General features: G+C 41.9%; 7 protein-coding genes across 10 annotated transcripts; 5 read left to right on the top strand and 2 right to left on the bottom strand.

The window, feature by feature from the left end:
* Nucleotides 1-40,267: 40,267 nt before the first annotated feature.
* On the top strand, nucleotides 40,268-58,458 carry LOC126912732 (uncharacterized). Its single transcript, XM_050706384.1, has 7 exons — nucleotides 40,268-40,764; nucleotides 45,744-45,934; nucleotides 46,139-48,170; nucleotides 48,561-48,752; nucleotides 52,191-52,381; nucleotides 52,586-54,617; nucleotides 55,008-58,458. Exons 1-7 carry the CDS (start codon nucleotides 40,635-40,637, stop codon nucleotides 55,199-55,201), a joined length of 4,962 nt encoding a protein of 1,653 aa, XP_050562341.1. The 5' UTR covers nucleotides 40,268-40,634; the 3' UTR covers nucleotides 55,202-58,458.
* A 1,613-nt stretch (nucleotides 58,459-60,071) lies between these two features.
* LOC126912747 (E3 ubiquitin-protein ligase listerin) lies at nucleotides 60,072-74,328 on the top strand. The gene is given in 22 exon segments (XM_050706463.1): nucleotides 60,072-60,543; nucleotides 64,259-64,459; nucleotides 64,740-64,871; nucleotides 65,612-65,746; nucleotides 65,817-65,929; nucleotides 65,997-66,179; nucleotides 66,751-66,916; nucleotides 67,342-67,408; nucleotides 67,544-67,661; nucleotides 67,743-68,485; nucleotides 68,488-68,654; nucleotides 68,954-69,155; nucleotides 69,235-69,482; nucleotides 70,399-70,538; nucleotides 70,624-71,146; nucleotides 71,212-71,466; nucleotides 71,536-71,711; nucleotides 72,042-72,412; nucleotides 72,705-73,092; nucleotides 73,214-73,842; nucleotides 73,845-74,068; nucleotides 74,154-74,328. Coding segments are annotated over 22 exon segments (5,289 nt in total). The 5' UTR covers nucleotides 60,072-60,495; the 3' UTR covers nucleotides 74,214-74,328.
* Nucleotides 74,329-76,142: 1,814 nt separating this feature from the next.
* LOC126912746 (uncharacterized) lies at nucleotides 76,143-78,247 on the top strand. 3 transcript variants are annotated; one of them, XR_007707413.1, is made up of 4 exons: nucleotides 76,143-76,881; nucleotides 77,100-77,307; nucleotides 77,461-77,649; nucleotides 77,965-78,247. XR_007707413.1 is itself a non-coding variant. In XM_050706462.1 (3 exons), exons 1-3 carry the CDS (start codon nucleotides 76,762-76,764, stop codon nucleotides 78,061-78,063), a joined length of 408 nt encoding a protein of 135 aa, XP_050562419.1. In that variant the 5' UTR covers nucleotides 76,554-76,761; the 3' UTR covers nucleotides 78,064-78,247. The 3 variants fall into 3 exon arrangements, 1 of the variants encoding a protein (XP_050562419.1); XR_007707412.1 differs by having other exon boundaries at nucleotides 76,553-77,307; XM_050706462.1 differs by lacking the exon at nucleotides 77,100-77,307 and having other exon boundaries at nucleotides 76,554-76,881.
* Nucleotides 78,248-80,329: 2,082 nt separating this feature from the next.
* LOC126912745 (transmembrane protein 138-like) lies at nucleotides 80,330-82,137 on the bottom strand. Its single transcript, XM_050706460.1, has 4 exons — nucleotides 81,567-82,137; nucleotides 81,401-81,473; nucleotides 81,003-81,174; nucleotides 80,330-80,917 (listed from the first exon to the last, which is right to left on the bottom strand). Exons 1-4 carry the CDS (start codon nucleotides 81,692-81,694, stop codon nucleotides 80,811-80,813), a joined length of 480 nt encoding a protein of 159 aa, XP_050562417.1. The 5' UTR covers nucleotides 81,695-82,137; the 3' UTR covers nucleotides 80,330-80,810.
* A 420-nt stretch (nucleotides 82,138-82,557) lies between these two features.
* On the top strand, nucleotides 82,558-86,382 carry LOC126912744 (NKAP family protein CG6066). The gene is made up of 5 exons (XM_050706459.1): nucleotides 82,558-83,060; nucleotides 83,169-83,310; nucleotides 84,124-84,347; nucleotides 85,476-85,737; nucleotides 86,177-86,382. Exons 1-5 carry the CDS (start codon nucleotides 82,727-82,729, stop codon nucleotides 86,343-86,345), a joined length of 1,131 nt encoding a protein of 376 aa, XP_050562416.1. The 5' UTR covers nucleotides 82,558-82,726; the 3' UTR covers nucleotides 86,346-86,382.
* A 243-nt stretch (nucleotides 86,383-86,625) lies between these two features.
* On the bottom strand, nucleotides 86,626-98,416 carry LOC126912743 (uncharacterized). 2 transcript variants are annotated; one of them, XM_050706457.1, is made up of 10 exons: nucleotides 98,010-98,416; nucleotides 97,271-97,343; nucleotides 95,308-95,472; nucleotides 94,817-95,231; nucleotides 94,507-94,566; nucleotides 94,315-94,385; nucleotides 94,054-94,225; nucleotides 93,747-93,973; nucleotides 92,581-92,775; nucleotides 86,626-88,840 (listed from the first exon to the last, which is right to left on the bottom strand). In XM_050706457.1, exons 2-10 carry the CDS (start codon nucleotides 97,331-97,333, stop codon nucleotides 88,625-88,627), a joined length of 1,584 nt encoding a protein of 527 aa, XP_050562414.1. In that variant the 5' UTR covers nucleotides 97,334-97,343; nucleotides 98,010-98,416; the 3' UTR covers nucleotides 86,626-88,624. The 2 variants fall into 2 exon arrangements, with proteins under 2 accessions (XP_050562414.1, XP_050562415.1); XM_050706458.1 differs by lacking the exon at nucleotides 98,010-98,416 and adding an exon at nucleotides 97,767-97,911.
* A 36,995-nt stretch (nucleotides 98,417-135,411) lies between these two features.
* On the top strand, nucleotides 135,412-140,937 carry LOC126912723 (acetylcholine receptor subunit alpha-like). The gene is made up of 10 exons (XM_050706356.1): nucleotides 135,412-135,606; nucleotides 137,555-137,823; nucleotides 137,913-137,957; nucleotides 138,029-138,138; nucleotides 138,209-138,389; nucleotides 138,715-138,830; nucleotides 139,578-139,883; nucleotides 139,959-140,114; nucleotides 140,191-140,431; nucleotides 140,512-140,937. The coding sequence occupies exons 2-10, from the start codon at nucleotides 137,614-137,616 to the stop codon at nucleotides 140,707-140,709; spliced, it is 1,563 nt and encodes a 520-aa protein (XP_050562313.1). The 5' UTR covers nucleotides 135,412-135,606; nucleotides 137,555-137,613; the 3' UTR covers nucleotides 140,710-140,937.
* Nucleotides 140,938-144,179: the final 3,242 nt, after the last annotated feature.

The following is a 144,179-nucleotide window of genomic DNA, read 5'->3' as shown; positions in this document are numbered from 1 at the left end:
CTTTTATTTCTGTCCTTTATAGGTCAATGAAAAGGGAGGGATAAAAATTTTATTTGTCCATTGCAGGGTAATCGCGGCGTATCGCGAGTTTATCGCAGCACCGCGCGTCTCAGTGTCGCGCGTGTGTGCGCCTAATTGGGGCTCGATGAGGTCGGACCGCGCGGCGCGTGGACCACTGTCACATGCGTCTTCCATGCGAGACACTTCTTAGATGCTGGGTGCAGAGGAGGTGGCATCTGTTGTACAACCAACTGATGTAGTTTGTAGCAATACAAAGTTACCGTTTGTTGCAGCATGTGTGTAAGTATAATGTAATAGAGACTTTTACTATTAGTTGTGAACGATTAAATTACCTAATAGAATTCAAATTCGACTTTTCTATTGTCTTTTCGAGCAATGAATTATTGTCATTGACAAGTAATGTGGTCAATATTCCAGCGAGGTCCGGAGTACCGCATCCAGTGTTCTTAGATCTTGGTCACGTATCGCCAAGTCAGCGCCATAAATAACTTATAGCGCTAATCCGATACGCGGTGATTTGTTGCTTATTTACTTATCCGAGCCTATTTACTTAGTTAACCCACTTGTTACCGCACGACCACCAACTCTATCGCGTGCCGGCGTATATCACTTCGGACCGAAGGAAATTGTTTCCCAAATCATACATGTGAAAATTGTACATATTGTTTGCCCGGTAAGAACAATTTCTTTTACTTAATTCGAAGTAACGAGCCCGTATACGAGTGGAGTAGGAGCGGCCTACATTCCGGTGCACATGACTCGATGTCCCCATCTCTGTTTAACGCCAATAAACAGCACACATAAATTCCTTATTTATAATATAATAAAATTTATAACCGCCATAATCCCTGGCAGAGCTCACAGTAAGACAATCTCTTATTAACAATTCCCTAACAGCACGTCTCGACTTCATGTTTTTTCGGCAACCTGGCTTAAGTAACCCGAGTAATTTGATGGAAATATCGCCTCTTGCGATATGTAAATAAGAATGAGATTCGTTTAACTTTTTGAGGGTGAAAGTAAATAGTAATGCTCAATAACCATCGGCATAAATAGTATTAACAACAATTGATTTACATACAAATTGCTTTAGACAATATTGCTGACGGAATGGCGCGCGTGACGCGTTCCACACATTCTGCGGGGCCACGAGGCGGGCGGCGTCGCGCGCTGCTCGCGACTGAACGAACCGTATCATTCAATAACAGCTGTCCTAATCAACTTTGATATATCTGTAATCAACTTGTGCGGTGATCTGATTCATAAAACTAGTTTAGACCAATTTAATGTTCAACTGTTGCTAGAAAACAAGACCCGCCCGCCCCGCCGCTGTAGTGGCCTCGTCACAAAGAGCGCAGTAAGTCGGAACATACGTGAGGGTGTCGTGTATGAGCGTGTATGAGGTCGTATGAGAGTGTATGAGAATAAGAGCACCTGATTGCGCGTCTGATTGAGACGAACTCTGTTTATTTTTATTGGGATAGTGAGCGCGACTGAATTACCTTCATACAATCTTCAGAGGGGAATGTATGCTTCATAAGTTCAATTTACTTAAGTAATGTATTGGAAAATACGGCACGAGCCGTCGATTTAATTTATTAACTTTGAAATGAAGCGCTTGGAATATTGCTCTAAGCTTGTCTATTTGTTGGCTCACACACACATGTGCACGTAGATCAACTGTGTAACAACCGCAGAAATACTAGGTACTTTAGTTCCCGAAATCGTTTTATTTTAAACAGGTTGCACTACCTTACTTTAATTAAGACTCACTTACAAGACAAGACAAGTATTTGATTGTTGACGCCATATTTACAATAACATTATCAGTTGGCTTGTCATCACAAATCGTATTTATGATGATGGCGCGAGCCGGTCGGCGGCCGTTAAAGCAATGAGATGAGCAGTGTGTTGTTGTGGACAGCACAAGTGTATGGGCGAGCTCTCTCTATGCAAATATAATAGGCTTTATCTGAGCTTTCATTTCGAATAGGTACAATACACGGAGACCGCGACTGTACGCACTGCAAAACAGTTGCTCCACTCATTATTGGGTATTTCATTTCTTTAATATTTAATTGTTGTGCGGTAACTTGTAGAACACGATGCGTAATTAGTTAACTGCCTATAAGTATCGAGAAATATAAATGAGTTGGTACAACTCTTTTATATCTCTTATGGCAGGGCAGATGTGCTCCATCGTAGGCCACATCATCACTTACGATCAGGTGAGATAGCCGCCAAACGTCGACCCATCAAATGTAAAAAAAAAATCAAATAGATGTTGATAAAGCTTTGACTGAATGATAATGTAGTCAGTTTGTCGACTGAATGTACTTTCACATTATTTTAGGTTAACCCTCGACTAAAAAGATGCATATTTCGTCTAAGATACCTATTTATATATTCATAACGAATACTTCTACTACGACAATAATTATACATACATGTTATCTAATAAAACTCAACCTACATACAAATGTAGGATATACATACGTGTGTGGGACAGCATACAGCCAGGCAATTTCCTCTGCTGTCGCTACCGGCTATCTTACCAAAAAAATATGAACATTCGTTTTTTCGTGGATATTACGTCTGGGCACACAGCACACACAGCACTGTAGGTACGATGATATAATAAAAACTTACGAGTGGAGGACATTGGCCATGACACACGACTATTGCGGTTTAGTCAAATTCGGCTAATCAACAATATGTTACCGTGTAATGGCCTGTATGTCTGTGTATGGCAATACAGCCCCAGTATCGCGGCCATCACGCGCTACTTACTTCTACATAAATAATACTCTTATTGCGAGCCGCATATTGCTTCTCCGCCTTATTTAAATATCTGGAACATGTCATCGCACAACCGTATCGTGTATTCTCTGCTGTATCTGTACTAATCATGTACTTGGGAACTATCATTTATACATAGGTACGTAATTATAGATACAATTATATATCATCAACAATCAGTTCCCTAACCTAAGCACCTACGAAACGCAACGAACAATTTTCTTCCTTCAATCGACATCTTAAGTAGAGACAAGTACAAAACATGATTAGCATAACACAGCTTCCTGTGCTAGGTGCGTGGGCTCGTAAAAAACAAAGCTCTTTCCATCCCATTTGTCCCCTTCACCCCCCCCCGCTCCTTCGTCTCACCCCCTCTGAGTTTTTCTCGTCACAAATCAAGCGGATCGTGTTTATTTAATATTTGCCCCCAATTAATTTACATAATCCCTGTCAACTACAGGTCTCGACGCCACTTTTATAAAATATTGACTCGTGAGTCTGCATTGAGTCGCGAGACTTTTTAGTTTCTACACAAATTTGTAAAAACTTATAAAAACAAAATAAGATGAGTCTTAGGATTCATCTTATTAAAAACGCGTCAAATTTAGTTCATTTTGATTAAGTCATGTAATAATATTTAACCTATTAAACGACAACGAACATAAAGTTATTGTATCACATTACATCATACTTACTGAGCAGCAAAATGGAGTGCCCCTCAATAAAGTTTGCATATGAAAATATTCCGTTTGCGAAAAAAGCAATTAAATACAATTTGGAGCGCAAACAGTCGAGCGCCCGAACAGGTACGAGCAGTACACGGGCTCCCGGCCGACATGAATATTAACGGAGCCAACGGCGTGTGAACCTATCCTCACCGTGAGGGGCACTCCCCCCCCCCTGCCCACTCGCGTAAATCTACATAATTCACTTTTTATCGATATCGCACGATATTATCGAGGTGAATAGGTATTCAAATTACCGCTCCGATTTATTCATAAAAGTATTTTTATTTGAATTATCTGCTGTAACTGTCTGGTCGGCTGTTGTATGGAGTTCAAACTTTACCCTGAGCAGGTTCCCGTACAGAACAATCTATGATACATATATGATGTTATGTTTTGTACTAGCGTAGAACTAAATAGATTTCGTACCTCTGCTGTACTTACAAATGTAAATAAAACGACACTAAAGTTGGAATAAGTGTTTCCATTAATCGCTGGTCGCTGGTCCACTATAAATTAGTGTTGGGCCATAAATCCCGCGGACGGTGACGCGCGCGCTGTCCGCCCCCCGCCCCGCTCCGCTCGTGCGCTGCTCAGCGCTCGCTGCTAGAACGCTGCACGCCACATTAATTCATTACGCCTTGTTTTGTAAATGCAGTAAGAATACAAAACTACTTCAGTTTCAGATTTAATACGAATACTACACACCCACCTCGTACCGAGAATTACTTTAATACAATATTCTGCTAAATGATAAATCAATACATAATTACGTACATTCTTCATTTACTTGCAAACTAATTCTAAAATTCAGGTGTGAATACAACACAAATATAGACTTAGGCAAAATAAATTAGATTTGATCCATTATTTGAAAAAATAATGTATTTCCTAAGCAACCTCTGTGCACAATAATGCTTGGTTTGTAAGATACCGAGTTCTGTGGGAGTGCATCGTCTTAGGTTTTAATACAAATAGTAGTTCGGTGGCTGCAGTGTCTGCCGTCTGCCCGCTTCCTGTCAATTTGCCTAAATCAAACGTGAAAGTAAAGTATAGTGCCGCCGCAGAGTACTTCTCTCTGTAGCCGGTCATTTGGCTCCGATTTAGATTTCCTCATTAAATCTTGGCTTAAGGTTTACTTAGGGAGTTACTTAGTTAATTTATTGGTTCCGATGTAACATTACTTTTGCTGCAGTTGCATTATGTGCAATTATACCTACAAACGAGACATTTTGTACACAAATACTTGAGGAACATTGTTTTCAGTAGTAAATAATTCTGCGGTCTACCTTTATTTCTCAACTAGTCTGAATTGGGAATAGAGTGCAGTAAGTGAGGGTCGAGGCAGGCTGGTGTACACCGTGTCCGTGTTCCACTGCTGCATATTGTAAATAACAGAGAACACAGCACCGCCGCGCCGGTGACAGCCCCGCTCCACACACTGCGGACCTCGCAGCTTCTCCGCGTTACTTTAACTCTGACTCCATAAACATTAATCTAGTTATTTATCTGTCAAGCTGGAATACTGAAAGATCTTTACTATATAGTTATATTTTTTTCATCAGGTGCATATAAATAAGTGCATAAATAAGTGCCTTAATAAAACCAGCTTCTGCTTTATATAAACTATTTAAATAAGTGTAACATTCAACGGAGATGTATCATATAAATAAATAAAAAAATAATAAAGAATATAGTAAAGAAAGCACCAAGTTCGTGGTCACAGTAGTACCCACGGCGAGGACCACCGAAGCCGAAATAACCCGATGTGAAAATTAAAACTACATTGTGCAGTCTTTGTTATTCTGCGCTCCGTTATATTCGTACAACTAACCGCCCGATCCTCCAGCTTCCCTCACCACACGAGAATAACACAGAACATCAACTACAAATGTATACACACCTATATTTTGGTCATAAGAAGCAACATATTGACGTAAAGAAGTTAAGAAGTTCAGAACTTCTTAAGCCTACTGGTACTGGACCATTCGACGAAGATTTCCATCGAAATTCGAAATGTAGTTTTCTGTTCTCAAGCATTGTGCCCAGTGACGGAGAGACGCACCCCCAGCGTGTTGTCCTTCTGCAGTGTCAGCTGCGTTGTGTTCAAGTTCCATGTTTATTTAGAGACAACTTTGTACCAGCTTGGCCGTTATAGATAAATTAAAGTGTTCTGGTTAACGATTAGCCGCTGTAGTCTTTGTGTAACGCGCACTTACGTTTTATGTTGCAGCGCCGCAGCGCCGCGTGTGTCATCTGCTCACGGCCGGTACTGTCACACTTCCAAGTAACGACTCCCCTGCGTGCGTCACTAATATGTTGCAATATTCAATCTGAAGAAAGTAGGTATTGTACACAATATTAAAGGTAGTTACAGTAATGGTAGGTTGGTAGGGAGTGGCGTTGAAATCTTAAGACAAAATATTTTTACGAGTAACCACGATTTGATAAACGTTAGGTTTAAATACTGGAAAGCGTTAGAGTAAAACGTAAACATTGCTTTCTATTCTATCCAAAAGAAACACAGCAATCAATTAATTCCTTTCCCAGATTTACATTGTAAATCGTAAGGTAGCCGGGCGGACCCGGGCGATGTTGTTTTGTTACATGCCAGCCTCGGCCACTCGGACCGTGCACCGCTGGCGCTGTCCGCGCGACACGACGCGACGCGGCGCGGTGCAGCACGACGCGGCGCGACACGGGCTGCCGCTCTAATTAATTTATTTACCGCAATCGTGTCGCGTCGCCTCTCACTTCCTCCGCGCTGCATTCTCACGTACTCGCGCTTACTTTTGCTCGCAAATCTCGCGTATGTTTTAATTGTGGTTTTTCATTTTAACATTTTAATTATACCTCACTGATAACACATCTCATTTCAATTAGAAAAATATAAACCACCATGGTGTTTACTTTTATCACAACTAAGTAAGTCTTCATTAATTTGTCCCCCTCTTATACCGACGCCTTACATTAAGGCAGGCCTCTTAGAACAACTTTCCCTGCATCTTAAGCCCTTACACTAACAGGCTTAACGCGGGGGACATTATCGCAAGTAATTACCAGCGGCAGGTAGATCGGACACTGGGTGTAATTGTAATTTATGCAAAGACCAAATGAAGCACAGTCCCGAATCAAAGACTGTCCGGATCCTGTTCAAACAAGTCGCCAACTAACTGCTGCGGCAATTTGACTAATTGGCGACCTCTTAACAACTCTAAGAAAGTTACATTAAGACAGGGACACACTGAGACTCGGGCTCGTGTATCGATTGGCGTTATTTATAAGTGTTATAAGCTAATTTCTGAATGTAGAAGATCCCGTTGTTCTCATGCCAAAGCTTATAAAGATCATCCAGCAATCTTTATTTATGATTACATATAAAATATACAAACTTGTTATTGTTTTACTTGGCGGCTGCAGTAAACCAAAATAAAGAAATACTGTGAAAATTGTGAAACATATAAAAAATCATGCTCTTTATAACTTGAAAATGAAATCAATACCAGAAATATTTCTGAGATAAAATAAAGTGAGATATTACCTACCACAATTATTGACTTACTGCACGAGTCCCTGTGTGTTCCCAGCCTATCGCAGTTACGGTGAGTGAGCAAGTTGCGAGTTGTGCACAATTAGTGACAAAGTACCCAGCAGTGGCGGGCAGTGGCCAGCAGTGGCGGGCAGTGGCCAGCAGTGGCCCCGCGCCGCGCCGGGTCCGAGTGTCCACAACTCCACTCGATGTATTTGCATACGTGACAACTTCGCCTTACTTCACAAGAATACGCCCCGACTTCCACCGACACGTGGACAACTTTCTACAACTTAAAATAACATTTAACTACTGGCTCGTTGGTTAAGTGGACGTCGATTAAGGAATGTTTGATGAATTTCCGGGTCAAGAAAATCATCATTATTGAGGTTCGGCAGACATTCGTGTCTAAGCTCGCCCTCTATTACATAGGAAACAAACATAACTGGCAAGATGTGGGTGTTACATTAATTGTTCTACGCAGAATGACTTAACTTAAATATAACTTGAACTAACTTGACCATAACTTTCATAAACTGTGTAATGTTAAGTTTCATAAATTTTGTATTATTTTTAGTTTAATGATTTATACTGTTCGTCCGGTAATATCCATACAAGCTTCACATTTAGGATTTGCCTCCGCACCTATATTAGTGAACAGTTCGCACAAGTATCAGCATAATCTGGGAAGCAATCAAAGTTGTCTCATCCATATGTAGCAGTGGACATCAGCACGCCAGCCAACTACTGGAGACGGAACTACTTGGTCTCGCACGTGGCTAGATTATTGTGGAGTCTGTACTTGTATGTCATAAGGTACAAAATAAGTAGCTATGTGAACAAAAGGGACACATTTACTAAAGGCCGTTTACAGTTGTAATAAATTTTCCGTCAATTTGAGCTTAAGTTAAAAATAGAATAGATATTAATTACCGTAATTATATTTCAGTTCAACAATTCCGACACAAAATGTACAAGTATATCCACCGCGTCCGCATATTATTAGCTGTAATAGGTATACGGAAAATAACCGTAGTCTATGTGTACATCCTGTAAAAATTGTATGTTGTAAATAAAATGAAAACATGATAATTAATTAATCCAAACCTTGCTATGTAATAAACAGACCAATTTACATATATTGGCAGTACCACAGCTGCACTGGTAACTAATGTTTAATCTGTAGTGTAGTGTGATACATTTGTTCGAGTCAGTTTAACTTCTATACTATTCTTTACAAGTTTTATACACTTTAAATATCACCTGCATCAACCTGCCACAATGACACCAGTACACACACACACACACACTCATCCTCGTGATGAACTCGAGTACAACCAGCGCGATCTACGGCCGGCCGTGGGGCGGTGGTGGTCGCATACTTTTTAATCCTCTGAGTAGCGAGAGCAACTTTTTAATTCAGCCCGCGCGGGACTCTCGCCGCGAAGTTACAAGCGAAGTAAAGGGGACTGCGTTTTTTGGACAAACTTTGTGTAAACAATCCAAGTTTATTTATAAATGAGGAAAGGTCCTAATTGTGTATTTATGGTCGATATGTCAGTATTACCTAAACGGGCATTTCCTGTGAGGAAAACCGCTATCAAATTATAGGTAGTTCGTTATCCGAAACATTAATTTTAAGTATACCTCGTGGTTACACTATTATAGCTGTTGACAATCTGATCCGATACATTGTGTGGTGGAACTGTTGCGAGTATCATTCGATGTTTCTTTAGATTTCTCGATTCTTCACGTTGCTGTACAGTCCCGCGCAGTCCCCTGACATGGGCCGGCGCCGGTGGCTGCCGGCGCGGCGCGTCCCGCGGTGTCCCAGTTTCGGACACAATCGTTTTTAATCTAACGCCGGGCGCGCATTAGCGAGCCGCAACTTTTCACTTTTCTCCACACATGTATGTACACCGGACAGGATTTATAGCCTTTGTGAAAACAGACAACATGGACAACCCTCGATGTAACAACTTGCACGTTTATTTAAATTGATGTTGTCAAAGAAAATTGATGTTGTTTGTATTCACTCAGCGCTTAATGAATCATACTGTTATTAATTTGGGAGACAATCATGCAAACAACATTTACGATTTACAGATAATGTACTCGTATGTTTGCGATAATTTGGAAGTACGAGTATAGTTGTAATGAGATACACGTCACTTGCAATCTGCGCGACGATATAAATAGACCGCGGGCCAAGGATAAACTCGCGACACCGAAACTTATCAAACACCCTGTATCTCTGAATCACGTCACGCCTATTATAAATACTCATATTCATATTTCTTACTCAAATCACAGATCTCACAATGCAATTGTTCACTTTCATTAGCCATAATATAGTGAGCGTACACTGCGTGGGCGCAGCGATGGTTCAAGGGCGCGATGTACACGTGCGGCGTATCACTCTCCATCATTGTGTTATTGTCGCCTCGTGTACCTTGCGCCGGCGCACCACTGCGCACTGACGCGACACAATCGCACATATCGCATACATCTGCACTACTCTACGTTTGAGATAAATTGATTGGGGTCAGGAGTCACCGCTACTGCGAACGACAGACCTGACTGATCACAAATAACAAGTTTGCAATTGTATAATTTACTTTTATGTGCCTACGTACACATTAATAAATGTTGTAATAATCTGAGCGCACAATTTGAACTGTCACAATAACAACTCGGATGATGTCTGTGAAGTTCCCCCGCTGTAACATTATAAAAGTAAATTAAAAAGTGGCGAATGTCTTGTTTACAAACAGGGCGCGGCGGCAGACGAGGAACAAATCAAGTGTTTCTATTACACAACACGCAATAATGGGCTGTAAACCGATCATAAAAACGCGAACACCGAGCGCCGCGCGCCGCCGCGCCAAACACAACACCAAGTTTAGCGGCTGACTGTACGCAGGCAGTGCTGTGCTAGTGGGTATACGAGTGATGCAAATAACAACATCACCTGGATAAAGATTGTTAATATTATATCAGATTTTTTATGTACAGCCAACCAACCAACAATTAGACAATTTTTTTATTTGTGAGGTAATACGTACTACGCACAGACATAAATTAAATTATTTCAACGTATTGCAGCAAGTAATAAAGTTACAGAAATGAATGCAGTGCGTGCGCAATAACACAACTACTTAAAGTATAAAGTCATCGTGTAGTAGGCGGCACGCGCGACACACGACACAGTCGTAAAAGTCGTATCGCGCAGATCTCATACATAAATATTGGTTAATTCTGCTTAGTGTCAATCTGGACGGAGCACGGAGGTGTGTCCTGCGTGAAATACGACGTCTGACTGCCGTGTGTTCTTCTCTTTAAATAAATTCATTTACAACCACTAAGGTGTATGACTAATCTCACGATTGAACGAAACTATTACAAGAAGTCCTTACTTGCTGTGCATCAATATAAAATACGATGCATCAACAAATATTTCAATTTGGCTGTAACATAATCCAATAAAATCGGAGTGTTTTTAAAATAATTCGGTTAAAATATAATCGAATAATTTAGGTCTGAATATTTTTTATAAATATTGTAAGAAATGTCTAATACACAAGATACAAATACTACGTGAACACTTATTTATTTTTAATTATAACAATCTCTACTAATTGCCTTATAATAGGAATACTCCTATCCAACTTCTGGCTAAAGTTACTGAAATAGGTTTAATAAACTAAAATAAACTATCTATGTCTTTAAAGTGTTTACAGAAAGTACTTATAAAATTTCTTTATGCCACACATATGTGGCGACCCTGCGGTGCATGCTCCATTCACAAGTGGTCGGTCTCCGTGACTGGTCGTGCAGTCCGCTGTAAGCTGAAACTGACACATAACTATAGACAAGCAATATAATTCAATTTTTAATTGACACAGATCTATATATGACTAGATTGGTTTGTATTTGTTTGCCATGCAATCATTACTACAGTAAGTCTAAAATATTAACAGTAATCTTTAACAAACTGCAACCTAACCTAACCAATTAGTCACAGTTGAGGTTAAAATAAAATAAAAGCTTTTCTGTTGTGTTAACTACACAAGAAAGATTGAAGTATTTCGGAACTCGCAGAAGAAATAGATCTGATCACGGCGTTTATTGAGGGGGACGTGCAGAGACGTGCAGAGAGGGTACGGTGCAAATATTTGAGGCGCGTAATAAAATCATATCGGATACCTGCCGTGATATAATGCTGTCGGCTTACGTAAACATCGTAAGTAATTACATTTACACAGAAAGCTGTGTAAAGATTTTGCAGATCGATTACTTTACTTTTCAGGGATGTTTGGACTTGGTATGAAAATTACTTCCAAATTATTAGTAAGCACATAATCCATACTATATCACATACAAGTATATAACTACAACGGAACCAATAATAATATGTTTTATTGTATGCTTTACTCCAAACAAGATAGCTGTGCTGTACAATATTTCACGTTACACCACCCTTCTAAATGACAAGTCGCAAGCAATATACAGACATACACCTGTCTCTGTATTACAAATACAATCGTAAAACCAATTTACGAACAAACACACACAAACATACTTCAATCACAATAGCACCTTATTCGATTGCTACGAGCCGCTACGAAGCGCTACGCATCGCTACGAGGTGCTACGCGAGGCAAGCTTCGTTCGTAGCCGCGCAAACAAAGTGTGTACCGGCTGATTGTGCCGGAACCTCGCGTAATTTATGTTTGTTCATCTTGAGGTGAGCGCTGCCTCTTACTACCCCAGTACATAGTCACTGGAAAGACGGTAAATCAACGGTTTGAAAATATTTCACTTTGTAACTTTTAAATACATTCTTGCGTGGTAATTTTACGTTTATGCACTATTAAGATAATGATAACGGTTTAATAAAGTTTCAAGCGTAATTTGAGCAATACTTAACATGATAGAATTTCCTCAAAAAGCTTTGTGGCCAAAGGATGCAAACATATAAAACCAAAATAATATGATATATAAAAAAATGCACAAAATGGAACTCTTTACTTCACTTTAAAACGTAAAGTGTTTCTTTGTATATTCGTTATATGACATTGAATAAAAAAATATATAACCACAGTTGACTCACTGCGGCTTCGGTACCATACGAAGGGAGGCCGGTACGCGCTGAAAATTACTCAATTTACACTTCAATCCAGGTTCTCGCTCGCGGCCATTCTTGTACAATAAGCTGCTCGTTAAGTCACTCGCGGCTCGCGGCTGATTACCGCCGCACGCCGCACGCCGCACGATGTTTCACTCATTCCAATATTCAAGTGTGTTACTATAATATTACTAGTTCGATACTAGACTCGTCAAATTAATAATCATTGGGTACGTTTATACGGAAGAGGCCTCTATGTAGTACCCCTATACTTTGAACTCTTTGTCGTCGTACGCTCAAATCACAAAAAGGAGAACATTTATTTAAAACACTTATTATAAAGCCACAATTATGTTTAGTCATAATTTACTCACCTCTTCATTAGCACAACTAAAGCAACCGCCAGCAATTAGCTGGAACAGTGTCATAAAGTACCGACGCCACTTACTGCTATATTTGTCGCGGTATTTATATGAATGAGTATCGGCACCATATTTAGACGCCGCCGGTACATTACGTGTACACATTACAGTAAATAACCCTTCGTGTGACGGCGGCGCCACGTCGCGATACCTTTATAGAGTGTGTTGACTCCCGCGCACCTGCTCGCATTCAAATTTCAATTAAGTGGAACAAACAATAAATAGAACAGAAGGTACACTTGTAGTGGTTCACAGAACGCTTGCTGCTGTTCACAGCTCCGCTACCACACAACATAGAAGGTGTACATTTATGAATGTTGTCCTTCTGAGTCGTGTCTGTGTGTGTGTGGTCGCGAGATTAGTTGACAAACATAGCTCGTGACGCATTTATTACGAGCGCTCGTTCTGTTTGCTTTGCATCAGCTCCTCCGAGGTGCGGCGCCGAACTAATGTTTACTTTTATTGTTCATCTTTTCAAATATATTGAGTTTCTATCATGTATGTGTGTGTGTAGGGTTAGTGCACGGATTGTAATCCGAGAGATGGTACTTCGTAGTTAAATCAAACGATTGCAACTTTACCTGATGGAGAAACGGTTTGTTTTAGTATGACATCATTGAAAACCAATCGCGTTGTTAGAGGTATGAAACTGACCTTTTGTACATTTTAAAATAAGAAACACACTTTCATTGATTTTGCATCGGATATCAAACTCGGACACGTGACAACATTTGGTCTCAGTTCCACCGCTACACCGTCACGGGACCGTACTGTCGCGGTTATGTTACCCGCTGACTGTTTGCACAGGTGTCTTCTACTTAACTATATTTGGAAGAATAAAATTTCAATTACCATTTATTATTCCATGTCGTATACTAAAACCCAATCTAAGCAACTTATCGGAATGTATGTGGAAACGTAATTTAAAAAAGAACTTTCTCTTTCTCCGAACACTTTCGCTTCGCCCGCGATTTGGTCGCTCGCTGTAAAGGAGTATTCAAATGTAGGTATTTATGCAAGAGCAATACAATCGGAAGGGGATTGCGAACAAAAAGTGTATGTGGAAATTATGCTAACCGTGTTGGGACGCGCGGTGTCGGGCGAATGGTCCTCGTGTCGCGAAAAACTGAGACAATACGAGTCCACCGCGGTCTGCTACCCATTGCACTCCTGCTGGTGATATGCTGTGTTTATTTAATAAAATAAGATATTAACTTGTAGTACTTACCTACCAATATTAAATCGACGAAACAGAAGACCTGATGAGCGTCACATAGATGTCGCTGCATTGCAGGTCGCTTTCAACCAGTCAACCTGGAATCATTATGTAAGTCATTGGGGGAGGCCTATGTTCAGCAGTGGGCGTATTGTGGCTGATTTACTGTACGGCCACAACATAATATCTTTACACAGAAAAGAATTTATTCTAATACTGTACCCACTAACAGTCGGGCATACAGTACAAGACCGTGGCGGCGCGGCCGAGTGAGGTCAACCCTTCAGCCGCGCGAGCACAAGACGGTACCTCCTTTTCCGTGTCACCGCCGCACCGCGCGCCGCACCGCTAACTGCGCAAAAAATTTATGCGCCACCAAGGTGACACCCGTGGCTGCCGCAGGGTTGAGTGGCCACTCACACCGACACTAGAGTGTAGTGTGGGCCGCTGATACTGAAACCTTATCGAAATTATATTATATATATGGCATGTTTCATATTCAGGTAAAGTGACTCAGGTTGTTTAAAAATCTTTGATATCGCCAAGGGCAACTAATATTATATAAACAATAATGATTGAAAGGTAACACTGCAATGTACTGTCGCCGTGAGTTATGTATTGTCTGCCGGTGCTATGTACCTGCGGGGAGGCTCAGGTGCGCGCCCCGCCCACCGCACCTGCCCACCTGCGCGCCACGCCCACCACACCTGCACAACAGGTGACTACAGGTACACAACACTCGCCACGTGCACATTAACACATAACACATACCCTGTTATATCATTTCTATGTAATGTTACTGTGTTACGGAAATACTAGCTTCTAGCGCGTTCAAATGAATAGGGAAAATATTGTTTGGTACGTAATTGCTGACAAAATAATATCATCTGTGGCTATACTGAGTACGGTGTTTACCCATTTGTTACAATAACTTCCGTCAAATAAGGTGAGGTTATCGTTTGCTTTTTTGCATTGTTTTTTTTTTTGCTAAACTCTAGATTATTTTCTTGTGTCGTGAATGCGTTAAACAACACTCACATTCATATCACAAACAGATAATCAATAATTTATAGATCACATAAACAATTATTATTTTTGAGAATCAATTTGGCTTCACGTGGATGACGTGAACGCGACATGTATAGGAGAGTAATCGTGCACTTAATGACATCGAACGGTAAGCGATATCTGAGTATTTGTACATAAATATATTAGTCGCAATACACAAACAGACAGAAGGTAGATTACCTTGTGTATTACATGTTGTCAGCTCATTGAGATAAGCAGCAATAATTAACTACTACATTAAAGCACGGCATTTGTTACATTATACAGTTCACAGTACGGTACTTAGAAAGTAAGCCTGCACTGTTTGGTAATTTGGGACCCCGTAAAGTAAATGTATTCAAATAATTGAAGGTTACGTAATGGAATACAAATCTAAATAGAAATGTCAAGAAATTGAGGTTAAATATCTCCTTCGAATAATTCAATAACGATGGCTAGGAATGTTAGCGAGGAACTAGTTGTTATAAAATGTAGGTAACGTAATATGTTGTGAAGTTTGAAATTAATGAACTGTGTCATTAGTGATAAATGTGACAGTAGTCCGCGTTTGGCAATATTGTCACCATTTCCTCAAACAGCAGCAGTACATTACCGTGCAGCTAGCGCTCGCGGCAGACACTAGGCCGCGGCGGGTGAGCAGCACTCTCGCTAATTAGCCGCCGCCGAGCAAGATGTATAAACAGCACAAATTGGATTAAGTCCCGCACTAATTACCTTAATGGCGAGGTGGCCATTGTTTACTGATTATCTGACACGTGATCACACAGACCTACCGCCTCCGCACAAATGGATTGTTTGTTCCAGATACTCCTCGCTCCTACACGCCCGTCGCCTCCATCTTGACTTGTACCTACGTAGCACATGTTTAAACAATTGTCATTACTCGTTATCTGTAGGTACACTACGTACTTGTAATTATTATACTAATCAAGTAATCACAAGTAAACAACGCTCGGCCGACGGTAAACGATGGTTTACTTTAAATTAAACAGCACTAACGACCCGACAAAGGGAAATTAAAAATCAAAATTAATTAAAGAAAGCAAATTCCGTCTCAAAACTCTGAGGAATCAAGGGTTGAATGTTGAGCACCCTAAAAATAAATAAAAATTGGCATCGCGGTGGGCGCAGCACCGGCGGCGGCGACTCGTAATGGCGGTGGCATCTGGTCGCACCTCAACCCTTCCGATATTATATAATAATAAAACGACTAATTACTCGAGAAATTCTGCCAATAAAGCCAACGCGGCGGCGGCCCGCGAAAAATAATAAAATTAATTAATTAAAAACAAGAATCAGCCGCCACCTCGCCAGCGCCCGTCGGAGTCCTCACTCCTCGACCTTGCTGGTCGGTAGAAGATACACGCGCAGGGGACACGGTTCTGTTGGTCTTGCTAAGCTTTGTATCGGGCGCGCGACAATCGCGAGCGCTCAATAAATATTTGCAAAAGATTTACGTCTTCCTCTCGATATAATTAGTTGAAAACGAGAAAAGTTTTTCAATTTGAACACAATACGAGCCGAGTTAGAGGCGGACGCAGGATTAGTGAACATCTTAATTAAATAATCCTTGGAATTGATCACGAAATAGATCGCAGATCATCGGACAATGAGCAGCCACCGAATATTTTAACTAAGAAATCATACCACTACTGCACTGGGTAAGTGGGTACATTTTACATAGTCCTGAGGTGACTATGTAGGTAGCTAGAGACGGCACATGAGATATTTGAAACCAAACAATGGTTTTTAAAACTAATTTGTATGAATAAAAGTGTTATTACTTATCATGAACAAAGAAATAGCTCCCGAATAAATTATTTTAAAATGAAAGTCGATGATTTGGAAAGGGGTGGCCAGAGTATAATTTGATTAAAAGAAAACGCGTCGACGTCGACTAGGTCGGCCAATAGGGGAGATAATCCGAATTGTAAATTCAATAAATTCTTAAACAATAACCGGTTTTAACCAGATTATAAAGCATTACCATTGAGCTGCAGACGTATTGGCTAGCGAGATATTTTAATAGTAAAGATGAGGTCCCTCTTAATGGAATCAAATTGACTTTTTCAGAAATGCAAGTTCAGTATCCATTGGGATTTATAATTGCTTACAATCTGCTATCAGACAATATCACGTTTCTTGCATCATTAACTATCGATACTTGTACGGTTATCATAATGTATTTCTGTCCAAAAATAGCTTCGTAGGCACATAATCCACAACAACGCGAGCCCTGTAACAAGCACGTTCCGTCGAGTCGGTCTCTATTCACAGAACTGTTCAATTAAAAACAAAAACCGTTTAACAATCCCCTCCGAAGACATACAAAAACTTCTCAGCAAGATCAATAATCTGGAATAGAATGAGCAACCTGTCTGTAAAGGCAATTAACGGACTTATCTTGCGAAATAACGCGATCAAACGGGCCCGGCCGAGGACCCAGCGGGCACCTGAGGCGAGGAGAGGGGGAGGGGGAGTGAGGAGAACTTTTACTTAGTACGACGAGAAAGAGAAATCAATCTTTGAGCCGAACCTGCCGGACCAAGGAACCCTTTAGCCTGCACGACACGACTACGTTATGGTCGCGCTACATCCATTGTAATCATTAGGACTTGATTTAAGCAGGGTTAATTACCATTAGTACGAGCACGGTGGGCGCAGTGGTTGGGCAACAGGCTGCCGTACGACGTGTATCGGGTTCGATTCCCGCACGGAACAATTCTTTATGTGATCCACAAATTGTTTGTTATTATGCATTTTTTGTGATCGCATCCACGACACAGGAGAAAGGCAAAAAATAGGGTTTTATCAAACACTTAATAATTTAAACATTACTCTAATAAGGAATACATCTAACTGTCCGTTCAACGAAATAATAAATTCCAATAATTTATTTCCACACTAGATTCCTGAAATCATTGAATCGTATGCCACACTCGTAATGTAAAACATCAGTGTATAAGAACAACGTCGCAGAGAGTAAGAAGGCTCGCGAGGTCGCCAGCGGCGCGGCGCGGCGCGGGACTCATTTAAATATCAAAACTAATTTGCGGCGAGTGGTGGCAGTTTGATTGTGGGCTGAATTACGTGCACTCCGGACCTGACGGAGGAAGGGTGGGAACCATTACACACCCAATCAACACTACAATGCGTAAAGAAATAAAGACAAACAAATTAATTTGAGACAGAATAACTTTTACATGTCAATATGTAGTTTAAAATTAACTAGAAGAGTCAAAAACTGGTTCCGATGAATATCTGATTACTCTACGAACCTATGCTATCACAGGTATTCTATCGGCGACACCTCTTATATAAGTACAAGACAAGTAAGTACTTGCAATAAGATTACATTAATTAAATCTGAATGAACCGTCAGTACATAATAGTGCGCTATCTAATCAAGGGTCCATTAATTAAACAAGTGCAGCTCGAGTTCAGCAGATAACCGGCGCCAGCGGGCCAATGTTATTACCACACGATAGCGCACGCAGGAAAACTGAGCGACGGAGGTCACTCCACACTCCAGAAAGGGAAATATTACGCAAACTCCATATTTATTTATTTATATGTTTGGAAATATAAACCGTCACGTAATTACGAGCTCCATTCAAAATGTAATTATACCAAAGGAAGAGGTATTACAAATCATGACAAACTGTACCTCGGCTCGCCGTCCGCAGCTCCCGTCGATAGCACCCCTTTAATTAGTAAAAATCGTGCGACATTTCATCCGAGCTGTCAAAGTTCCGCAAACACCGCCATTATACAAATGGCCGCCGGAAGGCTCCGTCCTTCGGCTACTGGTAATTTGTGTCCACACCGATATGCCGTGCAAATACCACTCATGTCCTGATACATTGGTTCCTAACTTAATTAAGTACTTTAGTAGTGTCATAAATCAGTATTGAATCATCAAGTATAACCATAATAGCAAGGGACATCATAACTAACATGAAGGTGTTTGTAAAGGGAGCCTATAACAAAAGTCGATTTAATTTGGGAAATGAAGGAATCGAGTTAATCGTTATTAAATAATGGGATTTATAGCAATGGCCGCCCGCGCCGGCCGTGCCGCGTGCCGCGCACAACAACACAGTTTCAACTACTTTCGCTCTCAAATAATTGATTGAACTTGGAACAACTTGTGCCAGCTACAGCTACTCACTTATATTTGGTAAACACTTTCTATTCTCCATTCATTCTACTAACAGCCACTTGAGAATTTTGTTCACGAAACTAAGTTTCACAGTAATTGATAAATTACATTAATGCAATTTACTTACTTTTCTTTCCGTTACGGTAAATAAATGATATAATTCCGAGCGAAGCCCATCTTAAAACTATTGAGCCTTGACCATCAGCAATATAAGGTATGAACAATATGCAAACGTAGTGACTAGAGGAAACCAGAATACTTAAAAATGTCTTTTGAAGTCCATTGTATCTACATTTACCTCTCTACCTGTCTTAACATAAAGCAAACTGTATGGGAAGCTAAATTTGTTCGTGTAACAATCTCCTCGGCCCGCCCTCCTCGTTACACTGTGCTGTCCAAACAGTGCGGTCGAAGGCAAACGTTTAAAAAGTCGGACAAACAGAATAATTCATCCGTTGATTCAATGAAATCTGCTTCACCCTTCAAAGTGAATCTTAAGACTGTTACACTGAGATTTTTCCTGAACATGTTTGTATTGTGCAAGGTGTAGGCGACAGCGGGCGAGTGGCCGTCTTAGTACGTCATGGTACGGGCTGGTAGCGCTGGTAGTCATACTACATCCGACATTTTAATGTAGTACTAGTATATGGCACTCGCGGTTACTCACAATAATTCACACAAGTGCGACCAAGGTCAGGAACTTGCAGTAGTAAATACGAGAACAAAGTTTAGCAAGGCGAGACATCGCTCGTGGCTCGCGCCGCCCGCTGATTTATATTTGAAACGGTGGAGCGGCAATTACTCGCCGAACTGGAATCATTGCCTCTGCCCTCCACTAATTAATTCCGCCCCTCTTTTAATGTTCAAAAATCGCGGCGTCTAATTAGGTTTTAATTCGTTTTATTGGGCAAAGTAATGAAATAATGGCCGCTCCACAGTTCTCAAGTCCCGGCGACTGCGTGACGCACAGCACTGTTTTATTACTCCGGAACCTTTTAAAAGTTTACTTTGTTACAGGCGTTTGTTACGGTTACACCAAAGTAATTGGCGATTTATGAATCAAATTATTCTACTACTTCACTAAAGTAATTCGATGAAATCGAATGAATACGTAAACATTATTTCAAGATCGATGACGGTCACTGCGGCGATCCAACATAAGAGAAAAATAATCAAATGCTAAATAAAGTCTTCAAGATTTTTTTTAATACCGGACCCAACGTTGACTTACGTACGTAGATAGGTATAACTGTAGAGAAATAGTAAGGGTTTTAGACTGCAGCTACACCTTGAACTGAATCGGGCAATGTATAGGCAGGTCACACCACGCTGTAGTTACTGAGTGGAGGCTGATGCCACTGGAGGAGGTGGCGCTGCGCCGGGTACAGCACACGCAGCTACTGCGGCGGTCACACGAGTGACCTCTTCACCTGAATGCCCGGCGGCGGTGTTTTGTTCGCTAACGACATTTTTCGCACCATTACCCTCGACGTAAAAAACAAAGCGTGGCTTTCCTAATGACTTCGCCGATTACCAATCACTAGGAAAAAATCGAGTCGTCGCCGTCGCCCGCCCACCGCAGCTCTACACTCCGACTAAATGACCGGCCGAATCAACCGCCGCCGCTCCAGTAATGATATTCAGTGGATTGTCTGCATTGTGCTTATATTGCTAGATATCAATGAACGTTTCCGTCTACTGCTAATGATGTTCTCTACAAACTGCATTAAGCATAAGAACAAATTCTATGACGTTACGTTGTAACGAATCAATTGACGCCCGTCGCTGTTATTGTGTACTACAAGTGGACGACTCGCGAGTGTTACAAAACGAATGTGAATGAATGTAGTCAAACTACCGCCAGTACTGGGATGTATCAGTGGGCTGTGGTTGGCTAATTCAATAATATTTTTTGGTGTGCTGCGTTAAAGTTGCGGCTCCGAGTAGCCAGCGAGAGGTTAACTAGTTAGTTATACAGGCTCGGCGCACACGACCACTTTAATATTCGCCACTGGACGTCTACAATTAACGCTTGAACAATTTCATAACTCGGCTCCGCCTTTGAGCGCTCGCAAACTCCGCGAAAAATATAAACAAAAAAATATATATCAGCTCGCGAGGCAAAGGAAATAAACAAACGAAGGCCGGCGCGCGCCGCACAAAGAGACGGTGGAGCGTAATTAGATTAGTGGAGCCGAGGTCTCGATTCAATCGCGAATACTCTTATCGAACTTCTTTATAATCTGTTGTGGATCCCTTTTGACAAGTCGCTCCGATTTATTATTATTTTGTTCATTACCGCGAGGCCTTACTTGGGGCTTTTCGATTACTTTTATTCATTACCATATTTGCCACTAAAGAAAGTTGCTGAAGTTTGTGAGGTTTTAATATTAGTTGGGTTTTCTCACGTGTCGCCGTGTATACTCACAATACTGAATCTGAAATAACGAAACCTTTAATTTTGGAACATTTAGTGACAATACCAATACGATGAAACGTGGCTCGCATTAAATATTATGGCGCCATGATATTTAAGTGTCAAATCTATCAGAAAAATGTACTCCTTTACGAGAGACCGTCTTACGATCAACAGATAGAGGGCGCGGCGGTCGTCAACCCGTAACGGATCCCCGGCGGGTGCCTATTGCCTGAGATTTCATGATGGTCCCGCGGTCCCCACGCCCCGGGCCATCGCATCGAGCTGCTGTATCTACCACGCACGTGAGCAACCGATTACCTACTCACCATGTTTCCATCAATTTGTAACTTGTAAGTAGATTGGTGCAATCAACTCACAAATACTTGCAAGTGATGACATCGCGGCGCGCTGCTGAACATATTGTTTGTATGCAGAGCGGGAGCACAGTGGCGCCGCCCGCGATAAGATTGAGTTTTTGTGTTGGGCCGCACCTCGCGGCGACCGTTCGACTCTAGCGTTTTATGTTCGCCGGGGGCTAGCGGGAGATTCGAAATTGTCGCTGTCACCAGTTTTTTCTCCCGACGTAGTAATCTTCAAATCTAAGTGACCGTAAAGACAAAATAAGTTTTGGTACAATGATATTACTTTATGCGCGCGCTGAAGGTGTCAATGCACTGTTTAGTCTGCGTGCTCATCAGGGGGTAAACTCACTACACTTGTATAAGCAAATCTTTCAAGTTTTGCTAAAATTGTGCTAAAAAGACAATATAACCCGAGGTAATTTGATTGCTCGTTGCTATTACAATGTTGTTACCTACTCACTCACACTCATTCGCCAATCAGCTAAACGCAGTAGAAGGTAATTTATTAAACCAAATTATCATTTTCGTAATAGTGAGCCCGAGAGTTAAATATAGAGTCAAGGTGGGTACATTTCGTAAGCCGACGTATTTTCCTCGACTGTTCAAAGTGCTTGTGATATCTGCAATCCTTTTCCTCAGTAATGGCGCGGTGGCCATCGTCCGGTGCCATCGTACCGGCTATCGTGGCGAGTGGTGCCTATCGGCTCCCCCGGCGCCGCCTCAATAAAACTTATCGCGTGCTTGTCTTACCTACCTCGGTGAAACAACATCGACGCACCCACCAAACAAACGTGCACCTTAACTCCACTACGCAAAAACTATTTTGGTAAGTCATCAGTCATAAAATAAGTTGGTTTTGTTGAAAATCCGAGGACACACGGACAGCTGAGATGATCTAAATAGAGGGATTCAGTTTTATGGCGGCTGATTGTGTCAAATTTCTTTTAGTTTCCATCGGAATGACGCGCCTCGGGACCTGCGTTATATCACCCAAGGGCGGTTTCCTACTGCACTGTACCCACCTTCTGTTCATACGCATATACACTAGTAATGTGTTCCCAAAAAGAGTATGATAAGGTCCTACGGCGTGTGCCTCAGGTCGGTAGTACGAGCGGTGAGCGTGGAACTGCGAGGATAAGATAAATGCGTGGCACAGTGTCGGATGCGGCGCGCGGCGGCGACGCGGTGTGTCGCAGGTGTGCGCCATATCTCATGGCCGCGCGGTCAGGGGCGCGAGCTAATTGCCGCGCACATGACGTGCATAATCTTCAACTGCTGAATAAATGGCACTGTCGTTTACTTTCTATAAGTTCATTTATACTAAACATAAATTTTATGAAATTAATCAAACCAATCTTAATCTAGCATTATAATCAGCATTCAATCTTTCATCGTGACGATGTGTTCTTTTCACAAAATTCTTCTACTTTACATCAATCCTGCAATAAATTGACTTACCAAGACCAAGTAATAGGCATTGGCTATGATAGCTACTGATTTTTATTTTTAATGTCCGTCTCGTCGATTATCTTAAAACCCGTTTTTATTATTTTCTTACGGAAACAAATACTTTTGATGATATATTATATTGATTTGAAATATTCCGTGACATAATTTCTAGGTACGCTTTACTTTGATTCGTGTTATCTAAATATTGTTTTCTTTTACGACAAATAAAAATAATATGTGTCTAATACTTTTCATTACCTAACTGACGGACTAAATAGATTTTTCATTTCCTTACATCATCCCTATTTAGTGCCGTTTTTCAGCGACAGTATCAGTCGCAGCGCTCGTCCACTGGTATGGCAGTACAAGTACACAGAGGTCGCGCCGCGCCCGACGTCCCCGCGACAACTTTGTCAGGCGCGCTAATTGTTGTTCTGATTTGTTCGCAGCACCGCCACACGCCACACGCAAGGTGATATTTTAACGTGCTCAAATTTATATGTAAATGTGCAAACTTCTGCCGGAGTTGTGACGGCTACCTACGCACATAATTTTCGTTTGTCCAAGTTATAAATTAGTCGCCCACCGCGTGCCCCCGTGTCATTTGAATATGATTACATCTCCATTTGGGCCTTCGTTCGTTGCGGGTGATGGTGTAGCGGCCACTCGAGACGTGTTCGGACACAAAATACGTGTATTACACACAGGGTGCTAAACTTCTTTACGTGAAACATCACATGAGGCTTCAATGAAGACGCATTTCCCAATAACTAGAATATTGTCTGCTTGTCAATGTTCCTTGTAAGTGTGGTAGTAGTATTGTAGTACGAAATGAATTACTTGAACTTATTTCACGTTTCCCTTTCCGAATAGAAATGATTGATTTAATTAAGTAGTGAAGCAAACTAGGGCATACAGTAGTACTCAGGGAACGTATTCGATAGCAGAGGTAGGGTCCTTAATAGCCATTGAAACTGAACAGAAACGTGAGTGGACAAATTGGAGCGGGCCGGGTCACGATAAGGGCGCCGACCACCGCGCCCGACCAAAGGGAACCGTCCATAAACAACAGGCGACTCGGTCCCAATTAATAAAGCAGCCAACACTGAAGTAGTGCAATTAATTCTCTGCCTTCGGAGATTTTAATAGTTCTCATAAATCAGAGCGGCGCAAGCGGCCGGTGGGTTAATCGTCGTTTAATATGCCGGCCGACCTATCTTCGCATCGGCCGCGCGCCCAGCGTCTCCGAATGTATTCGTGTATTGTGCGCAATCATAGATAACGCTTACCTAGTACGTGATCAACTCGATCACCACATTCGAACTCTTTCAGACGATATATTTGATTATTTTCAGTGGTCAGTGTACCCGACCGACACCCTGTCAATAATAAGAAAGCTTGAACAGTAAAAGTAGATAAACAAAATTGTCACAAACAAAATTTTAAAGTAGGTTACATTATGATCGTTCAGTAATATACACTAGATCGATACTTTGCGATGAAATCCTCGAGGATAGAGTGTACCTACCAAACATTATCTACATATTTTAGTGCACGGCGGCTAGTTGGGAAATTCAATTCGAGCCAGACTTCAGTTCTCGTTAAGTGGTTATATCCCCTTTAACACTGGACAGAGGACGGCCAGTGGACACTAAACACAAGGTGCACGGGGGAGCAGGGCGCGGGTGCGGGGCGCGGGGAGGGGGGGGGTGCGGTGGAGATACGACGACACCTCTGGATATTGAATTTGTGGCGGCAAGCGACTCTCAATTGTTATCTGGCGCTGCAAGGTCGCCCCACGCCGCGCCAGGTACTACAGCCCTTTCTTCCATAGGGCTGTCACCGCAACACACTACTGTCACAACGAAATTGGTCATTTAACGTTACATTACAAAATGACAAAAACTTAACCCTAGCTTCAAAGCATTGTAACCAATCGTGGATATATCAGCATTAAATAAACAAACGTCATGTTTAATGACTATTGGGTGCGTCCTCCTTAACTATGTACTGTACACTATGAACAAATATGTATTTCTCCGCGTGTAAGTGACTAGCAGGAAAATACATTAGAATGTAAGTAAGGTAAACAATATCTAGGCAACACACAGGAATGAATAATATCGAGACGAATCGTAAATCACTCGATGACATGAACATTCGATACTTACAGCATTCATTGTATTGTCGGCGAGTAATCATTTATGTTCGTCAAACAACGTAATGTGTCTGCTCCAGATTGGGCACAATGGAACTTGGAGAGGAACTGGAGTCATTTAAATAAAAAACGTATTCGCGTGATTAACTCCAATATTAGAGGAACGAAAGCCAAAGAATCACACGTCATGTAGAACATACGAGCGCCGTCTCACACGCAGCCAGCCGTGACGTCAGACGCAGCACGGGCGCGTGGCAGCCCTGGCAGGCGGCGCGCGGTCATTGGTCAATTTATTTCTTGCGGGTGCCGGGCCGCAGTTATCATGATTGAATTAAGTAACTCCGCTCCGGATTGCAGCCGAGCTAGCGAGCCTCCGTGATTTAGGGACAGCCCGCTTTATACCCAACACACCTCCACCGGAAATTGTCGGCAAAAAGGGAATTTGGAATTTTAATCGTGGGAAATGTACGGAACGAAACCGTTTGTCCGACCGGCTGAGTTTATTTAAGGTTAATTTGGGCGAGTTATTTGAGCGGGCAGTTTTAGTTCGCGACCGATCGAGGTCAACCTCCACCGACCAGCTCATCCAAACACTTCTCTTTGAAAACATCCGATCGCTTTTCATTTGTATGAATTCAAATTAGTGTTATGACAATGCGCAAAACTTTTAGTTTCCTTCCAATAATTAAACTGTTTTACATAGTTAAAAAGTAAATAAAAATATAACATGTAATATAATTGAATTTCAGAAACATAAGAAAATACAAAAAATATTCAGTCTAGGAATCGTTTCGAAGTTTTGGTCGTTATTTATAACTAACAAGTAGAAAAACAATGAAGTTGAACAAAGCAGCTACAATTTCCAAACATTTAAAGGTAAATCGTAGACATGTATTTCCCGATCACGTAGCCCCGTAGTTGCTTACCGGCGTAACTCGTAGCGGCGTAGCAGCGTAGCCGCGTAGCTAAGCACCGTAGCAATTTCGTAGCTGTCACGTGCTACGGAGGCCGTTAATTGAATCGCACCGGCCGTTGAGAGGTGGCTTAACTTACTAATGCTCTGTAGTTACAAACTTTTCACTTAAATATATAACTTTGGTGCAAGTTTATGCCGGACCAAATAATTTCATTATAAAATAAGGACCTCCTGCGCGGTGAGGTTATAAATCGTAAGTTAATCAATTTGTTTCTGTTCCAAATACGGATTGTTGTAGTGTTTGGTGATAAAAGTAATTAGTGTAAGCAAGACAATGTCTGCAGTGGCGGCGGCGCGGGCGGTCGTAATGTTTGACATGTAACAATAATACAATAATTTATGAAGCACGTAAACCGGGACACGAGTATTACTGAAACAACGTTACAGCCACTCTGTAACGCGCACGAATTGCTTCGCGGAGACTGTTAATACGAAAAGCTGTTAAGATAATGTTACAATCTCCGCATTAGTATTCAGGAGCCGCGCCTATATTTATAGCTAGCAATAAGCACCTATAAACAAGTGGGTAATTTATGACATTAGTGGCGAATCTGCAGTCGAAGCCTCCTCGCAGCCTCGCGTCGGAGCCTTTCGTCAAATTATTCCATTCCATTTTAGACGAAATGTATACAGAGCAAACATGAAAAGAGAACAAAATTAAGCATTAGCGCGGGACGCAAGCCACGCGCGGCAGCGGGCGGCGGGCGGCGGGCACCTGCAGCACAGCGTGGGCGCGGGACTGACAGTGTCTGCTGTACAGGAGTCCCGTCAGGTGCGAAAACATAAACATGATTGTCATCTCATAGTAAATCTTCTTTTGTAAAATTGTTTGCACGATAATAATATTTGTGTATAGAGCAATAGAACAGCGAACCACGTCCACAGCAACAGCAAGTTGCCGCGAACCTCTTCCTCTTATCCACATGTGTCAGTTCCCGGTGATCGGGCAGGAGCCAGGGCGCGGGGCGCGGGGCGCGGGGCGCGGGGCGCGGAGGGGGGGACATCAATAATCCTCCTTGTTATTCTTATGCAAATGCCCACGGTACGATAATAAGTGGAACGCGAATCACCAGACGTTACACAGATTGGAAGAATTCGCTGACGGCCGGCCCGGTACACACTAGGTGATACCATCTTTTTTTATTTACTAAATAGTATTTTTTAGTGCTTTACTTACTCGTATTCTGTGCTCCTAAGATGTCTCCACTTCAATTAGTGGCACATTAGTTAATTATTTTACGATATTTTTAGTATTCTTTATTATTCGAACATTTTCACCAAACGTGTTCTTGTTGTTTAATTTTAATCGTTTTCCGACTGCAATTTTTACTTTAAACATATCGCAGGCAAAACTTAAATTATCTTTCAAAAAAATGTTCACCATTAAGGAAACAAACAAAAATCATAATCATCGAATACCTTGGCAAAGCATGTAGTGTGTAAGCACGGCGCGGGCGTGCGTACAGAACGTAGCGAGTGCGTACTGTACGTAATGTACGAGCGATACTTATTGTTTAATCAGTGCACGCCATTGTACCGAGCGGAGTGTTCCTCCGTCGACGCTAAATTGGCATCGATTGAATTTATACACTTATTTGTACCAAGCTAATACAATGTGGAATCGAAACATTATTTTTATATAAGCATCTGTCAACAAATACCGTTAGACTTCCGTACAGGGCGACTAAGAAAATATTAAAATCTTTACTCACCAAAATGTGACACAAATATCATCTGGAATTACGTACTGTGTGCATTGTTTCTATGTAATAACATAACATAAGTAATTACTTTATGATGCGCTAAGGCGCGCGCGCAGCTCGCGTTATCTGCGCACGATACGCGTGTCATAGGCCAGGGGCGCCACCGCTGCGACCGACACTTCATGAGGTACAGCCCTCACCTTTACAAAACATGCAGTACAATATGAAGAAAACATCCAAGAACCAACAACTTCATGTTCATCATTAGAAAGATCATTTAGTGTTTCTGATCTAAACGATACTCATTTCCTTTGATACCACATATATTTATATAGTGAAATACTACACTTGTTTCACTTGTCTTATTTTTCCTTTTGGTACATTTTGGTTACAAAATATTGAAAGTGAGTAGTAGAATAGTAGTAGAATAGTATTTCTTATCCACCGAGTTGTGTAATAATGCTACTAGTACATCTTAATAATATGTATTCAATTACTTTTTAGTTGGTATACATTTCAATGCAAATTAATGGTTTAATGCAAAATTTACCGTTTCCTCATAAAACTAAAGTAAAACAAAATTCAAAACAAAGCATTACTTTAATTTCCAAAAGCCATACTTGGAATAGTTTACCTGTATGTATATATGAATGACACAGATATAGCGCGGCGCGGTGCGCGTACGCAAATGCACCGACACTACATCGATACGTCGCGTCGTATGAATGAGTGCACTCGATAACGCACACAGGCGCGCGTGTCACGTACGAGCTCGTGCACGCACACACGCGCGCCGTCGGACGCGGCCGGTGCGTTATCTGAAGTGACGGGAATTTTACCTTATTGCGACGATAACAGATCACATCCCACTCCTGATTGGTCCAGCGCTCGTCCAGCTAATGCGATATGGAACTGTTAGAAAAATAAGACGTTATCATTGACAGAGGCTAATTGGAGTAAAGTCTCAAGTAGATTGACGTCAGGGAGCCGTTTGCTTGTCAGCGAAACAATGTCATAACGACTGTTCTAGAATACTGCCGATGAAGAAAGTGATAATGAATGTTATCATCATCAACTGTTGCATAAAGTCGGAAACATGAATGAAGTCGAATGCTACTGTGTATTATATGTACTTACGTGACTTACTTGCAGATACTGACGCAGTGGTTCCTGTTGGAACTTAGTACATAAATACGTGGATTGAGTAAATCAAGTCAGCCATGCTTTGCCAGGAACGATGCCACATCCTCACAGAAAACTGTCGTCAAATAACGTCCCCCAATCCTGAAACCCTTAAGTGTTTGTAGCATTCATGGTCCTCAGGCCCATTGTTTACCATCAGGTGATCAGCCCATAAAAAAAATTGTGTTATAGTCTAAAAGTAAGCAAAACTTTTCCTTAGCGATAAATACCATAAAGTTTACAGAAGTAAAATGAAATCAGTTTCAAACATGTCGCCACATATTAAGTCTTTTTACATGTAGTAATGCGGTGCTGTGGCGCTGTCCCTGGAGGTAGCTGCAGCACATTGCAGCACGTTGCAGCTGCACCTGTTCCAGTAACTCTGCACAAAACGAGACATGTTCACGTAAAGTGGTGCGTGAGTGCAGCCAGGAATGTCGGAGTAAAGCTGTCGCCGCGACGTCTTTATTGAGAGGCCGACATCGCGCGCACAGGGCCGGACTGACAGCATCCCACACGCGCACTCGCCCTTATCTTATCACAAACATGTTTTTGTTATTTAATTATATGCGAGTAATATTGAAAACACAAACATTTGTACCTACTTGGGATATTTTTAATCCACACATTTATGTATAATCCGCCTCCTCGTTTGAGGTAAAGGAGTCAGTTAATGTTTGTTGAATGTATGCATTTGAGATACAGATGGATAAAAATCAACAGAGCTATCTGCAAGGCAATTATATGTTCGTAAAAATCTCCTCCACATAGATACAGACACATACTCTAAATTTACGTGAAACACTGCGATGGAGGTGAGCTACGCAGTTAGCAGTATGATTGTGACAGTATTGTACGTTCCTGGCGTCAGTGTCGGGCTGTCGGGCGATACAATAACTCGCGCGCCCGTCACTCGTCACATCAATAACGCGCACAATGCGCGCCGCGCGTCCATTGCGCGTAATCTATGCGCTTCACCTACACTCCACCGACATGTAATTATTGTAATCGTCTAAAGCTGCTCACACATCGCCTCATTAGCGTCGAGACCCATTGCACAATTTTCCACTAACCTTTGGCTTCAGATCTATTCTCGATACATCGAGCTACCGAAAGATGCACCAACACATATTTTCAACTATTATTCTTCTTAGTAAATCTCATTGTGATAAAAAGTTATTTAATATTTTTTACAACATAATTAATATGTATATAGAAGACCAATGTAACATGGTTCCTAGGCACAGAACAAAATATTAGTAGATACATATTCAGCAGTTTAATAAAATGGTTAGTGAACAGCTGTCTTTATAGCGGCCTCCATTAGCGGTGAAATAAGAGCATTGTTTGATAAGTTATTTAACTAGAGCACGAATGTAATGACGTAACATCCGTCATACGTTACAGCAAGAATAGCCGCCGCGGGCGCACGGCGCTGCAGGGAGCGCACTGCGCACGGACAGGCGAGCTGCTCGGCGCCAGCTCAGGTCCATCTGACCCAGTACATGACCCAGTATCGTCAATTGTATCAAATTAAATTCATTGAATCATAAATTGACACTGCACTACATAATGCCAAGGCATTTAGGTAATAATTGTCAATACTCAGCACACGTAGGTATCAATTTGGAGGTATCAGTACATTGCCTGATAGTGTGACGTCACACATCCGTCAGGGGAAACACGCACTCAAATATAATTGTTAACACAGTACCTACTGCAACACTCTGCCCACATGATTATGGCATCATGTGATCAATGCTCGACCGCATGGAAAGTATATGCAGGTGTAGGTGGCATTCCAGTGCTTCTACCTGGTAGAATGTGCTATCTTCTAACTGGGACACAGCAATAGGTGTGACAAATTAGAGTTAAACCGAAGCAACCACCGCCTCCTGCCGCGCACCAATCTACATCGTGCATCAAGTGCGCAGATTGGAAGTCACTCGAGGAAAACTGAACACAGTATAACGTGCCAGCGATACACAACTACATACCTAATCAGAATGTTTGTTTTGTTCCTGGTCCTGTCTGTCTACCTCTGATACAGATATTTCTGCCCCCAGTCAATACTACAAGTTGATGGTATAGCTCTACTGGATTGGAACAAACTTTGAATAAAAAAATAAAGAGACTGCTCTGACTACCACGTTGGAATAGCAAATACACATTAGTCAAGAAAGCAAAATATTCGATTCCGGGTTCGATGCCAATGTATACCTGTAATATTATTGCGCACTACCTAGTGAGTTTACCGGTGCTCCGGCTTGAAACGCAGGAGTAGGAACGGGTTGGTTGGTAAGAGTATTTATTTTTTTATGGAACACACCGGTAAACGAGCAGACGTATCACCTGATAGTAAGCAATCGCCGCCGCCCATGAACACTTGAAACACCAGAGGCGTTACAAGTGCGTTGCCGGCCTCCTGGGGTTAGGAATTTAAAGGTTGTTTGGTTGAATCGGGGATTGGGAAGGGGAGGAATTGGGCATCCGATAACCTCACTTACACAACGAAACACAACGCAAGCGTTGTTTCAGGTCAGTTTTCTGTGAGGCCGTGGTATCACTCCGGTCGAGCCGGCCCATTTGTGCCGAAGCATGGCTCTCCCACACTTAAAAAGTCTGACACTCCCTCTCACCTTGCCCAAGGCCGGAGAAGTCATTAGATGATTTTACCCCCTCCAAAAATCGATAAGCTCGTTTACGATAAATCCACGTTGCTTCTCTCTTCCTTCTTGTACAATCAAGTGTATAAAGTTGCTAACAAAACAACAATCAATTTCAATTAAAACAATTACTTGCATAATTTTATTATATGCTAAACGGTCGCGACTGGTAAAACCCCAGATAACTGCATCGCTCGTACCTCATAACCACACATCGGAACACAAATTGAACAATAATATAATAAAATAACTAATTACTAGTAACACCTACTTAGGAACGTATTCATATAATAATGACGTCAACAATTCATAAATAAAATAATGTACAATAATGTCTGGCATTATATGGAAAGTAAAAGCAATAGAAAGTACCTACCGCCGACTCTCGTTAATTCGAACTGAATTATATTATAGAAATATTTGGAGAGTACTCTACTCTCCAAATATTTCTAATATTCGAAATATGAAATGGTCCGAAATTTGAATTTGCCTCAATATTTCAAGTGACCTCTGCAAGTTTTCAGACGTTTCTGTACCTTTCTCGCTGCAACTTCGAATTGTCCAAAGTTTGATGCCGATAAGTTCAAATTAATGAGTCATTTGTTTACGTATAGTAGAATAGTTTTCTTTCTCGTGATAACTTCGAATTATAGAGGGAATCGAATTATCAAAAGTTTGAATTAACAAGAGTCGACTGTACTTATATGTATTAAAGTTGGGCTTAGTATGTCATGTGTGTGTGTGTGTGTGTATAGTATAGATAAGTATAGAGTGAACTAAGCGTTGCATGAGGCACCAGTGCGTGGTATAGAACAAGTAATAGTAACTGTACAGTTGAATTTAATGTCAAATAAGTTAAATAGATTCACGTTACCTTAATAAGTAGATACATAAAGTAGGTACGTATGTAGTATACGAGTGAACCGTATCGACATATAAGCGAAGAAAACATCTTTATCGTAAACACGTACCTCTGACGCCTGATCCATTTCCTGCAGAGCAGAGGCTGACCCGCGGCCGCGCCGATAGCAGCCGATCGCGATTATAACAACAACAAACGTCAAACCGGTCGGTAAGGTTAACGCCTCGCGCCGCCATACTGCGCCGCATTTATTGGGCCTTGTCGAAACGAGGCCGGGGCTGAGCGGGCCCGGCGCGCGCGGCTAGGTGTGCGCCCGCGCCGGCCGAGTACGGGCCGCGCTGAGACTGGAGCCCGATACTGGGGTCAGAGGCGGCGCGATATCGTTGTTACCTCGCTGCGGTGTGAGGCACTGACGTCAATCGGTACCCTATTTGTGAGTATTATCTGTGCGATAGCGGTGCCGGAGGTGAAGGATCGCGCGGGTACGCAACGTTCACGTGTTGTCGATCACATCGCGTTCTAAGAAGATGAGATAACTTGATTGATTGCTCTTTGTTCGGGAAGTGGGCCGCCACCACCGCCGCCACTCTAACACTAACTACTCGGTTCATTTCATTTCACGTTTTTATAACTTTACTAAAACTAATCAAGCGGGGATAAAACAAGAAAGTTCGCCCCAAACTCGTCAGGTAAGATTGAGACAAGACAAGCTTCCACCTCCGGCCCAGTTGGCGAGCATCCAGCGCGGTGTAGGTACCCGCGCGGTAGCTACGTGTAGTATACTTGTTTATACATTCACTAATATTAACTGCACTTTAAAACCCGTTACTGCCTGTTCACGTGATAGTTTCACAGCTTCACGTTTAGCAAGTTGTGCTGTGGAGTGTGGACCGCTGAGGAACGTCCGCGGCGCGAACACACCGGCCGCCGGTGTTTTATAATATTGTATATGTCTCCGCGCTCGTTAATGTTAAACAGAATGTTTCCAGCGCGACGACTGTTTGGACGACTTTATCTGCCGCTATCTAACTCTACCTACGAATTAAATTTCCTTCGACAGGGATTGTGTGGACTTATTATATATCCTACAGGAAGTGTGCTTGTCTTGACTATATGTCTTCTGAATTTTATGATAAAACTACACTTACCTACGAACTAACGGTTAAAGGTATTGCACTGCCGAACTTGACACTACTACACTATCCTGCAGTCAGTGACAAGGTTAAAGTAGTCTTACAACCTCGTAGCTTCTCTATCCATTAAGTAAATATAAAATGTCCTCAGAGCAGAGACCCAAAGAGAAGTAATAAAATTGCTCCTGCTGAGAGCCAGTCACGGCTCCTCGATCATGTGTAAAGTATCGCGGCATCAATTGGCAAGTGCTGCGATAATTACCGCGCGCGGCGTGGCGCGGCGTGTCGCGGCGTGTCGCGGCCGGAAACCTGCCGCAATAAAGGTTCGCATCGGCGCATTGTTTTTATTGCTCCGGAAGAGAGTCGCGCCAGCCGCCACCGCCACCTCCGCGACACTGCTCCCCGCCGGCAACCGACGGCAACCGGTCGCTGCCGCTAGTCACTGTAAACTTCACGTTGAACATGTAGATATGTAGTGTACATACTTCAAAGTGTACCTAGATCAATGCGTAAAGGAATAAATACAATGTTTCTGAACAACTGAGTATTCAAATACATACCAGCTATTATATCCGAACTGTAAGCTGCATAAATAAAATATAATGATATATTCCATCGCGCGACCGTCGCACAACGATTGCTCGCAGTGTGTGGACGCTGTAACCACGTCTCTTTCCTTGTAATTGCGTACCTCGATGGCTGCTTTTGAGAAAAACTGGCAGTTAGGCGTCTGTGTGGCCGACAGCCTGGGGCCTGGGGCCCGGGGCCCGGAGCCCGGGGCCCGGGGGCCGGGGGCCCAGCTCGGCGCAGCCGGAGCGTTGCGAATGGCCGCCATCCACGTGCCAACTGCTAGCGTTACTGCCGCACATCTTACAACCACTTTGAAATGTTCAAATAAATTATTTTCAATAACAACAAAAACAGTACACTGTGACAGTGAACTACTGACACCTAATATTGTGATTCAATTAAAAAAAAACTATGAGACCGATTTACGTACACCTGCAACACCGAAGGAGTCACAAGACAGCGAACACTACGTCGTTTATATCGGGCTACGCATGCTACGACAAACGGGGAGCTCGTCAAGTTAACAATAAAACGTTTAGTTTTCGATACCGTACCTAATTAGAAACTACACCCCCTTGGGAGAATAAATCTAGCCTAATTAGACTAATGTCCAATTGTGAGTTTAAAGTTCTGTCAACGGCAACAAGGATTCTACGGACGATTACAACACAGCAACAATGTAAATGATTAGAAGTAAAGTAATAACTAGCTGAACATTATGTGCAAAATACTGTATGTAGGTATCTCCGCGTAGACCAGATTGACGTGTGTGAGTGTAAGTAGGAGCAGTGGGAGCACAGGAGCGCGCTGTAATATCCGCCGCGTCACAGCAGGGCGCGCGAGGGAGCACTCCGTAATTAATTAACAAATAATAACAATAGTTAGCCGAGGACGACGCTTTTTACGACTTGTAAACCACTCCGAACAATAGAGACGCATAAAACTTTCGCACAGCCATTGTGTGCTCTGATGTGAGAATAATGTTATATTAAATTAGTCGCCAAAAATACCGCGCCACTACTCGACGGCCGGGCGAACTAGCCACCGCCGTACTTCATTACGTCGGAAGCTAACTACTCACAGCTACAGTTACTTATATCATATTGTGATTTGAACCCCGTTGAGGTACAATATGTAGCACTGATGAAGTAAGTAGAGTTAAGGTGAGGAAGCAGAAATGGCCGCACGTGTGTACAGGCCCTACATGAAGACTGCAATGTCACCGACACCGCAGTACCACAATACCAGCGCACGGTCCATCTACATATCTAGTACCTATGTTATGTAGGCGTCACAACTATGGGAAGTATTCAATTTTACCAATTTAACCATCTGAACGTTATCTCCCTCCATTTGTGCATAAACATTAACATTTCTTACATCACATTAAATTCATTGAGACGCAATCGGTATCTTGCGAAAAACATGTATCTACAGTCTGTATAGTACACACACACACATGAATGTAGGAAAATAGATAGATAAATAAGCTCTATATTGTACAACATTTGAAGTGGCATTCACTTTGTTACAAACAATAGCATTTGTGGAATGTATTGTACTAATTATACTGTACTTACAGTACACGGTGCTAAATCTACATCTGGTGTAGATTATCTGGTAATGGATACAATGTTTGTTAGCATCGTTATCCTCAAACCTGAGCGCAAGGTGAGGAAGTGGTGTTGCCATAGATAAGTAATAACATTCGTTTACTTTTACAATAAGCGTATTGTTAAACCTCCATAATGCCTTGTTATCTCATTAAAATGCTATTTTTTTCAAACTTTACAAACAACAGATTTACGGCTCTCGCATCCTCTCATTATCAGCTGAAGTACAAAGGCTATTACTTTGACACTTCTAACAAAACACTACGCATCCTGTCAGACCATCTGGCGACGTCTTCTGTGACAACTGCTCAACATCTTAGTCAAGTCATTCTCGACCCTATGCTGACCACAGAAGGTGTCACAGTAAGTAAAGACAAAATGGTAATAGTTTAGGACAAGGCAAGCAATAGTTAGAACAATTAGCGTTTGTTTGGCAGGTCCGAGACGTGGGCAGTGGGCAGGGGTCGACTGGCGGCCATATGTCCCGCGACACACACAGCGCTGCACGTAGCGGCGCACGTGGTGCACCGTGCACCGTGCTCCGTGCACACAATACCGAGCACATCCCGTGCACCGTGCAGCACGAACCGCAATACCACCTACGTATACGTACAGGTACTGCGAGCTGGATTCCATTTTTCTTCAATTAGTATAGGCTGCGACACACTGGCTACATTGTACTTAGATATATGTATACTATCCGAGTCACGTACCAAACATCTTTGACATGTCCAATTGGTCAAGTATAGCAGATATAACACGTTGCAGAAAACGAAAGATTAAACGATTGGAAGCTCCTTTAGTAACGTATGTATTTATTACCTACTGATCGTTTTATATAACTTTTGTACAAGCAACGAGGTGTGGAACATAAAGATATACATGTAGATACCATTCATCCAGCTCATACATCAACATGCAGGAGCGATAGCTAGATGTTTAGAATATGGAATGTACTATCAGAGCCGGTATCTGTCGATATCCTTCGTCCGCGAGTGCTGGCTCCCACGTCCCGCCGCCAGATTAGAGAGAGTTGCTGCGATAACCTCGGGCCGCTCGGTGAGCTGATTACACTGTTTTTATTCCGCACCGGTTTGTTTATCGCCACACAAAACTGTTCGCTGATAGTTTTAAAGGGATATAATGCTATTACAGATAACATTTGATGGATGGCACTTTGTTACACCAGCAGTGGGACGCGCCGTGGATTTCAAACATTCTATTTTCATTTATTCGTCGATAAATTAGATTTTTCAGGACAAAGCTTGCTTTCCCAATCATGTAATCTAGCAACGCCTAGAATTCCATTCCATTCCGTAGAATGGCTGTATGTGTACAATCAGTGCACTACTTTATATACCTACACTATATAAAGAAACTGAAACCACAATTCTCGCATAAAAACTAAGAACAGAACTCCCGCAGCATCCGAAAGTTCGTTAAATTGAACAATAGCGGAACTAATAATAGGTGAGCACGTATGCGGGCATCGGGAGCATGTCGCGAGCTCCGCGTACCGGCGCCGCGCCGCGTCATAGAGGCCAGATATGGCGGGCAGTCTGGCAGGCTGGCTGCAGCCCCAGCAGGCCGTGGCTGCAACCATCACCTCCTTCTAGCTACAGGCATGGACCAAACAAAACATAAAATGACATGCCTATATCGTGATAAGATCCTGCTACACCAATATTCCAAAATAGTTTGTTATACCCAATATTGAGAGATGCGACTGATTAGTAATTACACAAACTACCGACTCACGCATATAAAACACAGGCAGCCTGCGCGGTCATTCAACGTTTATATTCACGACGTAAATGAATGGGCGTGTAAACAAATGACATTTGTTTGTCAGCGACAATAAAGAGCTGTCACTGTTCTCTTGTGGCTGTAAAACGATAAAGTTACCTGTGCAGGCGACACCGATGGCGGCCAGATGTGGCGCGCCGGCTCCCACGGCGCGAGGTGTGTCTGCACAATACACGATATATATTATCTGTGGCTGCACTCTGCACAATAGCACCTCGCATCCTTGTGAATTTGTTTACATTGTATCACTTACGTCACCACTTAATATATATAATATTTTATTAATTATCGTAATTCGGTCGCCCTTTGACGACTAGGTATTGCAGTGAAACAAACACTGTTACAGATGTTACATCACTAAAGAGCTTAGATAAAACTTGCACTATTAAAAACTAACTTACTTACCTACTAATAAAAATGATTTGTGATATAAAACAAAACTTATTAATTATTACGTTCACATTATACCTACTTAAGCACGTATAAGTAAAACAATATGTCCTGCCATCCACGTAAAACTAGAGCAAGAACAAGCGGAGTGAGTAATGAAGACTGGACCAACACCTGGCAGTTGGCACACAGTGGACAGCGTGTCGCCGTACACAGAGAGCGCAGGAACTGATATTACTTGAATAAATTCTATGGCGAGTTTACGGCGGCCATAAAACAAGGCGAGGGACAAACCTGAAGCATTGTGGTGCGCGCGCGCACGTGACGCACACGTGTACGCACTACAAGGTGCTATTGTGTGCATTACACAACGACACACCGATGGATGCTCGCATACCTAGACCGCGTGCAAACGTGCAGGATGCGGGCAGCCCGCGCGCCGGTACACCACCTACATATTACTACATGCAGCAGCCCGGCAGCTACTGTACCCACCTACATCGCAATAGATAGACCATTAATTAAAATAAAAGTAAGATATTTTTAAATTATCACACTTACGTGAATCACTTAATATACTAATGTTGTCCCGAGGAGGACTGTCTAACGAAGAATCTCAAATACGGACCTCAGGTCAATTTTTTTAGGATTTACGAAAATTCTCGTTGCCCTTCTAACACAAAGGTCTCTAATACGTTCTGAGGCCTGTGTACCTATCTAATAATTTTCAGTTGTCTTAACTGCTGAAACACCTAATATGGGCACCACTGCCTCATCGTTCGGGGAATAAAAGGCATCATGTTGAATTAAGTACTAAGTAATACCCACAAGCAAGCACTTGTAACGCCTCTGGTGTTCGGGTGTCCATTGGCAACGGCGATTGTTTACCATCAGGTGCTCCGTCTGCTCGTTTACCGGTTTATACCATAAAAAAATACAAAATTTCCTAGATATTATATGTATATATGATAGGCGATAGATTCTTAGGTATGATTTTCTGGTAACTGATAGACAAAAATTACCTACATAAAACACCTATGTCATTACTACTACCATACAAAAAAGTTATAAGTACTAACCTGACTATATCTCACTATCTTAATAGATAGGGCTACAATAAAATTTCAATTAGAATTAAATAAGTACTAAATAAATCTAGTGAAAATATCGAATATATTTAACTGAATCTTAGGTACTGACACTTAAGTTCCAGTCATTACAAAATCGTTGTAAGCTGATAATGTTCAATATTGTCATCTTTTTGCTTCGAAGTAATGGGAAATACAAGCAAACCTACCTACTACTAACGCCATCTAGCGGCCAAAAGCCAAACTAATCCTGCAATATTTAACTCAGTCGCATTTTACAAAATTTTACTCTCATTAAGAAAAGGAGGCGTTTACAAGTAACTTTAAATTATGTTAGATTATACCTAAATAAATTAAATATATAAGTATATAGATACGAATGATATTGGTGAACCTTAAATAAAGAGTTTAATTTACGCACCTTACCTTACCTATATCCCACAAAAATACGATTTACGACTACTGTTGTAATACTCAGTTAGACGAGTATATAGGTACTGAATGTATTATAATTTATTGTAAGGCCGGCGTTAGATAGAGACAGGTAGATTACCGCGAGAAGGTGGAGCGTAGAACATGTAAATAAACAACGCAAAGGTAGAGCCGCAGCCACACAGTGCTCGACCGAGACAAGCACAGACATGAAGGTGCTGCGCCAGGAGCGGCGGTGTATCGCTATTGTAGTCGTGGTGAGACACGGCTCAGCAGTCGCAGTCGCCAGTCGGCTCTACTAATTAAGTAGAGGTGGGGGGAGGACGCGGGAGGTGAGAGGGGCGCGCGGCGCGGAGCGGAGGGCGCGGGCGCGCAGGGCGGGGCGAGAGGCGGGCCGGCTTCATTCCGCCGCGCGCCGCGCCGCAACGAGCACGTCAGTCCGCGCGCGCGGGCCATGGTCGCGAGAACCGATGAGAGCATGTTCGGGTGCTATGGTGACAGCTACTCGTACCGCCTGTGGAGCCTGGCCAACGTGTGGGGCGCCTGCCGATGTGAGTAGCGCGCCGCCAGCGGCCCGCAGTACACGTGCCCCCCTCGATACTGAAACTAGGACTTTTACCGCTGACGTCAGCGGAGGCTGTGAAATCTCGGTGTAATACGACGTAGATGCGATTTCAACACCGCGAAGTGCTTAACGCGTTATTAGATAGCCCGTGGCCGCGGTCAGTGACGTGTGAGAACAGAGGTGTCGCTCGATGAAAGTGCAGAGCTCGTTAATGGGAGTTGGCGGTTGGTACGAATGCTTGGCGGCCGGTTGGCTTGCGGACATGAGGAGTAAGCAGGTCCCAACGTCTACCACCTCGGCCAGGCGGCTTGCGGCCTTAAGTAAGCTTCCTTTCTTTTTGTTTTAATTTGCATTTTTATATCCTTTCACCTATTTCGCTCATTATATTTTTATCCTTATTACTTTTACTGCCACTGAAACCTAACCATTACCACTCAACTTTTTATACTTATCATTTAAACACGCGATCAATTCGAAATTAATTTAAATTTTCTGAACCTCGATTTTTTATTGAACAAAATGTTGAACAAAGTGTAAACACTTCATGCCTTCTAACAGCAATCATTTATGAATCGTTTCCAAGTACAGGTGAAAATTATTTCACCTTTTGGGGCATTAAAAATAAAACTCGAGCACGTCTTCATCAGAAATAACCTCCGTGTTTGGTGATCTCCCCTGCTCTCCCTCGGGATATAACTCATCCACTTGAAAATCGGGAACAGGTACACACAGACTTGAAAGAAAGTTTCGTTTGTCGAGGGGAGCCCCGCTCTTCTTCATCGCCTTAACTCGTAAATGATTATGTTGTTTTAATTCATTTGCTTTTTTCTGTCTTTCATTTTTATTTTATTCTTCCTCCTTGAGTGCCGCCTGTCTGGAGTGGATAATATAATATTTGGACGTTTCATGCATTCGTTCGGCCTGCAACGTTGTATATTCTCGACGTTAGTCCGTGGAACTCGAACAAATCAATCAGAAAAACCTTTTTTGCATCGAAATCGCAAAATGTGATTGCTGATAATTTCATTTTTAAATAAACAACAGCATTTCACCGAGACCGTCGTTAAGTGAATTATGAAATATTTTGAAACAGACTTTAAAGGATGGATATTTATTTTTCTCGATCTACAAAAAAAATATCTTTATTACGAGTACATCATAAACCCTTGAGAAAAATATAAACATTATAATGCGAAAGATTACCTCGCTTTATTCTGAAATGATTATAACTATTTACAAAATAAAATAAACGGCAAATACACGCATTATCGGGTTGCTTGCCAAAATTTAGATATAAAGTATACTCCTACTTTTTGCAAGTTTTAGGTATTAATTAAAAGAACAACAATTAAAAAATGTTTTTTAAGTTTCACTATACATATTGTTTAACCAACAAAATGAGCTTTACGAGTTTCGTAGGAGATCAATTGATGACAATTAACTAACGGACTTGTGCTTAAGTACCTATGTGACTAGTTAAATACTATGAAAAGATGAAAAACAATATGTGGCCAGTCGGTATAGCTATAGAAGATATTATTGTTAGTAGGTGTAATAAAAATGAGGAAAATCTGGATGTAATTAGATTGACATCCCTGACTAAACTGATAAGTCCAGGTAGCGATACCAATACAGTTCTAGAGGTAGATTAATTGTATTATCGTTAATTACTTGTTTGTTGAAGAGAAAATGAGGGTTCTCGTAATTACTCGTATGTTGATTTGTTAATCATTTGTCAACACGTCACAGATAGCTGTCCCTGCTTCTACTTGCCACAGGAGTGTCGTGACTCATGCTTTGTGATTCAGCTGTTAGGATTTTGTTGTTTTGGCATTTCACCTCCTCAAGCACCGATGTCTGTATGTATATGTAGCCCATTACAGTTAACTACAAATATTGACAGTACCCAAACGTAAAAGATACAATTACGATCAGTAGCGATATTTCTCTTTGTTTTAGTGTTCTATTACACTCGAAAAACTCAATTACGTTACAGTCGTGCTGACTTGAAATCATTCCTGGACTTAACTTATAAAAGTTACTAATTAATTTATTTAGATTTATTCATTGTTTACTTGCAGAGTATAACAATAGAACAATGTTCAGAGTTAGTGTGGTTTATAATGACAGCCACATTCTGGTCGTTCATCTTCCCAAAGTTTCTCAAAAACAACGTAAAAAAATGTTTCACCGATTATGAAATAGACAAATAAATGAACGTTTATGATCATTTCCTGACATTATAGCATCGTCCATTATATCAGCATCGTCACGGGCGTTTGTTAAGGTTTATGTGTGGAGATAGCTACAATCATAGTTGTTTGTAAATCATTACGTACCATTAGGTAACCTAAGCACACCACTTTAAATATTATTTAGATGTTATTATGTCCTCTCTATCTATCACCCACATAATGGTACTTCTAGGTTTTTTCAGACTTTAGTGTTCAAAACAATATTTCTTTGTTCATGGTAATTTGGTGACTATCCGCGCGTAGGATGAGCAAATTGACACCGTTAGTGGAAGCGGATAAACGTGAATTAATATTTGAGAAAAGAACGTCGCGTGTCACTGGTAGCATTATTCACTACAATCTATTGGGTACTCTTATTGAAGAGTTCATTTGTTACAACTGTAAATAATAATGTAGACACTTAGCTTGCTCTATCTGTTCATGCATCTATTTCCACAAAGAACATCATGACCAATCTTTGTATAATCAAAGTAAATACTAGTTCTGCCAGCGGCTATGCACGCGTTCTTGGGGTACTTAATTACCCCATGTATTGTCCCAAACTATAACCTATCTCGATACAAAATTTCATTCAGTAGTTCTTTCTAAAAGAGTAACAAACATAGGTAAAATACATCTTCACAACTTTCGCATTTATAATATTTAAACGTTTAAAATAAACAAATAAATTGGTATTATTATATTCTTTTGAATACATGGATCGTACCGAAGAGCTACAGAAGTAAACTTCGCATGATTATGGAGACCGAAATTGAGACTGAAAGTGGCAGATTGGAAGAGTTAGAAGTTAATATGAAACCTATCAGTGTGACTGTCGCGGTGAATAGATGTAACCCTGACTGCAGTTACAATGTAGTGCTCTCACGTAGGTATGTTGGTAGAAGAAAAGGTTCAATTAGTTTCTCAGACCGCGATTACAATTGATGCAATAGGCATGGTGCCTGGTGTCGGACAGGCGGAGTTTTTTCTTCGAGTAAAGCAAACACTTGGGCGCTCCGCGTCGCGCCCCGCCGCCCGCGCCCGCCGCCCGCCGACACAGGTGCGACCAATCACCACTCCGCGCGTCTGTGTGCTACGATCAACAATCAAACTCTTATCTCTTGGACTACACCGACTAGCGACGGCGCACACGAGTGTGTGTGTGTGCGATAATTGTTATTTGTTGTAGCAGCAATAGGAAGCGCAGCGCACTGGTGTGTGTATGTAAGTTTTTTATCAGCGGTTAACGGACGCACTCTGCCCGTGCGCACAGATTACTGTACCGCCGATAATGTCGTGTGTAGGTGTACATCCGTCCTACCTAACAAACTATACGTATCAAATATTTACTGAACTCCTTACTTAAATTAATTTATTTTATCAATATAGGTAGGTACGTTTTATCACAAATTAAAAAAAAAATATTTAGGACATGCGTTTGACGTAAAAACTAGTTAACTGGACATATACTAGTACGTACCTTAACTATATGAGACAACAAAGTCATTGTTGAAAAATATTTCAATGCATGAAGCTCTACTGAACTTATCGCAAATAGACGACACGCAGCGCCATCTGTTGGCGAGTAGCGGAACCATAGAAAAAGTATTTATAGATACTGTGACGGAGAACTTAAATTCTAAATTATTATTTTGTAGGCATTGTGTAATTTTGTAAAAATCTTGTCTACTGTGACTTTTCAGTAATAAGTATTTGTTTTGTAATAGGTTTAACTACACCTAAGTAGTTTTAACATAAAAACTGCAATCTGAATGCATAGTTCTAAGTCTAGATCATTTAGATCTTTGGAAACTGTTCCTACCTATAGGTAGGTACCTAATTAACATAACTTCGTAATCATTAAAGGCGTAGACATATTATATTCAATGCAACTTTGGGAACAATTTCAGACTGCACCGTCTATTACAGAGATGGCGAACATATCGACGTGCCAATTACTTTGAGGAAATGTGTACTGAAGTCGTAGGAGTGCCATCAAATATTTTTTACTTTTTGTACTAAGTATTTACTATCGTACAGTTAGCCAGATGGAAAGCAGTCGCCGCAGTGTAACTATTTAGATACGTACAATACTAGAGACATCAGAAACGCATTGCCGGCTTATAATTAAGTTAATATAATTTAGTTTTATGTTTAGTGGTCACATTGTCCCCAAAATATAATGTTCCGTGCTATCAATGGCACGCGGGCCAATTGTTCGCCATCTCTAGTCTATTATAATAATCTTTATCGGTCTCATAAACTCACAAAAAAAACAATAGAATGGTACTAAGTAGGTGCCTACTTACCCAACAGTTACTCGGCACAGCACTCGACTAATGAGGCAAAAAGCCTATTTATGTATCGCAATAAATATATACCTATCTAATATATAGGTAGTTAAGTACATACGTTTTATGGAAACCAGATTTGTTGCCCGTTTTAGCCAACTCTCTTAAAAATTTAAAGAACCCCTAAGCTAAGGGCTAAGTCATTAGCGCCCTTAGCAATATAAGTAAGAGGTTGTTTAGGTGCGACGTCAGCTAAATATAGGCACCAGATACATACTTAGATATTTTCTAAAATTCAGTACCGGCACAGCTACCGCTACCAGATTACTGCGTGTAAAGGACACGCGGCCACTGGCCAGTGCACGGCCACGCCAATTAATACGCCGCCCCGTTGTTTTGCTCTTTATTATATTTGATTTACGAGGCGCTCGCCGACGCCGCTTTTCAAATCATTATTACGATGGGATATAGGCAGTAGGTATTTCCTCAGGTACAGCTACACATATCGAAATAACCGACTCCAAACTACATATTACTACACTCACACGGCGGAATACAACACAAGCATTGTTTCACGCCAGTTTTCTGAGAAACCATATCACTCCGTTTGAGCTGGCCCAATCATAGCGAAGCCTGGCTCTGACATACTTAACTGTGCCTAAAGGGTTCCATTAGTAGTATTTTTTTAAGATCTTAATAAAGCAATACCTAAACTCCAACATAATTCGACTAATTATTGAATCTGCCTAACATTTGCTGTTTTTTTCTTCGCAGTCCGTCCGCTGGCGGGCGGAGGGTCAGAAGGCAAGCCGTCTGAAGAAGAGGAAGAGCGAGGTGGCTCGCCCCTAGGCCCCGGCGGTCCCTTCTCGTGCAGCCAGTGCCGCGGAGCCTACCCGACGCGCGAGCAACTCGAACGCCACGAGACCCTGCACGCGCCCAACACACAGGTGGATACAATCAAATATGTCAGTGCCCATTGTATTACGAATTTAAAATATTTTAGAAAATTGATATGATAGGTACGAGAATGTTACCTACATTATGGGTCGACAAAGCTTCATATAAAACATAGGTTCGATTTTAGTTCATATTAACTTCATAACTAAAAAGGCACTAAGATTAGGTAAAAAAAAGTTTACAAAAATCTAATAATTTTAATTTGTCAACAGTCATGCAAGATCTGCCACAAGAGCTTCGCGAACGTATACAGACTACAGCGGCACATGATCAGTCACGATGAAAGCGCACTGCTACGCAAGTTCAAATGCAACGATTGTGACAAAGCTTTCAAATTTAAGCACCATCTCAAAGAACACTTACGAATACACAGTGGAGAGAAACCATTCGAATGTGCAAACTGCGGCAAGAAGTTTTCTCACTCTGGTTCCTACTCCAGCCACATGACGTCTAAGAAGTGTCTCGTTATGAATCTCAAAATGGGGCGAATCAAACCCAATAATCCTGCTTTGAACCCAGAAAGAAGTCCATCACGAAAAAGGACTAACGCTATGGTTGCCTCTCAGTTAAATAATAATATGTCACCAAATGGAAATTCCTTTCTTCCAATGCCTGCAGCCTTCTTTGCTACCATGTCCTCTCAAGAGAGTAACTTTCATCGCCCACCTTTGGGGCAGCCAGGTATTCCTTTTTATTTGCCTCCAGGCATCCCTATGAGTCCAGCTGGTGGTATAGCTCCCTATACCTTACCAGCATCCCTCAGCCAAATCTTTGAGCAGCTTGCTTCATCGCAATATCAAACAAGAAAGTTGGAAAACCCTACCAGCCCAAAACCAACAAGCCCACCTACAGCAGACCCAGAAGACCTGATCGAAGAAATAACTGAAGACGACGATAAACGATCAGAAGGGAGCGCTGAACTAGTGATGGACATTGAAGATGAAGAAGCTGTGTCAATAAAAAAGGAACAAGAGGAACGAAATGCCGATGTCAAATCCCCATCTCACAATTTTGATGCCGTCCCTTTAAATAATAACGCCGACAATTCAGGTTTTAATTCAATACTAGAATCTGTGAGCGCTTCCGTCACAAAACATTTCTTTAGAGCAAACATGGAAAAACTGTCTCCTGTTTCGGGCAACGTTTGTCCTAGTATAGAGTCCCCACCTATTTCTCAAGTCGTCGTGAAGGAGGAACCAGAAGAAGCACAAAGATGTTTAAAATGCAACCTCACTTTCTCAAGTAAAAGTGAGTTATTAGACCACGAGAAAACTCCTTGTGGAAATATGTTTAGAAAACACGAAGGTTTGGCAGCTCAAGTAGCCGAAACGGTAGCTCTTAGATTGGAAGCAGAAATACATGCTTCCATACAAAACGGAATTAGTGCAAGCGAAGACGAAGACTTTAATAGAGAGGATCGCGATGATAAAATATCAATACATGACAATGACAGGAAAATTAGAGTTCGCACAGCCTTGAGTGAAGAGCAACAGTCCGTTTTGAAGGAACATTATTCTTTAAACCCACGACCGAATCGCGAGGAATTTAAAAGAATAGCCCAACAGATCGGTTTAGACAATAGAGTGGTGCAAGTTTGGTTCCAGAACAACAGAGCTAGAGAACGACGTATGACGCAAACGATAACTGCGTCTGATCAACCACTAGACCTGTCTACGAAGAAGTCAAATCCATCAGTTACGTCAAGTCCGTCGCCATCGCCACCGTGCAGCATTTCTGTGACACATTCCGACTCGGAGGAGGCTGTAAATCTTAGCCAAAAGTCCTCGCGAAGTACAACGCCTCACCGTACCAACTATTTGAATACTTATCCACATTCCAATTGTTCTTCATCTTCATTCACCGACTTTCGGTTGTCTCCTTCACCAGGAGAAACAATGAATGGACAAAAAAGATTACTGCCCCAAAAATTACATGTGAACCCTTTAGTACCCATGGACAAACTCCTGCAATATAACGATATGGCCAATGCAAGATCTCCTATTCTAAACATGCATCTGTCCTCGGACGTCACTAGACAGGGCTCGAGTCCATCATACGAACGTCCTCCGTGGGATGAAATTCAGGCAACGAATGAGATGGATGAAGAAGCCACAGTACTTAAGAAGAGCAAACTCAAGCAAGGAGCTGAGTATAAGGAAGGCGAAGGACAATTCGTGTGTGACCAGTGCGATAAGACCTTTGTTAAGCAAAGTTCACTCGCCAGACACAAATACGAACACTCAGGTGAGTCCAACTACAACCAGTACCTACCTCCCTGCGCACCTTGTAGCTCTTTTAATAATTGCATCTAATATATAATTATGATATTTATTCGCTAATTTGGATTCTGTTTATTTTTTTAAGACTTGAGAGTTATTTGGATCAATTATAATTGATTAACATTACCTTACCTGTATGAGTACCTTACATGTAACCTATAATGTTTACCTTCTAATAAGTAATAAAATAGGTATTGTAAAAAGTTAGTAAGATTAACTTTAAAGTCATCATTCGTATTATTGAATTTCATCCGCAAACAGTATCGAAACGCGCTGGTTTAAAAATTAACAAAGTATTTATAATGTGGGTATATATTGAAAAGTGAGCTAAAACATGGATATTTTTTCTCCACAGGTCAACGACCGTACAAGTGTCTAGAATGTCCCAAAGCATTCAAACACAAACACCACCTAACTGAGCACAAACGCCTTCACACCGGGGAGAAGCCCTTCCAGTGTTGCAAGTGCTTCAAAAAGTTCTCCCACTCCGGCTCGTACAGTCAGCACATGAACCACCGGTTCGCGATCTGCAAGCCCTACAGGGACTAACACCACATCACTTGTTGAACAAAGTCTGGTATCGATTTCGTTAAATAATTTTACAAATTCTATTGCACTTGTTAAATTCTAAACAGCACTTAACGTCAAGACGAAATCAAGTTAAAATCTTTGAATTTTATTGATTGATAGCTATGATCTTAAATTTATTGATGATCGACCTCAGTTACATTATTTTTGAAACGAACGCCAAACGTCGAACGCCGAAAAAATGAAGCAATCGATACAGACCTGAATATTCGCTCAGTGCTCATAGTAACTGTAGGTCATCAATGTTCCAGTAAACACGAGACAAATCGCATAATAACCTACCTACTCGTACAAAAAGTATTCATTGCCCGGTATTTTCGTTACAAACTTAATTAAGGTCATTGCTCAACATCACAATATTTTTATACATTATATTTACTGTAGGAAAAATTATTTGAAAGTCCTAGTTACAACCAAAGTAATGCCAAATATTTAGATATAACAAGTGCCATGCTAACACGCCAAAAATATACTACGGTTAAATGATTTAAATTTTAAGTTTAACTATTTATCTAAATACAATACCAAAGGTCAGTACCTGTAGAATACTCCTATATAACTAGAACTTATTTGTTTACAGTGTGTTTAGTTAGGTCAACGATTCATGTTTAATCATCTTAACATCCACCTACATACAAAACTTAATAGGTACACACCTATTTAGGTTGATATAATCGTTCGTGGCAATGTATTAAATAAAAATATTATTTTTTATTTTGGACCAACGATACCTAGCAGCTAATGTAAAATCGTAGAAAATATCTCTTGTTTTCCTATAGATTCCATAATGTTATGTTGTTCTATTTTATCGAAATTGTTTCTATCACTTTTTAATATGGTACCTACAGTAGAAAGACATTTAAAACTGTATAAAAGTTAAAATACTATGTATTTTCCAATGTTTATCAGTACCTATATCCGAATGTAAATTAAATCAATGACTTGTACACTACACACCGACGTATAACTCGGTTGCATTTCTTAAACCATTTCAACATTTTGTGATAGAGATAAGTTCGCGCATTGTGAATTTTCTCATTATTATATGTTTATAGCCATCGTTTACTTAATTTTGACATTATAATGACCGTGTCGACTTGAAAGGTTGCCGTAAGAATAAAAAAGGAATATGTGTTGAAAGTCAAGTGAGAAATAATGAGAAAATACGCAACCTTACCCCTACTCCCTCCAATACAAAATATTGACATGGTTGGTGTCGGCTATTACACTCCTGAATAGATACTACCATGTAGATAAATTTTATAACTTGGAACCGATATTTGAGAGCGCTGTTTTATAACAATAAAATAATCCGCGTCGCGCCCCGCCGCCCGCGCCCGCCGCCCGCCGACACAGGTGCGACCAATCACCACTCCGCGCGTCTGTGTGCTACGATCAACAATCAAACTCTTATCTCTTGGACTACACCGACTAGCGACGGCGCACACGAGTGTGTGTGTGTGTGCGATAATTGTTATTTGTTGTAGCAGCAATAGGAAGCGCAGCGCACTGGTGTGTGTATGTAAGTTTTTTATCAGCGGTTAACGGACGCACTCTGCCCGTGCGCACAGATTACTGTACCGCCGATAATGTCGTGTGTAGGTGTACATCCGTCCTACCTAACAAACTATACGTATCAAATATTTACTGAACTCCTTCTTACTTAAATTAATTTATTTTATCAATATAGGTAGGTACGTTTTATCTCAAATTTATAAAATTTATTTAGGACATGCGTTTGACGTAAAAACTAGTTAACTGGACATATACTAGTACGTACCTTAACTATATGAGGCAACAAAGTCATTGTTGAAAAATATTTCATTGCATGAAGCTCTACTGAACTTATCGCAAATAGACGACACGCAGCGCCATCTGTTGGCGAGTAGCGGAACCATAGAAAAAGTATTTATAGATACTGTGACGGAGAAATTTAATTCTAAATTATTATTTTGTAGGCATTGTGTAATTTTGTAAAAATCTTGTCTACTGTGACTTTTCAGTAATAAGTATTTGTTTTGTAATAGGTTTAACTACACCTAAGTAGTTTTAACATAAAAACTCCAATCTGAATGCATAGTTCTAAGTCTAGATCATTTAGATCTTTGGAAACTGTTCCTACCTATAGGTACCTAATTAACATAACTTCGTAATCATTAAAGGCGTAGACATATTATATTCAATGCAACTTTGGGAACAATTTCAGACTGCACCGTCTATTACAGAGATGGCGAACATATCGACGTGCCAATTACTTTGAGGAAATGTGTACTGAAGTCGTAGGAGTGCCATCAAATATTTTTTACTTTTTGTACTAAGTATTTACTATCGCACAGTTAGCTAGATGGAAAGCAGTCGCCGCAGTGTACCTACTTAGATACGTACAATATTAGAGACATCAGAAACGCATTGCCGGCTTATAATTTAGTTAATATAATTTAGTTTTATGTTTAGTGGTCACTTTCGTCCCCAAAATATAATGTTCCGTGCTATCAATGGCACGCGGGCCAATTGTTCGCCATCTCTAGTCTATTATAATAATCTTTATCGGTCTCATAAACTCACAAAAAAAAAACAATAAAATGGTACTAAGTAGGTGCCTACTTACCCAACAGTTACTCGGCACAGCACTCGACTAATGAGGCAAAAAGCCTATTTATGTATCGCAATAAATATATACCTATCTAATATATAGGTAGTTAAGTACATACGTTTTATGGAAACCAGATTTGTTGCCCGTTTTAGCCAACTCTCTTAAAAATTTAAAGAACCCCTAAGCTAAGGGCTAAGTCATTAGCGCCCTTAGCAATATAAGTAAGAGGTTGTTTAGGTGCGACGTCAGCTAGATATTAAAGCATGCTTCAGAATTGGGATTACTAATATAGGCACCAGATACATACTTAGATATTTTCTAAAATTCAGTACCGGCACAGCTACCGCTACCAGATTACTGCGTGTAAAGGACACGCGGCCACTGGCCAGTGCACGGCCACGCCAATTAATACGCCGCCCCGTTGTTTTGCTCTTTATTATATTTGATTTACGAGGCGCTCGCCGACGCCGCTTTTCAAATCATTATTACGATGGGATATAGGCAGTAGGTATTTCCTCAGGTACAGCTACACATATCGAAATAACCGACTCCAAACTACATATTACTACACTCACACGGCGGAATACAACACAAGCATTGTTTCACGCCAGTTTTCTGAGAAACCATATCACTCCGTTTGAGCTGGCCCAATCATAGCGAAGCCTGGCTCTGACATACTTAACTGTGCCTAAAAGGTTCCATTAGTAGTATTTTTTTAAGATCTTAATAAAGCAATACCTAAACTCCAACATAATTCGACTAATTATTGAATCTGCCTAACATTTGCTGTTTTTTTCTTCGCAGTCCGTCCGCTGGCGGGCGGAGGGTCAGAAGGCAAGCCGTCTGAAGAAGAGGAAGAGCGAGGTGGCTCGCCCCTAGGCCCCGGCGGTCCCTTCTCGTGCAGCCAGTGCCGCGGAGCCTACCCGACGCGCGAGCAACTCGAACGCCACGAGACCCTGCACGCGCCCAACACACAGGTGGATACAATCAAATATGTCAGTGCCCATTGTATTACGAATTTAAAATATTTTAGAAAATTGATATGATAGGTACGAGAATGTTACCTACATTATGGGTCGACAAAGCTTCATATAAAACATAGGTTCGATTTTAGTTCATATTAACTTCATAACTAAAAAGGCACTAAGATTAGGTAAAAAAAAGTTTACAAAAATCTAATAATTTTAATTTGTCAACAGTCATGCAAGATCTGCCACAAGAGCTTCGCGAACGTATACAGACTACAGCGGCACATGATCAGTCACGATGAAAGCGCACTGCTACGCAAGTTCAAATGCAACGATTGTGACAAAGCTTTCAAATTTAAGCACCATCTCAAAGAACACTTACGAATACACAGTGGAGAGAAACCATTCGAATGTGCAAACTGCGGCAAGAAGTTTTCTCACTCTGGTTCCTACTCCAGCCACATGACGTCTAAGAAGTGTCTCGTTATGAATCTCAAAATGGGGCGAATCAAACCCAATAATCCTGCTTTGAACCCAGAAAGAAGTCCATCACGAAAAAGGACTAACGCTATGGTTGCCTCTCAGTTAAATAATAATATGTCACCAAATGGAAATTCCTTTCTTCCAATGCCTGCAGCCTTCTTTGCTACCATGTCCTCTCAAGAGAGTAACTTTCATCGCCCACCTTTGGGGCAGCCAGGTATTCCTTTTTATTTGCCTCCAGGCATCCCTATGAGTCCAGCTGGTGGTATAGCTCCCTATACCTTACCAGCATCCCTCAGCCAAATCTTTGAGCAGCTTGCTTCATCGCAATATCAAACAAGAAAGTTGGAAAACCCTACCAGCCCAAAACCAACAAGCCCACCTACAGCAGACCCAGAAGACCTGATCGAAGAAATAACTGAAGACGACGATAAACGATCAGAAGGGAGCGCTGAACTAGTGATGGACATTGAAGATGAAGAAGCTGTGTCAATAAAAAAGGAACAAGAGGAACGAAATGCCGATGTCAAATCCCCATCTCACAATTTTGATGCCGTCCCTTTAAATAATAACGCCGACAATTCAGGTTTTAATTCAATACTAGAATCTGTGAGCGCTTCCGTCACAAAACATTTCTTTAGAGCAAACATGGAAAAACTGTCTCCTGTTTCGGGCAACGTTTGTCCTAGTATAGAGTCCCCACCTATTTCTCAAGTCGTCGTGAAGGAGGAACCAGAAGAAGCACAAAGATGTTTAAAATGCAACCTCACTTTCTCAAGTAAAAGTGAGTTATTAGACCACGAGAAAACTCCTTGTGGAAATATGTTTAGAAAACACGAAGGTTTGGCAGCTCAAGTAGCCGAAACGGTAGCTCTTAGATTGGAAGCAGAAATACATGCTTCCATACAAAACGGAATTAGTGCAAGCGAAGACGAAGACTTTAATAGAGAGGATCGCGATGATAAAATATCAATACATGACAATGACAGGAAAATTAGAGTTCGCACAGCCTTGAGTGAAGAGCAACAGTCCGTTTTGAAGGAACATTATTCTTTAAACCCACGACCGAATCGCGAGGAATTTAAAAGAATAGCCCAACAGATCGGTTTAGACAATAGAGTGGTGCAAGTTTGGTTCCAGAACAACAGAGCTAGAGAACGACGTATGACGCAAACGATAACTGCGTCTGATCAACCACTAGACCTGTCTACGAAGAAGTCAAATCCATCAGTTACGTCAAGTCCGTCGCCATCGCCACCGTGCAGCATTTCTGTGACACATTCCGACTCGGAGGAGGCTGTAAATCTTAGCCAAAAGTCCTCGCGAAGTACAACGCCTCACCGTACCAACTATTTGAATACTTATCCACATTCCAATTGTTCTTCATCTTCATTCACCGACTTTCGGTTGTCTCCTTCACCAGGAGAAACAATGAATGGACAAAAAAGATTACTGCCCCAAAAATTACATGTGAACCCTTTAGTACCCATGGACAAACTCCTGCAATATAACGATATGGCCAATGCAAGATCTCCTATTCTAAACATGCATCTGTCCTCGGACGTCACTAGACAGGGCTCGAGTCCATCATACGAACGTCCTCCGTGGGATGAAATTCAGGCAACGAATGAGATGGATGAAGAAGCCACAGTACTTAAGAAGAGCAAACTCAAGCAAGGAGCTGAGTATAAGGAAGGCGAAGGACAATTCGTGTGTGACCAGTGCGATAAGACCTTTGTTAAGCAAAGTTCACTCGCCAGACACAAATACGAACACTCAGGTGAGTCCAACTACAACCAGTACCTACCTCCCTGCGCACCTTGTAGCTCTTTTAATAATTGCATCTAATATATAATTATGATATTTATTCGCTAATTTGGATTCTGTTTATTTTTTTAAGACTTGAGAGTTATTTGGATCAATTATAATTGATTAACATTACCTTACCTGTATGAGTACCTTACATGTAACCTATAATGTTTACCTTCTAATAAGTAATAAAATAGGTATTGTAAAAAGTTAGTAAGATTAACTTTAAAGTCATCATTCGTATTATTGAATTTCATCCGCAAACAGTATCGAAACGCGCTGGTTTAAAAATTAACAAAGTATTTATAATGTGGGTATATATTGAAAAGTGAGCTAAAACATGGATATTTTTTCTCCACAGGTCAACGACCGTACAAGTGTCTAGAATGTCCCAAAGCATTCAAACACAAACACCACCTAACTGAGCACAAACGCCTTCACACCGGGGAGAAGCCCTTCCAGTGTTGCAAGTGCTTCAAAAAGTTCTCCCACTCCGGCTCGTACAGTCAGCACATGAACCACCGGTTCGCGATCTGCAAGCCCTACAGGGACTAACACCACATCACTTGTTGAACAAAGTCTGGTATCGATTTCGTTAAATAATTTTACAAATTCTATTGCACTTGTTAAATTCTAAACAGCACTTAACGTCAAGACGAAATCAAGTTAAAATCTTTGAATTTTATTGATTGATAGCTATGATCTTAAATTTATTGATGATCGACCTCAGTTACATTATTTTTGAAACGAACGCCAAACGTCGAACGCCGAAAAAATGAAGCAATCGATACAGACCTGAATATTCGCTCAGTGCTCATAGTAACTGTAGGTCATCAATGTTCCAGTAAACACGAGACAAATCGCATAATAACCTACCTACTCGTACAAAAAGTATTCATTGCCCGGTATTTTCGTTACAAACTTAATTAAGGTCATTGCTCAACATCACAATATTTTTATACATTATATTTACTGTAGGAAAAATTATTTGAAAGTCCTAGTTACAACCAAAGTAATGCCAAATATTTAGATATAACAAGTGCCATGCTAACACGCCAAAAATATACTACGGTTAAATGATTTAAATTTTAAGTTTAACTATTTATCTAAATACAATACCAAAGGTCAGTACCTGTAGAATACTCCTATATAACTAGAACTTATTTGTTTACAGTGTGTTTAGTTAGGTCAACGATTCATGTTTAATCATCTTAACATCCACCTACATACAAAACTTAATAGGTACACACCTATTTAGGTTGATATAATCGTTCGTGGCAATGTATTAAATAAAAATATTATTTTTTATTTTGGACCAACGATACCTAGCAGCTAATGTAAAATCGTAGAAAATATCTCTTGTTTTCCTATAGATTCCATAATGTTATGTTGTTCTATTTTATCGAAATTGTTTCTATCACTTTTTAATATGGTACCTACAGTAGAAAGACATTTAAAACTGTATAAAAGTTAAAATACTATGTATTTTCCAATGTTTATCAGTACCTATATCCGAATGTAAATTAAATCAATGACTTGTACACTACACACCGACGTATAACTCGGTTGCATTTCTTAAACCATTTCAACATTTTGTGATAGAGATAAGTTCGCGCATTGTGAATTTTCTCATTATTATATGTTTATAGCCATCGTTTACTTAATTTTGACATTATAATGACCGTGTCGACTTGAAAGGTTGCCGTAAGAATAAAAAAGGAATATGTGTTGAAAGTCAAGTGAGAAATAATGAGAAAATACGCAACCTTACCCCTACTCCCTCCAATACAAAATATTGACATGGTTGGTGTCGGCTATTACACTCCTGAATAGATACTACCATGTAGATAAGTTTTATAACTTGGAACCGAAATTTGAGAGCGCTGTTTTATAACAATAAAATAATGTAAACTTACCTAGTACTAGTAGTTACATAAAGCCGAGTTGTACTAAGGTCTATAGTTAATGGTTCCATAAGCAATAGGTAGATACATAGCGTTTCCATCACATGGAAATGAAACATACCCAGTAAGCTGTGGGCTACCGAGGTACTTGACAAATGCTTTCACCTTGATGTACCCTATTAAGTGGTGTAGGTACATTCACAAAGTAATTCAAGGTAGGTATACAATAAATTGAATAACATAAACATCTAAGGATAATTTGAATAAATACAATTTTCTAAGAGATCGATTTATTCATTGTTAGCAAAACATTTTAAAATTTAATAAAACTAAGCTTCTCGTATTGTAAAACTTACGTATTAAGTGTTTAGATAGATTCAATCTTAATAATTAAGTTTTAAGCATTCCATAATACTCCTATGGGATCTCTGCTGTGTTTAAAAAACTCTTTAAATTAGTCAAAAGATTATCGTCTGTTAAGTTGTAAATAATAAAATGTACATATTAAGCTATGTGTAAATATGATCGCTTTGTTGCCTATTCTTATTCAGCGGTGGTAGGTCATTATAGATATAACTGAATTGTGCGTTGTCCACACTGCAACACAACAATGGTGACAATAACGGACAACTATTTATTGAAGGCAATAATTACAAACATTCGCATCCATAATATGTAATTGATCAAACAAAATATAACTTCTAATACCAGCTGTGGTACTTGCGAGTCTTTAGTTTCTACGAATTTGATTAGGAAATACAACTTGTTGTTGAAGTGTGATGTACTTAACTTTACGTATTTTGTTATAAGAAATCATGGTAATTATGTGAACATCAATCTGTCGCAACATAATAATATTAGAACAGAAAGTTCCTACGCAAAATACATTTAAGAGATACCTAATGATTGTTTCTATATTTTAATAAATGTAAGTACCTAGTTAAAATTATTCTTTAAAGGTTTCGATGCAACGAATTACATAAATAATTACAAGCAGTATATACATAATAGTCGGTTGTAGTCGCGTGCCGATGCTGAGCTTGAGATTCTTCAGATATACAGTATTCAAACACACCAGGGCAATATTGTCAGCTACTTTACTACTAGAGTAACCTCCCATCATTAACAAATTAAAGTTAAGCACAGTATTCAATGGATTCCCTAATTACATTGATAATAATTATAATAATGTGATTACCTGCACATGTGTATATTACCTTACATAAGTACATGCATGTTATATAATGTAAAGACACCACATATTGTTTGTATCTATCTCTTTTACTTTCTCAAAATTGACTTAAGCGATCCTGTTGGAATTATTTGATATTTTATTATATTTTTATTATAAGCTATTTCCAAATTGTGACCGGTGGGCTAGATAAACCAAAGATTAATAATATGTTAACAATAATATGATGTGGAAAACTGTAAAATATAAATATCCCATCATTTAGCTGTAGGTTTAGTTTTACTTGTGCCAAATGATAATTTTTAAGGCTTTGAATATAACTTTATATCAGAATTTTATTTTTACATGACAAGGCATGATGTACTATACAGAATTGATTACTTGTGCAATATGATATTGCAGTAAAGTATTTTCCTTTTATGATTGTATGATGATATAGTTTTAAGTGTAACAGATAGCAAATGTGAATTCCTATTGCCATATTTGTCTTTGTTGTATTTCATAATGTTGTGTGATTGGATGCTGCCTGTGTGCCAGCACAAGTTGCTGAATAATTGTTAAAATAAGTAAACTAGTTTGTTAAACTTACCTATAGATTAACATGTGTTAAAATATTGCCTATATAAATTATAGTAATTCATTTTACTTGATATTATAATGTATATTGAATTTATGAATATTAAAAATATATATATATGAAAATTCAATGCATAAAATTTCTTTTAATTAATTGATTGCACCCCCTCACATGATCCCTTATTATCTAATGATATATCACATTTGATCACCTCATGGTAATATAATCTTGGTAATTTTGTAGGGTCCGGGGTGTTACTTGCAATTCCCGGAAACTCCTTATCTGTATTCTTCATTTCTTCCATATATTCATCAATATAACGAATACGATGATAAAACAGTAATTCAGTTAGACACGCGACCTGCTCAGCAAAATTGTAATATGTTGTAGGCTCTCCTCACCCATTTGCTTGTGGGTTTAGCCAAAATTAATAGCGTATTGCCAGCTATTACTTATAGTCTACATTATAGAGTATAGACTATACTTTTTTTGCTTTCATTGGCAAATTCCAAGAAAAAAATTACTAATGAAAAGTTACTGATTTAGAGCTTGAGATTCAAAAGATTTTTATTTGCCGTATGGTCGAACTGATGTCTATCAAAATACTTCTGACACACACAGCGTTATAAATTGTTCCTTCGACAGACCACTGAGCATCACATTTTCAGGAATCAAAAAAGACTACCATAATTGCTGCATTTAATCGTTTTAAAAAGGCCTAAAAGGTGATGAGGTTTATTTTTTATTTGTTATTTCTAAATAAATAAAATAAATAAAAATAAATAAAAGGTGATGAGTTTCGTTAGTGGCGTTGCAACCAACAACACATTTCCGTAGCGTTCTTTGATCGGATAAACAAGATGCTAGTCTGGAGCAGTATAGAGGCAATTCGACAATTCTGAATCTCAATTCGAGGCACAAATAAACATAATAATCTGAGGGCGCTTCGACCGACTCACAAGTCACAACAGTCAGCTGTGGACGACGGAAATATTGTAACGCGTAGCATCCCTGTATTAATTTGTAAAACATTTTTTTTTTTATTTGTTCAATGATAAATGATGATGATAAATGATATTTATTTCTGTAAATAGGTTATAAAATAACACTTTTACATGTCAATATTTCAAATAGCTCGATGAGGCCAATAAAAGTTTATTTTCAACTCTACAAATTGGCGCCCAACGGTGGCACCGTGGCAGTCAGTCAGGCTATTAGACGTCAGAATCCGTGACAATGACAATTTGACAACCGTAGACTAGATTCTCTGTCACGATGACAAGTGACAACCATAGATAGAAATGGCATGAAATGTAGCCTATGTACAGTCTGTCCATTTATTCATGAACATGTTTGAGGGATTCTCTTTCTACGGAATTGACATTATTGAAGTTGGGCTGTAGTCGAAATTTTTCTTAACTTAAAACCTCATTTAATATTTTTTTTAAAAGATTCGTAAACCAAAGTCAATCACAATCACAGTATTCTGAGCGCTTTTGCCGATCGTTTTGACAAATGTTAGGATTGATACAAGGGGAAGATTGATAGCATTTTAATTCTAATTTTAGTTTTGACATTTTAATTTCGTTTTGAGTTATAACTCGAGTTACCTAACGTTTTATTTCTTATTTTTATGTTTTTAGTTGATTTTAATTATCATTTTAATTCTGATTATAATTTGTAATTTTATTTTAATTTAATTTTTTGTAACTGAAGTATCCCAGTGCCCATCGCTCAACACTATGGTCTCTAGACGGTAGTGAACATTCCACGTATTTTATTTAGTGTTGTCATAGCTTTTTTAAATCTTTATTACATTAATAAGAGGCTTTAATTTAATCACACCATGAATTTGATATCTATTAATAATTGTATTTTTTGCAAGTAGGTTGCTATAGTTTTGAATTAGATCCTCAAACATTATTTTCATGAATAAATAGACAGACTGTACGTAGGCTTACACAGTACACACTGTGATGTGACATCACTGACTTGTGATAGTGTCAATTGTCAAATTTATATCAAATTATGTCTTGTTGTGGTGCAATGCAATGCTGTGATTAATATTTTAGTCGAATGTTAACAACCAAAGCAATATATATTTGTATATCACAGTGAAAACATTATTTATCGATGCCAAATATATTTTTTCCTTATTTTATACTAGTTCTTTAAAATGGGTGGCAAGTCAAAACAAAGTCAAAGGACTAAAAATAATGCAAAGGTAAGTACTCGTTAATAAATTCGATATAACGTGAAAACTATCTCCAGCATTGCACATGTACATCATCATTTTATCAAGTAATAAATTTTGATTGAAATAACGTAAGGTAAGTTATTTCAAGCAAAGTTGGATATACAGGGTTAAAGGGTAAGTCGACCTAAATCCTTTAAGACGTGATAGTTTACATCATTCCTGACTGATTTGACCATGGAACCCCATATCCCAAACTTAACCGTTTTCAAATTATCGGCATTTTAACTTTTTTGATAAAATTTCCCATTTTTTGGCTATTTCTCCCTTGTTTTGTCTTTGGTGGCTAAATTTTGTTTTGTTTTTGCTTTTTTGTGTAGTAGATTAGTTGCTTTATTATTTAGAAAACCAAAACTGTAAATAACTGTACCAACTGAGTCGTAGCAGACGATCAAATGTTAAAAAAGTAAATACATTTGTGATAAGTTGTTTTTCTTTGTAAGATATTTAAAAAAAGTCTATGACAACTGTTCTGCAAATGTGCGTTAAAATATCTACAATTCTTCAGCTTTCTGATAAGGTATAACATGATAGGGAATAATTTGAATTCTTTGCCAAAACATCGATGAAGTACTACAAGGTAGTAATAAGAATATCGATATTTAAGCTTCAAATTTAACTTGAGTCAGATAACAAAATAAAACAAACTGGTTCACTTTACTTCAGAAGGAGTGTCAGGGAGTGGCTTTTTTTGAGTGGAGAAAATCATCCAATGTCTTCTCCCACCTTGGGCGAAGCGAGAGGGAGTGTCAGACTCTTACTGACTAAAAACCACCCTGTTCCTTCTCCTGCTTTTCGAGCCGGAGCCCCGGTAAACCCGCTAGGTAGTCCGCAGCTCCGGATCAGGCATCAGCCCTACTGGGCTCCATCTGTGGTGGTCTGATGGCTCTTTGAGGCGCGCGCGGAACGCTACGCGCCGCACGCACGGGTCTGGTTCTGTTCGGGCGGTGAGCTACCCTTGCTCGCCGTCCGCAGGCCCGCACTGGACACTAATTATCCCAATAAGTGGATCGGGAGAGGCGGACCTGTACCGTGGCCAGCTAGAAGTTCAGACCTGACCCCTATGGATTTTTATGTGTGCGCCTCAAAGAGCCATCAGACCACCACAGATGGGGCCCAGTAGGGCTGATGCCTGATCCGGAGCTGCGGACTACTTAGCGGGTTTACCGGGCTCCGGCTCGAAAAGCAGGAGAAGGAACAGGGTGGTTTTTAGTCAGTAAGAGTCTGACACTCCCTCTCGCTTCGCCCAAGGTGGGAGAAGACATTGGATGATTTTCTCCACTCAAAAAAAAGCCACTCCCTGACACTCCTTCTGAAGTGAAGTGAACCAGTTTGTTTTATTTTGTTATCTGACTCAAGTTAAATTTGAAGCTTAAATATCGATATTCTTATTACTACCTTGTAGTACTTCATCGATGTTTTGGCAAAGAATTCAAATTATTCCCTATCATGTTATACCTTATCAGAAAGCTGAAGAATTGTAGATATTTTAACGCACATTTGCAGAACAGTTGTCATAGACTTTTTTTTAAATATCTTACAAAGAAAAACAACTTATCACAAATGTATTTACTTTTTAACATTTGATCGTCTGCTACGACTCAGTTGGTACAGTTATTTACAGTTTTAGTTTTCTAAATAATAAAGCAACTAATCTACTACACAAAAAGCAAAAACAAAACAAAATTTAGCTACCAAAGACAAAACAAGGGAGAAATAGCCAAAAAAATGGGAAATTTTATCAAAAAAGTTAAAATGCCGATAATTTGAAAACGGTTAAGTTTGGGATATGGGGTCCCATGGTCAAATCAGTCAGGAATGATGTAAACTATCACGTCTTAAAGGATTTAGGTCGACTTACCCTTTAACCCTGTATAAATCATTGTACATGTAATCAGTTTTACAAGTTAATAAACTACCTATTTGAGTGTAATAAGTAGGTAATAATCATTTATTAAAAATATTATATACAATATTATTTGATTATTTGATTTGTATAATTAGCTATTTTTATACTAACACCTGTTTCACCACTTTCATATATGCCCTTATACAGCATAATTCATATACATTTCTATTCGGACAATGTGACACAGGCCCCTAGTTACATCAAAAATATTTTTCATTTTTTTTGTAATAATATATTTATGATGATATAATATAGATCTAGGTACATTAATTAAAACAGTTTTTGAGATACAGCTGGCTGACGTATGGATAGTGAAATATTACTAACAGGCCCCATTGTACTCGCTTAGTTTGTCATTATAAACACTTGCATCATCTGGCCTGTTCATGATTGAACTTTGTGAAACCCTGTGTAGTAAGAGACCTCTTTCAGAAGTGGTTGCAATTTGTTAGGAAATGTTTTGTTTTTGTAACTTATTAATTGTATTACAATATTGATAGATTGTCAATTTCAACTATTGGCATAAAGCAACATAGTACATACTTGTTTTGTGTGAAAAGGTATGTTTTGTATACAGTAGAGTCCGTTTATAATGACATCGAAAGGAATTGACAAACACGTCACAATAAGCGGACGTCATACAAAGCGTTATGTATAAATGAAAATCTTTTTTATGTAAATATGTATGTATTAAGTATTTTAATACAGAAACATAGTATATTTGCATATGTGTAAGACCATATTAAATCAAAATCAAAATTGCACGTAATCAGCAGATTATTATAATAACACATACAAGTGTATTTTTTATTGTAAGTAATCTGTAATTTTTGTCTGCTTTTGTTTCTTCATTTTATTGTAAAAACAGACTCTCACACTATTGTGTATAGAAGACATAGCTATGGTCAAATTATCATTTTCAATATTGCTGTGGACAAATCCATTTTCTAATCTGCAGATTATTGCACCTTTCTCCTCAATTGTAAATGCTTTGCGACGTTGAGATGACATTTTTTCCACAATAACAAACGAAAAAACAATGCGTAACCTTCAACTGTCAATTACTCACTGAGATTCAAAACAAAAACTAGGCACGTGCCGAACGTCGTCGGGAATAGGCTACTTTCCCACTAGTCAAATTCAATACTTTTTTCGAAACGTCAAAAACGATATTTTCTATGAACTTTGTATGAAATAGTGCGTTATGACGTCATAAGTGTTTGACGTCAAATAGCAGACTTATTTCTAGAAATTTAGCTAGAAAAAATCGAAAATTAAATAGTTCATCAAATTTATGAATGAGAGTGTGATTATTTTTTAATATTTTATTGTATTGAAAAGTTGTAATAATTTATTTTTGACCGAGGATAGTACCCAATTAACGAACATTATTGAAGGTAAAGAATCGTGCCGGTCAATATAACCGGACATAATTTATTAAAAATGGGTCATATAAAGCGGCATGTCACTGTAAGGGAAGTCATTATATCCGACTTTTTTATAAAGAATTTTATATGAAAACCAAACTTCGTCATGTAATTACGTTATAATAACCGGTTGGTCAATATAGGCGGAGTCATAATAAACGGATTCTTCTGTATTATAATTTTTCCACCAAAATAGTACCTATTACACTGAAAATTGAGTATTTTAAAAGGGAAATGAGCTGAATGCAGTGTTCCTGAATTATATTAGTTTTTTTTTATATATGTGTATTTCTGAAGGTGCCTTCAGGAAATAAAACCCATTATGATACAGATTTTGAATTTTTTACAGCCTTCAAGTAGCAGCCGTAGTGCCGAGCTTCTTAATAGTGGCTTAAAACTAGATGCTGGAGTTATTACTCTTGGTAGTGGAAAGTCTCTACCTCCATTGTTCCCAACATTGGCCACAGCCAACCTAGAACAAGGACTGAATCCAGAATTCCAGATATGCTTTAAGAAGCTCACTAAGAAAGATCCGGTCACCAGGGCCAAGGTTATTTATAAACATACATTGTTGTTTTAATTTCCTACAGCTGTCATCATTTCTCTATTACCGTTTTGTTATACCCTATTTCAGAAAACTATTTTATGTGGGAACATGCTTTTTTATTTATTGATGTGGATATTATGTATGTATTCTTGTTTAGACTAAAATTGAAAGTGGTATTTTTCTGTTGAGAAGGTGTATTAAAGCAAGCATGAAATATTGTGCAATAATTGTTAGTGAGTTTCTTAAATCATATTTGAATAAGTAACATAATATGTGGTTGCAGGCTCTGCAAGATCTGTGCGAACTAGTGAATAATGGTGACGTAGAAGACGTTGTGGCTGCTCTGCCGAGCTGGGCGCACTATTATAGAATCCTCACAACCGATATTGACCGCAAAGTTAGGGAGATGACACAGGTCAGTTAAAAATCATATTGTAATTAAAAAAACTATAAACATCCTTTTAATTATATTTACACTCCTATCATTGGGAGAAATGGGCATATCTCGACATGTTTACTAGTATGTATTATTTTGACAGCCTACGGTACTTGCAAGTCGGAGCACACTATTAAAGTTGTTTTGTATATGTATACTTGTAGCCTAGTGAGACATCAAAATAGTTATTCAGCTGACAAACTTTAAGGAAGAGTCCAATTTTGGTGGAGACTTTAGTAAAATGTCAATAGTTTGCATCACTATGCATCAAATATTATTTGGAATCAAAGGTTGAATTGTATCCAAAAATAGTATTTTTCAAGTACGTTAATCAGAATAAAATATCAAAATTAAGTATAGAACTTAAAACCCAATATTATATCATGCAATTTAAAAATTATTGTCTCTGAAAACTATGTTACATCAGTTCACGAAGCAGGCCTACGGAACAAAACAAGTAAATAATATAGCGAATTTTATAAAACTTGAAAAAAAATGTAAGCATAATAATTATTGTACAACATTATAAAAAGTAGTTTTGCTTTACTTTTTAACAAAAACCCCTAATATTAAGAAAAAATTAAAATTCTTAAATTTTGCTCTTTGATCCAAAATTATTTTTTAAAGGAAATGCTATCGATGTATGTATGTATGATTAATCGAGACAGTGGAATGACAATGGAATAGCGTGAAGAAAATAATAGTAACTGGCGGTGTAGGTGTGCCACGGCGCGGTGGTGGGCGCGTGCGGGCGGCGCACGGCGCCCGTGCTGCGCGCGCTGCTGCCGGCCTGGCTCGCGGCGCAGCACGACGACCACGCGCCCGCGCAGTCGCACGCGCGCAACGCGCTCGCCGTGAGTACGCTACCACTCTGTGCTGCACGCTACACCACCACATCATACTCCACGCCGGTATTGTTCGCAGAAAACGTTTCCTGACACCAAGTTGCCCGAAGTGATCTCTTTCTGCAAAGCGGAAGTGATGGCCCATCTACTTGACAACCTTATAGGCAATACGGGAGCAGTGATAAGCAAGAGGTGAGTGCGCACTGCGTGCTTCGGATATTGTTAACGTACCGTATGACGTTGATGTTTATTTCCTCAGGATACAGAACGCAGAAGAACGAGAATTACAAATGAATCGTATTATAACGAGCAGTCTCCAAGGGCTGCAGTACTTCCTGGCGCACCTGCCGGCCGCGCACGACGACTGGCTGTGGGCCCAGCTGGAGCCGCTGCTGCAGGCCCCCGCCTTCTGGAAGCTCGCCGGCGGCGCCTCGCCAGTCAGGTACGGCTCGTACTACCGGGACAGGGCCAGTGCTACGGATGCACTTCACACCGACCGTTCGAGCAGTAAAAATAAATATTTACTGAAATAATAAGTTATTAAAGATATCGTTTTGTATTTTAGTTGAGGTTCATTCAGTGCCGGCGTCACATCATACTGATACGGCCACTGATACCCCGGGCGAAAATATTGTGGCGTCCACTTCAGGGAAGCAATATCAAGTGTTAGTTTTTTGCGGATCCCATCGGAGGCGGCATCGGCGCCCCCCAGAATTTGTCGCCCTGAGCCATCGCCCCATACGAACCCCCCCCCCCCTAACGCCGGCACTGGGTTCATTATTTACTAATAGACTGAAGTAATGGTTCTCATTGCCATGTTTAAGAAATCAAACACATTCAATCCGCTCGGCGGCGCAGACTAAACCGTGCAAAGTGTAGCCATCCGCACGAACCGTGATGTGCACAATGTACCAATATCGGCGCGAAATGATTCGTATCCGCGGAGATGTTCCGAGGTACGTGTCGCTGGTGTCGCGACTGGGCGGGTGTAGCTACAGCGCGTGGCGTTGCAGGGCGGCGTGGTTCGCGTGCGCGGGGCAGCTGGCGGCGCGCGGCGCGGGCCGGCTGGGCGCGGGCCGCGCGCGCCGGTTGCTGCAACTGTTGCTGGGCGCGCGCGCCGCGCCGCCCGTGGCCGCGCAGCAGTGGGCGGCGCTGCTGCAGCTCATGCACCACGTGCCGGTATGTACCCGCGCCCTACACTCACCGCACCACATGTGTAGCTTACTAATTTCATTATGTGGATCCCTGTACATTTCTGCAACGACACTAACGACCGCAGCATCGCATAAGTGTGAGCGAGAGATCTGATGTAAATAACTTTATATGACAGTTCGCACTTTGTGATGCCCGGGGCCCAACTTTAGTGTGCGTAGTTCCTTGTATTTGCTAATGCCTCGTTGTGCCCCATGACCCTGTTATACCTACTACTAGTAAATCTTTTGACAGTAGAAGCCATTGAAAATTGTGATAAATGCGATGGTATAGTGAACGCTTGTTTAAATAACGTAGATACCTATGTTATCGGGGATAAACTTAGGTCGGATCGGTCAGTTAATCGCAAAGTAATATGGATAGGGCCTAGTTGACGATGACGTTTGTTACAGGAGTGGCACGTGTACCTGGACGACAAGGAGTTGCTCGTGAAAAGATTACTGGCCATGTTAGAGAACGGTAATAGAACGTGTGGCGAGTGGTGTAGCACGTAGTGAGCGAGCGTGTAGTGTTACATGTTGCGTGTTGTATGTTACATGTTGCGTGTTGTATGTTACATGTTGCGTGTTGTATGTTACATGTTGCGTGTTGCAGGCGGGTGGGGCGACGGCCGCCAGCTGTCCAACACGCTGCTGCCGCTGCTGGCGCATCTGCCGCAGGACCTCGTCACTAAGGAGTTTTATGAAGCCTTCTTCAATGCTATTTTTACTGGGTAAATTCCTATTTGTCTGCCAATAATATTCTAGTGACTAACACTAAAAACTAGACTAAATACACGCACGTATTATTTCAGACTTGAAAAGAAAAGCGTATTGAATTCTAAAAGTGAAAGGCAGCTGTGGATAACGAGTTTGTCTGAATGCTTACGATACTTGTCCATACAACAATATGACTACGTGTTGGAGATTACCACAAATGTGCACAGGACTTGGCTGACCAGGGTGCTCGCTACGCCACAAGACGCGCAGACCAGATCCAATCTCATCAAGTACTCTGCCGGCTGTATGACCTCCCTTGTCAAATATTGGCTCAAACAATCCAATGAACACAAATCTGAGAAGTACGACCAGCTCGTTAGGAACTTCTGGCAAAACATAGGATCCACGATCTCGGCACAAATAGACAAATCTGGGAGCGACGTCATCGAAATCGGTCAACTGATAGAAGGCCACATTCTGCTCTTGCAAACGTTAAAAACCTCGTTCTCGCAGGAAGCTAAGAAACAACTAAACATTAAGTTCGACGACGACGAGCCCAGCGCGCCCTGCGACAGCAGCGCAGTCCCGGCGCCCGCCCCGCCCGCGGCCGCGGGCCCGACCCGGCCGCGGGGCCCGACCCGGCCGCGGGGCCCGACCCGGCCGCAGGGCCCGACCCGGGCGGCGCGGCGCGCTACTGGCACGGGCTGCGCGGCGTGGCCACGGGCGCGGCCGCGGCGCACCTGGCGGCCGGCGCCGCGCGCCGCCTGGCGCCCGCCGTGCTGGCGCCGCTCGTGTCGCTGCTGGTGGCCTTCGACAGCGAGGACCTGTTCCTGGCGCTGAGCCGCCAGCTCGGCCAGCCGTCGGTCTCCGCGCTGTACCACAACGTGCTGCGGGGCTGGCTCGCACAGGACGACATGCGCTGCGAGGCGCTCGTAGACGTCATCTTTCTCATGACCGAGTACATGACTGAACCAGAACAGGACGCAATGTTTGATACGTTCCAACAGGTAATTGTTACAATTAACGTCGATTCTACTTCCAGTCATAATTTAGCACAAAATTAGGACAGTGTAGGACCGTTTTATAAAACGTTTATGACCATTTATCCGAAAAATTGGTAAAATAAAGAGAAAATGAAATGTATCAACGGGATGCAATGACGAGGCTTCGGGAGCAAATAAGGCGACGTGTTGTTCTTACGAATAATTTTAATTAAGTCTCATACAATGAACTGACGCTAGTTATAAAGGCGAGGTGTCACACACACTACAGTGGCCAGTCACGCGCTGTATACGTATAATTGCAGCTGGCGCCGGGCGCGGTGGAGTGGTGCGTGAGTGCGTGCCTGCGGCACCCCATGATGGCGCGGCCGGGCGCGCGGCGCTGGCTGGGCGGGCCCGTGGCGGGCGCCGCGCTGCGGGCGCTGGCGGCCCGCGCCACCGGCCCGGCGCCCGACGCGCGCGCCGCCGCGCTGCTGCTGGCTGCCGTGGCCGACGCGCCCACGGGAGGTACCGCACACTTCACTCACGTCAGTGCGAGTATATACGTACGTACGTTCTGGCCGGTGACCGTACCTCGTTGTCGCAGAGCTGCTGGTGAGCGAGAGCAGCGTGAGCGCGGTGGTAGACATCGTGCGCGACGCGCTGGACGCGGCGGAGGCGGGCGGGGCGAGCGAGGCGGGCGAGGCGGGCGATGCGAGCGAGGCGGGCGATGCGAGCGATGCGGGCGGGGCGCTGGAGAGGCGCGCCATGCTGGGCGCGCGGCTGGCGACGGCGCAGCCGCGGCGCGCCGCGCGCCTGGCGCTGCCACTGCTGCGGCTCAACGCGCGTCTGCCGGTCAGTCAGTCCGATCACTTCATTTTTACACTTCCAGTAAAAATATAACTTACAATGGACAAGCGATCGTACCTGGCAGAGGCCTGCTTGTGTTTTTACATAAATTCTTTTATTATGGTTTATTTAGCAGACAAACGTAGAAAAGGCATGGCAATGCAGGAAATACAAACATTAAAATAAACGAACACTACATTTCAATACTCCTAGAGAGACCCAGCCATCTTAGGCAAATATAATGCGAGCCTTGTTAGGAAACTAGTCCCGGGTTGAATAATAATCTCTTAGAAACACAAAAAATAAAGATAATAACGCTCACAATTCACATGTAATTCGCTGTAAATAGATGAACTGACAATTTTTCTGGTTAAAGCGAAGATAATTGGTCGAAATTTGTTAATTTTGAAAAATATAAATTTAATGGATTTTATAAAACGAGTATCGTGTTGACTTCACCAAGCATCGGAGATGCGCCGGTAATGAAAATCACTTGCACTTTCAAAGTTCTTTCGTATTTTTTTAAAGTGGGCCATCTTTGCCCACTGTACATACTGCTGTCTACCTGGTATGTATCAATATCTCCATAGATTCTGAGTGCATCCGACGTCTCTTATAAAAACTGATATTAAAAAATAATCATATTTTTTATTAAAAAATTTGATGTCAAAGACTTGATTTTTTAATTTTACAACCTTTTATTTAAATCATTCATTATTCGTACGAATGACTGTGTGGAATCTTGCAACTAAATATTGAAGCAGGTATCTTCTGTCACAAGTCTCATACAAAATCCATAGTTTGAATTTGACTCCTGCCAAATGCCGTATTCGAGTACAAAACGTCCACAGCTGGACTCAGGCCTCTCCCGGCGGCGATAATACGTAGCACGTACTTGTATAACTTGCACGTGCTTGTACAGCTGGGCGCCGGCCGCCTGTCCAGCGCCACGTGGCACGAGGTGCGCTCGTCGTGGCAGGACTGCGTGGCGGCGCTGGCGCCCGCCGACCTGGCGCCCTTCCTGCACGACGCCGCGCGCGCCCTCTGCCGCCTGCTGCACACGTACGTACTGCCGCTGTATTGTCATTGCCGAGCTACGTTCGGGACCGATCCGTGGCGAGGAACCTAAATGTGTTATTTCTTTCAGAAAAGACGATTGCTCGAACCGTCTGTTGAACACTACAGAAATAGAAAACGTGTTGTGCTTATGTCCGTACTTGTTCGAGCGGTGCGACGAGGGCGACGAGCCCGTGGACGTGGCCGCCGTGGTTCTGTTCACGCAGCACCTGTTCCGCGCCGCCGCGCCCCCCGCGCCCCCGCGCCCCCGCCTGCTGTACTGTGCGCTGCGCTACCTCGCGGTCACCGCACAACTCAACTGCATCTTCGACGACGACGAAACCATGGCGGCCATCATCAAGGACGCGCACTCCACGGACGTGAAGGATATTTGCAAGGAAGACTTTCTCAGTTATGCGAACGAAATTCTTTTGCGTGCGACATATTTACGAATCATGTTCTCGCACAAGGTGAGCTCGCCCGACGACGATGACGATTCGACCGACAGAACTCGGTGCGACGTTTTACTGGCCGATGACTACTTGCTGGGTGAATTGTGCGAAGTCATGTACGACTACGCCGTCATCGAAACATTGCACGAGGCGTACGCATTCGTAAGTATCGGGCCGGCGGGGGCCGACACGGCGGGCGGCGCCGGGCTCACGCGCGCTTGTTGCAGTGGGCGCACTACGAGCTGCTGCAGCGGGCCTGGCGGGCGCTGCGCGGGGCGCTGGCGGCCGCGCTGGGCGCCGCCGGGCCGCCGGGGCTGCAGCGCGCGGCGCGGGCGCTGGCGCGGCGCGCGCTGGAGGCGGGCTACTTGTGGGCGCTGGCGCCGCGCGCGCTGCACCGCCTCGTGCCGGGCCTGGAGCCCGACGCCGACGACTGCGCGGCGGACGACCTCATGTCCGGGAATGGGTTCTTCCACAGCCTGCAGGTAAGTGCGGGCGGGCGCGGCGCGGACACGCGGGCGGCGGGCGCGGCCGATACTGAGTGCTGGGTGCAGGTGCGCGCGGCGGGCGACGGTGTGGACGGGGCGCTGCGCGCGCGCCTGCTGGTGGCGCTGCGCAGCTGGGGCGCGGCGACGGGCGCGGCGCTGGGGCCGGCGGCGGGCGCGGCGCCCGACCTGGAGCTGTTCGTGGCGGCGCACTACGCGCAGCCGTCGGCCATGTTGTTCGACAGGTGCGTACGTTGTAATGCTACCTGCCGCCACTATAACACCGCACGGCTAATTTAAAAGCGCCACACACGTATTTTTTATTTTCTCAGGGCCAAGTAAGTAACTACTAAGTAGTGACACATTGGTTTGGATACATATTTTTTATTTTCTGAGGGCCAAGTAAGTAACTACTAAGTAGTGACACATTGGTTTGGATACTGGATGTGTCACTACTTGGTAGTTACTTATACTCAGGAACGACGTTGCTAGCTCCCACTCCTATATTTTAATTCGATATAACTGACAGACTAAATGCATTTTTTATTTTCTTATATGTAATGGAATGTAAACAGGAACCTATCGGAGTGCTCGTGGGCCGACATAGCCAACAACGCGGCCGTGCTGGAGCTCATGGCCGCCACGGTGGAGGCGCGCGGCTGGACCGCCAGCGCCGCGCAGTGGGACTTCGTCAACATCGCGCTGTGCTCGCTGCTGGGCGCCGCGCGCCGCGCCCTGCCCGCCTGGCGCGCGCCCGCGCACGCCGCGCTGCTCGTGCCCGCACTACGTCTACTGCGTGCCGTGGCCGGCTTCGTGCGCGCGCTGGCGGGCCGCTGCGAGCGCCAGGAGCCCGCGCCGCACGTGGCGGGGCTGGCGCGCGAGTGGCCCGACATCTTCGCGCCCGACGTCAACTACCACGTCTTCTCCATCGTGCTGCACGCGCTGGGTGCGGCCCGACTCTATATAGCTTTCCCTTACGGAACATGAATGAACGTTAAAGGTGCAATACGATCGACCCCGAGGTTTCAATTTAAAAGTCAGTACGTAAAAATTTTGGTAAAATGTAGAGAACCAATACTTTAAAGTATTTGTGAATCAATGGACTGGGGGGTCGTCTTTTGCACGCAGGTGTAGTTAGTTGTCGAGTCACGCCTGGTACGGCTCACCAGGCGACTGGCTGCAGGGCTGCATATGTATTGTAATAGTTTGAGTCGAACGCTCGATCGTATCGGTCGCAGAGTGCTGCGAGGGCGCCATGTCGAGCCCGGAGGTGGAGGTGGTGGGCGAGCTCATCCAGTGCGCGCCGCTGCTGCAGTGGGACGCGCTGGCGCCCGAGCACCGCGCGCCCGCCGCGCCGCTGGCCTTGGAGCGCCTGGCGCGCGCCGCCGCCGCCGCGCTGGCCGGGGCCGCGCCGCCGCCGCGCCTGGCGCTGGCGCGCGCGCTGCTGGCCGCGCTGGCGCGCCCGCTCGTGCTGGCCGACGCCGAGCGCCTGGCAGCGCGCGCCGCGGCCGAGCCGGCGCCCGACGCGCCCGAGGCGCCGGACGCGGTCGAGCTGTGCCTGGACTACTTGCACGACGCCTTCGTGTCGGGCTACGACCTGTTGGACGCCGCGCTGGGCTCCGTCGTGTAATTATTTACTATCTCTTCTCTGCTTTTCGAAATGACATATTCAGTTGGCTACATAATATTGCATTACGTAGAAATATTTTAGTTGGGAATAAAACCGGTTTTGATGACGTACGCACAGGGTGGGCGAGGGTACGTGTGAGCTGGTGCCCGGCACGGACTCGTACTGCGTGGCGCTGGGCTGGCTGCTGCTGCTGGACGCGCAGGCCGAGCTGTGCGGGCTGGCGCGCGGCGACCTGGTGCAGCACTACGTGGCCTACTACCGCGCGCGCCAGTACGCCGAGCCCGTGCTGCGCGCCGCGCTGCGCCTGCTGCCGCCCGCCGTGCTGGCGCACGCCGCCGACGGCGCGGCGCCCGCGGCGGCGCAGCTGGCGCCCGCCTTCCTGGCCGCGCCCGCCTACAGCGTGCGCGCGCCGGCCGACGCGGCGCTGGTGGGCGCGCTGGCGTGCCGCGCGCTGTTCGCGCTGGTGGCGGGGCCGGGCGCGGGCGGCGCGCGCGGCTGGTGGGGCGCGGCGGCGGCGCGGCCGGCGCGCCTGCTGGAGCGCGTGGTGGCGCTGTACGTGGCGCCCGCCGTGGTGCGCGAGCAGCTGCGCGAGCTGGCGGCGCGCGCGCCCGACCTGGACGACACCGAGGTGGAGATCTCGTGGGGCGCGCGCGAGGTGCGCGCCGTGTACTGCGTGGAGGAGCGCCGCCTGGAGCTGCGCGTGTGGCTGGCGCCGGCGCACCCGCTGGTGGCGCCGCGCCTGGCGGCGGGGGCGCGGGCGGCGCGGGCGGCGTGCAGTGGCTGCAGCTGTACATGGCGCAGCAGCACGGCAGCGTGCTGGGCGCGCTGCGGCTGTGGACGGGCGCGGTGTGCGCGCGCGTGGAGGCGGCCCCGCAGTGCTACATCTGCTACTGCCGCCTGCAGCCCAGCACGGGCCGCCTGCCCAAGGTGCCGTGCCACCAGTGCAAGAACAAGTTCCACAACCTGTGCCTGGTGCGTGTCTCGGCTCGTCGCCGCGGATCTGACGACACTCGTAGGAACGACGCCGACACTGATACTGTGCTTGATTTATTTTCAGCGCAAATGGTTCGCGACGAGCAACAAATCCAACTGCCCGCTGTGCAGAGCGGCGTTCTGATGTACCCGTCCCCGACCGCCGGCCGAGACGTGGCGTTGTATCTGTGTATATACTACTATGTACTCTAGACACTCTTAATCGATTAAACTACGAAAATGAATTTGGAATAAACAGATTTTTTACTGTGTTATTTCAGACCATAACCTACCCTGATCCAAATTTCATCCTGATCGATAAATTTCCCATCAGTACATGTTAATCAAGTCGAACACAAGGCAGGTACTGTTAATCGTTGAGGAGGTCTGTCGGCACCATCATCAAATCGACTCCAGACCCTTATCAGATTGTAGTGCTTAAAGGTGAGATATACCAAATTAATTATTATACTATCGGCTTACTCTCGTAACTGTTTGACGAGGAACTCGACTAGTTTCAAGCCATGCTAGAGACTCATATTCATGAGCAGCATTCGCGCTGCTACTGGCGAGTAAGGATGACATTTTCATCCTTATTTTTATTGGATTGGTTGAGAGCAGTGTCACATTTTAATTTATTTAAACCCAATTTTAGTTTTGAATCGGCAAAATTGTTAACTTTTGGTTGATGATAATGACGCCGTTAACATTTTGTGATTTTTTTTTTATTTTGAAGAATCAGGATTCGGACGACGACTTATTTCGATGGGCTCACGTACCTACTTTGAGTTACACAGGGCTAAATAAAAACATTACGCACGCAACATTACGCCTTTTATAAAAAATAAATAAAAGATAAAATGCACAAAGGCACAAGTGCACATTACGGCACGTAATGCCGCTTTACAATGTACACCCACTTTTCACCATTTGTGTTTTCAATCCCATGTAATGGGGGGTGAGCCTATTGCCATATACTGGGCACAATTCCAGACTCCGTGCTACTACTGAGAAATTTTCGAAAAACCAAAAAAAGCTTAGTAAGGGCTAATTCTGACATGCGGGAACCGCGCGGTTTGGTACCGCAAAATTGTGATGCTATTTAAACACCGGTTATTATGCGATTTTATGCGGGGAAAACGTCAGTTTGAAAATTGAGGTCGACGCAGAAGTGTGATCACTGTGATTGCTTCTTAAAAAAAAGAAAAGAAAAAGGCGGTTTGGATGCATCCAATATTAAGTGACCGACTAGTACATGGTCAGGGGCCAATTCTCGATTTTCGCCATTTATCTCGAGTTCGCGATTGTAAGTCTATCTCTATATCTATCAAAAATATCTCTCTATCTCTACCAAAAAACGTCGAATTCCGTATTCTCAGTCAAAATAGAAATAAATGTCACGAAAATGTCGAGTCGAGTGACGATAAGTGTATATGACCATAATATGTACCTATAACAAAATGTTACGTAGGAGGAGGGAAAATGATAAAGTTCTTTATTTTCCATTGTACACCAAAGAATAGATCGAATTTGGTACACATAAGTAATTTGGTCAGTGGGTGATATTTTAGGTTGTGCCTGTGCAATTACATAGTATTTTTGGTGGGTAAGGTTAGTTTATTGACCAGACATGACTAATGAAATTATGGAGCAGACAAGTATTTACCTCCGTTTTCAGGTCTATATTCGTGGTATCCTTAATTACTGTAGCCAGTATCTATTAGATTATTATTATTATTCTATTAGAACTCTTATCAAATTTTTATTTAGTCTGAAGTTTTTAGTGACTTTTGTTTCGCTCAAGTCGTCAATATCGACGGCGCCATAAGTGCGCTCTTGTCGCCGTGTATTAGCCAGTTGCACACGCTAATAAACTCGTTCATCTTTCAGTGGTTTAAACGAAAGAAAATAAAACATAGTCTGTCAATTCAAAACTCAGCGAATTCACTCAGAAATGACGTATCTCTACAATTGACATCACGTCTCTACTGCTCGGAAGCACTCGATATGAATTCTAACGTTAGCGATAGACAAATTTCGAATTCGAAATCCCCAGAATAGTAACTTAGTAAAGGAGAATGGCAGAATTCGTACAGCATACTTTTTTTGGTGTTCCCTGATAAAATTTGTGCCACTTATTAAGGGAACTAAGCCATTCATTTTTCTGTAAAAATAATATTTTTAGAAGCTGGGGTTTAGCAAATATATCAATTAAAAGATTTTAGTAACGAAACGTAATATAATGAAACGAAACGTAGAAGACATGTTTAGTTAGTTGCCATTAATAAAATATCAGAAGGCTCGAAATGATAAATAAATATTTTGAAATAGAAATAACAGTAAATATAATTAACCAATTACAGGTTATACCTTAGAATATATAATTAATGCATATATATGCATAGAATCTTTATATTTATAGGAATTATTTTTGCCATCAGTATTTTTTTTTGTAATGGCAATTATTTATTGACAGGTTCGTAAAATCCCTAATCTTTCAAAGTCTGTCTGTCCAGTTTTTGCCGTTGTTTTGTTTTGGATTGTAGTTTGTAACTTCATCTAAACAATTTAGCAATTATCTGGCCATTTTTACGTTGAGTTGAGCAACTGCTTCTCCGTTCTCTATCTGTTGATACTACTTTCGCGAAAGGACGCTTTATTAATTGTGTTGTGTGTTACGTGTTTTATTGAAAATGACGAGTTTGCAATGCATCAATTGCAATGTTCGCTTGTCCCGAAGAAGAAGACACGCTTTATCAAATGACGGTGAAGATATCGTCAACACTAATCGTCTGTGGACATATCTTAGAGATGTAAGTAGTTTCCACATAACATTGTGTGTACGAATGGGCCATAGTTACGAACTTCAATAACTTTTACGTGTGATATCACACTAAATAAACACATAAGTAATCGGTAACATGTATTATTTACTTGCCTTAATTGGTTTGCATAACACTGTTATAATTTATTAGTACCTATTATTTTGTTTAATGGTGAGCCATACTCAAAATCATTTAATTATTTCTAGATTACACCAGATGACCATGTTTACCATGAATGCTGGCAGCTAGCTAGTCATTCATGTTCCTCTGATAATATGCCGAGAAGACACATAGGCCATCAGTGTTTGTGTTGTATATGGACAACCCATACTAAGAATCAGGCAATGCAGAATTTTGATTGAAGAAGAACAAAGAACGGCTTACACAATTGCAACTTAGATATAACCACAACAGGTATAAATAAGAACATGTACATATTATAACTTTTATCAATTCGGTATTTTATTTATTTGAAATAAACTAAGAAATAAAACAATGTAAATATTTTCCACTAATAGCATGTATGTTTAAATGAAAGCTTTTCTTTATTTATATTATTTATTTTAGCTTCATCCTGAAGATAAAGCTTGTGTGCGGTGTTGGTTAAGAGTGAGAACTAAGGATACTTCACCAAATGAAGATATTCAACCCGTTGAACCTTATCAGCAGGAAAGTGATAATTCTGAACTGATGTGTGCTGCATGTGGTCAAAGTCTTACTCCCGACAACACTGCTTGTTTGTTGGAGCACCAGCAGGTATATAATAATATGAAATAACATATTTATAGTAATTAGCTTCTTAAAACGCAATCCAAAGAGCAATTACAATTTTATGTTGCTAAATGTAAGACACTAATGATGTTGGAACTAACAACAACAAAAGGATACTGGGCTTTCCATTCTCTACTCCAGTGAACAATAAATATATTTAGTATTTTTGGATAGGTCTTCGGTAAAAACCAATAATTGTGTGTCGAGATTTATTCTCTAGCCTGGTCATGTTTTGCGCAATTTATATCTATCATATGTAAATGCTTAATTTTGAATTACATGAATGTTATTTATTTACAGACACCTTCCATTAATGAAGTTTGTGAAGTTTGCTGGGGCCAAGTATGCAATTTGAACTTCTATGTTCCAGATGGTCTATGTTGCTTCAAGCTAAAATAAAGTCCTGCCACTCTTCTCCTAGAACTTATTTTGTTTTCATAGTTGCAGAAACAAATATGAATAGCCGGGACACAATCAAAAGTATTTGCTGTAATTGTATTGTAGGTTTAAGAACAGTGGGATGCTGCTCACATGTTATGAGCATTCTTTGGTATTTGAGTTATGCTTGCCATGAGGGTATGAGCCGACAATTACTGCCCCTTTCTTGGATGAAGTAATTGTAAGAACCAATCAAGTAATTATAAGAAAATAAAGTAAATGAAATTCCTACAAAAACTAAGTTGTTTTATTTACCTACACTGAAAACTTCATCAGTACTTAATCATTAATAATGATGATACAATAGTTTGATAATGATTCATTATCAAACTATTGTAGACCGCTGCTGGACATAGGTCACTCCTTAAGCACCCTACTGAATGGGTAAATTCTCATGTCAATTTATCAACTTCCTATATTCTTTTTCATTTAAACAATGTTTATGTGCTTAGTGCTTACACGTGATAAAGAACAAAGGGTAATGTTGGGACCACCTCTCAGTAGTAATGAGACACCCTTCTATAGATAAATATTCTCAAACTGAATAAACTTACTAAAGTACTACAATTAAGCTTAAGCAATTAACCTTTTTTATGCAATAAGTTGGTAAACGAGCAGACGGATCATCTGATGGTAAGCAATCGCCGCCGCCCATGTACACCTGAGGCGTTAGAAGTGCTTTGCCGGCCTTTTGGGGGTTCGGAATTTAAGGGTTGTTAGGGAAGGGGTAATTGCGCCTCCGGTAACCTCACTCACTCAACGAAATACAACGCCAACGCGAAACAAACTCTTGACAATGATGATAGTAGCTTACTTTATTACAAGATAAATGTTCCATAAGTCATTTCTTATCTTCCTACTCTTTCTCCTTCCGAAACACGAAGGAGACTTTCTATGATGGTTACCCATCCACACACCAAAGTCGGCAAGGGTTGCTTAACCTTGGCGATTGACCTGTGCTTTTGATATTATTAACAACAAGCTTTTCTACTAGTCCATACCTATTATATGTATATTCTACTATTCTACCTTATAAATAATATGAAAATCTTGTAAAATATCCATATTTACAGAATATTCCCATTGGCCATAGACAAACCTAACCTCAAACATAAAACTGGCTATATCTCTTATCTCCCAACTTCTAAAAATCTGAGAATTTTTATAGGGCTTTCCAATCATGTTTACTACCAATTAAACCTAAAAATATTCGGGAACACGAAAATTTTTTGCTGTACGAAACTCCCATACAAACCTGCCATTCTCCTTTGTCGATAAAATTACGTCATTAGAATTTTTTGTCGAATTCAACACCATCTCTAAAACCGAGAATTGGCCCCCAGTTCGTAACGTTATATCCCAATTTAAGAATATGATAAAAAAATTACTATTTGAGAATGTCAATAAAATCTTTTGATGAACTAATTGAACTGATCAGGCAAGATATTTCAAGACCTGAAACGCATTTGAGGCCTCACTCATTTGAGAACTCACGAGCTGTGACGTGCTAACCGCGCGGTATCCGCAACAACGCAACTGAACGCGAAGTAAAGACTCCATAGTAATAGAAACGCGCGGAAGCAGCGCGATTCTATTTCCTGGCGGTTGGGTTGCCGTAACCGAGCAGCTTGATTAACCGCGCGGTTATGTCTGAACGATTACTTAATAACGCGCGATTTCCATGCGATTCTGAAATCGCGCGGTTCCCGTCGTGTCTGAACTAGCTCTTACACTTTGCCCGAAACGCGATCGACTACTCGACCAACGAGGCAACTAAATAACTAATATTAATACTTGAAAACCAATAGTATGCATTTAATTTTTGTCCATTGAGGCGAAGAATTGTAGTTGGATGAAAGTTTAGTGTTTTGGTTGAAAGTTTGTTGCACATATAATCAGCTCCTATGCGAACAAACTCACAGGAAACGGCAAGTTTATAATATTATATAATGTCAAAGTTATTTATTTCAAATAGACCAGGAAGGCACTTTTGAACGTCAAAGCAAATATAGTAATATTAATAGCGTCTGTCTGTCGGTCAGTCCCATAGATATATGAAAGAAGTTTTTTATATTTCTATGGTCAGTCCTCTAGTGAAGCTATTTGCTAGTTCCAAAGTGTAGATTCCTATGGAGAAGAACGAGCAAGAAACTCCATAGGTTACCCTTTTTCAATCAGATTCACAATACAATTCTTGGTTACATTGTTATAAATAAAACAAAGGCGCTATTAAATGATGGTTGTTATAATTTATTAATATATTCCTAAACTCCTATAATGTAATATAACTTAAGTTTTACATGACTAGATACAAACGAGATCGACTTTGTTGACTAACTTTGTGTTGCTGATGTACAAGACTACAGAACTTTAAACATATTTCACATAGATAGGGTACGACAATACAAGTTTTAATATAATAACATCATAAACAAAATATTCAAATGAATTGAGAACCTCCTCATTTTTATCAAACAATCATTATAATGATCCTAACTTTTTGCAAATCATAATTGATTGAAGTTAGATGCGGTAGACATAAAAGACTAGTCTAGCCAAACACTACAAACTACCTTTAACAAAAATATAAAATAACATATCATACAATCATTACAATACTAAAAGAATATTTTAAAAACATTTCATTAAGACATCAATACTCTGTCAATATTACGAGACCGGTCTGCACCCACTGGGAAACCTCATTTCTAGTGCGCTTGCAATTGCTGATTGATCCAGTCAATATCTTCATAGAAACGAGGGTCACTAACCCTCAGGGCTGCTCTCTTGTAAAAGAAGTAATACCATGGTGATACTAAAAAATAATATCATCCTACATTAGAGATATACATTAAAGATGGCATACCGTAACATCTAGGTTTATGTATTGTTGTACTTACAGCATCTCTGTAGAGTAAACAAGCAAATCAGCAAAGGAGTAGACACTGACTCGGGTTCAGCCCATTTCTCAAGTAGCCATGCAGCGTGCAGCGCGACACTGGCGATAATGTACGCCACGCACACCGACCCTGCCGCTCGGAACTTCCGCACCAGCACTTCCACCAGACCCGCCTGCAAGTCGGAACTATTTTAGTGCATTGCTGTAGGTATACAAAACAGTTTGTCTGACTATTGAACAACAAGTATTTATTTTGTGGGCCTTTCTAACTCTCGCCTCAAAAATGTTATAAAAAACATACTGAAATTCGTGCGTGAGCTATGAGCTTGGCACTCATGACTCAATATTATAATTAAATCCACATTAGATGTGTACTAAGTAATACATATTTTTTCTTACTTGAAACAAATAAGTTGAGAAGAATGTCATTAACATCGTTGTGATGGAGAGTACAAGGAACAGGTCTTGAAATCTACAAGATAAAAAAATATATTAAGTTTCTGGGAAAGTTACCTATATTCATAGGTACCTATTTAGTATGTAAATTCAATGAAATCGGTCTTACATGAATAGAACAAGTAATCCATCGCGGCTTCTGGGGAATAAGCTTACACAATTAAATAAAAGATCACAAAGCATGAATATGACTTGGAAAAATAAACAAAACGTATATCTAGGCGTAGACAACTTCATTTTCACTCCCGTTATTGTTATTGTGCTGATGCTAATGAAGAATATTGTACTCAGGAATTCAGTGCAGTATCAAATAAAATAATTTATTTATTATCAAAATACAGTATATTTGCGTTCACATAGAAACTACGATTATTAATGACGTCTCTTGTTTAACTTGCTAATGCATATTATTATGACGTAATTCCTCATTATCATAACAAACACTACACAAACATCAAACAACCAACACACGTCAATCACGTCATACGGACAGTTATTGCGTCACAGAACCATAAACGCAATATATTTTTTTCGTCTCTTCTCAGTTCTTTTTTTTTTCAATTTACAGCAATATTACATCTCGTTATAGGATAGAAGCCAGTAGTCGATAGTAGTATTGCAGTCGACAATAACTGCTAATAGAAACCTCAACAAAGGTTTTTAGTCCATCATTATACGATATTGAAATAACAAAAATTTTTTGGTATAGACCTTTATTTTACTATCTAACCTTCTTGTATATATGTATATATACAAGAATTGCTCGTTTTTTCTTTTATTTGTCAATTTTCTTGAAAGTTACAGATAAGGGGTTTTCGGATCAAAAAATCGATTTATTTAGCTTCCAGGTCCAAGAAAAGCTCGGTTTCTAATTAAAATTTAATAAATTTTCTTCATAACCGACGACTAACGTCATCTATTGATGACGCCATATGAATAGAAGAACCAAATATAATTTTCAAAAATCGCTACGGAGCGAAGCTCGGTCAACCAGGTACAAAAGATTTATGTGTTTCACACATTTGCTATGAGTGTATAATCTATGCACCTTTGCTATAGTTAGAAAATTCTGACACTTTGTCAGTCACTTCAAAGTTCAATTTTGACATTTACAATTTTATTACAATGTCATTATTTATTTTGTATGTTATGGGTATATTGCATAGCGATAGGTTTATTGAAATTTAGTTCACCTCATAAGTGCGAATATTTCTAAGATCAGTATCAGTAATTAACGAGAATAAACAAACCATAAATAATATTAAAGTGATGGGCGGTGACTATGAACGCGGTCGTCATAGAACGCGTAGTCGTGAAAGGCTTCGAAGTCATGACCGGAGTCGTGAATGTCGAGACCAAAGTAAGGAGAGAAGTGGTCGTGATCGTAGCAAAGACCAAAATGGACGCAACAGCAGTAAAGAGCGAGTCGGCCACCACCGCTACTGGGGAAAAAATAAAGACGGCGGAAGCAGCAGAGATGAGCGCCATGATGAGCGCACACGCTCTAGAAATCATGATGAGAGCAGGCCACCCTTTCGGGAAAGGGAACATGACAGAGGACGCAGTTCCTACAAGGATTACACTGGAGGGGGGCTAGGTGGTGGTTAGTATAACTACCTGTTGCATGAATATTTGTTAAGTTTTAAAAGTAAATATCTTGGTGTTTGTTAAAGTGTGTATTAATTACCTAGCAGTTTTTACATCTTTTCAGGTCTAGGAGGAGGTGGTTCTTCAGTCAGAGGTCGATATAAGCCACAAGAGGAAGAATTCTTTGATGCTAGAAGAGAAGAAAGGGAAAGGATCGGTCAAATTGGAGTGTCTTCTGTGTGGGGCAAATCACCATTAAGAGCAGAGTAAGTACTATGGGCTTAGACCCCACCTTGAAAGTGTACTAAACCCATGTTTAGTATGGTGAATGCAACAGTTGCAAACCAATTTTAAGCAACATTTTGAAAGTAATTTTCTTGTTACTATTTGATTGTTATAAAAAATAATAATATATTCTTTGCTTATCATGAATTCATGGAGCATATTGCCATTTACTGAAAATGCCAATGGAAACTCGCCATGTGCCTAAGTTTGACCAGATTGTACCTGCTATAGACCAGACATTGTGCCAATAGTCAACCAGTAAATGAGACAGTTTTTCTGTTACAATTAACGACATTTTATCAACTTGCTACAAGGCTAACAATGCTGGTTAACTAATTAATTGTGTACTAGTATTTTAAAGCTGAAGAGTTTGTTAAACAATTTCATTATTTTCTTTGAATGCAACTACTGGTTAAAATTGAAAATATTATTTTGTGTAAGATAATCCATTTCTTGAGGAAAGCCGGTGCTATAAAACAACACTAATCAAAAGGAGCTGAGCAGCGGGTAAAACTGCACGAGAATAGCTAGCAACTGCATATAATTAATAAGACACACAGTTTTTCTTATTTTAATTTATTATTTTCTTGGTTATTGGCTAATTATTGCTTTTAAAACTCCTTCTAATGATGTTGTGTATGAAGTCCATGTAATAAGGTTTGAGCCTATTGCACACCAGCCAGACACAGTTGTTGCGGATATTAGCCCATTCTAACAAACTTTATAATGATAGTATAGATAAGTGTATCAGTGTCCAGTTCAGAGTTAAGTAATGTAAGTTTGTGTACAAACAGATCTGAAGAAGAGCAGACACAACCTGAAGTCTCAGGGAGCAGTAAAGAAAAGAAAAAGAATAAAAAGTCTAAGAACAAAGACACTAAAGAGAAACTTAAAAAATTAAAGAAAAAATTAAAAAAAGTAAAGAAAGCAAGGAAAAAAGCTAAGAAAAAGAAAGTAGAAAAAAGTAGCAGTGACTCAAGTTCTAGCAGTGAAGAGGAGGTGTGGGTTGAAAAAGGAAGTAAGTTTCATGTATATATTTTTTTCTTATTTAGGCTTGCAAACAAGCACAAGGGCCAGTGAAATTAACATACATTTAGAAAAAAATATATTCCTTGTAATGAAAAGAAAAAGAGTTTTCGAAAAGAGGCAGTCTATCTTATGGCCGTATGTCACAGCCTGTTGGGCAGCACTGTAAGGCCTACATAGTTGAAACTTTGTAAGATGGTTACATTACATCAATGACTTAAAATAAAATTTAAAAAGTATCTCAGCATGGAACTGATTCAAAAAAATTTTTTTTTTAAATATCCTGATTTTATGGATAGGTCTTTAAAAAAGACATTAAGGTTTCTAAAACCACTTTTCGTCAAAATCAATCGTTTGAAAGTTAGACCAGATGGAAAAGTGATGACAAGATCTATCTTAGGGTAAACTTATAGAAACTTATAAGGACCATTTTGTAGGGAGATCTACAAATTTGTCTGTTAGTTTTTTGATAAATTACTTTTAAGAAAAACTCAAAAAACTAAAATGTTGATGACCTCGAATAACTTTTGAAGCACATATGGAATCGATGGGCGACTTTTAAATTTTTAACTTTATAGAAAATAAAGGTCTGAACCAAAATTCAGCTCTGTCGGAATTTTTGTTCTTTCATTACTGTTTTCATGTCTAAATTGACCGGACTTTGGACTTGATTAATTTGTCCTGATGAGAAGTTTACAAGTTTAGATGGACTGTGATTGCCATTAGGGGTCTGACGATGAAGTAGCTTGATTTAACTCTGACAGTTGCCTGTAGTGAGAGTTAAATAAGATCGGTTGTTGTTTGCGACCGATCCCTAAGTTATATCTATAATAGTTAATTAGTTTTTAATGACTGGATTAGCAAATATAATATGTCAGTACTGGCTATTCTGTAACTATCAATTCGAACTTTCGAAGTGAGCTCGATCGCGTTCTTGCCCATCATTGGTCTAGCTAGATTATACTCACAACCAATTGCATGGTGAACCGATCGAGTTCACTTCGACCTTACGAATTAAAAGTTACAGAATAGATGGTGGTGGTGGTGTGACTGGATACATACACTATTCTTTTAAAGTTCTAAGTAGGTAGGTATTTATATTAACTACTTTTATTTACAGAGGAACATGAATTAGAGTCTGAATCAAAGTCACATAAAAAGTGTGACGAAGAGCTGGCAACGGAGGCCTTCGGCCCAACACCTCGGGTGGGACCTGCATTAGGTCACAAAGACTTCGGACGGGCGCTGTTACCTGGCGAGGGAGCAGCCATGGCTGCCTACGTCGCGGAAGGCAAGAGGATACCGCGCAGAGGAGAGATTGGACTTACTTCTGATGAAATTGCTTCATACGAGTCTGTTGGATATGTTATGAGTGGCAGCAGGTATCACTTTCATTTAATAATTATCATAATTATTACATCGTGTTCAGTTAATATCAATCAAACATTCAAGCACTTCTATTAGTTAGCTTCCATTTTGTGAAATACTTCAGAGTAGTATAATCACGGCAGAGACGTTTATAAAGCTTCACATTAACGGAGGGGAGGAAATAACTGACTAAAATTTGTTTCTGGCTTATTCTGTGTCGATTGGCCCTTAATGACAGAGCGCAGGTGTGGAGTCTGGTGTCAGACTCCAAATGAATGAATATTGGATTTCTATAGCACCAGCATGACGGCAAGGAACCTTGTAGTCGACATCTGAATAACCGACATGCAACATTATTAACTTTTGTGTCCACGTAATTATTTTCGATCCGTCCATTCGTCGATAGTGAGTTTAGTAGAACCGAAATGAATAACCCGCAAACGATGTGTGCAGACACCGGCGCATGGAAGCTGTGCGCATCCGCAAGGAGAACCAGATCTACTCGGCCGACGAGAAGCGCGCGCTCGCCGCCTTCAGCAAGGAGGAGCGCGCCAAGCGAGAGAACGCCATCCTCGCCCAGTTCCGGGACGTCCTGCAGGCGCGCGGCCGCCGGGACGTCTAGCCACGCTTCGTCATTAATAAACACGTTTTCAATAATACCTTTATTTCCTTTGATACTGGCCCTTTATCTTGTTTTTCGAAAAATTCTCACTAGTAGCATGGAGTCTGAAAATGTGGCCACTGTATAGCAATAGGCTCACTCCCTATTACATGGGACTTACAACATAAATGGTGAAAAGCGAGTGTTCATTGTACAGTGGCATTACGTGTCATAATGTGCTCCTCTGCCTACCCCTTCGGGGATAAAAAGGCTTGACGTTAAACTAAAGACATTGAAAACCTTTATTTGCTTAATCATATTTATTTATCACAAAATCTTTTTTATATACATCTTTTATTTGGTTTACTTTACAATATTCACACGTAAACTTTTATTATACACAATGTAATAGGCAATAACGTTTTCAGATATTAAATATACAGCAACATTCAGTAAACCCTGAAGAGTTTAGACTGAAAAGTTGTTTTAGTTCCTCCCATTTCATTAGAAATAGGTATGTATAGTAATGTTAATATAACATTACGGCGTACAACATTCCGCGCACAACTGGAAGGAGACTGGCGGGTTTTGGCCTGAAGTCGTATAGCGTTGGTCAAACAAGTCTATTGTTCTTAGTTTCTGTTAATGGCACTAATATAAAATACAACCAATCTCCTATTTTCTAATTTATTGAATCGATACATCTCACAAATTGATTTACGAATTACCTAAAATGTTATTCAATACCTACGTGTAGATCCTTATTTACTGATATTATGTATCAGGTATTCATTGTTTAATAACGTATTAGAACTATAGGTAATTATTATTAATAATATATCGCAACACTGATGCACTATATTATTTTTATTTCATCAACAATATCAACGAATGTTATGTACGTGTTGGTAGATATTAAATTCATGATTGTTATTATTCCAATCGGTGAGGCATGCAATGGTAATCTAACCCAAAAGGATAATAAGTTACCCTCGTGTTTTTTTGTTTACGTCAAAAATTATAAAAAGTCATCTAGATGAGGTCTGCATTTCCTAACGGACTACTCTGAGAAGAAATACCGAAAGAGCCTTTTCAAACATACAAAAATGAAATCTTTCCTCTTTATAATATTAGTATAGATGACTTATTATTTTTCTCTTCTACTGCAATTCAATCTGATTCAATTCAAGGTTTTTCATGAAAACAAAGTATAACTTCATTTCTGTGTCCAATGGTAATTACCTCAAGTTCTTGAAAAAAGTACTCATATTATCATCATAATACAGGCCATTTTTAGGGTTCCGTAGCCAAATGGCAAAAAACGGAACCCTTATAGATTCGTCATGTCTGTCTGTCCGTCCGTCCGTCCGTCCGTCCGTCCGTCCGTCCGTCCGTCCGTATGTCACAGCCATTTATTTCCGAAACTGTTGGGCCTATATAGTTGAAACTTTGTAGATTGATGTATTTCAGTAACCGCTATTCGAATTTTGAATAAAAATTATTAAATTAAAAAAATAAAGGCACTCCATACATGGAACTGATTCAAAAAAATTTTTTTTTCAGCTGACATAGCCGTGATGGGTGTCTATGGATAGGTCTTTAAAAAAGATATTAAGGTTCCTAAAACCATTTTTCGTCAAAATCAACCGTTTGAAAGTTAGACGCTTCCAAAGTGGAAAAATGAGTGTCCCCCCTCTAACTTTTAAAATAAGAGAGTGAGAAAACTAAAAAAAATATATGCTGTAGATTTCAATAGAAACTAACAACGAAAATTGGTTTGAACCAGATATCATTATTAGTTTTTAAGAAATAAAACATTTTCAAAAACCGCAAATATTGTCGTTCATACAAACACTATGTAAAACCAAGTTATTTTATAACTTTTATATTATGTCATCTACTTGCTGTTACGGAACCCTTCATGAGCGAGTCCGACTCGCACTTGGCCGGTTTTTCTTTATAAACCCGCCAGTTTCCTTTACAACTAGTCTTTGTAGAGGGCTGTCAAATACACCCGGTATAGTTGAATGTCCCACATTTAACTGAGAACTTTCAAAAAATGGGCGGCGCCAGGCACTAGAGGGCGTGCAGGCGCTCGTAGTGTGCCAGGCGGGCGCGGGCGGCGCCAGGCACTAGAGGGCGTGCAGGCGCTCGTAGTGTGCCAGGCGGGCGCGGGCGGCGCCAGGCACTAGAGGGCGTGCAGGCGCTCGTAGTGTGCCAGGCGGGCGCGGGCGGCGCCAGGCACTAGAGGGCGTGCAGGCGCTCGTAGTGTGCCAGGCGGGCGCGGGCGGCGCCAGGCACTAGAGGGCGTGCAGGCGCTCGTAGTGTGCCAGGCGGGCGCGGGCGTGGCGCAGGTCGCGTCGTGCGGCGGCGAGGGCGCGGGTTGCGGCGGCGAGTTGCGCGCGGAGTGCGGCGGGGCTGTCGGTGTCGGCGGACGACATGTCCTCTGTCAGCGCCAGTTCTTCCTCGCCTTCTACTAACTCGCTATCCGCGACCGTCGCTGCGTTTGTGGACACCTACAATTATGTAGAAATATCTTTTTAATCAACCCAAAAAGGTGACTCCGCCACTTATGGTTAAATACCCAAACGCCACTCAATTTTAAGACGCTCTCAAGAATAGTTCTATCTCTATTAATTATTAAGTATGTACAACTTAAAATTGAGTAGCATTTCAGTATTTGGGCCTCGTCGGTTAATTTTACATAATATAGGTACTTAATAATACATAGAGCAACGCGGACCTCGTAGTGACCTCGGTACGAGATCCGCGTTGCTCTATGCAATAATATTATGAGTATGTAAAGTACGTATGTTTAAATACCGATCTGTAGGACGATGCCTTTGACGTCTTTGTCTTTTTCATGTTCTATTACCAGTGCCGGATAAGGCCGACGCGGGGCCCGTAGCAAATGTGAATAGGGGCCCGCGGCCCTTGAGTTACATTGCCTATGTTGGATGTAAATAAACCAGAAAGTTTACAAAAAAGCTTTTTGTAAAGGTTTTTGAAATCGATTTTTTTGTTGATTTGGGCACAGGCGCGGGGACTCCCAATACAGGGGGGCTTCTGTAGCATTTGCTGCCTCCTGCTAATTGCTATTGTATGGCAGTGTCTATTACCTACCCTCTGCAGTACTTATGCCTTTGGCAATGGGAATTTTCGTGGCATAAGAATAAAAAAAAAACTGAATATTGACTTACTTAAGTAAGGTAAGCTAACCAAATAAGGCCTACCTTATTTTTATTACCGCCTAGCTCGTAGGTTTAAAATGACAATGGGCTGATAATTTCAAAATCTTATATTTATTTATTAAACTTTGTAATAATGGAATCAAAATGGCTTTAGAAACAAAAATTACAATTTTGTAAACACAAATAACTAAAGTGTCACTTTGGCCTTATTGGGAACCCTATGTCTTAATAAGGCCTCAATAAAAACTAGTAAGTATTCAACTTTTCAATTATAACAAAACTTTGTCAATGCTTATAATAAATGTAATGAGATCTTATTAATTAATTTTGGTCATTATACATCAGGCTAAACGAGTTTCTCATCATGTAATACCAAGTAACATCTTTGAAGTCATCGGTACCCCAGCATCAGTCAAACGAATGAGAATAACTTCTTGTTCTGTAGCCAATTTAGCGACCGACCTAGCTTTCGTGTAGTGGAAACCACTCTTTAGATGATGCGTACTTCTTTGCCTACCGGGTAAAACAGGGTGCATAAAATTCGAAGGGTGAATAGATACTATGAAGAATTTCCCGATATCCATTCACCCCTTTTCTGTATCTATTCACCCCGTTTACCCCTTTCTACCATTTTAACAGCGTTTTCCATCTTTTGCAAAATCCATTGGCTTTCTTTTTGACAGAAGCTGGTGATCCGTTTTCTATGTAATTACTGAAAAACAACTATGCCGTAATAAGGCCTACACGTTTTTTTTGTAGGCTTTATTAGGGCATGGCACATAGGTAAACAAAACAACGATTATATGAAATACACCGATATTATAGCTATTTCACTAATGTGAGGAGATGGCTAAATGTATAATTGTCATACAGACAAAACACGGCACGTCGTGTACTGATAAATATAAAAATACTAACAGTTTACGCTACTCGAATTTTATAAAAACTAAAGTGCACTCCACGTCGTGATTGTTTTCGTCTGTAGGTTCCAACATAATTGCGGCACGGGTTGCTTGCTGTGCTCAAATTAGTTAAGTAATGTGCATGCACACTTCTACAAACTTTGGCGACCATTTGACATCGGGAAGAGGGAAATTTTCAAAATAGGCTTTATTGGGGCATAGGCCTTATTTGGTTAGGTTACTATAGTATACATATGTATACCGTATATGGAAAAACGATCTTATGACTTATTTTAAACTACATATTAATAAACCTGACAATATAGTAGGTAAGGCAAAAGATGCCTTATTCTCTTTGAGCCAATTTGAACACTCTTTCCAAATACAGCATTACAACATCCGCGCCGCATGTCCGTCACATTCCTAGAACATTCCAACTTACGACATTACAGCTCTTCTGTGGCCAATATACATGGAGCTGTTCACACTGAATTTAGTACTTGATTAATTATTAGTATTTATTTTGTTTATTTTATAAACCGGTTTTCGTTGAAATATTTAGTTGTAGGTACTATGCTTCTATGGACGAGTAAGTACTACCTACTTGTAGTTTAATTCATATGAGTGATCTCCATACTGTATGTATGTATATCTCAATGCATATGTCGTGGCCTTATCGTAGGTTTGCTCATTTCATGAAATGTATTTATGTGTATTGGCCACATCAATTAAGTATTTGATCATATTGTAAAATAGTTACATTTATTATTACTGGTAGAGGCGCTGCAAGCGCTTTGTTCATTGTGAAGATGGCGGGCGCTGGCGAAAATGTTGTTTCTCGCAGTGAATAAGTTAAAATTGGTTGTTAAATGATGAAGACTGTGAAGTCAAGTCAAAGCATTTATTCCAATTAAACCATATATGTACTTAGGTACTTTTGAAACGTCAACAAAGAAAGAAATAAATAATAGTCTGTCAGTCTGTCCGTCAGTGAAGCTAGGTGCTCGTTCCAAAGTGTAGTTTCGAATGGAGAAGAACGAGCAAGAAACTCCATTCGTTACTCCTTTAGAAAATATATGTTTACAATCTCTCTGACACATTTTTTAAATCAGTAATTGTACATACCTATGTGAGAACAATGCAGAGACATCGCAACGCGTAACACAGATGGTAGAACTTACTGAGTTAATATACCGAGGGACCCTTTGATCTAGCATGCTCCTCACATATTATACAAACTGACAATCCCAAAGAGTGTTTCTATACAAAAAAGAATCCACTTGTTTCAATAATAATGAAATGTGATGCCGCAGAAAGAATTGAGTATCGAAAGCTAGATCGGAATTTGTATAACCTTCTGTCTATATTTGAGTATTGTCCAGTGGAGCCGGATCAACATGCTGCCGAGCATTCTTATCTGTCAGATAATCTGTTAGTTTGTACTAGGTATGCCTAATCCACGATTAAAATAAGTTTTAAACCTTTATTGGTATTTTAACTTATAATTGGTCAATTATTATTACATTTAACACTTAGCTCCATGAAGGATTTCTGTACCTTGTTGTCTTTCGTCAAATGACTAATTTTATTCTCACGTTCGAAAACACGGGTTGGCTTAAGTTACTTGCGGCGTGATAATTCTGTTTTTTTTTTGTATCCTACCTAATGGCTTTTTATGCGGAAACTTGTAGTTTTTGGGATAATTTTATTTAAGTTTTGAGGTTAAGTACAGAACAATCGGAGTCCGGGCCAGTAGCTACCCGAGCTACATGTAACAGTTACAGTAACGCATCGGAGTCCGGGCCAGTAGTTACCCGAGCTACATGTAACAGTAGCAGTAACGCATCGTCCGGGCCAGTACTACCCGAGCTATATGTAACAGTAACAGTAACGCATCGGAGAATAATGCGTCTATAGTTCACTAATCTATTTAATAACCGAATGACGTAGTAACGTAATAAGTAACGCATCGGAGTCCGGGCCAGTAGCTACCCGAGCTATATGTATTTTTACAGACATCTACATTTCCGGGCCAGTAGCTACCCGATGAATCATAATCATCAGCTAACTGCGTCCGAGCGGCATCCCTCTATCGATAACGCGTCGGAGTCCGGGCTGGTAGCTACATGTAACAGTAGCAGTAACAGTAAGAGTATGGCTGACCTGCGTGGCTCCGGCGGTGGCGAGCAGTCGGTGGAAGTTGGACTTGTTCATGATGATCTTGACGGCGGGCCGCGCGGCCGGTGACGTCACGCCCGCCGCGCCCTGCCGCACTGCCATCCTGCTCTTTGCCTTCATTGGTACTATTTTCGAAGGAGACATTAACTTTGCGTCGGGAGGCAATTGAACGAATTTCACCTAAAAAAATCAAAGTATATACTAATTACTTATACAAGCGTGGCGCGCAGTGTAGCCTTATAGGTACGTATGTGATCAATTAGGTTCTTATCTTATACCTTGGCTTCGATGATAACATAGTGTTTTGAATCAATACTTGCAACCACAAAAGTAGTTGTGAGTGAAGGATAGGGCCGTAGGCGTAGAAATACGAACACTGTAGTACAGTGTACCTAGTCATGTAACCAAAGTAATACTTTAGTGCCAGTACACGTTAACTAGCGCGGCCACCAAACATCCGGCACGTTACACGACGTGCAAGTGTTACGTGCAACATGCGGGTGCGGTGTAAGTACCGTTCGCACTAAGATGGCGCGCGGCCTGTCACACGTACACTGGCAACGGGTGTGTCCGCGTCCAACTAGCGATACAGCGATACAGCGCGCGGTTCAGGCGGCGCTAGGTCAATACAATCGGCCGAAGTTATCGCCCGCGCATACGCCTGGCCTCACCGACCTCGTGAATGCTGTGGGAGAGCCATGCTTCGGCATGAACGGGCCGCCTCAATCTGAGTGATACCACGGCCTCACAGAACACCGACGTGAAACAACGCTTGTGTTGTGTTTCGTTATGCGAGGTTTCCGGAGGCCCAATTACTTACCTTCTTTATCTTTTCAATCACTGATTTCCCCAATAACCCTTAAATTTCTAACCCCCAAAAGGCCGGCAAAGTACTTGTAACGCCTCTGGTGTTGCGGGTGTCTATGGGCGGCGGTGATTGCTTACTATTAGGTGATCCGTCTACTCGTTTACCATAAGAAAAGAACTGACTTCAGAATTTGGCCCAATTTCTGTGTGGTTGTATGTTGACATTTCAATAACAATCAATACGATACGTCTCAATAACACTAGCAGCTATACAAGTCAAATAACAGTCAATAAGAATAATCCTCAACATCATCATAATATATCATTGTATAAGTATAAACAACCTGCATGTCTTGCGGGTTAATAATCTTTTTAACGGGTATCTTGTTGTCCTTGGGCACCGCGAGGAGTTTGTTGTTTAGAGTGAAAATCTTCACACCAGGCTTCGGAGGCGATTTCACCGGCGTGGCCGTCAGTACCACGCCCTTCGGCTGCGTCGACACCGAGCCCGCCTTGCTGGCGGCCGGCGACGGGCTCTCGCTGCTCTCCTTTAACATCAATTTGCCGGCGTCTGCAAACAAAGCGGGCGCGTCACGAGCCAGGAACGTAGTGCCTGGCGGTGGCAGCCAGTGCACGCAGTGCACGCAGTACCGGAGAGCACGACGGTCCGTCCGCACTGCAGCGCGGACAGCACGGTGCCGCCGGGGTCGGCCGGCAGCAGCGTGATGCCGTGCCGCCGCAGCAGCTCGCCCGCGCCCTCCGCGCCCCCGCCCGCGCCCCCGCCGCCGCCCGCGCCCCCGCCGTCCGAGCCGTCGCCCGCATCCTGCCACGCCATCGAGCGTCATTATTGCGCCGTATTATATATATATACAAACAATAAATAAATATTAATATGAATAAGTATGTACTTACCTCAATTTTTGATTCTTCCTTTATTGTCTTATCGTTCTGCTTTGGCCTCGGTTGTTTCATTTCCTGAATTCCTAAAATATCGTAAAGGGTTAAAAATTAAAGAATATAGGTATATTTATTCTGTGATCAGATCCCATCGAATTTCCGTGGCTATGCTACAGTTATCGAGTGAAAATCTTTAGTGTGACTTACTTTGTACCGCATCGAATGTTTCTATCTCAGGTTCTGCGGTGGACACTTCTGCCATTTGTTCTGTAACAAACATTCAATACTTATCACTCTTTGTAACTTTTGCAAAACCGATTACGTAAGTTATCGAGTCGAGTGGCAAATCGATCCACTCGCATAGATGCACACGTACGATCGGATATCGTCGAAATGTTTCCTTCGACGTGATATAGAAACTTTTCGAGTGACTAATAATTTTATACAAGGCAGGAGAGGGCTGGCCCTCTCACGTAGACACGTATAGTAGAGTGGAACATATCTGAAGCAACATTACCGTCCACTAGCGCCGACACCGAGCGCGCCGCCTCGCGCTGGCGCAGCGCGTCCTCCAGCAGGCGCACCAGGTCCGCGCGCCGCAGGCGCCGCGCCAGCTCCAGCGGGGACTTGCGGAACTTGTTGCGCAGCGTGGGGTCCGCGCCCGCGCGCAGCAGCTCGGCCGCGGCCGCCGCGTGGCCGTTCTGCACCGCCCAGTGCAGCGGCGTCATGCGCAGCATGTCGCGCGCGTCCACGGCCGCGCCCGCGTCCAGCAGCAGGCGCGCCACGGCGGCGTGGCCCGCGCCCGCCGCCAGGTGCAGCGGCGTGCGCTCCACCTTGCTGCGCGCGTCGCGCGACACGCCGGCGCGCAGCAGCACGGCGCACGTGCCCGCGTGCGCGCCGCCCGCCGCCAGGTGCAGCGCCGACGTGCCCAGCTGTAGCACGCCATTTGTAGCGACCGGTCGGGGGGGGAGAGCTAGAGCCACGAGGGAACCCGCTTCTAGCACTTACCCAGTCGGTGGTGAAGGGCGCGCCCTTGGCCATGAGGTCGAGCACGAGCTGCGTGTCCCCGGCGCGCGCGGCCACCAGCAGGCGGCGGCCGAGCTCCACGGCGGCGGAGGAGGCCGCCACGCGCGCCCCCGCGCCCCCGGATCCGCCGGCCACCAGGGTCTGCGACTGATGCATTCTTCGTGTATACATTTTATACAGACGTACATCCATCCCATAATGGGAACTCCAAAAACACAATATTTCAATAGAATTACCATTTCGCATTTATAGTCCCAAGCCACGTCATAATGTCTAATACGAAAACATCGACGTCTGACAAGGAACACTGCGTAATAATTTGTTAAGTAATTTTTTTGTCGGAACTAAAAACTACCCTATTCCTAGTCCTGCTACGAACAGGAGTCCTGGGGACTTACATGGTCGTCTCAAGTTGTCTCTAGAGATTGGACAAACAGGACCTAGCCACAGGCCTAGCGCTACATTACCGACATCTGAAAATTTTATAATACCTATCAAGCTGATTGAATAAATTCCTAACCCATTCTGTTGAGGCTTGTTAGAATAATTGTTTTCCTTTCCACTTTTTTATTTAGTCGAATGCCTCTTTTATAAAGCATAATATAATAATATAATATTTTTCTGTAATAAATCTATACTTATAATAAATCTGTAGAGAGGTCAAATCTGTACATGAAATATATTTGAAAAATAACTATCAGGGGGTGATCAGTGACCTATAGGTACTGATGCCAAAAATGCAATCAGTAACATGTTTGTCTGTCTGTTCGTCCTGTCTGTGATAATCCAAAATAATTGCATATCCGTATTCGTATCCGGTACCGTATCCGGCTCCATATTCTTGGCACTGTGAACATCATACTTCATTATTCCCCGCGCTAGCATAGGTAATGATCGCTAGCAAATGATACATTTATTACACACATTTTAAATATGTATAAAAATTAATATATGTAAAAATCCATAGAAATGTTAAGTATCTTCTTAACTTCAAAGTGGTAAATGAGAAATGAGGTACCTACCAAGGTGCTCATATTATCTTATATTGACTGTGTATTGGTATTTTAAAATAGGTTTTATAAGCTTCACACAATTTTATATTAATGAACGTATTAAATTATTTAGCTTTTACTTAAATAAATTTGTCAATGAAACAAAAAGATTCTACGTTATTTAAATTTTTTTGGCGCCATTTTTAGACCTCAGGCACAACGCTCACACACTACCGTGACAAAATACTTGTTACTACCCGCTATATGTTTCCCTCTTCCTTACGGCTCTAACATTTTAAAGGTAAGACAAAATATTTTTTTTTTTACTTTAAATAATGTACAAAAGCAAACTTTTTTTTATGATGGTGCTTTTGGAAATTTTTCAAAATAGAAAATCAGAAAATATACATTAGTGACTAGATAACAGAAACAGAAAAAAAAATTTTTTTGTTGACCAATGTAATTAATGAGTGTAATACCTATAACAAACAAGTTTCTGTGAAACGATGATGCCATTAGTTCATCATCATCATCATCATAGGTTGGCCCTTAATAGCCCAATGCTGAGCAAAGGCCTCTTCTCAAGGACAAGGAATGAGCAAATGATCATTAATCACCACTCAAGTTCAGTATCGGTTGGCAATGCAGACCCGTCTCAACAATAGTATTGTGAGCCAGTCAAGTGTTACTATTGACTTAACATTTGACTTGTATGATAAATAAAAGTAGATTTGTAAGGAGTTTTTGGTATACATGAGAGCATTCTCTCAGCATACAGTTGGAGGAAGTAAAAGGGAAAGTATAAGGGCCTCTGAGCGACTTTAATGTAAGTCGACAAGTCCTTCAATAATTAAATATCAATCATAAAAAAATAAATAAAAGAAGTACATATTTAAATTATTAGGTAGTTTAAATCATTATAAGTTTCATAAATGAAGTAAAAATAAACTCACTGTAATTATCTGCGGAGTTGTAATGCGTACAACCACATCATCTGCACATAGGTCTGAGGTCATTGTGGCACATCTGGAAATATTTTTATTATATAATTACTGCTTACTACATGGGTTTATTTATTTACTGTTTGCATTTACAGCAGTTACAGAAAGTAAAAGACTGCTATAATATGGGCATTACTGAAAATGCAAACTTGTTGATTGGACAGACTATATTTTGTCTTAGAAGTGTAACATACATGTTACTACTTCACTATCACTAACTTATGACAATTTTATTGTTAATCTATACATCTAGATCTACTAACTTATAAATGTGAGAGGCATCTGAACATCATTGTCAAAACTGCCAACAACAAATAGTCTAGGTTGACTAACTATTTTGTTGTTTGACCAAGTAGCAGTAGAAATAATTAAAAATAGTTCAGAAACAAGTATCTGCTTTTGTTAAGTAGGTTTTATGTATGTATTAAATGTCAAATATGTTGTATACTAAAAGGCCGTTCCATCAGCATGCGAATATTTGTTGAACATTCTTCCGTTCGCGCTTTTCAAATTTCAATAATATTGATCGAAATTTAACAGGATATGAGGATATGGATGTCAGTTTGTCAAGCTCGTACCTAACCATGCTACGGCCGCCATAAAATACACTTCCTTTTCCTGTTACAACGGAAGTGCTTTACTGTCTCTGCGCAGTAATATAAGAAGATAATGCTTATTTTAGGCGACTTACCTACGCTATATCTTCTGCGATACTCATAAGAAATTGATTGAATCCCTCTTAAATATATTTTAAGCCAAAGTGTAAACGTCAACAGGATTCAGTACGGTGTACGGTCCAATGAAAGATACAACGTTAGGCGACCGCGAAAATAAATGTCAAAGTATCAGCTCAAAAAAGTAATATTATTGTGTCATATAAATATTTATGGGCTAACTATTATAAATGTTTTATATAATGTCAGAAAATTCAAGTAATTGTTTACAATAATAATGCATAAACCTTAGTTAATTTATTGAGTTTTAGGTTATGTTTTCGTTTATTATGTTGGTATTGAATGTTATATTTGTACCATAGACAGACGATTAAGGGCACGTTCCAATATACACTGCGAGCGCTGCAGCCAGCAGCATTGCACAGTAGTCTTAGTGCTAAAATACAGTACGTAAAACTATTATTTATTCAGTACAAATATTTTTTTAATACATTTTTTTATTAATATTCGCCTTGTGTTGACAAATTAGAAAATGGGATGAACAGTACATATTGTGTAAGTTACTTTTAATTCCATTTTCGGAAACAAATGGAGAGTTCTATATATAATGTAAGTACATTATAATTATTACAAAATATACTGGACTGTATTCCGTTTTAAGAATTCACTACATATACACGGTATAACTTATAGGAGAGAAGCTTCCTTTTGATCAGTTGTTGCAGTGTATGTATATCGGAACATGCCCTTATTTTTTTAACTCTAATGACTGGGTCTATGGTGTAACTATTATTCTCTTTGCAGGTATTAAAAAGAAATAACACTGCGACTCTGTAATATTATGATTATCCTATCATTTTATTTAATTTTCATTTCATATCCTTGTCCAGCTGACAGGAAATTCGACATTGATAACGATTAAAATCGATCGCTAAAATATTAAACTGCTGAAGAAAAGTCATCACTTCAAAGAGCTTATAGTTTTAGAAAAAGTTAGTTTCTGTATTCCGTCAGTGATTTTTGTTAACTTTTTTTAGCAATATGGTTAATTTTAATAGAATTTTGAAACTATATCAACAGTTCAAATAAAATCGAGTCATGATTGACATTAAATATTTTAATATTTTCTAAACAGCAATAGCGTAACATAAGGTACGTTGGGGTAAGATCGGCGCAGGGGTAAGAACGTACAAATCAAATATCTCACTTATTTGGCTATATTTTTTAATGCTGATCACATAGCGTGGCACGTCATAAAATTCCGGCCCGCCCCGCGGTGACCACCACTCGCTCCGGTCAACACGGAGTGAGATATTTGATTTGTACGTTCTTACCCCTGCGCCGATCTTACCCCAACGCACCCTACGTTTTGACTATCAGGCTAAGAAGTAACCTACACTACACCTATATTATGCAATGCATGCGGTACGTGCATATCTCTCTTCTCAACAATCCGTAGTCTTGATATTGATACCGAGTCGTTATTAGTGATGGGGGCTACGGTGTTTTTGTTCACCACTATAAAGCAATAAAAGTCAGTTTGTCTAATTAGTTCAACTAGTATATAGCTTTGACATTGAATAATTATTGAGATTTTGTTGGATTGAAATTGCATTGACATTCAGATTGGTTTCAAGAGTAAGTGTCCAGATAAGGTTTAAGAAACCCGCGAAATTTAAATTTTCTTTCGTTGGCAAACAAACAAACTCTTCGGATTCATTCAGGGTTATAGGTTACGTACGTCGACCTGCATCCTTTGAGATGATAGTTTTCACCATTTCTGACCGATTTGTTACTAGAGGCAACATATCCTAAACTTCAGCATTAAGTTATCAGCCTTTGAATTACTTTTATAAAAATTACAGATTTTTTGCTAGTTGCAATTTGAATTTTCATATAGGTATGTTTTTGCTATGTTTGTGTACCCAGTCGATTAGCTGCTTTATTATTACCGTCTTCAAAAAAAGGAAGAGGTAGGTACTCAGTTCAGATGGTTTTTTTTTATTTGTTCACCGATTATTTCGCCATTTGTGGACCGATTTTCAAATCCTTTTTTGGTTTGAGAGGTTATACTCTCGAGAGCGTCCCATTTCCAACAAGTCAGGATCTGATGATGGAATCCTATTTAAACCAAGGGGAACTTTCGAAAATTATAGGAGTGAGTAATGCGTCTATTATGTTTTTCAATAAAAAAAATGATGAACACTACAATTTTCTAAAGGTCTCTGGAGTCCTGATGATGGAGCTGATATACAATCGAGGGAATTCTTTAACTGTTTACAGTAACTAGGTAACTTGTGTTTGGGCTTGATTAATTTGTGTTGATAAGAACTTTTGTCCTTACACCTAGATGGAGTGGGACTGTCATTGAGGTTCTGTTGATGAAGAAATTTAAGGGCGGCCGTACACGGACTGCTCGAGCAGTTAGCGGCTGAGCGACATACACGGACCGCTCGAGCGGTCGGCGTCGACTGCTCGAGCCGTTGGTTGTTGACTGCTCGAGCAGTTGGGTAGCGTGTACTCAACTGCTCGAGCAGTTGATGTTCTTTTGATTTTTTCAGCAGACGCCGCGAAGCCACAAAGGGCGGGGGAGGGAAGTCGGAGTGCTGTCGACTGCACTAGCCAGCCGTATGTACCCATATTTAGAATGGGTCCCGACTGCTTAAATTTTACGATGACTTTCTTGTTCTCGGGTTTTTCATTTTACTGCTATAAAGAAACGCAGTCGCCTTTTTTTATTTATAGATTTTAGTTTTTTAAAGTCAGCTTTTCAAACGCAGTTTTTTTGAGCACTATCTGCAAGTAGCTGTTCCGACACAGTCGTACATAGAGGACGAAGGATTATTAACTAAGAAATTTTGTAAGTAATGAGTTTTTTATTCCCCGATGAAATATAGCATTCTTTGATTTGATGACTATTCGGGTAGAAGTTAGAAATTTACTTTTAATGAAAGCCCATATCTCATTAATAGTAAACATTATTTTACTACCTGGAACCATTGTTTGTCTAATAAACTCCAGAACGCATGAACCGATTTTTGCATTCGTTGGAAAGGTCTCAAGCTCCGTGAGGTATATAGCAAAGAAAATTCAAATAATTCACGCCCAAATTCTGCCACAAGTCATTATTGTACGCATACGAAGTCGCGGGTAACCACTAGTAATGGTCAAATACTCAGACGTCACTTAATTTTAAGATGCTCTCAAATATAGTTCTCTCGCTAAAAAATCTTTTTAAATGACAGAGACAGCACGATATTTAAGTAAAACTTCAAATTTATTTATTTATTAACTGTCACCAACATAAATCGGCCACTTAACAATACAAAAAAAAAAAATACAGCAATATTGCACAATAGAAATAACAGTTACATACAAACTACCTTAAGCTTATCTGTATTTACAATTATAGGTAACCACAGCATGCGTATTATGATTTTAAGTTTACAATAATAAAAAAAACTAAAAATCAAAATAAAGTGTGAATAAAAAAAAACTAAAAATAATCTCAGCAAAAATTAACAAAAACAGAATGAATTGCCGATTTTAAGCTAAAGTACGTCACTCTCTCTGATAATTCTAAGGAACTTAGGGAGGCGCTGGAAGTGAATATCAAGTTCTGGCAATGTATTTGTCAGGTCATTGTACGACAATCTTGTTTTACAAAATTTGGGTTTAAACAATCTGCATGGGTATCTCGGTATTCTCGTAGGTACATGATATACAAACTGACCAACCAGTGTAGGACTATCAATTTTGTCGTTAATGACTTTATGCAAGAAGGACATGTCGAGACACAGTCGGCGCCTGGAAAGCGTATCGAGATGAAAATGTTTTAGTTTTTCTGCATATGTCTTTACTGTTTTTGGTGTCTGAAAGCGGTACGATAGACTGCGAATGAATTTTTTTTGGACTCGCTCAATTCTATTTTTGTGTATAGTATAATCCGGGCTCCAGACCGTGCTGCAGTACTCAAGTTTACTTCTTACATAGCTATTGTAGAGCAAAATGAGTGAGGAAGGCTTTTTAAAGTCTTTAGTGTTGCGGAGAATGAACCCTAATGACTTGTTTGCTTCTTTTATGATTCGGTCAATGTGATTCGAGAAGCACAGCTGACCATCTACGGTAATACCTAGGTCTCTTATGGTGTCAACTTCTGCCAGTCTGGTACCATTTATTATGTAGTCAGTGCGAAACTTATTATGTTTTCTGGTAAACTTAATGTGGTGACATTTTGAAGCATTTAACAACATTTTGTTACTAGTGCACCAATGTTGTAGGTTGTCAATGTCATCCTGTAGTAGTCTTGAGTCCTCCATACATGTAATCTCCTTGGTCAGTTTTAAGTCGTCAGCGAACAGGTACAGCCTTGAATATTTGATATTCTCCGACAAGTCGTTAATAAATATGTTAAAGAACAGTGGTCCTAGTACAGAACCTTGGGGGACACCAATTGAGTAGCATTTCAGTATTCGGGCGTAGGTAAGTCATATTAAAGCTTACGTAATGTAGGTAGATGTTTTTGTGAACATTGCACAACATTAGTGTCTAAAATAATACTATTATTGATCTGATGATTAGAACTAGTAACTAAACTAAAAAGTAACATAATAATTAAGAAAAAAAAAAAACGTTAAGCGCGTTTCTTCTTTATATTCTCAGTTTTGGAGCGTGAGCGTTTTGGGAACAGAGAGTAAAGTTCCCTAAGAAAAGGAGGATCCTCCGACCAGGCGAGGTGATCATGCCTGGCGGGCTTTCTGCCCAACTGTTGTTCGTTGGGATTTTCTATCCGTGTTAATTCGCATGCAAACTTCATATGTGCGATGCAGGATATTTGTGACGTCATCCATTGATTTGCTTGTCGATAGTCTATGTGCGACTTCTGTCATCTGTCATCTGTCACTTGTCAGGGTGTCGCCACATCACTCCCCCCCAAGACCGGAGGTCGATCCTGTTGAGACGGCTGTCGATGCTTGAGATGAGCGGTGCCAGAGCCAGTGTAGAATGTCCCTTAGTTCCAGTGAGTCGGAACTGTGCCGCTGAATGCCCAGTGAGTCGGGTGAGCGGTGCAGGGCGATACTCCAGTGAGTCGGAGTAGTGAAGCTCGCAGTGTCCCACGGTGAGTCGGGGAATAGATGCTGCGAGGGTAGGTGCGTAGTGGCTGGCGTCTGCGATGACGGGAGGAAGACGTCCTCAGACCGTGAGCAGAGTGCTGTGCCTAGACGCTGATGAGGCCGTAGGGAAGAACCAGGCTGCATATCTTCGATGTAGCGTGTGGTGGTCCCTGATGAGGCCGAGGATGCTGGTTGGCTGCGACTTGATTACCGCTCAGCGGAGAAGTGATGGGTAAGGGAGATGGCGATAAGGATGACGGTGCTGATCTGCTCCGTGAAGGTTGCTTTCAATCACGTCGGGGGTCACCACTTTAGGGAACAGAGAGTAAAGTTCCCTAAGAAAAGGAGGATCCTCCGACCAGGCGAGGTGACATGCCTGGCGGGCTTTCTGCCCAACTGTTGTTCGTTGGGATTTTCTATCCGTGTTAATTCGCATGCAAACTTCATATGTGCGATGCAGGATATTTGTGACGTCATCCATTGATTTGCTTGTCGATAGTCTATGTGCAACTTCTGTCATCTGTCATCTGTCACTTGTCAGGGTGTCGCCACAAAAAGTTTAATATTTTAATAACTGTTCATTTCCGCCTATCCCATTGTTTGACTGACAAAAATGTTGGAAATAATCTGTGCTATAAATAATATATTTTTTATATTAATAAGGTATAAATAAACGACTTCAAATTATTATCAGACTGATAAAAGTACTTTGCACACTGCACGCAGGTAGTAAATACTAGTGTGGTATGTAGGTATGTGTTTGTTTGTACGAGGATGAAAAGTTTAAATTAATAACGTTAGCATTGGACACCGTGTCGATAATAATGTGTTTGGAACCAGCTTCTACTTATAGTTCACTTTTGTGGAATAAGCCAGCAGACGCTATAAGTAGTGAGGTCTGCAGTTGCAGCCGACATGCGACAGTCCGACACTAATTGACTGCGCGCACTGTACGTCCACTACGTTGCGCGTTGCTCTGTAATTTGTGACGGCGAGAAGGTGAGAGGTTCGCATTCGTGCCAAGAGTGGCGCTTCGTGCCGGCACGTAACCATTCCGACTATAGACACGACGTGATAATCGCTACCCCAATACCTTCTGTAGCCAAGGAAATGCACAACAGGCAACGTTATTACTTTTCCCAAATCCAATACTGGTAAAGTTTGAAGTTTGTGTTGGTATCTTGATTAAAAGAAGTAGTGAATGCGGAGGCCAGCGAGTTCATCGTTTCGATACGAGCTCTCGGTAGCGGCAGTGGCGAGTCTAGTATTCGTTGGATCGCGCGGAATGCAAGTACCCACTGCCACAGACTACTGGTCCGGCCAGACAATGCGAGGCGGCCAGGGATATCGACAACGGAATCACTTTGCACGAAGGAATTAAATAATAATGCCTATGTACATGTTGTAGTTACCTAGCGTGGGCCCGTGTAGGTACACTTAATACCTAACAATTGAATCCTTTAGTTAATTAATATATGATTTGTGATCACGTAGTTGACCGACGTGACAGTTTATCTGTTATCCGTCTGTCTGTAAAGAGTCAAGCTCCTTTACCTACTTTATCTTAGAAATACACGATTTTTTGTGATGTTTATAAACGACGAAGGTTTGTTTGTCTAGGTTCGGGGATAATGTACAAGTAAATAAAGCATATACCGTGACTTTTTATTCGTCTTACAAAAACAGCTCCGTGCATAATACTATATCCGAAATCAATATAAAAAAATAATATTATCCCAGTTAGGTGTAAAGTTCTCATCAATACAGATTTATCAAGCCAAACACCAGGTAGCTACTGTTTACCGTTGAGGAGTTCTTGTTTAAACTATGTTTTCGATTTTATGGTTCCGTGGTATATAAATAATAATAAGTAATCTAGGTAATCTATATAATATATGTAATAATAATAGGTAATCAGAACTCAAGAAAATAATGTTTATGGGACAGAACTTAGGAACTGTTTCGAAAAGTTTCCCCACGCAGATCCAATGATATAATAATATGATTACATGACGTTACATGCCTACGGTAGGGAAAATGCATGTCCACGCCACAATGGCACTAGGCGTGGAAGTAGTTGTAGTGATTGTAATGTTCGAGAATGGGAGATCACGGCGGTGGAGGAGCCGCCAGCCGCCAGCCGCCAGCCGCTCCAGTTACATCTCTCGAGATCGAAGTCGCGGGACGGCGAAATGCAAGTCATTGTTTTATCTAATAAAAACTGCCATTAGTAGATCGAAATCCGAAAATCCGATAGCAGTCTACTCGGTGGCACAAAAAACCGACTTCAAAATCCAAAACCTAAAAACAAAATGGTAAAAACTAACAATTATATGTCATACGTACCGATAGGCTTAAGTAACTAATGGTGACAGTCGCCAGTTATAATGAATAATACTTACTTGTTATTTTGGTTTTTTTACCTTTTGTTTGTTTTATGATTTTGGAATCTCAAGTCGACGCAGTTTTATATTTTTATTTTTTACTTTATATTTTAATACACCACTAGATATACAGATCCGAAACCTACGCAACGTGTAATCCACATACATAGGTGTAAAGTTCACATCAATACCAATTATTCAAGCCCAAACACCAGCTACTGTTAATCGTTGAGCGTAATCACACACACAAAAAAGCATACAGATTAATTAAGAACCCCTTTTTTGGGAAGTCGGTTAAAAAGCATGTTACGCAATCAGGTCCCAAGCCCGAACCGCTCATGGTGGCGGTGGCAGGCATCCGTCTCTGCAGTGGATGCTCACTACAAACAGAATATGCACTTACGCAGTCCATATCGTACGCGATGGCCACGTACAAAGTCAAAGTCAAAATCATTTATTTCAAATAGACCAGGAAGGCACTTTTGAACGTCAAAGCAAATATAATAAGATTAATAGCGTCTGTCTGTCGGTCAGTCCTCTGGTGAAGCTCTATTTGCTAGTTCCAAAGTGTAGATTCCTATGGAGAAGAACGAGCAAGAAACTCCATAGATTACTCTTTTTCCATCAGATTCACAATGCAATTCTTGGTTACACCTTTACGTTACTTGACACATTCATTGACATTGACATTTGAATGTCGGCAACGAATGAGTACACCGATGAGCGGCGGTGTATGTACGTGCGACACCTCGTAGATATTGTAGTAGATATTTATATTATAATAGGTATAGGTAGGTAAATACGTATACTTATACCGTGATATTTATGTCGTTTCTGTCCCGAAGTAAAATGAAGACGGCTTTATCTCGGTAATGCAAATAGTTTTACAAAGAAATAAAATGTTTAAAAAAACCAATGAACCAGGAACCATTGTAAAATAACAAACTTCGAAAGTGTATCAAAACATGACGCTTTGTAATTCTCGAACGTAGGAGGTATCCCTCGGCGCGTGGTACATGTGCGGCGGGCTATGTGGGCGCCAGCGCCGTCACCTGCTGAGTGCTGACTGGTGACTGACGGCGGTCAGTGGGTACCGCACGACGCGCAACACTTCTGTTGAGAGTTTGGGACTGGTTCCTTAAAATTGAATTTAAAATACCATTCATTGTGCTCACATATTCTTACTGACAATCTGAAAACACACTTCTATACAAAAATTCTCTTAAAAAATATTGTTTGATGCTTAGAAAATTAGATTGCATATGTATACCTATATAAGAGGCAAAGTCTAAACTTATTCTTGGAATCTGAGTAAGTATATACAATGTGATTTAATGAATATGTAAAGAAGTACTTCTAAATTGTTTAAAAAAGTTTGCTCTATTGCTAAATCACTATATTTGAGCTCTAAAATAAAAAACAGTTCTAATGGGGGTTAAAGCGACCTGGAGTATTATTAATGGTGAAGCAGGAAGATCTAAAAGGAGAAGTAGTGAATATAATCTGGTAATTGATAATAATGTAATTAAATCAGATGCTGAAGTTGCAGCCGCATTTGAAAACTTCTTTTCGGACATTCCTGTTTCCACTACCAGGTCCTTGAATTCATCACCCACTGTCGCAGAATCTTTACTAAAAGAAAATGTTGTAGCTTGCCATTCAAGTTTCAATTTTGAACACATAGATTATACAGATATAATTAAAACGTTCCATACTTTGAATAAGAAAAAGACTGCTGACCTGTGGGGTAATTCTGTGTACATTACCAGCTCTGTAATAACTATTGTGGCACCTGTATTAGCTTTAATTTTTAATAACTGTATTGATCGTGGTGTGTTTCCTGATCTCATGAAGAATAGTAAAATAACTCCGTTATTTAAATCGGGTAGTACTTCTGACCCCACTAACTTTAGACCTATTTCAGTACTACCTACATTCAGTAAAATTTTTGAAAAAATTATTCTAAATCAGATGCAAAGATTTTTTAATAGAAATAAATTATTGCATGGTAACCAGTTTGGATTTACAAGGGGTCGTTCAACAACTGATGCCGGTGTTGAACTTCTTAATCAAGTATATGACGCGTGGGAGGACTCAGGGGACGCATTGGGTGTTTTTTGTGACTTATCCAAGGCGTTCGATTGTGTCCTTCATGAAACACTGATCAGGAAGCTATCCCATTATGGAGTGCGGGGCAGCTCTCTGGACCTACTTATCTCTTACTTGAGTATAGAATTCAGAGAGTTGAGATTAACGGGAAAATTTCTGCCGGGTCTGTTGTTAGGATGGGTGTTCCGCAGGGGTCAATTCTCGGTCCGTTTTTATTTCTTATTTATATTAATGACTTACCTTACCTTGTAAAGGATAACCATGGGATAGTACTGTTTGCTGATGATACCTCTTTATTATTTAAACTCAAACGTGGACAATTAGTCAGTGATCATGTAAATAGTGCTCTCTCAAAAATAGTACGCTGGTTTAGTGCCAATAACTTGCTACTTAATGAAACAAAAACTAAATGCATTAAATTCACAACACCAAATGTTAGGCATGTCAAAACCAGCGTGCTAATCAAGGGCGGGGAGTTGGACCCTGTAGATTCAGCTATCTTTTTAGGTATAACCCTAGACGCTAAGCTACAGTGGGCCCCACATATAGATAAGTTGTCGAAAAGGCTCAGCTCAGCAGCATATGCCGTTAAAAAAATTAGAAATTTAACTGATGTAAATACAGCGCGTCTAGTATACTTTAGTTATTTCCATAGTATCATGTCATATGGTATTCTCCTGTGGGGGAATGCTGCTGACATTCAGTCTGTCTTTGTGCTGCAGAAGCGAGCCATTCGATCAATTTATAATCTTAGTCCGAGGCATTCTCTCAGGGAACTATTTAAAGAAATTAATATAATGACTGTTGCCTCTCAATATATCTATGAAAATATAGTGTATGCTCATAAAAACATAAAGTTATTTAAAAAGTACAGATATACACAATATCAACACTAGAAATAAAAATAAATATGTTGTTCCTACTACTAGACTTAAGAAAATAAGCGGTTCGTTTAGATGTCAATGTATACGCTTTTACAATAAAGTTCCCAGCCATATTCAAAGTTTAAACCTAGGTAAATTTAAAAATGTTATTAAAGAAAAACTTTGTAGTAAAGCTTTTTATAAAATAAGAAGACTACTTGGATGATAGTCAGGCTTGGGAATGAACTGCTATAATGTCCACACAGGTCTTGCTGACATGTTTGTAAGATCTCAGTTACATTTTTATACAATTTGACATTGACAAAGTTTTGTTATAATTAAGAAGTTGAATACTTACTAGTTTTTATTGAGGCCTTATGAAGACATAGGGTTCCCAATAAGGCCAAAGTGACACTTTAGTTATTTGTGTTTACAAAATTGTAATTATTGTTTCTAAAGCCATTTTGATTCCATTATTTTAAAGTTTAATAAATAAATATAAGATTTTGAAATTATCAGCCCATTGTCATTTTAAACCTACGAGCTAGGCGGTAATAAAAATAAGGTAGGCCTTATTTGGTTAGTTTACCTTATATATAGTGACTATACATATTTGAGTATTGTCGTCGAGTGGCAGTAAGGAAGGCCGCCAGCAGACGTGTGACTGTGAATGATTGGCGCTGCGCCGCGACCGAAGTATTTCTGGTGTGTCAGCGAGGCCTTGACACGCGGCGCCCGCCAGCCGGGCCGGCGCTCGGCTCCCCCCTGCACTTGTCTACTGCACCCATAACAACGCCGTGTCGTTTCAGCTATCAATTATTTTCATTGTTGCTTTATTCATTGCTGTCTATAGTTGTCTGTATTAATGGTTTTTTTCTCATTAGAGTCCAGGTCAACTCTGACAGTTGCCACGTAGTGAGACGTAAATAAGATCGGTTGCTGTTTACGACCGATTCCTAAGTAGGACTGCGGCGACCGAAGTCGGACCGAGACTGCGTACACCATTGACGAATCAATGACATTAAGACAAAAAGGTTTTTCAAAGATCTACACCACTATACACAATATCAAAGTTCGATCGTGTGTTAAATTAAGTACAAAGATATATGATTCGATTTTGATATTTTCGAGGGCCTTGAGTCTAACGACGCCGACGTGCAGACAGCGCTGATGAACCTTAAGCCACAACGTTCAGCTGGCCCTGGCGGGTACCAGCATTCCTGTTCAGGGATTGTGCCAGAGTTTGAGTGAGCTACATCACGTCTTCAATATGTGTATACAGCAGTCGTCGTTTCTGGCTCGGTGGCAGGTCGCACGAGGCGTTCCAGTGGCCAAGGGTAAGCCAGGTCCGGCTGTCAGCGGGTACAGCCCAGTGGCGGTGCTGTGACACCGGCTAAAGTGTTTGAATCCGCAATCCAAAGCTGCCTACTGGGACAGGTACAAGCGCAGCTGTTGGACGCGCAGCACGACTGTCGGCCTGGACGCAGCACTGCCACCAACCTGCTTAACTTCATGGCATTGATTGCACGGTTGGTGCGGTGGCTGGGCAACTGGCTGTCGCGCAACGTGTAGCGGGTTCGATTCTAGCACGGAGCAACTCTTTATGTGATCCACAAATTGTTGTTTCGGGTCTGGGTGTCTAGTGCATGTGAAATTGTATGTTCGTAAACGCACCCACGACACAGGAGAAAAGCCTTGTGTGGGCTAACGTTTTAACAAAACAGGTTGTACCGGCGGTATTTGCTACACCGTGGACAACGATATCTTACTGGAAAGGCTAGTAGACGTAGGATGTACGCCGCACTAATAACAATTCTTTTATGTTATATGGTATAATAGTAAGGCATGAATAACACGAAAACATAAATAATGATTTTTTTTTCCAAATTCAATAAACATGGTAAATATCCCGTCATAAGTTCTAATTATAAATAACGAAAATTATAAAAACAAGAAAAAATGTTCCGTTTACACCCTGTATAAGGTCATTTTCTTAAAGTTGCCATACTTCGTTATCGGATTGAAAAACTCAGCAACTAGCTTAAATTAAAGTTCATTAGAGTACGGTATTGAATAAGTACTTCTTAAGTTTCATCTATTTACAAATTGAGTCCAAACATGTATGAAAGAGTATCCAATAAAATATGAGATAGGAGATAAAAGTTTGTATGGGACTTGTATTATTTTTTATCTGAAGAACAGGAAGGATGGTATTTAGGCTAATTACTTGAAAATAAATAAATACGTGTTTCAGGAATTTTCAAAAATTCACTCAATTGGGAATGAAAGTATTGGGGTAAAAATGTGTATAGTAAATACATATAATCAACTTCCACGAGAGCAAAACCGCGGGCAACAGCATATTATGTGCTCCAAGTAGGTGCAACTGGGAATATTAATGTCCCAGTGCGACGCATGATAACGACGGCCGGAGCTTGGGTGAAGCTAATTACCGATAGCGAGGCACCGGATCGGTATCTGCCGGCGGATATTAGCGTCGCGTCTGAATGTAGACCCCGCTACCCGCTGCCCGCTACACATTGCAGTTACCTTATAATTGCCACGGCCGCACATACCTGCTGTGGAATGGGTCCACACATACTCCTGTACTTGAGAGTTGGCACGTAGAGCGGCGGACGCTCCCGCCCGTCGCCTGCTCGCCGCGCTGGGACCGCGGCTCGATACTCGTACAGCCACGTACAGCTCGCTACATGACTGAGGCAAACGACGTCGGAGTTCCGGCAGATAAGAAGTTGCTTGCTAGCGTAAATTGCGTTACCGACCGACACCGACGCGCGACGTACTTACTTCGATCAGGAGCTTCCCGCCTCCTACCCTCCTACCCGCCTACCTACGATATAGTCTTGTTTATGCCTCGTTGACGGAAGCATCATTGTGTGCCAAGTATCATCGTCATCTTACTTTAGCTATCTTTTATATGTTACGTCTTATTATTGCATACAATCTCAATAGGAGGAAGTGGCCATATGTAACGCAGGGCGCCGCGCTGGTTGCCATCGGTAAGTACAGACACTATGGACACGCAAACTCGCGGACAATCATGCGTTGGATGGTGAACAGTTTGGTGCAGTTCACAATATTTTTATAGTTTGCAGATACTCTGCTCGTCCGCAGCCAACCGCACTGTAGCGTCGGTTACAAGATCGCCACGGAGTACTCGTCGGTTGCCCAATAGCTCAAATTAGTATTTGAGCATGCGTCCATTTATATTATTCTAAGTAAACGTACCGGATATTATAAATGACAAGTAGCTCTGTATGTTTTTCTGTCAAAAAACACGCCATAACCGCTGACCTGATTAGCACACAAGATTAGGGTGAAATTTTGAAACCCAAAATAGGAGTATGACAGTAAAACCCGGGACTAAGTATCTTTTCAACTACGGATTTAAATTAATAACGAACAACTAAAGAAGGGACATGCTAATGATGGTCGTAAATGGGCCGTTGGTCGGAAACTGATGGAGTCACGGGCGATAGCTTTAGTATTGTGTTGGTCGAACCGTCGCCCTGTAGGTACGCAGGCGAGTCGTGTGTCTCGATTTGATGAATAAAACATTTAGATTAGGACGGTATTTACGTGAAATCCGGATAAACATACGTGACACGGTAGATAATGTAGAAATAAATGATCTGAGCTCCCGCGACACTTCGATCATCGACCCGCTCTCGCAGGCTCGCAGTCCCACTGCGCTACAGACTACACACTACAGGGTCGATTCGTGCTTGTTCCTTCTCTAATGCTAAGCACAACGTGCAAGCTCGAAGTTAAAGTCTGCTCGAAGGTATGTAATCACAACGCCATGTTTAACAGATGTGATTTCGTCTTTTACCGCTCAGGAACCATTAATACTCCGGCAGGTGACGGAATTAATTAGTCCTCCGGCGACACAAGCGACCCGACGTCAACGTGACGTTTGGAAGGAGGAGCACGTCCGCCCCCGCGCCCCCGCGCCCCTCATTCGCGCCCCCAGGCTTCAGATTGTGTCACACACTATGTAGCCGCACATAGTGTTGTTAGTGAACTACATCACAATAATTCCTTTAAAATAACGACGTATAATAAAACCACAAAAAAGTGTGTCTATACATTACATATTGTTGAAACAGCCATAGTCCGTTGGAAATAAATTAACTGCGTGTATGTATATGTGGAACTAACAGACGGCCGACGGGTTATATTGAAACTATTGTTATTGTACCTGCAGCCAATTGGTCTGGGTAATATAATATTATAGGCTACTAACTGCTCTCACGCGGTTTTAATTGCTGCTTGGCTCCTATTGATCACAGCGTGAGGTTTTATAGCGTATAGCCTTCCTCAATAAATGGACTATGCCACGTGAAAAATAGTATTCAATTCGAATTAGTAGCTTTATCGCGTTTAAACAAACCAACAAAAAAACTTCAGCAGTGTTGAAATAAAAGTGTAAAGATTGGCTTTACTTAAACTTTATCACAATATTTTATGACTGCATGGATAATGGGGATAATGGGAAACTGAGGGTAACTTTGGAAATTGTAGGGGCAAGTAATGTGTCTGTTAGGTTTTTGATAAATACTTTTAAGCACTACAGTCTGATGACTCGAAACTCGAGTCGCCAGTAGCTGCGCGACTAGGGAACGAGGGAACTCCTCAACGAATAACAGTACCTAGCTACCTTGTGTTGGACTTGATTAATTTGATCGACTGCACGGTTGGCGCGGTGGCTGGGCAACTGGCTGCCGTGCAACGGGTAGCGGGTTCGATTCCCGCACGGAGCAACTCTTTGTGTGATTCATAAATTGTTGTTTCGGGTCTAGGTGTAATGTGCATGTGAACTTGTATGTTTGTAAATGCACCCACGACACAGGAGGAAATTATAATGTGGGGCAACGTTCTTTAAAAGAAATGGAATTATGCCATTTATATTAATTAAATGTAAGAGTAAATAATAATGTAAGATACTATGGCATTGTATTGGCATTAACTGTAAGATGTCATTTATAAATAAATAAAATAATAAGGAAGTAGGTAATAAACCAAAATGCGTAGCTTTTTTTATAACAAAAATAAAGAAGAGAAAAAAAAAGCGATAGATAAATAAGAATAGTTCACAAAGGTGCGAGATGACATTATGTTGCGCCCATAAACCTCGACAGTGTAAACGCGCTAATCTCCGGAACTACTGCTTATATACCACACCACAATCAATAGGAGCCGATAAGAGCGGGTGAACCCGTGCGGAAGTAGCTACATTTTTTTTTGAGGGGGTAGATCATCCAATAACTTCTGCCACCTTGGTCGAGGCGAGAGGGAGTGTCAGACTCTTACTGACTAAAAACCACCAATAAACTGTTTAAAAACCATTGTCTCTTTTTACATACAGAGAGACAGGCAGAGAGGACGAGTTCAGGACTTGATAATATCACAGCATACACAATACGGTAACATGACAGAGTAATATTTGCGGCGAATGGTCAATTGACGTTTTGATTAGTAATGTTGAGTTCAGTATTTTAGAGTATGCCCATAATAATAACCCAAATGATATGTAAGCCAATGGTATCCTATGTAGCTACGCTGAAGGTAACTAAATACGCTTGACAAGTTCACACCCGGTTGGTGTACACCAGCCTGTACCGCGGTGGGCGGCAGGTGCACGCACTGCACGCCGTAATGAATACTACTTGCCTTGCAGCGGCGGGGCCGTGGATATCAGTCATCTCAAACCATTTGCTGTAATACATATATAACATATAACATGTACTTTTATTATTACTAAAGCGATTGATTGGTAAACTCTAAAACCTTTTAACATAAAAAAACTTAATAATAAAAGTTTGGTTAATGTTGGCACGCGACGGCTCGTGACGTCACTGTAAGGCTTTGTTCACACTGAAAAACGTGCAGTATACTGTATCTGGCCAGTTTATTAGACGCTCTCTTGGTTTTTATGTAATTAATTTGGATGAGTCCACACCGTGCATACATATATCGCCACACGTGCGGCGGTGCCGGCATCGAGTTCCCACGCCACATCGTGTACACGAGCCCTAAGATCTCGCGCGGCGTCGCATCACTCGCTGATGCTCTTGTAACAGTCGTTAATCGAAACTTCAATATCGGCTCGCCCGCATTGTTCGCGCGGGGCGCGGCGGGACAGTGGCGGGCACGGACCGAGAGTGCGGGGTGGGATGTGGGGCAGCGGCGGGGGGGGGGGGGGCGACGATGACGCTGAAGGGCTCACAATTCACTCGCCGCTGACAAGAAGAGATTGATGACGATTAATCTTTCTTTAGATTTTAATGAATGCGGCGCTCGTCGACTGCGGCTGATTAGGTTTATGTCTCATCAGTCGCTCACGTTGGGTCTGTCTGTCTGTTTGTCCGACATGTGGTATGTTTCAAACGTTCCAAATGTTGACTGTTGTAATTACCTACGAATCTGTACAACATCCCACAAGCTCCTCGAGTAATTTAGTAACGTTCGGTGGAATGGTGACGGCGTCTTGACATTATAACACCCGCTGTCAGTGTCGGACACCGATACGACCGCGCGCGAGCTACGCGCCAGTACTCGTGCGTCACATTGCTCGGTACATTGTCGGCGCTGCGTGCGGCCGTGGACTGCGGCCGGTAGAGTTTGCACGGACACCACGTAAGGTGTATCAAATGGTCTCTGTGAGTCCATGGAACAACATTTTGTCGGTGGCATGTGAAAGAAGCATATAATATTATGGTGTGGTACACAGATATCGTTAGTAGGCTCTAGTACCGATATGGTTATCTTATATTAAGATATATAATAGTATAACTACTACTATATAAAGTTGAAAAGTTTGTTTGTTTGTTTGAGCTAATCTCCGGAATCACTAATAATTATTTTTGTGTTATATGTTCCATTTATCGCGGAATGTTATGGGCTAAAAAACATCACGCTACGACCAGTGGGGGGCGAGCGAGTGAAACCACGTGTTAGTTATCATCTAGTTTTCATTTACAATCTCTTAAATATGGAATAATTTTAGAATGCAACAATCGTAGATACATCTCTCGCTACAATGATCAAAACACGTCATCGAGCTGCTGTGGTACTTGTAACACGTACGTCTAGTACTAGCGCATGCGCAACACACACAGATTCATAGTATAATTCATTACTTTGTCGCGATACATAAATGCAACGATTCTACGCCACAAACATTAATGCTACCAGAAGCGCGTAGCTCGTAGTGGGTCGTAGCCGTGCGTAGCATGTTTGCTACGAGTTGCTACGCCCGACGTAGCCAAGCTTCTTACATGAGAAAATATTCGGCAGACCAGACGAGATCACCTGTCAAGGATTACCGTGGCTCCGGCTCGAAGCAGCAGAAGGCAGTGTTATTTGATTTCTTCAATTCCACATATTTTATAATCAGGTGTCCATGGCCCATGGATATGTATGTATGTAAATAAGTAGCTTTTTTTTGAGGGGAGAAAATCTAAAAAGTGGTGAGAGAGAGTGTCAGATTCTTATTGACTAAAAATCACCCCGTTCCTACTCCTACATTTCGAGCCGGAGTCCCGGTAACCCGCTAGGCAGTCCGCAGCTCCGAGTCGGCATTAGCCCTACTGGAGCCCCACTATCTGTGGCAATCTAATCGCTCGTCGAGGCACGCGCGGTTCTTGCCGCGCCGTATGCACGGGCCTGCTTCTGGTCTAAGGTAGGTCTAGGTTAAGATACCCTCACTCGCCGTCCGCAGACCTGCACTTACAGTCGCAACGGCTGGGGCGTACGGAAGTCCGTTCCCTAACGCGTTCCGCCTCCTCCTTAGCTAGCATGACTGCTTCGCAGAAAGAGGGGACGGCATCCCAGTCTCCATGTTCAAAAGTACTTTCAGTAGTGTTGTAACGAGTGTGTCACTATGCATTAGTGCGGCCGTTCCTACGCTGTCAGCTACAGTTCCATTACTTGGTAGCGGCGGCGCGAGGAGGTGGCAGCGATCGACTTACAGCGGGCGAAGCGGCAGCGGCCCTCCGCTGGGAAGGATTAAAGAAGCAGCGCCGCGCATTCTGTGATGACGTGACACTCTCTCGGCCGGAGTGACAGCGAGTGACAGCGCCCTCTGTGCTAATGGTGTTTACTCTATAATCATTTACAATAAGTGAATAGGGCTTCACATGCCGCTGTCCCCTAATGTTAGTGGCGCGGTGTGCGGTACACACACACATACATAGCTTGGCAAGTACACGTATGCAGCTGGGATGGCCGTACACTACCGACGTACCATTCAGCTGCTCTGATGATTGGAAGATGACTGACGCATCAGTATCAGAATATTTATTTGTATGACAGATTATTACTAGTCGTTACACTTTGCCGCGTGGCGTAATAACAGGAAGTTAAAATAAACATTCAGGACAAAACTAAATATTATCGTTTACAAAATGATCTACTGTGTAATAACATTCTTCAACCAATAGCGAGTAGACTTTTTAAAATTTAGGTAATTAACTTCGGTAATGTTTTATGGAGTACGAGTTATCCTATGTAAGTATTATTTATACATTTTAGATTCCATCCCAAAAATACTTTTCTTCATTAAAGCCGGTTTCCACTTAATGTTATACAACTGCTTTTTATTGGAGTTACTTTTTTTTGGATAGTTTATGAAATAAGTGTGAATTGACTTTTACAAACTTTAAGATTTTTTTAGTTTCGTGGAACCTGGATATTCTATTTCTAGTAAACATCGAGTTTGGACTCATTAGATGTCATTTTCTCGCAATGATGAGGACATTTATGATTAAAAGTGCGATTTTAATATGTCAATTAAGATCTTGTTTAATTCTATATAATTACCGTAAGTAAACTACAGTTGGCGGTGGACCAGTTCCGCTGTGCACCATGTATTGTGCGCGCTGTGGACGGGGAGCTGGCTGGTGCCCGCTACAGCACAAAGGAAGGTTAATTTGTTTGATTCATGGCGAGAGTCCGCTGCGGCACTTGGTGTCGATCATACTCGTAAAGCTAATTTTCCGAAAGGTCACTGGAAATCGTTCACGTAGATGCGGTTTATTTGGAGGTGTTTGTTTCGAAAACCAATCAAAACTCGTCTGGTTCGTTATTTAAATGGATTGGTGTTACGCGACGGGCTCTCTATCTACATTCAAATTGGGGATCAAACAAAAATTGTGTCCTTACGGTCGGTTCAGAGCCCGTGGCCCGCTCCCCGCGCGCCCCGCGCCCCGCGCCCCGCGCGCCTCGCCTCATTGTGCTGCGCTGTCCGCGCCGGCCTCCACATTGTCAAGTGACTCTCATTTTGAGGTTCAAATCCAATAATAGGGAAGCTGCAATATTTTTATTTCTGCTTTTGTTTTTAAAAATGTGGTTTAAAATTGACAGCTAACATTTTGACGCGAAATTGGACTTATCGTTCCGATGACGTAACACGAGCTGATTACTCATAAACAGCTGCCATTACTAGGGTTATCGTGTCGTCAGCCCATGCAGGGCATACGCCACTAAATGCTCCACTGTGTCCTTTGGGTGGTCCTCGCAATGTCGACACCCGAGCGTTACCTCTCGCCGAATCCGAAACAGGTGCCTTCCGAAAGTTCTGTGTCCGGTAAGCACCTGCGTCCAGGCGATAGGTGAGGGCGAGAGGGCGCCGTGAGGTCCCTCAAGCCACCCCCTTAAAAAGGGAACTTACCGCTGCTATAACAGTAGAGCCGTTGTATACTACCCGTAATCTTCATCTTAACATACATAGAACCTCTTCTTTTTTGGATGGAGTGAGTCCTCCGTAGTGCTTGTAGTCCGCAGTCGTGACACAAACAGGCAGTGTTGGCAACCTAACATCGGACTTGGAAACATCCTTTTAAGGTATAAGCTGGTAAACGGGCAGACATCATGTTTGGACTGACAATATAGTGGCAGAGGTAGCAGGTGGAGCTGTGTACACACACAGTGGGGGGGGGGGGGGTTGAGCGGACGATGCCGACGTTCACTGACGCCTCTGCAGATTGCCGTCCACACTGACCCATATACCCAGTTTTTAACGTCTTTGCATGACGTATCCTCCCGACATACATATGTAATTACCATGTAGGTATGTACGTAATGTTACCGTGATCCACTTTGGACCGTGTAATATCCTCACTTAACATTCAGCAATGTACAAATAAATAAAGTATAACCCGTGTTACTGATGGTGGCCGCCCTGCAGTTCGCTCACGAATAATGTTGTTCCCACACAAGTGTAGGTGACGTATGTGCCACGCGCGTCCCAGTCCTTGTGGTGTACAACACACGGCGCGGTATGAATCCCGTCCTAATAACACATTTCCGATTGTTTTACGTTGAGCAACTTGGCAAACTCCTAAAATGTATCAAACCCTGGAAAACCCCGCGCAAGATGGAAGATTACACAGAAAGTTGGGGAAAGTTTCTCAGCGTCTGTTATGGCCAAGTATTTACTTATTGTTCCTTGTTTTATTACATCGGGTGGTTGGTTAGAGGCGCTTCGAGATTCCAACAGGCCGTTATACTTATTGTTCGAGTTGAAGTAAGCGACACCGGCACGTGGCGACTGGTCCGTGCTGACATCTGTACAGACAGGGCGGTCGACCTCACAAAACATAAAGAAATGGTCTTCATATATTCGGATAAATCTACGAAAAATCACAGTTTACTCTCGTACCTACATTACTGGAGAAAAACTCTACTAGTTTCGGGTTACAGAGGGACTCTTCATCATGAGACATGACGTAGCGCAGCCTATCAGCGAAAATAGAGCTTTTCTCCATTGATGTACAGGAGTAAACCGTGATTTTTAGTAAATGTAGTATATCTCACGATTGTTGTACAACTAATCTTATTGACGCACATTCGTGGCGGCAGTGTTACACGCGGCCGACGCGGCGGTCGATTGGCCGGTTACCTCTTTCGTCGACGTGCTTCGGTGGAGAGATATCTATGAACGTATCAACGACGACCTTGCTGATGTTAAAATCTCTTCTAATTGGACTCCGCCCAATGTAAGTGGGACATTGGCTCGCTACAGAATGATGCCCGGTTTACATTATGCCCGGTTTACATTATTCCAGTCCAGCGATCCAGTAGTACTGGATTGCTTACTGGAAAACACTGTAAACCGGCACTGTCCGCATGAACTGAATCCAGTAAGCATTCCAGTCCAGTAACTGGATTCGTGGTCTACTTTTCGGTCCAGTGCATCAATCCAGTGCAACTGGAATAATGTAGACGGCCAATCCAGTGCCATTCCAGTGCTGACGAAGTACACACGTGTTGGTTGTTTTTGCGGACTTTTTTTATCGCGAAGAAAAAGGATTTAACAATGGTGAAGTAGTTATCTGAAGACGAAACTATAAAGTTTGTCTCTATACACAGAAGAAGGACAATATAGGTGGTGAGCCTATTGCCATATACTGGGCACATTTCCAGTCACCGTGCTAATAATTAAATTATTTTCGAAAACCCGAAAAAAGCGCAGTAATACTTCACCCGACCCGGGAATCGAACCTGAGACCCCTTGCCAGACAGTTGCACTTGCAACCACTCTGCTAACGAGGCAGTCTTCCGCAAATGTAAACCGGGCATTATTCCAGTCCAACGATCCAGTCCAGTACTGGATTGCTTACTGGACTTACGTCTACATTATTCCAGTTATTTAGAAGCCGTTGAAGTTTGAACACTACAGTGACAATGATTTCAGGAAGAGATCAGTTTCGAAAATGTTTTCAACGTGCTCAATCACTCTTGCTACAAGAAGTTATTAATGAGGTGTGGATAAGGAACTAAAAAAAGGAACGGATTTGGGTGAGAAATTGAAAACAATAAAAATCAAAATTACCAATTACATATATAAGATCAGCGAAATCAGAATCAGTTTGGCGCATAGCTTTGTTTTTATAATTTTCTGATGTTATGTCTCATAAACACGATTACCTCTGTATATAGAGACAAACTTTATAGTTTTGTCTTCAGATAACTTCTTCACCATTGTTAAATCCTTTTTCTTCGCAAAAAGTCCGCAAAAGCAACCAACACGTGTGTACTTCGTCAGTCACTGGAATGGCATTGGATTGGCCGTCTACATATTCCAGTTGCACTGGATTTCGCACTGGACCGAAAAGTAGACCGCGAATCCAGTTACTGGACTGGAATCTTACTGGATTCAGTCATTCCAGTGCGGTTTACATTTTTCCAGTAAGGAATCCAGTACTGGACTGGATCGCTGGACTGGAATAATGTAAACCGGGCATGACATTACGAGCCAGAGCAGTCTCTGATGTGTATTATTTTTAAAAAGAGAAGACATCTATAGGCGTCTTGGCGACTATATTTTTGTATGTACATCAACAAAAATATAAAGCTGTTTATGTAAACTAGTGTAACAACACTAGCTTTTGCCTGCGACTTCGTCCGCATGAAATAATAACTTCTGGTAGCATTTGAGTCCCCTACACTCCCGCACCCGCACCCAAGCGAGACTCAAGCAAATCTTGTGCCGAATGCAGCTAACTCTGTTGCATATCGCTAAATGTGTAAGTGTACCGCGAGCGGTGCAAGCTAATGCCAACAATCGGCCCACAGTTACAGTGCGCAGCGGGTAACATTACACAAACTTATATTTGCGTTTCGTACAGTAATTGTGTCTTGGTATCGCGCCGTACAATTACACAATTATTTTCTCGGGATAATAATTCGATTGATATAAATAAATATTGCTATATTTGAAATAAAACCGAGAAACTAACCAACGGGTCGGGTGACGCCGCGGCCGATGTTTGCTCGTGGCCAGTCATGGCCTCGTGGAAATAAATAAATATAATGTACAACACTTGTCGACACAAATAATGACGTGTGTCTGTGTGCTCGTGTCCAAAGGGTTGGTTCAGCAAGCATTGTGTTAATATCTCACACAATGAGTCTCTGCCCTAACCAAATACGGCCGGGACTCGTGTACCAGTGCTACGGTTTCGACTGTTTCTGTTGTTTGTACTTGCAACTTGTAGTTTGGAGTTTGGAGGAAACTAACCATTTGCCACTCGGTAAGGTAGAAAAATAATATTAAAACGAACTACGTCATAATAACAGAATATGCGCCGGTTCCGATGGAGTCGATGATCCGTGTTTCAATGATACTTGAATACCCATTGTATCAAACAATGAGTCCGGCCTGTTGTTTGTTGGAAAATTGCCATTTTTAGCACATGTATTTAAACTTAGCACTCGCATCAACACACGCAACAGCACATGTATTAAACTGACAAATAACCCCCATGCAGGAACTAGCCATGTCCTGTGGTATGAATATCTTTATTCTGGACTGGCAAAATATTGTTAAATTCTTGGTTAACAACTCAAATAAATCGTTGTACACCTAATTCACATTACTAAAATCAAATGTTTTATATTTAATTTAGTAGCTAAAGAATTGTTTATTTCCTCCAAGTGTCTAAATATAGTTTGTCTAAATAATTTTTAGACAAGTTAAATAAGAGCTATATTTATCTGTAGCTTCAATTGATCGACGGATACCGTTCGACTAACCAAACGATCGACCGCTGGTCGATGGGATTGGTCTAGTAGAAACTACGACGTCGACCAATCCATTCTACCATCGCTCGATGCCATGTACCGGCCATCGGGCGATTGGTGCGGCAACACCCTAAGAAACCAAACGTTTAGCTCAGTTGCCTGACACTAGGTGGAATCGGTGACTATGAAGATATCGGTCCTTTTTGGCTATTTAAATAAGATACGGTATCAATATTTTACCAACCGGATAATGGAGCTTTTTATTTTTCTTTAATTTTAAACAATATTGATGAACTTTTTTTTATTGGTAAAAATAATTGGTACAAAGTATTACTGGGCTTTTTTCGGATTTTCGAAAATTTCTCGGTAGTAGCACGGAGTCTGGAATTGTGTCCAGGATATGGCAATAAGCTCACCCCCTATTACATGGGACTTATAACACAAAATGGTGAAAAGAGGGTGTACATTGTTTAGCGGCATTACGTGTCGTAATGTGCATGTGCACCTCTGCCAGTTAAATAATCAATGTCAGTTCAAATTAGTTTTCTTTAAAACGAATAAAAATTAAAATACGAAATTCTCAAGAAACTTTTAACTATTATTGTAAGTAATTCATAATAATTTCAATATATTAACTAACACATTATTTACAACTTAAAAATACCAAAACAAAAAAAAAGGAATAAAAACTAACTTAAAACTAAAATAAAGGCGTTAGGCGTGGTTAGGCGTCGAAGCATTCTCAAGTATACTATTTTGTACACAAATGAACAAAGTTGTGCGCTAATATTAATTGTAAAGCATTGTCAAAGTAATAATTAGAATATCTTCAGTCCGCGGCGTCCGCGACACTTCATTAGAGGCCTGTCGGAGCTATTGTGGCGAGCGCGTCGTGCGGGATGCAGGCCACGCGCGAACTTCGTTAATTTGGTGAGTCTGTGTTCCTGATCACTCTATTGTCTATTCTAATATTATAAATCGCCAAACGGCTGAAAGTACAGTTAGCTATTCAAAGAATTTAACAATTAATGTACTTTCATTAGAACTTAAAGCGGACTATCTACCGTGTTTGTTAGTTTTTGTGAGTTTCCGATATTTCGGCACTGTTGCAAGCGCCATGCTCACGGATAAACTGGAGTATATGTGGGTGGATGTTTATGAGCAGACAAATTGGTCTACCCTCTTTCTAGTTCGTTTTTTGCTAACGACACCGCTACCGCCGGCACTCGTATCACTCACAACTCGATTTACTCGACACGCAAAACTCACCGTGTCCGCCCGCGAACTTTCTTCTTGGTACCTTTGCGGGTTTTACACAATTGGATCACTAGATTCCAAGCTCTAAGCAGTTGGAACACATTTTCCCCGTTGAAGTTTTTGAACTTGGTTATTTCAATCGCTTCTCTTACCAGTCTCTGTATACATGGCAAATATTCCGTTTAACTTCTAATGAGAGTACACTTGTCTTATTCTTGTCAGTTTAAAAACTTAGATAAGTGTACTCATCGTGAAACTACTTTCTGCAAACGGATCGAGTCCTACTCACTCGCACTCAGGTTTGGCGGTAATTGAGGAAGAAGTAGGGACAGCTATTGGTGGATTAAATCGAACTAATTTTTGCGGAACATTAAGCGTCACTTATGCAGAGGGTCTGAGCATTTATTTTGTCATTCAGGGTTTTGACCATTGACAAAATAAGCCCAGCCCCCCCGCCCCCCGCCCGCCGCCCGCCGCCCGCTGTGTCGCTCTGCTACGCTAATGCTGCATCTCACAATATAATGAGAGATGTCTCTGTCATTGTCGATATTTAAGCCAGGAGTGATGCTGTGGAACTGCCACGTGTTACTACACATGACTGCTGTACACATTTTTATAAATGTAACGATAACATGGCGCTTAGATTCGGCTAGGTACGGTAAAACGGGGTGTAAAAATATACAAATATTAGTAAATTAATAGGAAAGAAAATAGAGATCCAGTCGTTCAGCGGGCGACGGGCGACGGGCGAAAGGCGACGGGCGATGGGCGATGGGCGCGGCGCTCCTCACGTACTTATTACTACGTGCTCCCGTTACACAGTTTTACAAGAGAGTTTACGGTGCTGATTTACGAGCCAATATCTGAGGCCGCGGGGTAGCCCTGCATGCATAAAAAGGTACTTTATCGGCGATACCACCCCCCCCCCTCCGCCGCGCTCCCGCGATATCGTTATTCTCTCGGAAATTCTTACAGTAACAGTTGAGTACATACATCTCGTAGCTACGTCGCGCCTCTACCGACAGCCAGGGCGACAGGGCGACAGGGCGACCATCGCGATACACAACAATCACATTGAGCAGCTCAGCACCGTGACATGTGAGAGTAGCGTCACTTGTGTCGCAGTTGTTCCGCTGAGCTATTCATATTAGTGCGCTCGACGCGGAATCTGTGCCAGGAACGTCACGAGGAGTACAACCGTACATACTTGTCTTATTCATAAACGGAACTGTGTTTACTGTATTTATTTAATCCTCTAATATAAAGTCTTAACATCACTTCACGCTTGTTCTGTACTTTGCACAATTTGATATGAATTCGAGATGCAAACAGCACCTTGTTTGCCCACTGTCAAACGTTGCATCACTGAACCATAGAGCCACCATCCTCTTTGCTCGGGGGTTGGTCTACTAAGAGGACCCGGCGCCTCCTCTAGGTGCACGTGGTGGCCACTGCGGACGTTTTAGTCAGGTAAACATCTCACACTCACACTAGATATTTCCCAAAAAGGTTTTCATCAACAAAAAAGGTGTTCTCTTCATCGTCCATACTTTTACAAGTATGGACGTATGGATGTAATGCCACTGGTGTTACCTCCAGTGTCATTACATTGACGGTTGGACCAGAACCCCGCGCGATGCAAAGCTACACTGTAGAGCGCGGATTATGGCGCAGCTCGGAGGTGTAATTATCTCCTAAATACCAGTATCGCAATTGTAACTTTTTTGGTGACCATCATGTGACGTCAGCTCGTTTGCCACTCTTATTGGTGCATACAACGGTAGCCCCACTGCTTATTAGTTAAAGAAAAAGCAATAAATCTAACGCTATACTACAAGTGATGTAGAAAAATATGAGAAAAAATAGTGATCGGAACAGACTGAGTTAACGTTTTATTTTTAATGAAATATACTGAGGATGGCCGTGGAGGCGAGGGTAGGCCGGCCGCGGCGGGCGGGAGCTTGTTTGTCGCGGCCCCAGCAAACACACAAACACAGCCGCACCGCGCGGAGCGTTACTGTTTACCTTACATTAATTGTTCATGTGATTCAGAAACATTCCTATCTCAATGTTGTGCCATTAATAAGTTAGTGGGTAGCTCCGGCGACGGCGACACGCGCGGCGACGCGGCGCGACACCCGCTTACCGTACACGACGCGCGCCGCTCGGCAACAGCGCATTACTGACGTCACTGGAGTTATCGCTTAATGCTTTATCCAGAATTATTTCTGTCAAAACTCCAGTTTATAGTAAGTATACATACGTAGTTTACACCCCGAACCGACAAATGATATTAGTTGTCGTCTCTCCGACGATACCAATACGAAATAGAAGCTATTGCACGGTTGGCACGGCGACGGCTGGACTACCTGCTGCCGCGCAACATGTTGCGGTGCGGGTTCGATCCCCGCACGGAACAACGTTTTGTGTGAACCACAGATTGTGTTTCGTGTCTGTGTATCATGCGTATGTGAAATTGTATGTTTGTCCTCATTAACGATTTCAATATAAGAGAAAAGAGGTTGTATAGTGTAGACATCAGTACAACGCGTATCGTAGCGTAGTAGAGCGGGGTATGTGGGCAGGTGTAACACGAGCAAACATCATCAAGAAAAATCTAATAAAGATAACCTGGCGGGCGGCATGCAGGCCCGCGGCAGGCACGCGGTAATTGAATCCCAGCGTTACTGAGCGCGCGCTGCTCGGCGGCCGGAGCTGCGGGCTGGAGCCGGTTTTATATTTATTCTTCATGCACTAGTCAACCTAGTGCGGTAAGGATGCCATAGGCATTCAGTCCACCCTTATAATTTTGTAGCGCTGCACGGGAACAAAAGTAGCCTATGTTTTATTCCAGACCATAATCTATTTCACATCCCGGATCCACTTCCCGGTCCCTTCAGCCGTTTTGACGTGATTGAGTACCAAACAAACTTTCACATTAATAATAATAATTATCCATCTTTATAGTACCTAACATCATTCATGCACAAAATCGTAAGGGCGGACATTAAACCCGTCTGAGGTATTCTTGGTAGCATATATGTACCTTAGTCAAGCAGCCACCTTAACAAACAACAGCGCCTAATGCCGTCAACCGGACGTGTAAGTCTTAACGCCCCTGTACTGTCTGTTGTGGGATAAGTAGTTGGCGACATGTATATTTCGCCACCCAAGAGTAAATTACAACGTGATTCTAAGAATAAGGTTTATCTGACTGACGAAGAAATTGGCCCTCAATGTACTTAGGTTTTAAAATAATTTGGTTTAGGACTTGGGGCACCGAGTTAAACGATCAGTACGCAGTACAGTTGGTAGTTCATGGTTTTCGTAGTAAACGTCTTGCTCGTATACAATTTACAGGAAAACTAAAACATGAGTGAGAATTGAGTGACGGAGCGGTGCGTACTACACACACTACAGTCACTACAGTGCGCAATCAGTGCACTCCGCGCACTCCAGCGTGAGGCAGCAATCAGCGGGTGATGAGGAGACCGTGGCACAATGCGGGACTGACGAGCGCCACTCTCGGGGATCATCGCCAGCTAGAGCGGCGGTATATGGCACATAGCGAGTCCACGGTACACCCCTCTGTGTACGAGTACTTATTATTCTTAGCTAGACTAGACCGTCGTAGACTTCCTTACAATAGCGGCTGGACGTGTAACTAACACATCCGCGGGTCTTTAATGTTTGGGGCCGACTTAGTAATGGCCAGGTTAATATTAATGATAGTACTATTAAAAACATATTATTACTCTTTGGTCGGAGCAAGAATCGACCTTATTGCCGAATAATAATACAATTTGTTTAAAACGAGCAGACCGTTCACTTACACTTAATTGATCAAACAGATCAAACCGAACAGCCAGTTGTCAGTCCGACATTGCCAGTTGCAACACTACACCGGAGATGTTATATTTCAATTATTCTTCTTGCATTCGTTTCTTGCTATGCTTTGGAATTGGGCGGGTCCATAGATATATTTCTGTGGGTGGGTTACTTTGATTGTTTAACACACAAATATTTATTAGAAGACTGTAACATATAGAAGTGGTTGTGTGTCAGTGACGGTCTCGGTACGACACGGCGCGCGGCGGGCGCTGCACCGCGGCCGGCGGCGCGGCCACGTCCCGCCTGCGACCTACTTTTGCTATTTAAATACAAATCAATGATCCGCTTCGCTTCCACGCTTCACGTTCTATTGTACTATTCACGTGTTGGAGAGCTCCATCAATATATTATCATTATCGAATCAATCCGCGCTTACTGAACCTTTGAACTCTGTGTTTGTAGTTCACGTGTGTCTCCTGGTAGTCCAGCGGACGGCTGGGCTGTGTTGAGGCTGGACTGGCCGGACCTTACAAATATGTACATTCTAGTATTAAGTTATCAGTCTATCATATTAATATTGAATATAGTACCTATACCTAAGTATAGCATTGTGTTCAGGCGAGAGGGAGTATCAGACTCGGCCTACCTAGCAGGTTCACCTACCTAGCAGCCGAGGATCCGGCTCGAAAAACAGGATTATGATCGGGGTGATTTTTAATCAGTAAATATTTGTTACTCCCGTTTGCCTCACTCAAGGCGGGAGAAGTCATTGGACGACTTTCCCCCCTTAAAAAAGCCTCACTGTGCCTCAGCTGTGGTGGTCTGATGGCTCTTTGAGGCGAAAGCTCGCTACTTCGCATTAAAAATTAAACGGGATTATGTTTGTGCACATTTTGTGTTTTATATTTTACCGTCGGCCGGCGTCGGTGCTCATTGTAATGAGACCGAGTGAAATGAGAAATTTCACGCTTTAATAACGCCGCACCAATTCTCCTATTTTGTATGTTTCCAAAGACAGATCGTCGTGTCTTTGGAAAACAGTTTTGTGTACACTGCTCTCGCGAGCGGACTGACTGATTGCCGGACAAACAGACGGACGGCCAGTAAACGCCTTGTGTAAAACAGTAAAAGTTTAAGAAGCGAGCTTGTTGATCGCAGGCTCGCCACAACCCACGTCTCCTTTATTATTAAAGCTGTTTAAGAGTAAGACCGGCGGCTTTCACTTACCGCCGCTTGTTTTATTTATTCACCGCGAACTCGGCTCGCTTACATATTAATGCAGCGCGAAGCTTTCCGTGAGATATTATCATGATCGAAGATGTGAAGCCGCGCCAGCCGCGCCAGTCGCGCCCACCGCTGCAGTACGTCTCACGTGTACAATATTATGGAAATGCAAATATTACAGGGAACAGCTATATCAGGGAGTACTGCAGCTATTGAAACAAGTTCAGCTAATCACTAATGTGTGTATGGTACTCGGTTGGAATTGGAACTCGCAAGCGTCCGATATGTCTACCGCGGCAGCGCCCCTGTATGGGCACCGAACCTGAAGCGGCGACCGGCAGCAATGTAATACTGATATGATAACAATTTACAAGGTCTCTTAAGTAGGGACTAAATACATAACCGACTTGGTATTACATGGATCTCACAACTTTTTACGGTAGAAAAACTGCTGAGGTGCGTGACTTGGGCGTTTTTACAGGATGTTTTTGGTGGTTGTTTTATTTATCGATATATTTTACTGTTTTGTGATGTGAATGTGAGCACGGTAGATGCGTCGCGGTGGTGTGACGTCACACATTACCCGTGTGTGTGCGGGCGGTGTCACACCTGGTACAGCTGCCGCTGTCTCGATAACATACAATGATCGCGTTATACGACGTCGCGCGCCGCCTCTTCGCGTCATCTCCTCTATATCTACATTAGAGTGTCTCACTCCCCCTCCCCCCCCCCCGGTTACCCGCCCCCCGTGCCCGCCCCACGACAACACGCTTCCACAAAATGATATGAAGTGTTCAAGTTTGACATGGTGATATCTCGCAAGTAATGCGCAGTCAATGCGTACTTGTACTACGAACACGTAGATGTATACACATAGACAAGCACGCGCACAATAACACTACATTTATGTACTTGTTGGGTACAGGACATACACAACTCCTACTCATAGGGCTTGTCATTAAGCACATAGCACGCACCGCTCCAAACCAGCAATTAAGTTGTCATTTAAATTTAAACTTTAAATCGCATGTCGTATCGCATAAATTTAATAAAGTTAATACAAAAAAACGCCGCGGCCGGTTGCCGCTGTCGGCTCCTAGACATCGTAGTATGATGTTTTATAGAATACTAGCGACTTCCGCGCGGTTTCACCCGCTCTGCTCGGCTCCTATTGGTCATAGCGTGATGTTTTATAGCCTATAGCCTTCCTCAATAAATTTACTATCCAATACAAAAGAATTATTCAAATCGGACCAGTAGTTCCGGAGATTAGCGCGTTCAAACAAACAAACAAACTCTTCAGCATTATAATATTAATATAAGTAGGTATAGATTGGCCTTCCTAGATAAATGAACTATCTAACACAAGAATTATTCAATTCGAACTGGTAGTTACAAACAAACAAACTCTTCAGTCTCTCTTCTTGTGTTCCATCAGTACAACGGTATTCCATCAATTGATAGATCGGCTGACTGGCCAATATGTCGGCAACATTCCGCGGGCGGACTATGTGAGGCGCTTGTGTGAACAATTTATACCATTTTTCTATGGTTTTATTTGACAGGTACTTGACGCGCGCGTCGCAGCATCCGTATGTAATTGTTTGCATCAACTTTTACTCAGGTCCTAGTAAACATCACAACAGTAGTCAATTAAAGGGAAGGGATTAAGATTCACGGTCAAAATACTTCCCAATAGCTCTCTGGTGTGCGTCGAAAATAATTTGGATTTTTGGATTTAAGAAAAATCCAAAACTTTCAAGTCTGCGAAAACTCCAAAAATCTTGAAATTTATAATTTTGACTCAATATTTTTGACGATGGAATCTATGGGGACTTTGGCAACCGGCAAAGTTCTTTTCTATTTTTTTATTATTTCAACTACGTTGTCTACGTTGAAAATGAAAGCCTACTTTAAGCTTAAAAAGCGAAATAACAATAAGAAATCAAAATGTTTAGTAAGATTATTATCTGTGCGTATCTTACATTTTGGAAGACAGTTTGATCAAAAAATAAGGTTTTTAAATTAACACTTATTCCTCTTTTGAATTTACCTTTCTGTAATGGAAAGTTTTATTTAATTTTATGTTTTATAAATTGCGAATGCAAAAGTGAATGTCAAAAAATGTGCGAATATTCGCGGATGCAAATATTCGTTACAATACTTGTGCATACTAATGCTGTCCGAGCTGGCAGTGCCGCGTGCACCGCGCAGTGCTCCGAATGTCACGAGGGCGGCTGGTGTCGGCTGCGAACAAGTTAGCAGAACGCTCCTACGTACCGCAGCACTCCGTTATAATGGAAATTCTTCATTTTATTCCCCGTTATTCCACGACTTATGATTAATTCCGACAAGAGAGTCGGCATTATCCCCTTCAATAATATAATTAAATTCTAAAAGTAAAGAAACGTGGCTGCCTTCTGTTTGTTTGTTGAGCGGCAAAGTTTGTCGGCCGCCGCCTGGAGGGGCCGGGCCGCGAAGTACCGGCGCGCCGTACACAACTATACTGTCGGTATACTGTTGGTATACTGTCGGTATACTGTTGGTATACTGTTGGTATACTGTTGGTATACTGTCGGTATACTGTTGGTATACTGTTGGTATACTGTTGGTATACTGCTGTCTTATACTTCTTGGTTCACTCGTCATCGGGCCTGCCTTTTAACAAATTCCACTTGGGTTTTATTCGTATCACTCCAATATAAGTAGTCGCACTGTGATACACAAATTGTTAATTAAGATTTTAATGAATCTCACTGATCTCTTACGATGCAAAATAAATGACAGTAAACAAGTGTCCCTGTAGTGTGTGTGACACATCGCCATAGGAAGTAACCATAAGATAGTTAACTGTTTTGCGATATTTAAAAAAATAAAGAGAACAAGAAAGTTAAGGAAAGACATTGTTCGGTGTTGCATTAGTCCAGTACGCCTTCACTCAGTGCCATCATTGTGAATGGTTTTTTTTTGCTATTTGAACAATTACCATTAAGTAACCATTTTATTGACCAGACTAGATCCTTCTGCGCGGTTTCACCCGCTCTGCTCAGGTCCTATTGATCGTAGCGTGATAATTCCTAGCCCATAACTTTTCTCAATTATTGGACTATCCAACAAAAAGGTAAATAATAATATACAAAGCGGGAGAAGTCATTCGATGATTTCACCCCTCAACAAAAAAACAAAACTCTAAAGGTTTTTGAAAAAATTGTGATCTTTCGAAATGAAGTTAAATGTATTTTAATATTCAAATGTATTTTGAAACCTCATGTAATTGAAATACTAAATAAGACAAAATACTTCAACGTCAGGTATTTATAAGTAAATACAAATACCAAATACGTAATTGTATTTCAATTACGCGTGTATTTTAATTACAAGTAACTTAAATACTGCCCAATCCTGACACTACTGAACTACGGAATGATAAATCTAAGTTAATATAGCACTAAGATGGTCCAGTCCATGTAGTGACGCGTATAGTTTAGCAATAACATTGCAACTGTAGTACGGAGTCTGAAGTCTGCAGTGACGCGTATAGTTTAGCAATAACATAACAACTGTAGTACGGAGTCTGCAGTCTGCAGTGACGCGTATAGTTTAGCAATAACATAACAACTGTAGTACGGAGTCTGCAGTCTGCAGTGACGCGTATAGTTTAGCAATAACTTAACAACTGTAGTACGGAGTCTGCAGTCTGCAGTCTGCAGTGACGCGTATAGTTTAGCAATAACATTACAACTGTAGTACGGAGTCTGCAGTCTGCAGTGACGCGTATAGTTTAGCAATAACATTACAACTGTAGTACGGAGTCTGCAGTCTGCAGTGACGCGTATAGTTTAGCAATAACATTACAACTGTAGTACGGAGTCTGCAGTCTGCAGTCTGCAGTGACGCGTATAGTTTAGCAATAACATTACAACTGTAGTACGGAGTCTGCAGTCTGCAGTCTGCAGTGACGCGTATAGTTTAACAATAACATTGCAACTGTAGTACGGAGTCTGCAGTCTGCAGTCTGCAGTGACGCGTATAGTTTAACAATAACATTGCAACTGTAGTACGGAGTCTGCAGTCTGCAGTCTGCAGTGACGCGTATAGTTTAGCAATAACATTACAACTGTAGTACGGAGTCTGCAGTCTGCAGTGACGCGTATAGTTTAGCAATAACATTACAACTGGAGTCTGCAGTCTGCAGTCTGCAGTGACGCGTATAGTTTAACAATAACATTGCAACTGTAGTACGGAGTCTGCAGTCTGCAGTCTGCAGTGACGCGTATAGTTTAGCAATAACATTACAACTGTAGTACGGAGTCTGCAGTCTGCAGTCTGCAGTGACGCGTATAGTTTAACAATAACATTGCAACTGTAGTACGGAGTCTGCAGTCTGCAGTGACGCGTATAGTTTAGCAATAACATTACAACTGTAGTACGGAGTCTGCAGTCTGCAGTGACGCGTATAGTTTAACAATAACATTGCAACTGTAGTACGGAGTCTGCAGTCTGCAGTGACGCGTATAGTTTAGCAATAACATTACAACTGTAGTACGGAGTCTGCAGTCTGCAGGGACGCGTATAGTTTAGCAATTTCTTTTTTCTTAAAAAAATAGCAATAAAATGCTGGCTCTATGTTACGTGATTCTCATAACTTAACTGGCAAAAAAGGAAAATAACATTTAATGTCCGCCTTTTTTTTAATGTGCGTGAGTAGAACTTCTTTACAATTTATGCTTTGTTAAAAATACTCGCAATTTTGTAACTTTCTCATTTTTGTGTAGCCGGTGGGAGTACAGACGAGTCACATAATAACAGCAGTAGTGCGGTCGCGACAAGTCACACGAGTCGCGCCACGCGGTGCGAGCGCTCGGAGCGAACGTAGTGCGCCGCAACTAGGTCAGGGGCGGGTCATGCAGCCAGCCTCCACCGCACCGCCAGCGCCACCTCGCGGACACGGGAGAGGGCGGAGGGGAGGGGGGGACACTCCCGGAAGTCTCGCAAAGTGACCCGCTAGCAGCATCCTTCTTACTTTCCCCTTGAATTAAGTATCGATACGTACTGAGTACTGACACCATGATGTGTCGCCGACAAATCTATCAGAAACCATTTATGCTTGTTCAGCCAGCTAGCTTGGTTCATGTGGATTAAACACCATTAAATTTGGAGTGCGGGTAAGGGTACATATATATTATATATATTTTCCCAGCGCCTTCGCCCGCGTTCCTGTGGGATAAAATTTATTTCTGTCCCAAATTTCATCCCGATGCCTTCAGCCGTTTTGACGTGTTTGAGTAACAAACACACATAAACTTTAATAAACTTAAATAATATTAAATAAGATAGTAACTCTAGTAATAAGTAACATGCGTTCAGAACAATTACCTAGGTGCTAGCACTATCTATACTATGTATTGTATAGTATCATACATATTACATATATGTATATGTCAAGGCCATGTCGTAGTTTTGCTCGCTTCGTGACATGCTTGAGCATTCGTGAAATGGTCAATTCTAAATCGTCGACTGTGAAAGTTTGCTGCTGTAATAATTCAACAAATGTATCAATTGGCTGTCATTCGGACAGACGAGTGTCGGTCGATAAATGTCACGTTGAATAAGTGGGCGAAGTATGTGCTTAACTAGTTATAGGAAATTGGAAACCTAGCAATCTCAAGTAACTACCTCGGTTGGACGTGATCGCGTGACTATCTCGCCAGACCCGAGCGCGCACACCTCAAAGCGCCATTACACCTCTACAGACGGGGCCTACTAAGGTCGATGCTCCACCGAGGCAACGGAGACCCGCAAGGGTTATCGGTTACCTTAGCTCCGGCTTAAAGCTTAAGTTAATTCGAAGCAGTAAGAGTCGGATACTCTCTCTCGCCTTACCAGTGGGAAGAGTCATTAGATAATTTTCGCTTCTCAAATAAACAGACATTCACTTTACTAAAAGGTTATTCAGTTTCTGAAGAGGTGTTTTAATCTAATGAATAATTGCAACTTAAAGTTAATTTGTTAAATTATATTTCACCTTTATTGGTTTATATGATAAGCTGGAGCCAAGCAGTTACGATTCATGAGTGCGTAGTAAACTCGATATTCAATGACGTGTGGGCAAAACAGGCGCGTAGCAGTGTGCTACGGCGTAGGTGACATGCGTAGCCAGGTGGCTACGCTTGTTGCCTACGCCGTAGCATCGCGATCTCGCGATTGAGGGCCGTTTCGACCTGCATCCGGCGCATATTATTATGTTATGAGATTAAGAAAGTACCCCTTTTATTTTTAATTAGTCAACAACCTCGGTCTGCATTGCTGTGGGGAAGCCGGTGGTTTTTGAAATCCGTTTGATTTTATCCAGGTCAGGCAAAAAGCAGAGAGAATTGAGATTGAAATGAGGGAATACCGCCGGGTCAGCTAGAAGACTACATTAATTGCAGACGGACCTTCAGGGCACGGCTGCATAGAGTGGGGACTCTAGGTGCCTACCCTGTGGCCTCAGGGAACACGGTGGGACAGTGGTCACGTGCCGCCGTGTCACTGCACAGCGAGGCTCGAAGGAGACGCACGATTCCTAGGGATGTGCCATAACAGGCGTAGCACCGTGGGGGCTCCGGGGCAAGGCTATTAGAGGATCCGGTGCTCCCCACAATTGCTATTGGGGTGGTTTTAGTAACGTAAAAATCCCACACTCCCTAGACTTTCTCCCCCAAAAAACCAAGGGACATTAAAAGGATTCGCCCGTCATCAAAAAAATAAAAATAAATAGTAGGTACCTGTTGTAATATGACAACACGTGGAAATGGAGATACTTCTTTTAAATGAACTTGGAAATTAAAAAATAAAAGTCAAAGTCAAATCAATTATTTCATAGAATAATATTTATACGTCTACGAATAACTTTTGAACGTCAAAGAACAGATTGTAAGTTTAGCTGAGTTAGTGTTATGGTATATAGGAATAAGTAGTATTCGGCAGAGACGTAGCGACGACGGGTGCGTGGCGAGTGCGTGCATACAGGGCGGGGGCGCGGCGCGGGGCGCGGGGCGCGCGGCCGAGTGCGGCGGCGCGGCGGCGCGGGCCGGCAGTCCTCGGCGCGCCCCCGCCGCGACCGCTCGCCGCTGATGCCGCGCGCCGCCTGACGCTCCCTCTGCCGCGACATAGCATGCCCGCCGGAGGAGCGTGAGCCTACACCGAGTGACCACTTGCGAACACTGTGCCCTTCTAATGATGCATTAACGTTCACACTTTATCTACTAATCTTTCGTTAAGGATTTGCTTAGTCCCGAATTGGTAATTGTCATTTTTGTTGTCTCCAGTGTATACTATGTATATCGAGTAGTGTGTAGCGTACGCGACTTGGCGACGTGAAGTGCTGTGTCTCCACTGCCGCCACAGTACCTGCCCATAAAGTGCATTGTCTTATAATCTATAAATGATCTTATAATCTCTAAGAATCTGGCTAAGAGTAGTAAGAGTCACTTTGAAACCGAGCACCCGAAGGTGTGGTGTTGGGGTCTGCTGGCTACTTCCTCTCGGACCAAACAGATAAAGGAACACACTCGGCGACGGCGTCCTGCAGGCCCTAATGAGACCGTGTCGCAGCCAACTGTACATTACGTAGTGCGACGAGGCGATAGCGGAGTGTAGAGTTGTGGTCGGAGTGCGGCGGCACGTGGCTGTGTCCAGTGCAGCGCGCCTGTATGTACACAGACGCACGTCGTCGCCAGGACAGTGAACTGCGGCTCGCGTGCGCCGTGTCGCTGCGCCCCCGCCCTTCGCCCCGCGCCCCCACACGCCCGCGCCCCGCGCAACCACCACTTCTAGCCCCGCACCATATCGCCGCCTGCGACGTGCAAGTGACCGAGTTGTATGTCTGTGCGCACTGTCATCCAACTTTATCCACTCCCTACACTTAATACTGTTTATACTGCACCAACATGATTAGTTCCGTTTCACTTTAGAGAACCTGGCTCCAGCACGGATAGACCTGGACCGGAGTGGCATCACGGCCACAAACAAAAAGCCTTTGCTGTGTAAGTGAGGTTACAAAGGCCGGCAACGACAGCGACTGTTTGCCGCCTTATTGCCTAAAAATCTTACTAAAGGAAGTAGAGTTCCTAACCCGCTTGTAACGCCTGTGGCCCGCCGAAAGGCCGGCAACGCGCTTGTAACGCCTGTGGTGTTTCAAGTGTCCATGGGCGGCGGCGATTGTTTACGATCAGGTGATACATCTGCTCGTTTACCAGTTTTCCAGAGTTCCATAAAAAATGTTACGCATCATGAGTGCTGACTGTGATGTTGAGTTCCAATGAGATGTGAATTGGTGCATATCTCTGGCAAGTATTGTGGAGTGCCGCCTCCCGAGACTTCCGTGTCTGGTAAACACCTGCGTCAGGTGGTAGGTCCTTACCTACCACCACTCTCGAAAGAAAAGCCTTACTGCTGCGCCGCAAGGCAACGAGCCCAAGGTCAGCAGTACACCACGTTACTCTTCTTTTGTTTTGGGACACGGTGGTACTGATCACTTCATACATTTGTTCGTTTGCTGACCCAAACAATGAGTTCACACAGACGAACTACGAGCGGGACGCTTACTCTCGAAACCAATCGCAATGCACAATTTCAATCCAATAAAATCTCAATAATTATTCAATGTGAAAACTACATAACGCCAATCGTAGATGTTAAAATAGCATTTAAAGTGTGGGATATAAAGCCAATACGTATCAAGAGTACCAAATTTCACAATATCAATGTCGATTGGAATTGGATTCAAGAGTAAGCATTCTGGCGAGGGAGCAATATAAATATTTTGTTAATATTATACTTATACTCTGAACTAGGTATGTATATACAATACGAAACTAGCATATCCTTGTTTCAAAGACGGTTATCGAAGACAACCGAGACAGTTATTAAGTCATGCATTACTATATAGCGTGTCGATACAGATCTTATAACATATACGAATTTTATTTAACTGTTACAAGGGGAATAACCAATTACAGTAAGTGACGTCAAAGACGTCGGTACAATTCATTCTTGTTGCCCATCATGAGAACCCAAGTATGACAAGATTAGAGTTGTGGCAACAACGGGCTCCAACTCCCGTTTACTATTGGTGCAGGACGGATGTAGTAATTGTATAATTATCTTCTTTTTATTGAACGCTACAAAAGCATATAGGATAGACTTGTATAAAACATAGAGTGTAGAATGGAGGGTGTTCCGTACACAGAGTGCGGGCAGGCGGCGCGCGGTGGCGGCGCGATGCGCTGACGCCATGCGCGGGCGGAGATGCCGCGCCGTGCCGCGCCGCACCCCGCGGCCCCGCTGCTGCTGCTGGCCGCGCTGGCCGCGCTCGCCGGCTGCGCCGCCAACCCCGACGCCAAGCGGCTGTACGACGACCTGCTCAGCAACTACAACAAGCTCGTGCGGCCCGTGCTCAACGTCAGCGACGCTCTCACCGTGCGCATCAAGCTCAAGCTGAGTCAGCTCATCGACGTGGTGAGCTCCCAGCGACCCCAAACTGCAGCCCGACATTCGTTCTGTCCCACGCCGCACAGCTCGCCTCATAAGCTTTGTTTCCCTTACAGAACCTGAAGAATCAGATCATGACGACTAACTTGTGGGTGGAGCAGGTAAGTCGCAGCGCGGCTCGCCCGGAGCCTCCATTGGCGCGCTGATCATGAGATTCACATCGTGTTTACAGAGCTGGTACGACTACAAGCTGTCGTGGGAGCCGCGAGAATACGGCGGAGTCGAGATGCTGCATGTACCGTCAGACCACATCTGGCGGCCCGATATAGTTCTCTATAACAAGTCAGTACAAGCCGTTGCGCAGTAGATGATTACTTCACGAAGTGCCTGTTGACTTTCTTTAATTCCACAGTGCGGATGGCAATTTCGAGGTGACACTGGCGACAAAGGCGACGCTCAACTACACGGGTCGCGTGGAGTGGCGTCCGCCTGCAATCTACAAGTCCTCCTGTGAGATCGACGTCGAATACTTCCCCTTCGACCAACAGACGTGTGTCATGAAGTTCGGCTCGTGGACGTACGACGGCTTCCAGGTAACAGGACAATCTGAAACTTTATTAAATGCATAGTAAACAAACTGATGGATCACCTGGTGGCAAGTAAGCAATAACACCAGAGGAGTCAAGTGCATTGTCGGGGGTGTTTAGGGATTTTATTTGATATGATGGTGAGTATTGGTGAGACACAGTCCGAGTAGGATGGGGCCTTCGATAACCTCACTCACATTTCTAAGCACAACGCTAGAGCTGTTTCGCATTGGGATTTTCTATGGGCTGTGGTATCCCTCCGGTCAAGCCCGTCCGTTCATAGCAAGGCATGACTCGAGGGAGCACTGCTCGCACGATGCATGTTGTGCAGGTGGACCTGCGGCACATCGACGAGGCGCGTGGCACGAATGTCGTGGAGCTGGGCGTCGACCTGTCCGAGTTCTACACTTCTGTGGAGTGGGACATTCTCGAGGTGCCGGCCGTCAGGTACTCGCATTATAATAAAATACCAAGTAGTATATTACAGCTTAATGAAAGGAAAACTTGTATGCAGCGCCAATTGTGTAACACGCTTACTACAAACTGCCAGATTATCGGGAAGATAAGGATACTTGGAAGCATGTTGGAGGAGAGAGATTTGAACGCGAGTGCAAAAAGCCCGCTTCCCCGTGGCGGGGATGCTGCGAGGAGGCCAGCGCCAGCAAGCGGCGCGGCCAGTACTTATATTTTATCCATGGACGCGGCGCGCCGCCATCGCTTCGTCAGTCTAACGCACACTATTTTGTTTATTTTATTGTAAAAAACCTCAGAATATTCAATGTGCAAGAATTCCCTGTGCCTCATTGAAGATAACTTCTTCACAAGAGAAAATGCGTTTTTAGCAGCCAAGATGGCAACAGAACTATTATGAGTTTTCTCTATACGGTGTAGTCTCTCGTGTCCGGCATTGGTTCAGGCCATGGTGCGGAGGAAAGGGGACTGGGATGCCGAGGCAGTCATTATAGCTAAGGAGGAGGGCGTCGGCGAGCTACAGTTGCTCGTCGTCCGCAGCCCCGCAGTTAAGGTGGCCGGAGATCGCCGCGCGCCGCGCGATAGTTTGCGCTCGCCGATGATGATCCAATCACTCAGTTATTCTATAAGGATAGATAAATCTTGTATGTGGTTGTATCAATGTAGATGTAGGTATGTGGTGTGAATGCTTTTCACTAATGGTAGTTATCCTGTGTCCGGCAGAAATGAAAAATTCTACACGTGCTGCGATGAGCCGTACCTGGACATCACTTTCAACATCACGATGCGGCGCAAGACGCTGTTTTACACGGTGAACCTCATCATCCCGTGTATGGGCATCTCGTTCCTCACCGTGCTCGTGTTCTACCTGCCCTCGGACAGCGGCGAGAAAGTGTCTCTCTCGATCTCCATCCTCCTGTCGCTCACCGTGTTCTTCCTGCTGCTGGCTGAGATCATCCCGCCGACGTCTCTCGTCGTGCCGCTGCTCGGCAAGTTCGTGCTGTTCACCATGATCCTCGACACGTTCAGGTGATTCCTGCGCTCCACCAGCTACTGCTCGGAGTCGCGTCCTCCATCTAATCCTGTTTTTGTAATGCCATGCAGTATATGCGTGACGGTGGTAGTGTTGAACGTGCACTTCCGATCACCACAAACCCACACGATGGCGCCGTGGGTCCGGCGCGTGTTCATCCACGTGCTGCCGCGCCTGCTCGTGATGCGGCGCCCGCACTACCGCGTCGACCCCCACCGCAGTCGCTTGTGAGTACCTGCGCCATGCGTGAGATCAATCTGTTCGTTGCGTGTGACGCGTGTGACGTATGCGCCTAACCTCTAGTGCAGGGCTGGTGACTGCAGTGAGCGAGAGCACGCCGTGGGACGAGAGCTCTCCGCTGAGCGGCGTGGGCGCCGTGCCGGGCGTGCCGGCGTGCGCCACGTGCCGCTCGTGTCACCTGCACGACGCGCCCGCGCTGTGTGATGCATTGCGGCGCTGGCATCGCTGTCCCGAGCTAAACAAGGCCATCGACGGCATCAACTACATTGCCGAACAGACGCGGAAGGAGGAGGAGTCGACTAGGGTGAGTCTCACTCTCAGAGTCAAACATTCAGTGTATTTAGTCAGAGTCTGGAGTCACTCGGTCGGTTCTATGTTGTGCAGGTGAAGGAGGATTGGAAATATGTGGCGATGGTGCTGGACCGGCTGTTCCTGTGGATCTTCACGCTGGCCGTGGTGGTGGGGTCGGCCGGCATCATCCTGCAGGCGCCGACCCTGTACGACGAGCGCGCGCCTATAGACGTGCGCCTGTCAGAGATAGCGTATGCGACTGCGAAGCCCCGGCCGCCGCCGCCGCGCTAGGGGTCGCGTCCTGAGCTAATCTTTTTATAATTTATTTGTTACGGTGATCCAAAGATATCATAAATGTCCGTTTGTATTTTCCGGTGTCTTGGATCCCTAAAAACGTAATTTTAATGATATTGTAAATAATATACATACATATTATAGTTTATACGACGAAACGACACGATCGAAAAAATGTCGAATTTCTTTTGATAGAGACGAAATAAATCGATTGTTTATAAAAGAGACGATTATTTTATTTTCCTTTTAACCGACGTTAGAAAAGAGAAGAAAAATATGGTCTACACTAACGACCCCATTATACCATAGCAAATAGCTTCACTAGAGGAGTGACGGACAGACAGACGTTATTAATATTATTATATTTGCTTTGACGTTCAAAAGTGCCTTCCTGGTCTATTTGAAATAAATGATTTTGACTTTTGACTTTTACCCCACGGCCATAACATACTTAGCCAGCATGGCTCCAGGGTGGCTCCGTTTCGAAATGTCGCTACCGTTAGCTGCCAGCATGCGTACGGTGAGGCGCCGACGAGCTGCAAGCGCGCGATGCGACGTTGTACGTTAATCAGTAAGCACGTGACCAGGGCAAACAATTTTCGGACGCCGCAACTGCAACTGAAGAGGATCGCGCGCTGGCCATCCACCATCATAAAGGAGATGGCTAAATGACTGACCCAGGCATAATAACAAGAATACGAATTTCACGCTAACCCGTATCATTTAAATATTCACTTATGAATTATTTTGTGTTTAACTAATTCTTATAACTTGGTGAACAAAAATTAACAAAAAATAAGTTTCATAATTGATTTTTTTCTGTTGTGGTTTGACATGACAACACGGAAGTAGGTACTGCAAGCTATTATTAGGACATTAGTTTCCCCGAAAATCAAATCGAAATAATTAAACGAACATCAATTTTATTAACGGTAATATAATGACTTTTTTCTGAAACCAAATAATTGTAAATGTTTTGATCGACACAAAATATATATTTTGTATAACATTGCACAATCTTACTATATATTTTGTGTCTGTCCTTGGTTACTTTGTGTTCATTATCTAGTATAAGCAGAATTGTTTACCTATCTACCTCATATATAAATAACTTTCGGCTCAGGTACATCAAAACGCCTTGATAAAAGTTCACAGCAATGTTACAGTTTGAAGTGTTCGTAACGTTGTTTGACGTAGGAGCGCTACTTTATTTTTAGGATTGCGCAGATATGCGAAGTCTCTGGACCTTCTTAATTACAAAATATCAATTTTTAATTATGCGGCTTTATTTATTGCTAGGTACCATATAATGACTTTTTTAGCTTGATCATTTACCAAGATAATCGATCGTGTTTTGTAAAATCTGTAATAATAACATCAGTCAGAATTAACACTAAAAAAAAGATGCCCACCGTCATATTTTAATATAATTTTCATTAATTGAAGATTAGGTCAGGTTAGGTTAGGTTAGGTTAGGTTAGGTTAGGTTAGGTTAGGTTAGGTTAGGTTAGGTTAGGTTAGGTTAGGTTAGGTTAGGTTAGGTTAGGTTAGGTTAGGTTAGGTTAGGTTAGGTTAGGTTAGGTTAGGTTAGGTTAGGTTAGGTTAGGTTAGGTTAGGTTAGGTTAGGTTAGGTTAGGTTAGGTTAGGTTAGGTTAGGTTAGGTTAGGTTAGGTTAGGTTAGGTTAGGTTAGGTTAGGTTAGGTTAGGTTAGGTTAGGTTAGGTTAGGTTAGGTTAGGTTAGGTTAGGTTAGGTTAGGTTAGGTTAGGTTAGGTTAGGTTAGGTTAGGTTAGGTTAGGTTAGGTTAGGTTAGGTTAGGTTAGGTTAGGTTAGGTTAGGTTAGGTTAGGTTAGGTTAGGTTAGGTTAGGTTAGGTTAGGTTAGGTTAGGTTAGGTTAGGTTAGGTTAGGTTAGGTTAGGTTAGGTTAGGTTAGGTTAGGTTAGGTTAGGTTAGGTTAGGTTAGGTTAGGTTAGGTTAGGTTAGGTTAGGTTAGGTTAGGTTAGGTTAGGTTAGGTTAGGTTAGGTTAGGTTAGGTTAGGTTAGGTTAGGTTAGGTTAGGTTAGGTTAGGTTAGGTTAGGTTAGGTTAGGTTAGGTTAGGTTAGGTTAGGTTAGGTTAGGTTAGGTTAGGTTAGGTTAGGTTAGGTTAGGTTAGGTTAGGTTAGGTTAGGTTAGGTTAGGTTAGGTTAGGTTAGGTTAGGTTAGGTTAGGTTAGGTTAGGTTAGGTTAGGTTAGGTTAGGTTAGGTTAGGTTAGGTTAGGTTAGGTTAGGTTAGGTTAGGTTAGGTTAGGTTAGGTTAGGTTAGGTTAGGTTAGGTTAGGTTAGGTTAGGTTAGGTTAGGTTAGGTTAGGTTAGGTTAGGTTAGGTTAGGTTAGGTTAGGTTAGGTTAGGTTAGGTTAGGTTAGGTTAGGTTAGGTTAGGTTAGGTTAGGTTAGGTTAGGTTAGGTTAGGTTAGGTTAGGTTAGGTTAGGTTAGGTTAGGTTAGGTTAGGTTAGGTTAGGTTAGGTTAGGTTAGGTTAGGTTAGGTTAGGTTAGGTTAGGTTAGGTTAGGTTAGGTTAGGTTAGGTTAGGTTAGGTTAGGTTAGGTTAGGTTAGGTTAGGTTAGGTTAGGTTAGGTTAGGTTAGGTTAGGTTAGGTTAGGTTAGGTTAGGTTAGGTTAGGTTAGGTTAGGTTAGGTTAGGTTAGGTTAGGTTAGGTTAGGTTAGGTTAGGTTAGGTTAGGTTAGGTTAGGTTAGGTTAGGTTAGGTTAGGTTAGGTTAGGTTAGGTTAGGTTAGGTTAGGTTAGGTTAGGTTAGGTTAGGTTAGGTTAGGTTAGGTTAGGTTAGGTTAGGTTAGGTTAGGTTAGGTTAGGTTAGGTTAGGTTAGGTTAGGTTAGGTTAGGTTAGGTTAGGTTAGGTTAGGTTAGGTTAGGTTAGGTTAGGTTAGGTTAGGTTAGGTTAGGTTAGGTTAGGTTAGGTTAGGTTAGGTTAGGTTAGGTTAGGTTAGGTTAGGTTAGGTTAGGTTAGGTTAGGTTAGGTTAGGTTAGGTTAGGTTAGGTTAGGTTAGGTTAGGTTAGGTTAGGTTAGGTTAGGTTAGGTTAGGTTAGGTTAGGTTAGGTTAGGTTAGGTTAGGTTAGGTTAGGTTAGGTTAGGTTAGGTTAGGTTAGGTTAGGTTAGGTTAGGTTAGGTTAGGTTAGGTTAGGTTAGGTTAGGTTAGGTTAGGTTAGGTTAGGTTAGGTTAGGTTAGGTTAGGTTAGGTTAGGTTAGGTTAGGTTAGGTTAGGTTAGGTTAGGTTAGGTTAGGTTAGGTTAGGTTAGGTTAGGTTAGGTTAGGTTAGGTTAGGTTAGGTTAGGTTAGGTTAGGTTAGGTTAGGTTAGGTTAGGTTAGGTTAGGTTAGGTTAGGTTAGGTTAGGTTAGGTTAGGTTAGGTTAGGTTAGGTTAGGTTAGGTTAGGTTAGGTTAGGTTAGGTTAGGTTAGGTTAGGTTAGGTTAGG

The sequence above is a fragment of the Spodoptera frugiperda genome, chromosome 29, assembly GCF_023101765.2.
Source record: "Spodoptera frugiperda isolate SF20-4 chromosome 29, AGI-APGP_CSIRO_Sfru_2.0, whole genome shotgun sequence".
NCBI classification, from domain to species: domain Eukaryota; kingdom Metazoa; phylum Arthropoda; class Insecta; order Lepidoptera; family Noctuidae; genus Spodoptera; species Spodoptera frugiperda.
The sequence above is the reverse complement of the archived record's forward strand: the minus strand, read 5'-3'. Positions and strand labels throughout refer to the sequence as shown.

Bases quoted from the DNA above. Each gene is read 5' to 3' on its own strand.
- LOC126912732 (XM_050706384.1), top strand. From the start codon at position 40,635: ATGAAAGTGCAGAGCTCGTTAATGGGAGTTGGCGGTTGGTACGAATGC. The intron at 48,753-52,190 runs AACACCACATCA...TTTTCTTCGCAG, and splicing joins CTGCAAGCCCTACAGGGACT to TCCGTCCGCTGGCGGGCGGA. The intron at 52,382-52,585 runs GTCAGTGCCCAT...ATTTGTCAACAG, and splicing joins AGGTGGATACAATCAAATAT to TCATGCAAGATCTGCCACAA.
- LOC126912746 (XM_050706462.1), top strand. From the start codon at position 76,762: ATGACGAGTTTGCAATGCATCAATTGCAATGTTCGCTTGTCCCGAAGA. The intron at 76,882-77,460 runs GTAAGTAGTTTC...TATTTATTTTAG, and splicing joins TGTGGACATATCTTAGAGAT to CTTCATCCTGAAGATAAAGC. The intron at 77,650-77,964 runs GTATATAATAAT...ATTTATTTACAG, and splicing joins GTTTGTTGGAGCACCAGCAG to ACACCTTCCATTAATGAAGT.
- LOC126912745 (XM_050706460.1), bottom strand. From the start codon at position 81,694: ATGAAGTTGTCTACGCCTAGATATACGTTTTGTTTATTTTTCCAAGTC. The intron at 81,175-81,400 runs GTAAGAAAAAAT...TCCGACTTGCAG, and splicing joins TCTCAACTTATTTGTTTCAA to GCGGGTCTGGTGGAAGTGCT. The intron at 80,918-81,002 runs GTAAGTACAACA...ATTATTTTTTAG, and splicing joins GTTTACTCTACAGAGATGCT to TATCACCATGGTATTACTTC.
- LOC126912744 (XM_050706459.1), top strand. From the start codon at position 82,727: ATGGGCGGTGACTATGAACGCGGTCGTCATAGAACGCGTAGTCGTGAA. The intron at 84,348-85,475 runs GTAAGTTTCATG...TTTTATTTACAG, and splicing joins GGTGTGGGTTGAAAAAGGAA to AGGAACATGAATTAGAGTCT. The intron at 85,738-86,176 runs GTATCACTTTCA...CGATGTGTGCAG, and splicing joins TATGTTATGAGTGGCAGCAG to ACACCGGCGCATGGAAGCTG.
- LOC126912743 (XM_050706457.1), bottom strand. From the start codon at position 97,333: ATGACCTCAGACCTATGTGCAGATGATGTGGTTGTACGCATTACAACT. The intron at 94,386-94,506 runs GTAAGTCACACT...ACGATATTTTAG, and splicing joins AACATTCGATGCGGTACAAA to GAATTCAGGAAATGAAACAA. The intron at 92,776-93,746 runs GTTGTTTATACT...TGATTTTTTTAG, and splicing joins TTAACCCGCAAGACATGCAG to GTGAAATTCGTTCAATTGCC.
- LOC126912723 (XM_050706356.1), top strand. From the start codon at position 137,614: ATGCCGCGCCGTGCCGCGCCGCACCCCGCGGCCCCGCTGCTGCTGCTG. The intron at 137,824-137,912 runs GTGAGCTCCCAG...TTTCCCTTACAG, and splicing joins TGAGTCAGCTCATCGACGTG to AACCTGAAGAATCAGATCAT. The intron at 140,115-140,190 runs GTGAGTACCTGC...CCTAACCTCTAG, and splicing joins GACCCCCACCGCAGTCGCTT to TGCAGGGCTGGTGACTGCAG.